This window comes from Cyrtonyx montezumae, unplaced genomic scaffold (assembly GCF_038088225.1).
Source record: "Cyrtonyx montezumae isolate F1298 unplaced genomic scaffold, pur_monq_1.0 scaffold_16, whole genome shotgun sequence".
Classification (NCBI taxonomy): domain Eukaryota; kingdom Metazoa; phylum Chordata; class Aves; order Galliformes; family Odontophoridae; genus Cyrtonyx; species Cyrtonyx montezumae.
The window spans coordinates 14,495,910-14,624,235 of record NW_027071892.1 but is presented as its reverse complement, the minus strand read 5'-3'; the positions used below and the strand labels follow the sequence as shown (position 1 = coordinate 14,624,235).

At 43.5% G+C, this 128,326-nt stretch overlaps 11 protein-coding genes across 13 annotated transcripts; 4 read left to right on the top strand and 7 right to left on the bottom strand.

The window, feature by feature from the left end:
* Positions 1-369: 369 nt before the first annotated feature.
* Positions 370-1,795, bottom strand: SNN (stannin). Its single transcript, XM_065732973.1, has one exon. It carries the CDS (start codon positions 1,666-1,668, stop codon positions 1,405-1,407), a length of 264 nt encoding a protein of 87 aa, XP_065589045.1. The 5' UTR covers positions 1,669-1,795; the 3' UTR covers positions 370-1,404.
* A 12,621-nt stretch (positions 1,796-14,416) lies between these two features.
* LITAF (lipopolysaccharide induced TNF factor) lies at positions 14,417-17,376 on the top strand. Its single transcript, XM_065733075.1, has 4 exons — positions 14,417-14,554; positions 15,242-15,424; positions 15,792-15,951; positions 16,291-17,376. The coding sequence occupies exons 2-4, from the start codon at positions 15,247-15,249 to the stop codon at positions 16,397-16,399; spliced, it is 447 nt and encodes a 148-aa protein (XP_065589147.1). The 5' UTR covers positions 14,417-14,554; positions 15,242-15,246; the 3' UTR covers positions 16,400-17,376.
* Positions 17,377-24,142: 6,766 nt separating this feature from the next.
* On the bottom strand, positions 24,143-41,828 carry USP42 (ubiquitin specific peptidase 42). The gene is given in 18 exon segments (XM_065732974.1): positions 24,143-24,229; positions 26,551-26,697; positions 26,700-26,836; positions 27,420-28,904; positions 29,652-29,740; positions 30,108-30,845; positions 31,447-31,585; positions 32,038-32,138; positions 32,316-32,456; positions 33,383-33,494; positions 34,922-35,004; positions 35,515-35,585; positions 35,757-35,824; positions 35,985-36,087; positions 36,253-36,363; positions 37,503-37,703; positions 38,314-38,551; positions 41,661-41,828. Coding segments are annotated over 17 exon segments (3,969 nt in total). The 5' UTR covers positions 38,543-38,551; positions 41,661-41,828; the 3' UTR covers positions 24,143-24,215.
* Positions 41,829-42,237: 409 nt separating this feature from the next.
* On the top strand, positions 42,238-53,925 carry EIF2AK1 (eukaryotic translation initiation factor 2 alpha kinase 1). Its single transcript, XM_065732978.1, has 15 exons — positions 42,238-42,361; positions 42,725-42,883; positions 43,480-43,616; positions 44,353-44,384; positions 44,840-44,939; positions 45,471-45,551; positions 46,244-46,341; positions 47,767-47,820; positions 48,487-48,853; positions 49,367-49,478; positions 49,942-50,048; positions 52,181-52,301; positions 52,388-52,467; positions 52,981-53,214; positions 53,617-53,925. Exons 1-15 carry the CDS (start codon positions 42,262-42,264, stop codon positions 53,737-53,739), a joined length of 1,905 nt encoding a protein of 634 aa, XP_065589050.1. The 5' UTR covers positions 42,238-42,261; the 3' UTR covers positions 53,740-53,925.
* A 186-nt stretch (positions 53,926-54,111) lies between these two features.
* Positions 54,112-55,604, bottom strand: AIMP2 (aminoacyl tRNA synthetase complex interacting multifunctional protein 2). The gene is made up of 3 exons (XM_065733054.1): positions 55,497-55,604; positions 55,117-55,201; positions 54,112-54,497 (listed from the first exon to the last, which is right to left on the bottom strand). Exons 1-3 carry the CDS (start codon positions 55,602-55,604, stop codon positions 54,112-54,114), a joined length of 579 nt encoding a protein of 192 aa, XP_065589126.1.
* Positions 55,605-56,183: 579 nt separating this feature from the next.
* Positions 56,184-67,470, top strand: PMS2 (PMS1 homolog 2, mismatch repair system component). Its single transcript, XM_065733053.1, has 15 exons — positions 56,184-56,560; positions 56,853-56,992; positions 57,150-57,236; positions 58,201-58,303; positions 58,939-59,122; positions 59,334-59,501; positions 60,729-60,826; positions 61,176-61,275; positions 61,545-61,629; positions 62,097-62,249; positions 63,469-64,360; positions 65,166-65,333; positions 65,785-65,885; positions 66,731-66,900; positions 67,281-67,470. Exons 1-15 carry the CDS (start codon positions 56,226-56,228, stop codon positions 67,422-67,424), a joined length of 2,928 nt encoding a protein of 975 aa, XP_065589125.1. The 5' UTR covers positions 56,184-56,225; the 3' UTR covers positions 67,425-67,470.
* Positions 67,471-68,540: 1,070 nt separating this feature from the next.
* Positions 68,541-79,755, top strand: RSPH10B (radial spoke head 10 homolog B). The gene is made up of 19 exons (XM_065732957.1): positions 68,541-68,782; positions 69,457-69,532; positions 69,781-69,849; positions 70,086-70,259; positions 70,710-70,795; positions 71,036-71,156; positions 72,048-72,224; positions 72,936-73,077; positions 73,530-73,651; positions 74,114-74,303; positions 75,010-75,121; positions 75,743-75,822; positions 75,923-76,071; positions 76,425-76,532; positions 77,359-77,514; positions 78,204-78,259; positions 78,444-78,550; positions 78,974-79,166; positions 79,536-79,755. Exons 1-19 carry the CDS (start codon positions 68,541-68,543, stop codon positions 79,717-79,719), a joined length of 2,544 nt encoding a protein of 847 aa, XP_065589029.1. The 3' UTR covers positions 79,720-79,755.
* A 578-nt stretch (positions 79,756-80,333) lies between these two features.
* CCZ1 (CCZ1 homolog, vacuolar protein trafficking and biogenesis associated) lies at positions 80,334-91,786 on the bottom strand. Its single transcript, XM_065732942.1, has 15 exons — positions 91,650-91,786; positions 90,673-90,770; positions 90,455-90,548; positions 90,284-90,358; positions 89,820-89,867; positions 89,188-89,271; positions 87,416-87,591; positions 86,885-86,966; positions 85,832-85,893; positions 85,066-85,177; positions 84,456-84,489; positions 83,989-84,106; positions 81,929-82,087; positions 81,133-81,260; positions 80,334-80,689 (listed from the first exon to the last, which is right to left on the bottom strand). Exons 1-15 carry the CDS (start codon positions 91,749-91,751, stop codon positions 80,634-80,636), a joined length of 1,428 nt encoding a protein of 475 aa, XP_065589014.1. The 5' UTR covers positions 91,752-91,786; the 3' UTR covers positions 80,334-80,633.
* A 2,988-nt stretch (positions 91,787-94,774) lies between these two features.
* LOC136046484 (parvalbumin, thymic CPV3) lies at positions 94,775-97,377 on the bottom strand. The gene is made up of 4 exons (XM_065733074.1): positions 97,317-97,377; positions 96,824-96,956; positions 96,298-96,407; positions 94,775-94,800 (listed from the first exon to the last, which is right to left on the bottom strand). Exons 1-4 carry the CDS (start codon positions 97,375-97,377, stop codon positions 94,775-94,777), a joined length of 330 nt encoding a protein of 109 aa, XP_065589146.1.
* Positions 97,378-103,672: 6,295 nt separating this feature from the next.
* On the bottom strand, positions 103,673-106,368 carry LOC136046483 (parvalbumin beta-like). Of its 3 annotated transcripts, none has more exons than XM_065733071.1 (5): positions 106,296-106,368; positions 105,895-105,965; positions 105,135-105,267; positions 104,250-104,359; positions 103,673-103,778 (listed from the first exon to the last, which is right to left on the bottom strand). In XM_065733071.1, the coding sequence occupies exons 2-5, from the start codon at positions 105,953-105,955 to the stop codon at positions 103,753-103,755; spliced, it is 330 nt and encodes a 109-aa protein (XP_065589143.1). In that variant the 5' UTR covers positions 105,956-105,965; positions 106,296-106,368; the 3' UTR covers positions 103,673-103,752. The 3 variants fall into 3 exon arrangements, with proteins under 3 accessions (XP_065589143.1, XP_065589144.1, XP_065589142.1); XM_065733072.1 differs by having other exon boundaries at positions 105,895-105,962; positions 106,296-106,357; XM_065733070.1 differs by lacking the exon at positions 106,296-106,368 and having other exon boundaries at positions 105,895-106,033.
* A 5,260-nt stretch (positions 106,369-111,628) lies between these two features.
* LOC136046482 (parvalbumin, thymic) lies at positions 111,629-116,385 on the bottom strand. Its single transcript, XM_065733069.1, has 5 exons — positions 116,316-116,385; positions 114,500-114,567; positions 113,577-113,709; positions 113,221-113,330; positions 111,629-112,228 (listed from the first exon to the last, which is right to left on the bottom strand). Exons 2-5 carry the CDS (start codon positions 114,558-114,560, stop codon positions 112,203-112,205), a joined length of 330 nt encoding a protein of 109 aa, XP_065589141.1. The 5' UTR covers positions 114,561-114,567; positions 116,316-116,385; the 3' UTR covers positions 111,629-112,202.
* Between the last annotated feature and the right edge of the window lie 11,941 nt (positions 116,386-128,326).

The following is a 128,326-nucleotide window of genomic DNA, read 5'->3' as shown; positions in this document are numbered from 1 at the left end:
AAAAAGGTTGGATTTGATTATTTGTAGTATATTTCAAGAAACAAACAATTACAGTAAATTTTCATCCTAGGCAGACCAGTGTTTGAAAATCAAATTGGGCACAAAGATGCTTGAGAGAGCCTAGTGGGCAAGCAGGCCTTGGAGGCTGAGCTCCATCCCTCCCCCAAGTATTTGAGGTCTGCAACCCCTGTCTGACAACACCTTGTTATGGTTTCAGTAACTGAACTATAGTATAGAGCAGGAAATAAAAGGGATCTCCTTCCTTGGAACTAATTCCAGTTGCTAGCTTGAAGACTGCAGACAAACTAGAGATCTTCCCCCCTGTCAACATCATCTCTCATAGAAGAGGTTGGAACACAATGTGTTAAACCAAGAGGCATTTACAGGATACGTGAACTGAATTCTACAGCTGACTGTCTTAATCTGAAGTGCCTTTTTACAACAGACTATTAACATCTTGATTACATATACCCAAGCAGCTAATTACATGGAGGTCCTAGGAAAAAATCATTAGTTGCATCTATGCTAGTTTTAATAAGTAAAAACTTCTGCAGTTTCAGCATGCAGATACACAGAAGAGAAAAAGCCTGCTCTACTGCCACTTCATGCTCTGGAAACCTCCTGGCCCACCCCGAGGGTTCAGCAACCATCATCAGTTCCCAGGTCAGAATCCATCAAACTGGCAGTTTCCTTGCAGTTGTATATGGTTAGCAAAGTCAGATAACAGACAAAAGCTGGACCTAGACCTAGCTGCAACTAAAGGAAGCTATTTCCTTTCTTGAAGCTCCTGTTTTTTTTCCTTCAACATTTTACTGTAGGGTTACACCTTTTTAAAGAAAGTATTCTACACCAGTCAGTAACCAGGGGAGGTTCTGAACCTTCAGCTGTGCACTCAGAAGTCAGCAGCAGAAGCAAGCTTCAGCCACACATCTGGGTTTGAAGTTCAGGATTCCCACCTGCAGCTGTGGCTCAGGTGCATTATGTTCGGATGCATCGTGCTCTTCTCAGGTGCTGTGAATGCAAAGCCAAAAACTTCTGGCAGCCTATTTACAGTTCACAGTTGTAAAGTAGTTCACATTACAGTAGTGGTTCCACCAAAACAGGCTCAGCTGAACATTCAAGTAACAAAAAAAAAAAGCCTCAGTCTCTTTGCACCAAGGTATCCGTTGCATCCATTGCCAGCAATGGACTTCATGCCAGGTGGGTCAGCTCCTGCCGTGGAGGAAATAGGATCTACAGCGGACACCACGAGCAGCTTCTCAGCGTGTGCAGCTGCAGACAGTGCCTGAAGTGCCTTCACGGTGTTTTCTGATGAGTAGTGTGCATGTGGCCAAGTTCTTCACAGTATGGAGATTCTTCTGCTGGTTACACACGTCGTAACCATAGTCCACGTGCAGCCCCAAGTTAGCTATGTACTTCTGTGCCATTTGGAGTTAGCTTAGCTTTCCTCTCTACGCAAGGTCCTTTAGCAGAGTACTGCACCAGAAGAAAGGGCTCTTTGGTTTCTCCTTCGCCCACGATGCTTTCCTCATCTTCAGACTGGCTGATCCTCTGCAGCCGCAGGTAACACCAGCAGCCCAGGATCAGGGCACCAAGAGCTGCGATAGCAATCAAGATCACGATGACGGTCACCACTCCCGTGGTGGGGCTGTGATCCATAATAGACATGGTTAGTATTTCACACTGTCCAGCTTCTTAAAGACTTCTGTCTGCACTACCAGGCTTCAATGTATTTTCAGACTCCTGCAGTGGAAAAAACAGACATTTAATGAAGCTGTGCTGTTTTGCTGTATTCAGTTTGTGATCCACACAAACCTCCTGCACGAGAAGCTCCAAGTGCTCAGTGTGCCCTTACTCATTTTAAGGTATTTCTTCACAAACTGCCTTTGAATATAGAAGTTTCTATACCAAAGTAAAGCAAAGCAAAGCTACGCTTATTTCAGTTCCTGACCTGCTTTCACCAGGACAAGCTCAGCCTGGTCAGGAGTAACAACTTTCACTGAGAGGTTGAGACAAGATACACGAGTACCTTGGGATGAGGTTGTTCTGAGGCAGGACGGTCCATTAACAAGTTTTAATTGTAACCCAAGTTGAGCAAGCTTTTACAAACGCTGAGGTCATAGGCACAGCTGAGCAAGCTGACAATCACATCAAGACCATACCTAGATTTGCATAGCAAAGTTGTTTTTTCCTGCAGTAATGGAAGCTCCACAGTTTGGTGTGGAGAGATTTAAGACTCTTTATTACAAGCACTAAGTCGTAGTGGGGCTGGTAAGTCCATGCCAAGGCAGCAGTCAGCCACCTTCAGCATTCCCAGCAACCTTACAGGTGCCATACATCTGACGGGCAGAAATCTAGCACGGGTAGATTTAATACACACTATCTTCCTAATGCAGTACTGGTTCCAAACAGAACAAAAGCAGCTGTACCACGTACCATCAGCAGCAGAGCTGTGTGCCCTCCAGGGCCAGACAGGTGTCTGATTTTTGTCATCTCTGTTTTGCAATATTATGAACTCTGCCTATTCAACACGGGATGAACGGCTCGGGGTGGCTCTTGTGGAGTTCATTTTCACCCACTAACCAGAAGAGCTCCTTTAAGACAACACAGCTGTTAACAGCTGAAGGAAGAACAAGCTTGCAGGACTTGTCTTTGAGGTTCTCCTGTGCATGACTTCTGCTTTGATGTGGCAAGGTAGAAGTGTCAGGAGGTGGAAAACGAGGGCCTACAGGATGCATAACACCAACCCTATAAGCAACTCAAACTCCAAACCACTGCCAGACCCCTCTTAAACTCTTTCTTTAGCCAAATCTACAAACCTGTGCTTTTCGGGTTGCCTGCTTTTTAAAGTTTCATCAGAAGACTTGGATCTTCTGAAATGTTTCAGCCCCAGGGTAGAGAAGGGCACAGCTTCCTCTGGATGCATTACCCAGCAAGTTTCCCTGTGCAGAGATCAGGAGTCTGATCTCCCATTAACACTGCCAGAAAATCAGGTTGCATCACGCAGCTCACTGTAGCTTCTACCCAGGAAATCCCTGCTACTTCTGCAGCACACTATAGTTAGTGCAGGAGTCACAGAGGAAGACCAGCCTACGTGCCTTTGGGAAATGACTGCATGGACATTCACCTTCTAGGAAAGCGACAGACAGATAAAATTGAAGGTCATTTTCCTCAGATCACTTCAACAGGTGTAGAATTAGTCATTCTTTCTGTATGCATATCCTGTGTGCTGGAGGAGATGGGTGCCAGCATCCGTCCTGCTCAGCTGTCAAACCCCTGCACTGCTCTACAACAGCACGAGCAGCCAGCTCCTGGGGAAGGGGCCGAGCAGGCTGGCAGTGGGGGCATTTTATCAGCTGGTTGCTTTGTTTCAAGCAAAGCCTTCTGTTTCTGGGTTGTGTTGTGGATGCAGAACCCCAGCCTCGCTCTTCTCCAGCAACTGACTGAAATCTGCACTGTCTCCAGAGTCCATTTCTCATCTGAGGAATGCTGTGTTCTGTAGATGCCCTTACACTGATCCCACAGGAGATCATTACTAGCTTTCCAACTCACCTCCTCTTGTAAGCCTACCCAAGTTGACAAGCCCTAAGCATACCAAGAGCAGCACTGACTTCATCTGTCACTTTTACCATGATTAGAAGTTATAAATCCCCAGTCTTCAAAAGAATTTCTAGCAACGCCTGTACGTACTTGGTGGTGCTGCTGGAGCTGTCTCTCTTCCCACCATACTTACTGTAAGACATATCTAAGTACATTTACTCATTAGTAAGATAAGTCAGATTAACCAGTGGGAATTGCAAGCAGTCTGCCTTGGTTCTTACAGCACGCTTGGCAATCAAGCAGTGAAAGCAGCAGCACTAAGCCATTGCTGCAGAAATAATGGCTTTTTCCTGCCCAGTGCCATCTTCTGCTCCCAACTTCATCTGGGAAGCGTTATTAACCCATTCAGAAGCTGTAGGTAAAGGACAAACAAAGCCAGGTTCGGTCACAGAAGGCTGCTGGGGCACTGCTAAGGCTGCCAGGGGTTTCTAAAGCACCCTTCTCATGACGGCAGGCATTCTGCTGCTGCTGAGATGCCATCGTGCCAGCGGGTGTGTTTCTGAAAAGAAACACTGCTACGTTAAAAGCCAAAGCCATAGGAAGAGGCTTCAGAAGATCCTGCACAGCTCACCCAAAGCCCTCAAGCAGTAAGTTTGAGGTGCAGAAGTGGTTTCTTACTTATTTATTTAAGATACTTCAGGTGAAATACCGCAAAGAAAAGTACAAGTTGAACAAGGTAGGGAAAAGAGATGATGCTATCGAAGTGACTTTGGCTTGGGACTACAGAAGCAGTGTGTACTGCTGGTTTGCCCACTGCCACCCACGGTCACTGCTTCCAGCGGAGCCGCGGGACCGCCCTCAGTCAGCTCCGGGTGCACCGAGCCCGGGCCCGGGGCCATTTCAGAAGCGAACGGCTGTTTGGAGGAAACCTTCCGCTGCCCCACAGCCCTTATTCCACTCGTGACGAGGAACAAACGAGCAGGGGAGGGGGCTAATAAGGCCTTCCAGCAGCTAACACTGCGGACATCCGTCCAGCAGCCGAACAGCGAGAGGCGTTCAACCGAGAGCTCCGCGCAGCAACGACCGCTGCGCAGAGACGGAGAGGGGCAGAGCGGTGCCGCGGGTCCCCACGCGCAGCAGCACGGGGCGGAGGAGCGGGGGATCCCACGCGGGGGTCCGCAGCACACGGCCGCCGAGCGGGGCCGGAGCCCGCATCGCTCACTGACACAGCAGCACCGACACCGCGACCAAACCTCGCTACGCACGCAGCCGAGGCAGCGCTCAACGCGCACGGCCGCGTTTTTAACGGCTCCGTCCGGGCCCGCGGCCCTCCCGCTCCGACCGCAGCGCCCACGGCGCGCAGCGCTGCCCCTTCCGCGGCCGTCCCGACGCCGCGGTCGCGGTCCCGGTCCCGGCGGGGCAGGGCGGCCCGCAACCGCTCCGCGGAGCGCGCACGGACACAGAGAGCGCTCAGCAGCGCCCAGGAGGAGCGGGGCACGGCCCCGCCGCGATCCGCCCGCACCGCCCCGGCGCTCACCGTCCTGCGCGGCCCCGGCCCGCGCCGCTCCCTGCCAGGCCGCCTCCCCCCGCCGTGTGACACCGGGGCGGGCGGGGCCGAGCGGCGGCCAATCCGCGCCCGGCGCTCCGGAACCGGCGGCGGAGGAACGCGGGGGGGGGGGCCGGGGCGGGGCCGGGGGGGCGGGGCCGTTCTCTCGGGGGCACCGCCCTCGCCCCCCCCCCCCCCCCCCCCACTCCCCCGGGAATTGTTATCAGCGGTGATAGAATATACGGGAAGCACAAGAAAGTTGCCTGCATTAAGGAAGCATCCCCGCGCCGCGGATGCACTTTTCTCCTTGTTCCATTTGCACGCTGAAGGCTCCGAGCTTTCTTCGGGGCTCTGCCCGCACCGTCCCGCACCGCTCCACGGAACTGCGCCGCTTTCAGCACGTGTTAAATCCAGCTGTAAAGCAGTCCGGGACAGCGAGGATTTCCTCCCCGACCCCACGTGTACGTGACGCGCTGTGCTGGGCAGAGAGGTGGGGATGGAGGCGGGGACGCGTTCCGAGCCGTGACAAAATCGGGGCGATGACGTTTGATTCTGGGCTCGAAGCCGTGACCTCTGGAAACGTTCAGGTTGCCCAGGAGAAGCAGGGCTGTGCTGGCACTGAGCTCACAGCGCAGCTGGGACGGTACAGTCCTTCAGGCCCTGAAATAGAAGTGGAAGTAGGTCACTTCTCTTCGCTTGGCTGGATATGAGCTCGCGCGTTTATCCAATCACATGAGCCTCTTCTTAGACATTTCCTGAAAGGAGGGCCTGCGTGAGCTTTGTTCACACCTGCCAGAAGGAGACTTGATGCAGCAGTGTGCGGTTTGAACACTCCTGTAGGTCCGCGTGTGCTCCTGAGTGCCGCCCCAGGGCTGTGCTGCGTGCAGTGTGGCAGCTACGCAGCAGTTGGCAGTGTGCAGTGCCCAAAGGAAAATGCGCTGCTGTGGTGGCTCCTGGTGTTCCTCTGAGTGTCAAGAATGTCTTCCCACTGAAGTGCTGCCTTCATAGGCACCCTAAGGATACACTGCATGAGTGTGTGACGCAAGCTGTGCGTGATCTAAGTTATTCTGAGCCCCAAAACACGCTTCTTCCTGATGAGCATCAGCTCTCAGTAAATACGTTATATTGATCAGCCCTTTGTCATTACAGTCATGCCTGCAGGAATGAAAAAAGATATGACTAGAGGGAGAAAAACACACTTTCAAATAATTGTGAAGGCACTAGTTCAGTCCTAAGTGGAATGGATTTGTATTTATTAAATTTTCTCCTTCTATTTGTTTTTAAGCCAATTAAGTTTCTGTTTTGTGGGTCCGTTTGGTGGATAATGGGACTGGGCTGGACTTGGAATCCAATTTTTATTGAGCTGTGTTTTAATGTGCTTTTTGGTTGTGTTCCACCTACCCTGCACAGACAGTAGGTCAAACTACAGTAGCTCTGCTAATACAGATACTGTGTTACGTGGAGCTTTGTGGATTTACTTCAACCACTCTGCAGCGATTCACTGGCCTTTGGAAATGCATACAATATCAAAGCCAAGCTAATAATACAAAACACAACATGTTAAACGTTCTAGTGTCTGATGATGCCTTTCAGGTGATCCAACAATTACTTCACCTTTTTGAAGAAACCTTTTCTCAAAGGTTTGCTGCCTTTTCTCTTTCCTTTGCTGTCCATGCCACATTTAACTCCAAGTGGAGCTGCTCTGATGGAGGACCTTGGATTCCAGCTACAGTTCTGTCACTGCCAGGACTGGAAGCACATGGTTCCTGGTGCTCAGATGGACCTCTGCTGGAATATTATCCATCCGTTTTAAAGATTAATTTTGCCTGGATCAGCTCCAAACGAAACCTCAGTTTTGCAGTTGCAAATGATGCTACTACTTTCACTTAAAAATGATTCATCTGCCTTTTTAGGGAGCAGATGAATATTTGTTATTCTACATTTGGAAGAAGGACCCTCTGTTTTGATTTACTACAGCTGACAAATGATTTGCAAAGCATAACTCTCGATCATTCAGGTCAGATCAGAACTATAAATAACATCAATCTTAACAAGGGGAAGGATCTGAGATGATGTTCATCAACCGGTGACTGAAGGCACTCATTGCTGCATTTAAACTTGCAGGGGGCAGAGGGGAGCAGGGGAGAGGAGGGGAACCGTGTGAGCTCTGCTGCAAGCATGGTCCCCGGGGTGTGGGAGGAGATGTCCTTTCCCTGGGGACCCCACACCAGTGCCATTTGGGCTCTGCAGGTGTGAAAGCCTTAGCTTTGCTGAGAAACGTGTGCTGCCAAGCAGACCTTAAAATACTTGATGAAAATAAACAGGCAAACAACAGAACCCCAAACCATTTTAAAATGTAGGTGCAGAGGAGTGAAAGATTCATTTTTTTTCATTTAGAAGAACCTGAAGCCTGTGGTGTGTCACTTCAGCCTTTCAAGGGCTATGTTAATAAAGCTATTTTTATTCCTCTCCCTCTCCTCATCCACTGCTCAAAATATCCCTGCCAGCCCAAAGCATTTCCATTTTCTGCCTCATAGAACTCAGTGAAAAAGAGTTTGGTCTGCAGGAGGTGCCCAGAGCTCCCCTGGCACCGCTCTGTGCAGGATGCAGAGGTTTGGCATCAGGGGGGTCACTGTGTTTGCTCTGTTTTGTCATGCTACAAACTCTGGAGTCTTTTAACACAAAGTTTGAAAGATGTCTTTGATAAACTTCTGTGTTGTTTCCTTCCCACAGACAATAGTGTCAGCCCTGCTCTGTTTTCCAGTCAGTGTGTAATGGGACAAAGTCTCCTTCTGTTATTTGCTATTTATGGCATGGCCGAGGATAATGAAGCCCTTTAAACCACTTGGCAATTTCTGATGGCCACAGAAGAGTTGCCCAGTCTGTTGAATCTTCATTTATGAACTTTTCCGGACACAAAAGGCAAACTAAACATGATGTCAGTTCCATTACGTGAACAGCTAAGGCACTTTGGTGTGGGTTTGCAGACACAAAATCAGATTTTGAGAAATGCTCCCCAGTGCAGTGACTTTTTGCACAGAATAATTGTGGGTTTTTTTATGGATTTGTATACAATCAAGATTTCTGTAGTCTTGAAATAGCTCCAAGCTGTTTCTCCCATTTCCCAGTTGCAATCTCCACACTCAGTCACCAGTGCTCAATTGGGAATCCTGTGGTGGTACTGGAGGGATTTGAATGGCTGTGCAGACTGCTGCAAGGTTTGCTTCCCATAAATGTTGTGGCAGTAAATAGGGTCCTTGGCTTTGCACGGCTGTTCGGAGGGCATCCAATGGCAGTGCAGTCTGTGATACAGAACTGCAGCTGATCGGGCACAGAGCGATTTAAGAGTAATTATTTAAGCAGTCCATTGAAGCAGGGAGCACAAAGCAGGATCAGATCAAGAATGGAATGTGCAGTTTCCCCATGTCCAGAGTGCCCTTGGTAACAGAAACTGGGAGCTGTCAGCAGCAAATTGCCAATGTAATTAACATGAAATGGAAACAATTATGTTAAAAGCGAAGACCTGATTAGCAGCTGAACTGCTCAGTGCAGATTTCCAGCAGGAGTTACACTCCCAGTGCTTACAGAATGTTAGGGCAGGAGGAAGATGGCAGCTCATCCACAGTGATGGGTGTCTCTTGTTGTAGGGCCTCCCTGGGTGGGTGTAGCCATAGGAACGGTCGCCTCCGCTCTCTGCAGTGCCGCAGGACATCCGTGCCTCCTCCACCTCACTGAAGAGTCTATGCATAGTAGCAGGGAAAGGAGTCCTCATTCATTTGTGATTTGCAGAGGTGTTATTCCTCAACTCTTCTTCCCAGGGCTGCATTTTATACGGTTGAGGGAGTGTACTACAGATAAGAGATGTTTAGGGTTTCTTTCCACCCCAAGCTGCTGGTGCATCTGGCTTTATCTGCAGTTTTTCACAAGGTTACAAACATTTATTGCTGCATGGCCAGGATGGAGCAGACGGGCTCCTCTCTGCAGTGTGGCCTTGCAGCCCACATGTACAACGAGGAGGGTGTGTGCTCAGCAGAGAAGAGGATGGCAGTGCTTGGTGCTGGGCACTGCTGAGATACTCTCAGCTAAGGGCCCTCCCCAGGAAGGCAGCAGTCCCTGACCACGTGCTGTGGGAGTAGGAGAGGGTTGGGATAAAGAGATGTTCAATGCTCATAATTCTTTAGGAAGTTCTCCCTTTTCACCCCATTGGTTTCCAGCAGCAGGGGAAGTGTAAAAGGCACTGGAAGAAAATAGGAATTGAGAATTAAGATTTCTGCAAGATAAGATGTCTGAGAGCTGACTGGTAGGCACCACTTCTCTTATCTGCCATATGAGGGGGCTTTTGCTTTGTTTTCCCTGCCATCTGATGTTGGTGCAGTTGTGACACTGTCAGTCATGGGGTATTTCTCTTCACAGAACAGTTTTTGAAACCGAGGGTGTATTTGTCACTCTCTGTTCTCTTTTTCTCTTCTCCCTGAGCCATGCACAGAATTTATCTGGGGATAACTTAAGTTATTAATGTCCAAATAAACACCTGAAAGCAGTGAGCAGTCAGGGTACCTGGCTCCCTGACAGCCTCCAAAGCTCTGAGTTTCCTGGAAGAAAAAAGGAAAAGATCAACAGAGATCATTTGGACTTAAACAACGATGTGAAAGCTTAGCAAAACAGGAGGATTTACAGCAGCACTGAACATTAAGTAACATCAAAAAGAACTTAGCTCACAGAGGAGCTAAATGAGATATGACTTAAATAGGGATGATTTACAATTAGCAAAATCAGTGCTAACCTTGATCAGTTTAATTAAAATTCAATCTGCATTGCCAGGCAGTCAACCTTCCCCTGGGCTGAAGCTAGATTTTGACTGAGCACCATCTGGTGTTCCAAGTGTGCATATTTTGCCTTTCATCGGCACTGATCCCACCTGGAAGTTCACACTCTGGGACCTGGGCCCTTCCAGCAGCCCACGCTCAGAGCAGTGTGTGATGTGGGAAGGACCATTTTGGAGTTCTGGTTTGGTTTATTCATTGCTTTGAACATAAATCTTCCTAAAGATTTCCTGTGCTCAGCATCACACTTCTAGATGGCACTGCTGCTTTGATTTCATTTTCTTATCAAGCTTACCTGCTTCTCTTTTACAATACTGATATTCTGAAAAGCAAATATACGAGTGGCTTAAATGCTAGCTGTTGTGTGGCATGGGATATTGACTGACAGTGGCAATTACAAAATGACTGACTGTATTTTTCTTGTATTGAATGCTCAATTGCATTGCCCTGACAAATCAGTATATGCAAAATGACCACAAAACCATGTTGTATGTACACAACCCTTTCATTTCCAGGCAGAAGAAAAATAAGGTGACATTAAGACTTGGTAACTTACTCTGCACATTGAACGTACACTGACTTCTCCCCTTCGTTTAGTTACCATGGTGGAAACTCACTGAAGCAGAAGCTAATAAACCTAGCACCTATGCAGAGGCATTCATTTTTGAGATAAAACTGACATCTACTGGCGTCCTGCAAGAAGATACCTGCAGTTAACATGATGGCAAAGCACGTGCAGTATTCTGTGTGTTATTGTTTCGTGATGTCGTGTGATGCTGTGGGGTGGAGAAAAGCAGTGAGAGCCAAATAGTGAGCACAGTGCTGCCTGGCTCTGCCTGAGAGCCGACCCACGGAGCTCTTGTGGGGTACTGCATCTGAACCTACTTGCATTTCTGAAGTTGCCACGTGGCCTTTCCTCTCTTTCTCTCTTTAAATACTTTTAAGAAGCTACATACTTCTTATATATAAGCCTCCCTTTTCCCTGGAGGTGCATTCAGTCCCAGCTTCTCTCTGCTGGGGATTCTCAGCCGCTCACATCCACCTGGCCAAGGGAATGTGGTTACAAAGAGCACAGTTACTCCAGTTCTATCAAATCCGGGGCACCGAGGCTGAAATTACACATTCCTCTTCATGATGTGATCATATGATAAACATCATCATGTGATTTCTTAACAGTGATGGAAAGTCATTCATCTCTAAGTCACATTTACTTTCAGGTTCAAACCCATCACACATTTCCTTCCCTCTCCTCCCCCTCCGTCCTCTCCCTCCCGGGATATTCACTCTGTCACACTCTGGCGTCTGATGCAAACCCTGTGAACACATTCCCGCAGGCAATTCTGTTGATTGCTCTGTCTGCAGAGTTCACTTCTTGTCACTCGGACTAAGAGCACCTTTTGTCCTAGGAAACCTGAGTCCCGGCTTTGGGACAGCTTGAACTGAAGCTTTGTACTTCTTGGGGTGAGGTCCAAGAAAGGATTTACACACAAAAAATAGGACTTTAATGGATTTTAGATGCTTTCAGCCAAAAAGCTGAACAAAGTCCCTGCTCAGCCCTGGGGTTGGAGGCTCCTCCCAGTCCAAAGCAGATTAAAGCTCTCAATAACAAATCTCCAACTGCTGCGCTTCCACTACGGCGGGGAAGCGGTGCTCACTGAATCCTGCGCAGTGATCTGCCCCGTGATCATTTTCTGCCTAATCTCGGTACTTATTTGTGGGCTGTTCGGTTGGATGGAGAAAGGAGCAACGTGCTGTAAGTTCTCAGGGGCTGAATCCAACGAATTGCCCGTGAGAGCCCGGGCTGAAGCCCTTGGAAGGCTGCTGTGATCATTTTGTTTTGTCGCACGCAGCGTTGGCTGAAATAACCGCACCTGGGGCACAGGTGCAACGCATCTTGGAGCGGGGGCGGCCCCTTCTCCCCTCGCGGTCCGGCACTGCTGACGACGGCAAAGCTGAAGATCGCGGTTTCGGTTCACGCGTGTCGGGCTCTTCGTCGTGCAGCGCGGTTGTGTGCCGCGCCCCGAGCACGGCAACTTCGCCCCTTCTCCTCTCCCTTCCTTTCCTCCCTCGCCCCGCTCCGTAGCGGCTCCACCCGCGGTGACGGCCGGCGGTGGCGGTCCCGGAGCGTCCCGGCGTCTGCGTGATTCGCTTCGGCACGCGGGGAGGGGACGGGGTCGGGACAAACGCTGCGGGACGGCGGCTCGGGCGAGCGGGGCTGGCACGGATCCGCTGCGGGGCGGTAAGGGCTGAGGGCTCTGCCCGGAGCTTCGTCCCGGGCCGGCTCGGGGTGGGGGGCGGCTTTGTTCCCCTTTTCGGGGGGTCCTGAGGTTGATGCTCCCGGGAGGATCTCCTCCCGAAGCGCCGCATCGCAGGAACAGCGTTCCTCGCCCGAAAACTCCCACGGACGCGGAGTGATAAAGCAGCACGGGAGGTTCGGGTTATCCCCTCCTCCTCGCGTCCCGGGCCGGGCTGCAGGGAGAGCAGGGCTCGCGTCCGCTCTGCTGCGATAACGGGAGCACAGAGCCCCCGCGGAGCTGCGGCCGAGGGCGGGAGGGGCGGCAGCGGAGCCCCGCGCGGCTGAGGCTGCGTCCGCCGCAGTGACTGCGGGAGCTTCTCTCCTAATCCCCGTAGCTCTTCCCTTCGCCCTGGTTTTGTGTGCTTTATTAATGAGCTGCCGCTCTGATCCATTTTAGAGAGACCGATTCTTGGTTTAATTCCTACAGCCTTTGCTGCAGCACTCGGTAATTATCTGCGCTGCGGAGTCCCGACTTCTTTCCTTTAGAAAACAAAGGGGGAAAGGGAGGCGGGCGCTGCTGGGGGCTGCGCGCATCGCCGGGGGCGGAACGGGGCGGCTGTGAAACGCGGGCTGGGTTTTAGTGCTTACTACAGATGGGGATCGCGCGGCGTCCCGTGTGAAACTGGGAGCGCTCTGTAATGGTCTGAAATTCACGTGTTAGCGAAAGAGTGACTTTTCCAGGCTTCGCGGAGCTCCGCGGGAGGACCGCGGGTAAAAACCCAGGCGAGCAGGTACTGATGTGGAAGTGCGTTTCAGCTCCGCGTGGGGCTGCGCCGGGCTCCGCGTGGGGTGCGTTGGTGCCTCCTCCACCCAGTTCGGGGCAGGATCCTTCCTCAGTGAGGAAGTCATTAAAGCTAGAGCTGTGAACGATGTGATCTTAAACGGATCTGTGCAATATCAATAATTCTCATGATGTGGGGGATGCATCCTTTTGGAGAAATTTGTCCTAAATACGTATCCTATCTTGTTACCGGGGTTCGGGCAGTGAAGGATGTGAGCCAGGAGGAGCTGGGGGAGCCACGCTGTGGCCGGGGTCAGGAGGAGGCGGGATGCGGCTGCAGCTCTGCCCTCCTCTCTGTATTCGGGATATGATTGTCCCGAAATGTTCTTACAGTGATTCCTTCCCTTGGGAGGAAGGAGATCTTGTATCCGTTGCCCTCCCTTTAAAAAGACAAAGGTGTAAGTTGGCGTGTGAATGTGTCTTTCCTGGCACATGGAGCAGTGTGGGTTATTGCAGGGCAGCGTGATGCTGTCTGGGACGTGTTGGGTAATGTCTGTGCAGTTTCTGGACGTGACACAAATATGATTTTTTTCTCATTTTCCCTGCACCGTCTGTGTTCACATTGATAAATGAAGTCTTCCACCCCGTGTTTTACAATTTGACATTTGAATTGGCTCTCTGCAGGAGCTACCTGATTTCTCCAAAACCTGTGTGTGTGGTGGGGATGTGTGCTGTTTGACTAAAGAGCTGTGCAGCTATTTGATTCGAGTAGGGGTTGCTACATAAATATACATTTTTATATTAAAATATATAACTCAGATATAAAATGTTTTGTGGGTTGTTGCTTTAAATCACGTAATGTGATCAGGAAGATATCTTTTCTGATGAGATAGAGCAGCTGGATCTGTCTGCAGCACAGAGCTGCCCCGGAGTGTGCTCTGGTTCCAGTGCCAGGGGTTTACCTTGGTGGATTTCCATCAGGTACAAACCCTGGGGCATGTGACAGAAGGCTTTGTAACAGACCCTTGGTCAACGGGTTCCTCAGAGGGTTTCCTTGGCTTTGTGGCATTTCTAACTAGGGAGCAAATGCAGACTGTTCTCACGTTGCTGCATGGGCTCTTAGTTCATGATTAACCTTGGGGAGAAGCGTCTGAATAACTGAGTTCTGATTTTCCAAAATGCAAAATTATGCAGAAACTGCGTTCCTAAATGCATTTCTATGCGTTTCTAAAGGCTCGAAGTAGAAGAGTTGTGAGAGTCAGGGAGCAGAAGCAAGAACTGCTCAGTTCTTCTCTATGCTGAGTGGTATTTGGATCTGAAACTCCCAGATGTACGTGCAAATTCTTGTGTATCCACGTAAAAGACCCAGTCCTGCAGTTAGGGAGTGCACAGGTCATTCAGTGTTTGCATATTGTGATTTATCTGTGAGATCCACGTAAGCAAAGCAGCAGGCTAACGTGGCGTCATTTACTTCCTTGTTTCATCTTATCCTTGTTTTTTCTTACAGTCAGAGCTTGCCACCACTCTTCCCTTTTGGAAGCAGCATTTGGGAGTGGGCTTTAGGAAGACAAAACTTGTGGGCTGTTTCTGCCTCTGCCAGCTCTTCTGTGCCTGTTCATTCTGGTCATGTAAGTTCAGATTCACTTTTAATTGGTGAATTACTGCCATTCCATACAATCACAAAATATACTGAGTTGTAAAGAACCCATGAAGATGGCTGAGTTCAGCTCCTGGTTGTCTGAGTTCCCCCAACACAGCTTTAAGCTGTTCCAGATCTGTCCTCAGCTACTCCTCATATGGCATATGTCCTTTCATAAGCAGCTGGGTACAGTTTGTTAACCCGTTAGAAGTTCAAGTCACATCCATCCAATGTGGATCCCTTAGACTCAGTCTTTTTATACAATCCAATGTTGGTTTGTGATGTGAACTTTTTGTCTTTTTTGCATTCAGGTGTTATCCATCAGTTTCTCTTCCCAGACAATTCTGTATCGATGACATTTTAGATAAGAGTGTCTGAAACATGTCATGATTAAGGGAATAAGCTGCCTTGGAAATTCTGCTAGTGTCTTTCTGAGGTTGCACAGGGGAGTGTAACACATTACTGACTCAGGCTGCGAGTCCTGCCTGATCTGAAATGCTGAACATAAGTTTCTGGAATGTCCCTCTGAGTGCTGTTTTCATGTCTAACCTTTAGGTTAATGCCCACTGGGAGAAGGCAGTGGTTAGCACGTGTATATTCTGTAATAAGAAAGTTTCATTTAACATTGATTTAGACATGGGTAAGCAACAAAAACCTTTTTTCTGTTATGCTGTAGATATAATGTCTGCTCCTACTGGCCTTCCTCCTCCATCCGCTCCTCCTTCATATGAGGAGACAGTAGGAATCAATGTGAACTATCCTCATCCCTATCCTGTCCCAGAACTTGGCCTCAGACCCGATGGGAAGGGAACGAATCCTCCCCAGTACAGAGGACAGCCTATGCCAACAAGTAACCCTGGTAAGCCTGACACTTGACTGCTCTATGTTAAAGAGGGCTCAGGTTGGGGTCACAGGTGCTGTGCAGGACTTTAAGGATTGAGGTTGATGGGTGTTAACCAGGAAACAAGATCAACCGAGTCTCAAGATACCTTCAGAGCACAGCGATATCGGTTACAAGATTTGCCTTTCTGCAGTTTTACTACAGTCCTGTTCTTAGACGGCGTGTTCTGCGTTAGGAAACCTCACGGTGATTTCTTTGTCACTGTGTATTTCACTGCTCTGAGCTGCAGGTATTTCAGAATAGCAGCTGGCTGTAGGTCAGAGGAAGCTGATGATCTTTTCTTCCTTATTTACCCATTGAATAAACAGCATGTTTCTTTGTTCAGTCACAATTCAGACAGTGTATGTGCAGCAACCTGTAGCAGTGTTCTATGACCGCCCGGTTCAGATGAGCTGCCCCTCCTGTAAGCAGGTGATGGTCACACGTCTCTCCTATGAGTCTGGAGCACTGACCTGGCTGTCGTGTGGTGGCCTCTTCCTGCTGGGGTAGGTCCACTCACATTTGCACTTCGCTTTTGTTCTCTTACGTGACCTTTCAGAGCTCTAAGGAGTGTAAAGGTCTTGTGGTCTCAGCTTTGTTGCTCCCTCGTTCTCTCATTCTGACCCTTGATGGTGGAAGTCCTGCAGGGCCTTGCAGCAGGTGGATAACACCAGTGATGAGCTCTGTAGGTGCTTCTCCTAAAGCTTCGTGGCACCAGTTTTGTGGATGGCTTTTGTGGGGAGTTTTTAGGAAGTGTTTTTCATCCTTGACAGAAATGAGATTTAACCTTCTTGTATACGTATGCAACGTGTGGTAAAACAGCATGGTGTTCTCTTTCCTTGCAGGTGCGTAGCTGGCTGTTGCTTAATTCCCTTTTTTGTCGATGCTCTGAAAGATGTGGATCACTTCTGTCCAAATTGCAATGCTCATGTTGGTTCTTATAAGCGTTTATAGGCGGTGTGTAAACACTAATTGTTGATTAGCACCTCCCTAAGCACTTACTGAATCTTAATGGAGGCTTCATGATTGTTTCTGCCCTCTTACTGGGAACCTATAAAAATTGATGTATGTTGCAAGATTGCTTGGATAAGAATTTCCTAAGAATAAAGGGTTCTGACTTAGGTCTTTCTGGGGCTCGATAGACTGCTCAGTCCAGCACCAGCTAATAGCAGGAAACGTCTGCCCCTTTCTGCCTTATGCAAAACAGACTGGTGATGTTGGTCCAGTTATCTTATCTCAGCTGTGTCACACACTGTATTTGCTTGCCTAGGCACAGACCATGAGGCAAATGTCTGGAGAGGGCTGTATAATCTCATGCCTGATGTTGATGCTATTGCAACCTCAGAGTTCACAGCCTGGCAGGCAGTCGCTTGCCTCTGATGTAGGTGCCCCTCTGGCTGAAGCTGGTCCCCAATGTCATCAGTTGGGTGCCTTTATATGTGCACTAAAATTAACTTCAAAACTTTCTGTGAAAGACCATCAAACCTAAAGGCTTCTTTCTTCTTGGAAGCTGCGTGACCAAATGGACGACTCAGGTTATTGGGCACTGTTGATGATTGGTGTAGTACTTGAATTTCCTTGTCAGTTTCCAGCCTACTTGTATCTTTCCTTTGCAGTAAAGTTGCTTGCTCAGAAATTTTTAATAGATTTCTTTGTTTTTTTTTTTCTTTTTAACTGCTGATTGATTTATTAGTCTCATTTTCCAAATGAAAGGCAACTTCTGTTCTCAGAATCCTAAGCTGTATGTGGTGGTGAACACACAAAATAGGAGTGACACTCTGAAGGTTGAAGACTCTTTAATGGCAGACTTGGTCCAAGTAACCTGTCAGTTTCTTTGGGAGATGCAGTGTGGAACAGGCAGGCAGGTGTCAGGCAGGCTGTGATGCTCACACTGTGCTCATCTCTGTAACAGATAAAAATAAACATAAATTTAAGAACGTGTTTATTGGTTTTTTTCCTGATGTGCCTCCTACAAATATTTGGTTACTTTTCAGAAGTCTTTCAGCACTTCATGTTTGAAATCTGAGTTCTGTGGGCCACAAATACGTTTGTACATTGTTACGTACAATACATTGCTCTTTCTTTTCTGTTCAGGGTGTGTGCAGCTTGTCACGTTTCCTTCTGCTGTGCCACCACAGTAGTGTTTCTGGTGCTCTTTAAGGATCTGGGTGATGCTTCATTGCATTCTCTGATCACTGATTCTCATGTATGCAAATTGTGCATTACTGTAAAGCCATTTTTTCCCTGGGATTAAAAAAAAAAGCACTTTTTGTCAGTTTCTTACCAGAGTAAGACAGGAAGTAATGATGCTCCCCTACAGAGCGCTGCATGGAAATTCTGTTGTGGTCGTACCATGATTTAAGAGAACCCTGACCAAAGAAATAAAAAGCAGCTTGTCCTTTGGTTTTGTGGTCATAGTCAGCTGCATCTCTTTCAATTGCTCTAATGGATGGAGATGCACTGCCTATGGAAACGTGTTTGATCTTACTAAAAGCTGTCCCTGAATAGTACCTTCCTACTGCACGCACAGGATGCTTGCACAGTACGAACAAGCAAGAAAGCGAGGAGTGACTATTGCAGTGTGATGTACTGATGCCCCGGGGGTAACTGTTGTGGCTGTGCCTGCTCCCTTCGTGGCAGTGGAGGGCAGGAGCCGTGCTGCTGTGGTGACTGCAGTGCTGTGACCACCTCTTACTCCCCATGGCACTGTGCTGCTGCTCTCTGGCACTGCATGGCCTCTCCAACCCAGGCACAGAGGGCAGAGAACTGATCCTGGTGATCTTGAAGGTCTTCTCCAACGTAAATGGATCTGTGCTCAGGCCAGCAGTGCATCTTCTGCCCAGGTGAGTGCTTGGAGTGGTGTGTGCTCAGGGGCAGGAGGGAGCCTGGAGAAAGAGCAGGGAAGAAGGTGCTACACCAGGAGATTCTGGTCTTTACTCTGTCTCCAGAAGAACGCAGACACCTTATTTTTTTGTCTGGATGAATTGTTAAGCAAAATATTTGTGCACTGTCTCCTTACGTGTTTTCTTTCAGCAATGCAGAAATACAGGGAGGTGAGGCTGACACATGTACATCTTTGTTGTAGGGAATTTTTATGGGAAAAATAAAATGTAATTTAATAAGCAATGTGAGTTGTGAACAGCTTTTCCTCTGCTGTTAGGTCCAGCAGCACCATGCTGACCTGAGGTACACGCAGCATTTCCACACGTGTGTAAGGAAGGAGCAGAGCCTGCCCGAAAAACTCCAGCTCCAATGACAAGTTTGGGTGAAGCTTTCCCTGGCCCTGAGCTTTCCAGGATGACGCTGCTCTGTGTTCCACTTGGGCGGTGGTGTTCAGGTTTTAATCAAGAGATCCTGAGCATTCAAATGTAGTTATTTTTAATGATGCATGAGCCAGAAGGAAATGCCTTGCCCATGCAAAGGGAGGTTAAAAAAAACTAGCACCACAAACGATTAAAACAAACATCAGTTGAAAGCCCTTCTGGAGGGTGTTATGGAGGAAGAAACAGTGGTTTCAAAGGGCTGCTATTTATTGCACTATTTTTAAAAGCATTTCTGACCATTTAACCACAAGGGTGGTCTGTGTTGTTTTTTTGTTTGTTTTATCCATCGGGGTTTTTTTGTTTTTGTTTTTTTTTACAAAGAAGTTGCTTTGTGTGCTCAGATAAGTCAATTGTGCTCTGTTGCTTGGTTATGAAGGTAACGGAGCACTTGCTGTTCTAGGAATAAACCATTGAAGTGCAAGCTCTGTGGTGTCAGGTACTCTGATGCACAGCTCCAGGGTTATATTTCATAGCAAATTCACCACTGTGTCCCCATTTCCTCTATTAAGCCCCGCAGTGTCATACAAATGATTATCTTCAGGGGGACTTTTAGCGTGGCTTTGTGAGCTGAGTACCCTCCTGTACGATGTGCCAGATGTTGCAGCATTTATTTCTGTGCTTGTTTCACAAGTGATTTGTTTCTCAAGTTATCAGACCGTACATAGTGAAACCCGCTGATTTCAGAGGAAATGCTGCTGCTTTTTTGGTTTGAGAATCTGAAAATCTGCTCTGTGTGAGCAGGTGTCTGTGGGTTGGAGGGGCTGAGAGGGGCTGTGCCCGGGTCCAGAATGAGCCTGGTGTGGGCAGGAGGCGTTTTGAAAGGCCCTTTGTGGCAGGTTGGCTTGCTTTGTGGGGCTCCTTGGTACTTGTATTTTGAGAAGAGAAGCCAAAAGCATAGCCTGTGAGCTCCAGGGTGTTGTAGTGTTAACAGGGTGCGAGGTGGACAGTGCTGTAGGATTTAAACGTGTGGTGTGAGCCAGTAATCTGAGCATGACAGCGGGGACTTCATAAAAGCACTGGAGAACACCACCAACAGAAAGTAGTTTCCATCTCTTGCTTTTCCAGACGGTGTGATAGCCCCAGGGCTAACTTCGGGTAATTTCTCTGGTGGGATGTCAGTGGGGTGGGTGTCCCGTGGCACAGTGCTGTGGGCCTGGGCAGGGCTGTGCTGGGGGTCTGGGCTGCAGCCTTGTCCGGGTGCTGCAGCTGCTCTATGACCCATTGATAAGGATCGGAAGAAGCAGAGTCTGCTGCGATGCCAAATAGTTCTAACAACGTGCAGGTGGGGCCCGGGCCCTGGGGCAGCGCTGCTGTGCTGGGGAGCAGGGCTGGGCAGCTGATGGAGAACTGTGGTGCTGAGTTGAAGAGCCCCCAGGGCCCCCCTGCACGCACTATTTCTCTTGATGCTGCTCAGACTTCACTGCCCAGTGTTGGCAAATGAGAACTTTTGTTCTGGTCGTGGATCTTTTGAGAAAGCTTGTTTGCAAATCGTTAAAGAGAACCCTCCTCCTGTGCACACCAACCATTGTAAATGCTTTATTTTTCCATCAAGGTCTTGTTAGTTTAGAAAGAGCAATTGAAATGCTAATGTACATAGCTAGGTGTTTGTTCGGAGGCTTTGAATCACGGCTCTTACCAAACTACCAAACACTACTGCACCTTTTCAGAAAGCTCACCAGACTGCTTGGATTTGCTCAGTGTTGCCTACGCAGCCTTCCAGGAAACGCTTTTCTCCTCTTGCCCGTGGTGGGGCGTATGTGATGGGGCGTATGTGATGGGGCATATGTGCTGTGTAGTGGATCAGGTCCTCACCAGCTGCGAGGTGTGATCCCAAAATCTAGTGTTCTGCAGCCTTGTGGGGATAGGTCTGGCACTTCTGCCATCTGGTTGCCCCCTGGTTTATTTCAGGGCCCTTGGGTGCAGGCTGTGTCCCGGTGCAGTTCTCGTGCCTGTCATGGTCACTCCCTGCCCTTGAGCTGTGTCCTTGTAGGGAGGCTCGGACTGCCTGCATTACTGGGGATGGAAAGTCTAAAAATGGATCTTAAAGAGGAAGTTGGATCTTTAAAATGAGAGAACAAAAGTGCTCTGAAGGAAAATCTAGTTTTTAAACAGATAAAGGTTTCTGTAAGAACTTGTGATGTTTGAGAAAGGGATGAAATCAATAAAATAGCCTAATTCCAAGAAAGCATTTGGATTTGAGCAAGTACCCAATTATTTTGGGTGTGCTTATGTCTGTGATCTGTCAAACCATGGAGTATTTTATTGACTCTGGGCTGGATGTGCTGTCTCTCATCTTCTCCTTTATGCTTTGCATAGATCACTGACTAAAGAAATTGCTTTCTCTTTAGTTAAAACGTGAAAACCTTTTGAACTGAGCAAAAGGTGCAGATGTGATGGCACCAGCTTGGTGCCAGGGTTGGGATTATTACGTGTGACTTCTGCTTGTGAATCTGGCTTAAGGTAAACAGCAGCTCGTGGTAAGCCAGGGGGGATCTGTGGGTTTAGATGTTGCAGGAAACAAACCTTGACCTGAGCAGCTTCCTTCAGAAGCTCTCAGTGTGCCTACATAACTGAGTTCTGACGGTGCCTCCGTGGCATGGGTGCTCATTGATGGTGTTGTGAGTCAAGGGTAAACCACAGGGTTCCAGGGGAGGGGAGTGACAAGCACCCTGACCTGGAACAACGAGCACGTAGAGCAGGAGATAGGCAGTGAAGCTCTCCCAAGCAGAGTTAAGTCCCTATCAGTTCAGTGAAGCATGGAGTGCCTGTCTCTGCTGCGTTGTAAAGGCCTGGCTGCTATCAGGACTGTACTTTAGTCTTTGTGTGTGTTTCTTATCTAAATTTCAGCCATCTCAGATTTGGGACTTTGGTTGAAGGGATGGGCTGCTCCCTGCGAGCTAGCTCTCTTGTTCCAAATGGAAATTCTTTTCCCATTAGCCCCAAAGAGTGTTTTTAATACATGCTTTTGATGAATCATCAGGGATTGATCCTCAGATCTCAGATCCTCAGAGTGGGATTGTGAGAGCAGCCCTGCAGAGAGGAACCTGTGGTCCTGGTGGATGAAGAAGTGACCACGAGCCAGCAGTGTGCTCCTGCCAATGGTGTCCTGGGCTCCATTGGAAGAGGGGTGGCCAGCAGGGACAGGGAGGTGATTGTCCCTCTCTGGCCTCGGGAGGGCCATCTGGAGTACCGTGTCCACTGCAGAACTGCTCTCACGCATCAAACCCTCTTGCTCAAGCCTGGACTTTCTCAAGAGCAAACCGTGACAGTTTGCTACTGCCTGCCCCTCACTTGCAACTCATGCAAGATAACAGCTCAGAGTTTGTTTTGTTTTGTAGAGATTAAGATTTTATATATGGATTATAGCTGCTCTTTGAAGTGCCCTTCTTTTAGGGGTAACTTAAATGTTATCCTTAATGCCACAGGGAGGGACGACCTTTCCCTGCAGAATCAGTGCAGTGAAGTAGCTATAGCTGTAAGCACTGATGTGTGAGGAGCTGGAGACATCTGTGTCCTTTGGGAACCACCCCAAGGGAAGGGCAGGCTTTGCACATCCTATCCTCTCCCTGCAGCTCAGTCCCTGTGTGGGAGCAGGTCTGTGCAGCTGGCAGTGCTGTGGCTCAGTGCCCTGCTGGAGCTGTGTGCTGTTGGGGTGAGTGCCTCTGCTGTGCTCGGCTCCTGCAGACCCAGTGGTGCTGGAGTGCACACCTCGAGCAGAGCTGTGTGTCAGACACAGATCAGACACCAAACCTCAGAGCCAAAGGACAAAAGGAAAACAAGAAGGCAGATACAGGACAGGTGCGTGTTTTCTTTGTCACGTTACTTTATGTAACTTCACATAACTGTTGCCATAGGAACATTATGCAGGGTACACTTATGGTTTGGCTTTATGGTGCTCTCCACGTACCGAAATCTTACTCAAAGTATTTAATAAAACGAAACCTCGCTCCTCTCTCAGTGCCACGCAGAGCACGAAGCTCCTGCTGAGCTTTCAACCTGCTGCCTGTTTTTGGAAGCTTCTAGCTTCAAAGAAGAAAGACTTCTGCATTCTTGTCTAGGCAGCTGAAGTCCCCATTACTTATCTTCTCGGGGTCACACCGACAGCATCTTCTCACTACCACCAAAAGGAAGATCTGATTTCTTGATTATCAAACACACTCGGTAAGCTGTCAATTCACATGACATATTGCATGTTAAATAACTCAAGTAAAAATCCACTTTAACTTTGCTGTATTTATATACTATATAAATTTTACATGCTATATATTTACAGTGGGGCAAGTGCTTTTTATCTTTAAAAAAACAAAGATCAAACTTTAGACATCTCTGAACAACACAGCTTGTATAAACCAGACAGATTATTCAGATGAACTGTATTTAATACAGGTTCCCCACTCATCTCCTGATGCAGGACCAGTGAATAATAAGTGCATCACAGTTTGATAGCATTTAATAATAAAAAATAAAATCACAGTATGAATTTGTCTGTAACTAGAAACTTTAGAGACGAAACAAACAACTGAGACTTGAGACAAGTGACACTATTAAAAAAATGTAATAAGAACATATGGAAGAGTATACAAATAGTCTGAGAGATACATTCAGAACTGCATATTCTGATCAATACGTCCCACTTGCTGAAAACCAGAACGTTTTCTTCCGATCTTGAGAGTAATTACGATGTGAAGTGAATTAGTTTCTAGCGTCAGACATCACAGAAGGAAGATGAAGCTCTTGCGGATCTCCGAAGTTGTGGGAGAGCTTGTGAAATCTTAAATAAGTCTTTAAATTAAATATACAGACTGTCAGTTGCAGATTTTATAATCCCGTGGTTTTCCTGGTCACTCTTGCACCAGATGTCTAACTTGGAGTAACGTCACATGAATAACACACAATCAACCTGAGTCTGTAATTAAGCAGCATTTGAGATGGTCTATTCCAGGGCATTAGTTTCAGTGAGATATTCACATGGTAGTTTACAATGTTCAGCAGTTGTAGAAAGTTTCCACTCTTTTGGATTAGAAGTACATTTTAAAAAAGAAAGTCTCAAGTTAAAAACTAAAAAAAGTTCTTTCATGGTAAAATTCTTCACAGAAATCTGAAGCACCACTTATGATTGGGTTTTGTGTCATGGTGGTTTTCCCGTTTCCATGGTTCGTGTTGCTTTGATAACGTTGAGCTGTTGGTACTGATGGCTGAAGGTGGTGGCTTTGATTGGTGGTTAAAGTCACTGATGGTGAGGGTCACAATGGTTCAAGAAGCGTTTAGATGAGGTGCTAAGGGATTGGATTTAGTAGTTGGGTAGGGATAGTGATAGGAGGACGGTTGGACTAGATGATCTTGTAGGTCCTTTCCAACCTTATGAACCTATGGTAACGCAGTCGGTTTTGATGGTGAGAAGTTGGTGGGTTTGGTGGTTGGTCTAGTTTGGGAATTGAAGGCTTCAATCAGTAATTTGCATCTGAAAGACAAAGAGAAGAAATGTCACTCCCTGCCATGAGTCGAGGTGCAGCTGTCTGGCTCAGTGGTCTCATTTCTAAACGAAGCAGCCCCACACCTGCACGCAGCTTCTGTGACCACAGGGCTGCACTGACCTGGGAAGGCTCCAGAGAACCTCCCAGCAAAGTGACTGCTTCAGCCCAACACCTCTGCTCATGGTACAGAAGACTAGGGCAAGCCTACCTGCTCTAATAGCAAATGGTAGAGCTTATCTGCAGGTTTGCTTAGACAGCATCCTTGTTTTATTAACCATCTTGTGGTCATGCTGACCAACAGAGGCTTTCAGAAACTTGCTAGAGAGCATCAGAACGCAGGAGAAGGGCTCGAATGCTTCTCCCTTCTATCTGCATTTTTCTTAAACCACAAGTTATCACTACAGGCATCTCCATTCTCATTCACCTTATTCACAGTAACATGAGTCTGGGTGAAAGGCACAGCCTAACACGTCCTTCTCGGACCTTCCTGGTCTGTCCCTTGCTTATTTTAAAGGTGCACTACACTTTTTTTACTCTACTCCTGACTGGCAGAGAACAAAAAGATTGCCATCTGCTGGCCAGAGGAGTCAGAAGAGCATGAGAGGAGATGCACTTCCACCTGTGCTGTTCCTGATTTATCAGTGACAACAGAGATGCTCAAAATTTACTACAATTGGGATTCTTCTGTCATTAGCATCATAAATATGGACTAGTACTGTTGTAAAAAAACCAGACTTTTTTCCCCCGACAAAGGGATAGATACTGTATTAAAGCTGCCAAGAATGTGTGATCAGCCAGCCTCCTCCAAAGTACTGCATCTTTAGGTTAAAACTTCTGATTGTCAACATCTTAAAATACAAACGTGTTCCTCAACAACTGTACTTCACCTTGAAGATTTCAGTGCCTGAAGCCACCAGCTGTGGCTGGAGACTGTTAGGCCAACTGATAATCATGGGTAGGTATAAAATGTAAAAGTTCAACATGAAGTTTGCCCTTGATAGCAAGCTATATTCTTCAGAGATTACTTCTCTTATCTATAAGAGGTAAACAGATTTGGGCAGGGACGGAGATTGTCTTTAAGAACAGATGCAGACTTGCCAGTAGTGCAGCTGGTATTTTTCAGAGTACTGATACACTGTACACACAAATATTTGGATGTATGAATGCATTAAAACAAGAGTGAGCCTTTAGAAACCTGACAGCCCTGGTGAGTCAGTATGCCTCTACAGTCCTACAACTAAATCAAATGATGCTAATTGACGCAGCAATTTATCCTATTGCAAGTTCTCGTTAAACATCGCAGTAACTGGGACTGTGACTTCATGTCAGTAGCATGAAGCCATCTAATATTGCTTTTAGATAACACATACTTCTGTTTAGAAAAAAATAGTGGAAAATGTCAACTTTGATGATTAGAGGTGGAATTTGTTGCAGTGTGCAATCTTCATCACGTAACACTACAGCTAATTAACTTAAACTGTATTATCTACTGTGAGTCCAAGTCAGGATGATGAGAAGTACAGAGTTCAGTGTGAATTCAATCAGGGACTCAGTCTGGTACTCTCTGTACAGAAGACTAAATACAAACTTGACTTTTTTTTATACTAAAAATTGGGAAACAGCTGTTCTTTCTGTCAGTCTGTTCCTCTGTATTTTTAACCCTATACTAACAGGAGAAGGAACTCAACAATGATTAAAACAGCAGCAGGAATTAAACACACTCTTCAGGTGTTACATTGCAAAAGATTCTCTGGAGGGTTAAGAACTGTGAATTCAGTGTGATTAAGAGAAGGTAGATCTACAGCTGAAATAAAGCTATGTCTGTATTCCCACCAACTTGTGTTACTCTGAATAAGCAGTCAGCAGGAGATCTGTTTTATGATAATGTTGAACACAGTGTTTTCTTAAAACAGATTATTCTGGCAGTCTTTTTTAGGAAGACAGTGCTTCAGTACAGCAGTACCAACCTGGAAGCCTCACCTTCCCTCTATACTACCCAGCCTCCTTAATTGTCTCAGTTAGCTGTACTGAATGGTATGGTATTTTGCATCTCTCCCTCCTGTTCACCACTTAACCTTCACATTTAAACCCAAAAGATTTGTTTCTCCACCTCTTCAGACTATTTCCTAGTGATCCTTCACGCACAGGGGAAAAAAAAAGCTTATTAACCTTATCTTTCTCTTTAAATATTCGTGCAGACTATTTGGGCTGTACCTGCTACAGAGATTTCAGCGAGCATTTAAAGACTGTTTTAATGACCTCTATATGAATTAAAGAGGAATTCTCTAAGCACCCAGTGGCCCCTTACCTTTAATATAATCATTGGATGCAGTGGAGGTGTAGTTCTTGTTTTCACTTGTACAGGAAGGCTTCCCTTCCTTGTTGGGTTGTTTACTGTCCTCATTTCTGTATTGCTCACGTAAACAGCTGGAGAGCGAGATCTGTCCTTCCCTGCTGTTTTCTTCTGGTCACGAGGATCTAAGTGTTCCAAGAAGCCTTTCAGTTTCCTGATGTTTTCCTCCTTTTTCTTTTTTTTCTTACGTTTGCGATTGTCATTGTCAAAGTGGAGCACAGAGAAATCCGAATCATAAAGTCTGAAGGAAACATGCAAGTTAAAAATAGAAAAAAGATGTGGCACTTGACGCATATTAGGGATTTGATTTAGTAGTTGGGTAGGGATAGTGACAGGAGGATGGTTGGACTAGATGATCTTGTAGGTCCTTTCCAACCTTATGAACCTATGAACCTATATACGAAACATTTATTTTACCACAGGTGATGGTTTGCAGCGTGTCAGCTATTCTGTGGTACTTTGTGCACATCTAACTTCAGATGCAGCATACTTAAGCCCTCAGCTTGAAGGACAATAGATCCTGGTTTGTAAACGAGTCCCTAACAATGGCTAGTTCTGAAATATATGCAATTAAAAAAAAAAACCTGTTGTTACCTAATCAAGAATGGTGTGATTAGAATATGATTCTAACTATGTGGTCCAAATATAGTGTTCTAACAATTCAGCAATACCTTTCCTATCTTCACTTGATCAACCTAAAGACATGGTCCCCAGCCAGATCATGCTATAAAACTAAGTTGGAAACAACGAATAAAAAGGAAGATATGAGAAACCCAGAAAGGAATTAGGAAAAAATTGCTGAGTATGCTGGAATCCTTGCTTACTTGTAATCCTTCTCTCGATGTTTATCTTTAGACTTCTTTTTCTTCTTGACTTTCTTGTATTTTTTCATCTTTTGATCATCCAAAATCTCCTTTTCTACCTTTCTGCTTCTCTTTTCTGTTTCACTTTCACTACTTTCTACATATTTCCTTTTTCTGTTGCTTTGTTTGTCATTTCTGGGGGAAGAGTCCTCAAAGCTTTGATGAACTAACACAGGTGGAAGTGTCTGTCTTTCGTGAGAATACTTTTCAGATTGCTGCTGAGGTACTGAACGATGCCGTGAGTCTGCTCTGTGGCTGCTGAAGTAACATACATCCTCCTCTCTAGAGAGTGAGCTGTGAGGCCGCCTGCTTTTGTAATGATAATCCTTGTGTGACCTGTTGTAAGCTTGACTTGATTTGTCAAAATCTTTATTGTAATGGGAGAACTTTCTTTCTCGACTATCTCCTTTAGCATGAGGGTAATAGTAATCACTGTAGTGTCTGCATTTTTGCCACCTCCGTGGTTCATCTTGATAGTATCTTTCTCTGCTCCAAGTTCTCTCTCCTTTGGAATGGTAGTATCTATTCCTACCCTGTTCTCGTCCTCTGCTTCGAGATCTGTAATGAGAATATTTCCCAGAGCTTCTGCTGACATCAGGGCTGTTTCTTTCAGAATAGAAAGGTCTGTACTTGTTTTCATTGCAGTGCTCCTGCTTATGGTGACTTTGCTTATTTATATCCACACTAGGAGAGCACCTCCTCTTGTGGGAGCGCCCATCTGCTCTGCTGTTTTGTCTCTCCCTCTCTTCTGTATCAGAGTGTACTCTCTTTCTTCGGTAGTGCTCTTTGTCGCTTTTTTTAGAATCATATATATTTTTATCTTTTTTCCTATGCATACTTTCTTCACAATTCCTACCAGTTGGTCCCTCATTGTCTCTAGAAAATTGACTCTCCAAAACTTTATCCAGCTTTGTAATAGAGGAGTCATTAACAGGTGGTACCTCTACGTAGTTATTAGATATGTCCTTTGTGTCTTGGCATTTATCTGCAGTATCCACACATGCAGGTTGTTTAGAACTACATTCAACATCAGACTTGATAGAGGAAGTCTGCCCTAATTCCTCTTCAGTCTCGGGAGACCCTTTGATATACAAAGGATTTTCTTTTGAAATGAGATCAGGTTCTTTTGATCTTCTTTGTTTGTCTTTGTTGCCACTGTCTTCAGACTCAAAATTTTCAAGGAATTCATCTTCAGCGTCCAAGGATCTTTTCCTAACCTTGTGCTGACCATTGACATTGGGTTGTGCATTATCAGCTTTTGTTGTAATACTTTCAGCAACTTCTTTGGTAGAAACTGTTTCTGAATCTGATTGAATAAAAAGATTCCCAGCCTCACAGCTTAAGTCAGAAGGAAGTTTCCTGGATTCTTCGTAGACCAACAGTGCTTCCATCACTACTGTTTCCATAAGAGAATCATTCTCAAAAGATTTCTGAGGTCCAGGGCCACTGCACAGAATAAGAACATTTTTCATAAGAGAGATGAATGTTATAAGTAAAAATTCTGTTAAATAAAACTATGTAAAAAAAAAACAAACAAAAGCATCTAACACAACCCACCCACCAAAAAGCTTGTGACTCCTGCACCCCCTGTAAACCATTCAATTTGAAAACCTATCTAGTGATTATTACACTCTCCTCAGCTCCCAGAAAAAAAATGCTTTTTTTCATCTTGCTTCTGCTGGTATTGCAGTAAGAGAGACAAGCAAAAAATCCCAACACATCCGTCCTCTTCCATTTGCTGCTCTGGCTACCATCAATAGCCAAAGCAGCTCTATTTTTTCCCACTCCAACTAGAAAAAACAACAGCTGAAACACAGATTTCTCACTGTCTCCCAAACACAAGAGAGGAGGAGATGAGAATTTACATTTACATAACCTAGGGCTGTCCAAAAGGAGAACTAGACATCGCTTCTACAGAAATCAGAGAAAAGTGGAAAAACATCCTATGAAGAAACAAAACTTTACCACGAGGTACCAACGTGCACCAGAGGCTGTGCTGCTCACCAGTTCTGCTCTAACACTAACGTAATATGCACATATTCTATACATCTAGTGTTATACACAATAACACTAGACCCATGGCACAGAATTCTCTCTACTGACTTTCTTCTTTCAACTAAAGAGAATGTAGGCAGGTAAAACCATGAAAAACTTGCATAAGATCTTGTTGTAATCAAACTGTTTTCATTTTACCTTATTTCCTCTGACAAGCTGTCGAACTGGCCGTATGTAAAGGACTCTAAGATTATTTCTTGAGGGACTGGAGACAAAGCTATAGGCATCTACAATTAAAATGTAGAAGTTAGCAGGCAGAAAAAATGGTACTTGTAGCAGTGTTGCAGACTAGTGTTTTCAGAGTTTCTACATTAAATGTAAACAAGATCACTCTGAGTTATAAGCACTATCTATACTTTACATGTAACCCCAACTCACTCCCAAAAATACACTTTATGAAATTTATTAAAGTTTCATCTCAACTGCACTTAAGTTGGAAAGTTCTAATATCAGTTCAGCTCTGCAAATTCTAATGGGATATCACAAAGTGCTATGAACAAATCTGTGCCATGTGTTTCACATGAACTGGGAATGTTATAGCATTCCTACATACATCATAGGTGAGAAATTCTAGGTGGAAAAAATATAACTTACTGTTTCAAGCACTCCGTTGGTTTTAGAAAACAACATTTCGGAAGGTTTAACAGGTTGGACTTGGCAACTGGAATCATCAAGTTTCAGTCCATTTTCTTTAGATTCATTATCTAAACTAATAGCACCATTTAGTGAATCATTTTTTGGCAGCTCGTGCTGGGATCTTTCCTCTTCAGCATTCTGACAGGAAGAATGGGAATTCTGCAATGTATGGACTACCTTTCCAATTGAAATTCCATTAGACGACATTACGTTGCAATTCCTTTTAAATAAGCCCTTTGACAACTCCTCCTCAGATTTTCCTGAAGATTCTGTACCATAAGAGACTATGTTATCAGAGCTGAGTTTAGGATTTCCATTCACTGCTGGCTCAACAAAAATTTCATCCAAAACTTCTTGTTTGAAAACACTGGTAGCAACTAACATTGTAGATGCATTTGAGGTAGACTCTGCTGCAGAAGAATTTGTAATAGTGGATGAAGGAACAGGCTTGTTTTGCTCCTCATCCTCCAAAGCAACAAGACAGTTAGGCTGCGACACGCTCTGACGTGCAGGCAATTTGTTATGAATACTGATAGTGATCTTCTGTTTTTTTGAGGGGTCAGTAATAGAAGGCCTGGTAATTGCCCAGTTTTGCACACAGGCTGTGGGTGGAGCTGAAGATGGCCTTTTTAAGGTGACACCAATGGTACTGGGATCCTCTTTTAAAGATCCATTTCCATTCAGACGACTCGAATTCTGTATTTAAAAAGAAGAGATTGCAAGATGGATACGTGCAAATTCTACAACTTACCTACACATTTAAGAAGAAAAAACCTCTGCCCTTACAAATATAAATCCAATAGACGTTTACTTGTTAGTTTCATTTTACTTCATAACGCTTTCAAATGAGTCACTTTTGAAACCCATTCAAACAACTTAACATTGTGTAAAACTATTCCCATATATTCTTATTTTCCCCTTTAAACATACCCCAAAAACCCTGAAATAAATGTTCTGGTGCTCAGATATAAGACAAATGGATTTCACTATGTTATGGTTTTTTGTTTTTTTTTTTTAACTCTCAATACACCACATGATGTTATGATGTGGAATATCAATAATATAACAAAAATCATAAAACCATAACACACTATCTCACCCAAAGTGGCACTGATAGGAAAAATACATATACATAGACTCTATGATTCCAACTGTAGCATAAGAACTGTGAAGAAAGCTGCACAGTGGGAAGGAAAGTGAAACTAAGATGCTGAAAACAAATAAAAATCCCACACTCCAATATCAATTTAGTGCCATTATCTGCTCCCCACCCCTCTTCCCTACTCCCCTGAATTACCTTAATCATATGAGGAGGAAGTCGTGGTCCCATAAAGCCAGCCTGCTTGCTATTAGCCCCCCTCTGACCAAGGAATGAACGGGGATAAGTTGGTGCTGGTAAGTAAAAAGCACGCTCTCCAAGTGTCAGATCGTAGCGCCTTCAGAGAAGAGCAGTGATCTTAGTTCACAGTCTGTCTTTCAGCCTACTCATGGATTAAATCCTACCCTCTGGTTTTAGAGGAACAGCTTTTGGGATACAGAAGTCATATACGAAAGACTTAAACAAAACTACAAACTGAAAATTAGATAATGGCTTTTCCTACAACCCCTTTCAGAGCAATAACTTATCCTCACACAACTTGCCACCTTGCTTTCTCCCTTTTTCTGAATTAGCCACCTGCACATAACAGCTACACAGTAATTTGCATGGTGCAGCAGCTCAAGGCCAAGCAGCGAACACTAAGAAATGACAAGGAATTTCAAGTTAGACAAAACTGAATTATACAAATAGTATTTTCCTAGAACAGAAAGAAAAACACTTGAAAAGAAGAAAAATGTAAATAATGGGAAAGTAAGTACATTCTGAACACATTTTTATGTCTGTTATTACCTGATATAAAATAGTAAGTAAGCTTGCTGACCAAGAACTGTTTTGATGTTAGTTTGTGCTACTGTAGCATCATTCATCTGATACCAGAGTCCATCAGCAGCCTGCAAATAAAGACAACAGTATCATCAGAAAACTGCTTGTCTTCCAAATGAAGTCCCTAATAGGACACCACAGAACAAAGTATGCACAAACACATAACAAAACATTCTGCTCTAAAAACAGTTTTAATTGGTTCACCAGCACAAATTGTACCATGCTAGAATGACACTGATACCTACCTTTATGAAGCAATAATAGTGTCCTGCCTGAGAATTGCCACCACTGTGTACCAAAACCGCATATAAGGCATAAAGGAGTGGTTCTCCAATTGACTGGGACATATAAGATCGGAGATCCAAATACTCAGGATATTTTACTTCCTAATGAGAGACCAAGAAAATACAAACGTTATCCTCAAACACGTCATTTTGGCTAGCTTGAGAAACAAGCCTGGGAATAATATTTCCAAAAAACGGATCAGAATTACAAGGCTTGCTCCAAAAGTAATGCCTCCTATTTCATGATGTTGGTCAGTGATGTCAGAGGCTGCTGGTGGGATGGCAGCAGAGGCTGAACCTCCCCACCAACACTCCGTGACATGCTGGTGCTGTGTGACAGATGGCAGCAGAGGGGCACTGCGGCAGAACGGTGTCTGAGTGGAAGTGATGGAGCAAAGGGGTGGAACTGAGTTCCTCCATGAGGAAGCAACGGCCCCTATAGCTATCCACGGACACTTGTGAACATTTATGCAAACCTAACAGTGGGTGTGAGCACAGTGAGGGGTGCATTTCAGCAGTGGCAGCAGTGACAGTGGTTCACCTCTGCTGGTGCAGTGAGTATGAGCACAGCATGCAGGCTCCTGTCCATCACTGGCAAATATGCACTGCCTATGGGGGTAACTGTTGAAAAACAGTGGTTTGTAGCTGGGGATTTGCTGTGTCAAAGAGTGTTGTTGTGCTCCTCAGATCTGTTGTAGGAGGCATTACTTTCAGAGTGGCCTACATGTGTATATATGTATGTATACATTCATTAAAAATAAGCCTTCCCATAAGCAATGTTTGATAATTTAAGTACACTGCATAGTATTCTTTTCTGCTGAATTAGTCTTTTTAGAGTAAAGTATATGCTTATGGTCAAACATGAACTTCACTGTTATTTAGGGAAAGCAAAAGCCTTAGTTGTAATACTGACTTTTCTTAAGACCATAGCTATTGTCTACAAACATGAACAACTTTTAACTGAATATCTGGCCTTTGGAAATGTCCAATTCCAAGATGCTAGAGTTGTAATATGGCTGTAAATATACCTTGGTGATCTTTCCACCCGAGAAATTTGCAAATCTTTTCAGTGATATTGTGAGAACATTGGAAGAGCGATGTATTGTATATCTCTTTGATGCTGGCACCATCTTCTTACATCTTAAAAACAAGCACAGACAGCTGTTTAAAGGTATCGTATTTTTCCCCCCAAATCAAATAAGTTTTGATGGCTCACACATGCTTATGCTATTTGAATGATATTTACTTGCATAATATGTTTTTTTCTTTCATAAATCCATACACTGCCTTTCAGGTTTGTTAATACAGAGAAGATGGCAGGATATGAGAGGACATCTCTACAGAATGAAAAATAAGGGATTTAGAACATTTTCTGTTGATAGCCAAACAAATGTCTGAACATGTATTTTTGTTACACCTAAAATATGAGGCTTCGTAACAGGTCAGAGCGTACCAAGAACAGGAATCTGTCACTAGATGGTAAGGCAAGGTACCATTTCTTGTTACACAAAAGTGGCTACTTGGAACTCACATCCTGGATAAATATTTCATCTTTCTAGTGGCATACAAATACTGAAAGTGGAACAAGGGAGCCTCAGTCCTCAGGACTAGTTACAGCAAATAGTTTCCAAAATGCATCATCTATCAACATCAAACGTACAAGAGAAGCACACAGTCATTCTACAGGAGGGAGATGTTTGACATGTCTTTATGCACTGATGTTGCCTGGAAGGACACTGAAACCATCTGCAATTCTTGGGAACACAATTGTTAATTTTAAGTTTGGTACACTGTCCGCTCCAAGGTAAGATCTGCAGTGCAAGCAGCAAAATGCAACAACGACTTCATCAAGACAAATACTGTTGATAGCTAGTAAAGGGAAAGAATAGAAGTGTCCCTTTTCAAACTCTGTTGTCGAAATGCAAGGCAGATAGTTCCAAAGCAGAGAATGCCTAAGAAAAAAACAACCCTTTTTCAAGACAAACAAAGAATCCAAGCATTTCATAAAATTCCACGAAAATTGTAATTAGATGCAAAGTTTTGAGGCAGACACCTTCACTAGAGAAAAAACAACAACACGGTAGGAATGAAAAGACATGACTTATCACAGAGCCAGCTCATATTCCCCAGCATTAAGTCTAAATCTGTTTCCCAAGGAATGTTAGGATCTTCAGGAACCTGCTGCTGCCTCCCACCCCAAACTGTTGTCCATAGCTCTTTGATAAGCAGCGGTGAGCTGAGGCAGACATCTTTTAACTTCTGGCTATAGGGATATTTCAGCACGGAAGGCACATCTGGGCGGCCTGACAAGCCACAGAGCAGACAACACTGTCAATAAAATAATGTCAGCTAACGGCCTCTCTTGTTATCTTTACAAAGTACTTATTAATTTCAAGTTTGGAATTTTTTCAGTGCATCGGTTGTTTAAGCAAAACAAAGCAAAAGCAACAACAACACAGGAGCTGTCTCATCATTTCCACATTCAGCCCAAAAGCAGCTTGTGGTCTAAGCCATGCAATACACCAATCCAGTATCTAATAAGAATATGTAACTAGTAATAATCTTACTTGCTACATTTATAGCAATTTTCACCGTCCAGCTGCTCAGGTTTCACAAATTGTTCTAGAGCTTTGGTAACAGATGAAACCGTCTGGAGAGGTAAGAAAGAAAAGCATTAATTCAGAATCCCAAAGACTTGCTAGTAGTTTATTGCTAATTCATGCCTAGAACTGCTATGAACCAGCAAGCACTGTGAAGAAAGAAGCAGAAAGATATCCTCAGCACATAGTTAATTTGAAAGAGATCTTACTTCGAAGCAAATAATTTGGTAGTACCACAGACAGCATCTGCAGTACTTTGTCATCAATAATGGGAACCATCAAATTAACCAGTCTAACAATTACACGTATATTGAGGAAGAACAACAAAGTACAACAGTATTATCATTTATGTAGATATAGTAGTTATTCTTCCAGCTTAAGGCCAGTGCAAATGTGGAGATGGTTTACAAGGCTTCCACAGAAGGATCAAGTCCAGTTCACCTCCCGATCACCACTTGGCTCTCGTTCTAACAATATATGGTTTTTAAGTTAAACGAGTTTACTTCACAAAGTTATACGTGTATTTAGACAACTTGAACTGTATCTACAAAACACCACACCTTTATATCCAGAGGTATATCAAGGAACGCCTCATATGTATCCGAGACTGCTTTGCAGTTCAAGCACTTTACTGGATTAAAAAAAAACAAAACAACAAAAGCTTCATTAACAATATGTGAAAGAGACCAACAGTCCAATCTCCCATCAATGATACATATTATTTAAGTCACACTACAAAGTGCTTTACTGCAGACAACAGATACAGATCAGTTCCCAGGACAGTAATACTGTTTTGAAGTACCTCTGGATCTTAGAAATCCTCCAAATATTTGATGAATGAGTGTGGTAGCTTGAGAAGATCTGTCCAATCTGGAAATAAATGACAGTCACACTTCAGAAGATTTGAGGCACAGAGTGAACTGTTTGAAGAGTTTTATGAAAACCACGGACAAAGACTTTCATTTATGACAGCAAACAAAGAATAAAAAAGTGCTAGAGCAGATACAGAAGGTAATTCATTTATGCTTACATGGTGCATCCATGCAAACACGCTTGCTGCATCGCCTCAACAGTGAAGCGTAAGAACTCGTGCGCATCTTCCTGAGCGCCAAAGCGGAAATGTTTTGCTATTCCTAAGAAATAAAAAGGTCAAAAGGTTATAATATTTATCTCATATAAAAATAAAGAAAACTCCTACTTCTAAACCCTCTCTTCCACATAGTAACAAAACTGTTTACAAGCATCATATTCAAATATTAAAAGATATCAAAAAAAGGAAACCATCTGAAATCACTTACGTTTAAGTTCATGGACAACAAATGCAGGCTTGATGGCATTGTGAGCGCAGCACAGGACTCGGTTAATGTGAGTTTCCATAGTGCACATCATGCAGAAGCCTTGATAATCACCTGAATGGTGAAAGAAGAAAGCAGCCCAGTCTAGTGAAATACACATAGCTACAAATAAATTTTAACTACAGACACGACATCCGTGCTTCATCCGGTTCTCCTAGGATGCCAATATCCCAGCAGTCTTGTGACATTTTGTTACACAAAACTATAGAGTAAAAAAATTCACCAAGCCTGTACTCAAAAGCATCTCCTTATGAGAAATACAGAAGACTACTGCAAAGTCAATTTTTTAAAAGGCTGACAGGAACGTGAACTCCAGACAGCAGAATACACGAGGAGAGAATATCTGACACTGATGATGCAGCATTAAGAGCATGTGTGTTATTTTCAGCACAGCACGGTCAGGTGAGCTTCTTGGTAGAGAGCTAAGAATCCTTTGGGAGAAAGGAAAGTAATGTATGTTATAGTACTTCTGCCCTCCTTTTTTCAAAGAGATTCTAAATTGAAACAACCTTTACATACAGTAAGAAAACAGTTAAATTTCTAGGAACAAATAATAAGATAGCAGATTAGAAAGCATACAGGTATCTTTGTAAATGCACACATACACAGGTACAATAAAGAGTCTTCCAGGCTTAAATAAAGTATAAAAATAAAATTCAAAGAAAATAGTATATAAGATACAAGACCTGATTTAGGACAAAACCAGTCTACGTTTTAATGCAGTCCCACAGAAATTTCTAGTTGATTTGCTAGGAGCCCAGCTCATATTGCTCTCTACAGTGAGTTTTTTGTTGTTGCTGTTGTTTTTCAGTTGGTTCATCAGTGAACACACAATTTATTCCAGTATAGCGCATTATGGAACCTAAGCTGTGAAGACTGAGAATCTGTCACCCTAAATTCTATCCCCTTTCTACCAGCAGAAAGCCCAAATGCCAAATGCTCATGAAATGCATTACTTTCCAATGCGTTTCATTATTTACATGAGGCAAGAAATCTTTTTTTTTCCCCTCACTATGCTGCATTAAATGCAGAAGCACACTCCATATGCTGTTCTGAACCCACAGTTAATATAATGTTCCAAGCCAACTTCTACAGGAGAAATCAGACAAGAACAGTTTCTTCACAGAATTGCTGTTGCTATTTCAACTTCAGAGCAGTGCCACAGATTGCAAACAGGGTTACAAAGTACTCACATGACTGGGTGTGCTCAAGGGAAAGCATGTAGTTGGCGAGAGGGGGTGTGTAGGTCAAACACTGCAGAGCAGAATTAATAAAACACGTGTTGCCAAGATTGAAGAGTCCAACTCCAACATTTTGTGTTTGTTGCCAGTCCATACAAATCTTCTCAGGCGGAAAAAGAATCCTTTGTGGAGGAGCAATTCCATCATTAATGACTGCAAGAAAATTATATTTTAAAAGATAAGGAACAAATATTTAAAAAATAGCATTTAAAAAAAATCTCATTATGAACAGCTTTAATATCACCATTCAAATTTGCTGGTCAACACACTGCTCTGGAAAAAACCCACTTTATTCTTCCTTTTGAACTTTATCAAGGCAAGACGAACTGTCACTGTGATTTTATGCCAAGTTCCTTTCCATCTACAGCTACTCATTAATGAAGCTAATTTAGGATTTTGAAACCATATCAGAGCAGACAACCTTATAGATATCAGATCTTTCCCTGAGCACTGTTATCATTCAAAAAGTTGCACAGGGAGCAATAAAACACATTTTCTTTGAGAAACAGAAAAAAAAACCATGGATGAATGTGTGTATTACTAATTATCCCCACATTTCAGCACAGCCTGTAAATACATCAAGCTCTGCAACACCAATCTGCTTCACTTGTCTTAGTGGACTTAAAAACTTCAAATCAAAACAGCAGTTGAAGTCTTTATTCCCAGCAGTCCCATTTTGTATCAGTGCAACAAGTAAGAACTGCATTTCCTACTTCTGCTTTGCACTGAAGAAAACAGAGGCAGTACAGAAGACCACACTTACCTAGATCTCTTAGGGCAAAAGCTTTAGATTTTTCGGATGATCTACAATAAATAGCACCTCCACGTCCTTGGTTCACAGAGACTTGGTTTGGATCTTTTGCAGGTGGTATCCGGCCCCAGTTTGCAGTGCGTGACTTCATATTTTCAGTACAGGGTTTCTTGGATTTGCCAGACTGCCCCGATGATGATTTTTTAGACTTTGAAGATTTCAGCTTGTTAACTATGGTCATTGTTCATATCTGCAACAGAGACAGAGGTCTGGATGACATAAAAACATCAAGCAATACACAAAGAGAAGAACAGAAGGAATTCTGTCACTTAATCTCAAAGCAATAGCCTGAAGATCTGAACAGCTAACATAAAGGATGTAAAGAAAATCCCAAACACACAAAATCTAACTTTCTGTCAAAACTCCATCAGTACAACTTTAACTTCCGCAGAACTGACAACTGATGACATTCTCACTTCCATGGGATTTTAATCTATTACAATTATGGAGTGTTTGTTTAAATATAAAGGTGTATGTGGCGTTCCCGGAGGGCAGCAGTTATTCATGTACTGCTGGTGTAAGCCACAGAGCACCTTGACTTTAAAGCCTGCCTCTGTTTTGTGTGCACAAAAGTAACTGCATTTAGCTGTTACTTTTTTGCTTTGCTCACTTTCTATCTCACTGTTTACTACATCAATCAAAATGGGTTACTTGCAATTCTGTAAGAGCTTTTAAATACTGTTCTCACATCAGTTAGCGATTCTGAATCAACCTGTGAGGGCTATTGGGACAGCACCACGAGGTGTGCCCTCCCAGCCACAAGGAGCTCTGAGCAGAGGGACATCCATGCCCCGGTGTGCTAAGATTCAGCAGAGCTCAGCCTCACTGCACTCCTGGGAGGTACATTCCTCTGAGCCTCAATGCCCAGAGAAAGGAGAGCAAGAAAATGTCTGCGCACATATTTCTGCCAGAGTTTCTTCTGCCTCTCCATGAAATTCTTGTTTGGTTATAACTATGGCAGGAGCACACATGTTATTTTGTGCCTGCCACACTCACAACTCCTACAACAAACTGAAAAGTTAGATGCTTTTTGGGCTATCTGTTTCTTACACTTTGCAAAGTTGCATTTCCCTGCTGTAAAAGAAGTTCAAGAAGCGTTTAGATGAGGTGCTAAAGGACTTAATTTAGTAGTTGGGTGGAGATAGGGATAGGAGGATGGTTGGACTAGATGATCTTATAGGTCCTTTCCAACCTTATGAACTTATGAACTTATGTAAAACAACAGAGGAATGTAAGCTATAAAAAGGAAATGATAAAACAAACCCTGAGCCCTCAAGGACAACGTCAATAACTGATTTAAAGTCCTTTTTGAAACACCGATGAGGTTTCAATATGACACCACTTTAAAAACGTGTAATTGTGTCCATGTAGTAAGGAGCTGAATGGATGTGGAGTTAAGATTACTGCCTATGGGTAAACGCTTGCTGCTGTCCTGCTGCAGTACACACGGACTCGTTAGGCACAGGGAACCAACCCAGCAGGGGGGTTAAACCATCAGCTAGTTCATTATACTGGAATGACTGAGAACAGCACGAAGGAGCTTCAGATTTATGGTAAAACTCTATGGCTATTGATTAGATTTACGACTCGTTTAACAAAGCACAGTAAATTTAGAGAACTCCTAGTCCCACAAATGACAAATTGTGTGCATAGCCTCGAGTGATGAATTTCTTTCTTTACATCTTCAATTAAAAAATCACTTCAAATCCATTCTATATACATTTTCCATTTCAAAGAAAATAATATGCAAAACTGAAAAATTCATTTAACTGAGAAACGGAGGCATCCTTGTCCTACGGGAAGACTAAGGTGGCAGCGCTTGGGCCCAGTGACTTTCAGATAAGATCCACTCTTCAAACTGCAGACACCAGTGTCATCTCCTTTTTTTCTGATTGAAAGGGAAAATGTTTCAACAACGTATTTAAAACCTATTTGAGGGACGAGAAACAGAATCAAAACTGCACTGCAAAGGAAAACACAAGAACGTTATTGGCACAACCGTGGAGCGTTACAATGGGGCACGCCTCCCGCTGCATCCACGCAGGGCTCAGGACCAGACACCCACACTGCACAGCAGCAGGTACTGGCACTAGCAAGGATAAACCGGATAGACTTTTTCAAAATACATCCATTTCTAATTTGGTCATAACACCTCTCCGACAACGAAGTATTAAAACTATAAATATCGGCAGCGTTTCCTTTCCCGGCGTCCTACATAGACACGCTCACACAGATTCTGCCCCTACTCCGCTCGGAACGTAACCGGACACGGTTCGCGTTTCGGGCGTTCTCCCTCTGCACATTCGCGTGCACGGACTGTCCCCAGCACACCGAGTCAGCGCAGCAGGTAACGGCCCGGGATCCGCGCAGCGGCCGCGGGATGCTGCGGGTCGGAGCGAGCGACGTCTGCCAACAGCGACGATGCCGCGACTCTAAGTCACGGCTTAAGGCTTTGTACACTGCACCGAGGGAGCGGTCGCGACGTGTCTTACGACAAAACGTTCGTCGGCAGCGGCTGTAAAAAGCAGAACACGCGCACGGAACAAAACCGCGCCGCGGGGGTACGACCGCAAACGCCCCCGAGGGAGCGGCCCCGCCGCCCTCAGCGCCCTGCCCCGCCGGGGCGTGCCGCCGCAGCGCCCGCCCTCCCGGCCGGCTCCGCATCCTCTCCCTTCCCGCGCCCGGGCCCGCGCCTCACGGCCCGACGGGGGCAGGAGCGGGGAAGGGCTCGCCCATCGGAGAGGCAGTGGCCATGGCAACGGGGCGGGGAAAGCGGGACCAGGCTCCCCGGCGCCGGGGGGATGGGGCGGCGAGGCGAGCCGGGACCCCCCGCGCGGGAGGCGGCGGCGGCGGCGGCGGCGGCGGGGCCTGAGAGAGCCGGCTCCGCGCCGGGCGGGAACAACGGGGCTCTGCCGCGCGGCGTTCGGGCGACGCGAAGCCCTCCCCGGGGCGGGACGAGGGACGCGGGAAGCAGCACCGGGTCCGCGTGCCGGCGGCGGGAGGAGGACGGAGGGCGGCGGCGCGGGGCTGGGTCGCTCCGCCGGGTGCTGTGGGCGGCGCCCCGCCCCGCCCGAGGGTCCCACCCCTCCGTCCGCACGGCGGGCAGCGGGCGAGCGCCCGGCGGGGCGGGGTGGGCCGGGCCGAGCCGGCGGCTCCCGCCGGGCGCTTCCCCTTCCCTTTCCCGGGCCGGCCCCTCCCCCCGGCCCATTGATTTCCAGGCGGGAGGCGCACGCGGCGCTGCGGGGCCGTGCCAGGCCGCCGCCGGGCCCGCCGCTCCCCACCCCCCCCAGCCGCATTACCTGGCTCGGCCCCGCTTGACTCGGCGCAGCCGGGTCCCCCTCGCCGCAGCCCCCGCCTCAGCCCGGCCCGCTCCGCCTCCTGTTCCAGCCCGTCGGGGAACAATGACGTCCCTCCGCCGGCCTCTTGCATCCGGGGCCCGGCGCCGGCCGGGCAAGCGGGCGGGGGGAGGGAAGGAGGCGGCGGCGGCGGCGGGGGGAGAAGGGGGAGAAGCGAGCTCCTCCGGGTCACACGGGGACCAGCACCGCCCCTGCGCCGCTGCCGGGAGCCGCTAGGGGGGGCTCGGCGACCCCCGCTCACGGCCGAGTCCTCGGACGCCGCTCCGGGGGTGCCGCGGGGCCGGGGCGGCAGAGGGAGGCGGGCGGCGGCGGCCCCGCGCGGACCTGAGGGTGCTCGGCGGTCCCCGGGCTGGAGAGACCCTCCGGCGGCCGTCGCTGGGCCGGCCTGGAGCCCTGTCCCGGCTCTATTTGTCTTCCTCCGGTTTACCTCCGCCCCCCCCGCGCCCGATGAGCAGTTTTCCGCTCTTTGCTCCAGGAGCGGCCGTGAAGCGCCCGCCCCCAGAGAGGCGGGTAGGTGCCGGCGGCGGGCCGAGCGGCTCCGGCCATGTGGCGGGACCGGGACCGACCCCCGAGGGCCGCGGCCCTCCGCCCGCCGCCGCCCGCTATCCAGTTCCCTGAGGAGAGCTCGGAGCCGCGCTTCGACGGTACGCGGGACGGCCCCGTCGGGAGCTGCGGGCGCGCGGGGAAGAAAGGGGGGGGGCCCTCCTTATCCTATGGGGAAGGTCGGGGCGCCATCGCCCGCGGGCAGGAGGCGGAGCAGGAGCGGCGGCCCTGGGGCTGCTGGATGCCCGAGGCGGCCCCGGGAGCCTCAGCGGTTCGGTTTATACGGAGGCGTTTCTTAAAATGAATCGCCATTAGGTCCCTGATGAGCGCGTTAAGCTTCTCGCTCAGCAGCAGTTGGTGCGTTGCCTTTTTGCGAGGCGGGGCCGTGCTGGAGCTGTGGGAGCGCTGCGGGTTTGAATCGAAACTAATGGGCCCTACCTTGGTCTGTGACTTCTCCTTATCAGAGTCGGATGTGCCCGCAGAACTGCGAATCGCCAATGGGTCGCAAAAGTTTGTGAATTTCACTTCGACCATCCAGAACCAGCTGCTGCTGGTGTCTCTGCTGGAGCACCTGTGCCACATGTACACGCACAACCCCGTGCACTCGAGGTGCTTGTTCCGAAGTTAGTAAGAGCGGTTCTTCCTTACTGCCACACATACCTGCAGGGTGACGGGAGTAGTTCTCAGGAGAGGTTGAATACCGTGAATCAGCTTAGTTGGCCCTGAGGACCTGTTTCCTAAGAAAAGAAAGAATAACTACCACTGTAGTTATCGGGACAAAGAACAGACAGTTCTGTTTCAGCTAAGGCCATGGCTGTGAAATACACAGCATTGTGGTGCGGGTGATTTCTTCACTATAAACATGTCCTCATCCTTGTAAACGTCCCTTGGATTGCTCCTTTCTCTGAGCAGATGTAGTGCAGAGGTAACGAGTGAACAGGTGGATGTCTGTATGATTCACCTGCAGAGATAAGAGAGGACATGAAATGCATGGCACTTAGCTGCATTATGCAGAGGGTTTCCCCCGGAGCAGCTCTAGTTTGGATTTAATTTGCTTTTATCCCTAAGGGAAAGGGCGTTACAATAGAAGTGACTGAGTGTTCAGTTTTTAAGGTGCACCATCTTTCAGATAAAGTTTACTCATTTCAGAAAACAACTGCTTACATTGTCTTATTGGCAAGCTCTAGCTAATGTGACCTTTCTCTGTTCCTTTGTGCAGTACTTCGACAGGCTTTCACCAGAACAGGTTTGCTCTCCCCTTTTGCCTTCTGTGATGAATTTAGTACTGTAAGACTGCAGCATAATAGAGCCATTACTGAACTAATGAAAGCAGCTAACCGACAAGTACTTAATGGGGTAAGCTTTGTTAAATTTGTTTGGCAGCATCTGCATTAAGGAATTAACACATCATTGCATCTGAAGAATATTTTTTGGGGGGTTAATACTGGATTAGATGTTTTCAGTAATGATACAAAGCAGAATTCCAGATCTGCCTTGTCTGTTTGAGATGGTGTGCTCTGGACCTGTAGGTGGGAATCGATGTGTTTGAAGCCAGAAATATTTCATTCTGTATTAAATACTAATTAAAAAAAAAAAAAAAAAAACCTTGTTTCTTTTTAATGCATGCCAAGTGTTCTAAATGTTGCTACAGCTTTTTTGTCATCATCAGGCAGACATCTGTTCTGTCTTTTAACTGTTCCAGTTAACTGTACCCTTGTATTTATGTTCATGGGGGCATGGTTTGTTTACTGTGTAATGGGCTTCAGGCTGAGTCAGAGCAGTTTGCTTATCTGTCTGCTTGAACTATGCTAGTTAATGTTGTCTTGAGCATATCTTAGAGCCCTCATTTTATCGTGCTTGCCAGCAGGAGGAACTCTGAAGGGCAGTGGTCTCTCCAGCAGTGATGTTAGCTCATTACTGGTAGGATAGAACTTCAGCCTGGCAAAGGGCTCTTGAGAACGAATGGCTACCTGTAAACTTGTTTGCTTCTAAGAACGTAGTTCTAGTTTCTGTTTTGATTAAGCTGTTTGTGGTAATGGCATGGTAGACCTATCACTGTGTGCCATGTTTTTATGTGGATTTTGTTTCATAGGAGCTCGATAATGGAGATTCTCATGCAACTGGGTATGTATTCAAAGCACTGAAAAACATTAAACATCTTCCTCCCTAAGCTTCTGTGTGAATTTAATTAATGTACTGCACTTCATATTTGATTTCTGAAACATAGAAAAATGTGGAAATTTCTTGATACTTTCTCAAAATGATCTACTTCTTCGGTACAACTTCTGTCATTAATGTGGTCATACAGGAAAACGAGAGTTAGCAGGCATCCACTCAAAGAAATCATGTGAATGCTTGCATTAACTTGGGATGTGCATTTGTAGCACATGGACAGTTATGGTGTGAGTGCCCTATGTTATGCTGTGGCAGACTGTTGCCTTTCAGTATGGCAATGCTGAGGTACTGGGTTTTTTCCTTCTTTCCATAATGTAAATAGTATGTTTAGATTGTCTGTAGCATATATAGAACCTTCCTTAAAAGCTGTAATTTAGTTTAATGCAGCCTAACCTTTTGAACAGGGAAAAGGAAGTTCTCTTGGAAGCACAAACTTCACGATACTTGAATGAATTTGACGAGATTGCACGATTAGGAAAAGGAGGTTATGGCCAAGTATACAAGGTATTCTTTCATTTATAACTTATTGGCTTATAGCTAGTTTTTCTTTGAGTTTAAATTTACTGCTTATGCTGCACACTCCTATTTTCCAGTTGTTGTTGCTTGAAAAGAAGGGAGCTTTAATTTGAATATAAACTGTCCATCCTGATGTTGAATAGTACTGAACACGTGTAGTGCACGGCCAGCTGCAGGCTCCCCAGGTGGGAAATGCCATATTTAAATGGCAGTTGTGGTCTCTCAGATGTATTGAGAACCTGATTAAGTGGTTATCAGGACCTATTGGCATTTTTTTTAATTGATGGTAAGATAGGTATAGAGGTATGTCTTTCAGAGTTTGGATTAGAAGTTTGCAGCTTTGAAAATAAGGCAAATCTATTGAATCTTTACCTTAGATATCTAGGGCCTCATCCCAATTCAGTTCTCTGATAAAAGCAAGAGGTTTTCTATGTAGAGTGCAGAAGTCAATTGATTTTGTATAACTCATTAGCCTAAACAATTTAACATCTAACTTTGTTGTATTACAATTGTTTTCAGGTCAGAAACAAGTTAGATGGTCAGTTCTATGCTATTAAAAAAATCAGTATTAAGAAGGCTACAAGAAGAGATTGCATGAAGGTATTATTATCACATTTCATCTCTGATTTAACTCCCTATTTGCTCTAACTCATTTCAGTTTAATTTAGCAACACAATCAGTGTTACTAAATAAAAACAAACCTTCAAAAATATTAATTAAAAATAGTATTTACATTTGTTAGTTTGGGTTTCCAAGGATTTGACCTTATCTGTACCCGTGTGGTAACTGCTGAGTCACAGCCTGAGCTGCTGATTGAGCACCTGAAGGAAAGACCAGGTCAGCCCTGGGAGCACAGGTGTAGGCCGTTCACCTCCACCCCTCTTAGACCCCATTTAAGGGCTGACTGCCACTGAGGATGGATCACTTGTTAGAGATCCCTCCTTTGTGGAGTTTTTCCTGGGAGCCTAGATCCTTGGAAATGGGTGAGCATGCTGTTTTCTTCTTTCCTTCCAACATCTCACTGTGTCGGTCCCGTTGCTGTTACACCACTACGTTACCTAATAGAAAAAAAGTATCTAAGAGATACTTAAGTCCTTTAATTATGATTTATTGGCTTGAATTTTATAATCTTCAAATAAAACAAATTACAATTTTAATAAAACTTCCGAATTTCCTCCATTTTTGTAATAATTTTCTGGGTATTTTTTCTTTCCCTCAGAAGTTCTTATTTTTGTTATATCTTGGGTTTACTCAGAAGAAAGAGCAGTCATACTGTTTCTTTCTGTCCTCAGGTACTACGAGAAGTTAAAGTGCTGGCTGGTCTGCAGCATCCTAATATTGTAGGCTATCACACTGCTTGGATGGAGCATGTTCAGACAGCTTGCCCAAGAGGAAAGTACAGCATATTGTGCAGTTCTTGTTTCACTGTTACTCAGTGATGAATTTGGAAGTGCTGAAGCATTAGCTTTGCTTCTGGAAATGTTTGGGGAAGTTTTTAAGGTTGCATGAAATCAAGTAAAATGCAATAAAATGTTTTAACTCAAAAAGTGGTGAGTTAACATGGAGAAGAAGGAATACTTGGGAATGAACCACTCCAGCTACAGGGAGAAAGTGGTGAATAGAAGGAAAATAAAACCCCACAAATTAGAAATATTTTGAAATTTCATGGCTTTGGCAAAGTTAGGATAGATCTCCCAGTATGTTCCTCTTTCTAATTGGAAAGCAGTTCAGAAAACCTGAAAGAACCGAGACTTTAATGGAAAAGGGAAAAAAGGAAACAAAAGGAAAAATCCCTGTGTCTTATTTTCCTTTCTGTGGGAGGACTTTTAAATTCGACAAATGGAGTTTTGCAGTGACAGTCTGTTTTTTTTGTGTGGGAGTACTAATTATTCTCTGTAACTGCTGAGGATGTATCTCTTTTTTTGTTCATTTTACACATTCTTTTCCCCCTTCCCCCCCTCCCCCCGGGGTTTCTGTGTTCTCAGCTCTTCCCACACTTTGTCCTTTGGTCCTTTTCAAACCCTAATCTGTTGGTGACTTTTCTTTCTCATTCTCTTCCGGAATGCAGCTAAATCTTTTGATCCTCACTTAGTGGGAGGTTTGCTTATCCTCTGTATGACCTTATTGCTTCCATGTCAGTGAACTGATTTCCAGCCTGCTATAAGCACAAAAGAAAATACATAGTTGATAGTGCAGTAAAACAGACAAGTTTTTTTTTAACTCTGTTATACTGAGAATCTTTGAAGGATACGACTTTTTAGTGTTAGGAATACCTTATGGGCATTTAATGTTGAAAATGTAAATACATCATTAGATCTACGGATGGGTGTTGTGGTTCTTAATGGTTGTCTGTGGATTAGAAGATGATTATTTCATATTTGCTTCTGAAATGTGTGCTATAACAAATTTATTTTTCATATAATACATAATTTTATTGAAAATTATTTCAGATGTTTTCAAAACAGCAGTGAACTGATGCAAAAAGGGATGCTTTATGGGGTTGTTTCTTTAACTGGGTGTTATCTTAAGATTTTGAACTGGCTGAGATATTAAAGAACAAATCTGGGTGAATGTGTAGAGGAACCAAATCCAACACTTACAGGGATTTCTTATAACATCTAATTGAATTTAAAGAAAGAGGAAGAACAGATTACTCAGGGTTGTTTCTTAGGCTGAGAAATGGCTTTTGCATTAACAAAGAGAAAGCTATCTACAGATAATGAAGTTCAGAAAGATGCTGTAGCTTAAGTGTTAATTTGTGGTACATATGTGCATGTTTTTTTTCTAAAATACCATGCTTATCTTTTCATCCAATAGATAAGACAATATTGAAGTTGCAGTCGTTACCCTTGGAGCAGGAAAGTGGCAAGTAAGTATTATAAGCCTCAATGATAATGTTTCTTTGTAATTCAAAGGCTTTTTTTCTTCAAATAGCATTAAAAGAGTACAGAATTCAGCATGTGTTGCTCTTCTACTTCCTAGTTACAACAAGGAAAAAGTGTTAGTTTTGCTTGTTGTTTCTGTTCTGGTTGTGTGAGCTGTAGAATGTTGCTGGGTACCCCTGCCTGCCTTGAATCTCACGTCAGAGTGCCCAAGTATAGTACTGGGATTCAAATTTACTTCAAAAGTTTTGTGGTCTTCCCCAGCGTTGATGAGTACTGCAGAGTCTCTATAGAGCAACGGGGCCTTCTGCTTCTCAGCAGTGTTGAGCAGTGATATTGGTAAGGAGATGGAGTCCAGTGAGAAATATTTCAGTGTAACTTCCTAACTGAAAAGGACCAGTGAATGCTGTGACCTGGGGCTGTGTGTATCTGCGAGCTGTCTGGATCAGTCATCAGAAATCCATGCTGAGGGAGGGTTTAAAAAGCTGGAGCCAACACTGACAGTTCATGCTCCTAAAGTTTTATGTGGGGAAGCTGCTGAACTCTTAACTCTGGAATGCTGTTTGCAATAAGAAAGTTTCCAGAATGGTGTATCTCAAGTACATGGCATCAAACTGCTCGTATTTAGATTTCTCTCTCTTTATTCTTTTCAGTGATCACTGTCACGTTCAGAGTGTGGAAAGTGGTAGTTCAATTATTTTCACTGACCTTACTTCACAAGAAGAAAAGTCTGGTGACAGTACATATCTTAGAAATCTGGATAGTGAATTGGTGCAGAATATGGATGTCAGGAATGATTTTACAAACAGCAGTAGTCAGGAGAAATGTACGAAACCGAATAGATGTGAATTACCTGTAGAACTGCAAGAAGACTCTGTCAGAAGTGTTGACTGTGGATCAGCTGCTGATGAGTCGTCCTACGGCCCTCCCTGCAGTCTGGATCAGGATGCTGGTGCTGGAAGCAAGTCCTGCACCGAGGAGTGCTCTGGGAGCGACCTAGCTCTCTGTGGAGGGTTTGAGGTAAGTGCAGTTATCTTTAAGTACACCTAGCTGCTGTCTGTTTTAATGAAGGTGGCAAAGGAAAATTTGGCAGATGCAGAAATTGTTTATAATGATAAATTTTAAAAGACTCCCATTACAATCAAATTATTGACTGTTTTACTTTGAGTAATTACAAGGAGCTGTCAAAACTCATGTAGGGAAAAGTCTCTTAGTCATTTTCTGCTGTTTTATATCTGCTTACATTATTAAGTCAGAATGAACCTCCATGCAGCATGTCTAACTGCTTTTATAGTCTCGTTTGGTTCTTTAAAAATATGTAGTAAACCTGGCTGGCTGTTCTGTTAGCTTTAGTCTTATAACAGTTCTAAAATTTGAGGGAAAAACAGCAGCAACAAAAACAAAGGCCAAACTAGATAGCATTGTAGCATCTGCTTTGGTTGAGGATAAATCTAGTTTCTGTTACCTTTAATGAGCAAGGTGATACTGCTCTTATCACATCGTTGATACCGCGGCCCGTTGTTCTCCCGCTAGGTGAAGTATCGCTTGATGCTTCACATACAGATGCAGCTGTGTGAGCTGTCCCTGTGGGACTGGGTGGTTGCCCGGAACAGAAGATGCAGTGAGAGAACGGAGGATGCTGCTGGTAAGATTCATTGCTGTTTTTAAAGCTTACTTCTATAAAGCAAATGCTTAGTTTTCCCAATTGGAAGTCTATTTACAGGATGTCTTGTTTCAATTCAGCAGCTTATAATATGGGTCTTCTTAATTAGATTATTTATTCCTTTCATCCAATAGCTGCTAGTGTTGAAACTTTATATGACAGGTGTTGTGAAAGGAGATGGAAGTTCATGAGTTTCAGACGAATGGATGTATGCCTGAGGCATACTGTTACTGGCACAGACCTGTGCATGGACGATGCTGCTTGTTTGGGATAGAGTTTTTAAATGAGAGAATCTGCTCTTCCTCAGAAAGTTGCTTAAGCAATAAGATTTTTCTTTTTCATTCAGAGCAGATTAGCTGCTACAGAAGAGCTCTGCACCAGCTGATGTATCTGCTGGAGCTGTATTTTTCATTCCATTCCAGTGTATATTTTAAATTGCTTTAAGGTTCATACCATCTTGTGGATGTCAGCTGGACAATGAAAATTTTTGAAGAGCTATTAGAAGGAATATGCTATATCCACAGCATGGGAGTGATGCATCGAGACATTAAGGTAAGCTCACTGAGCCATCACTTGAGTCTAAAGAGAACAAAGGTAGCTTATGTGATTGCAGAACTAAAACAGCTTCACAGCTTTTGAGGAGATCTGGGCTCTTGAATTTAGCTGTATTGTAAATGAAAAATAATTGACCTGCACCATGCTTTCTTTAACACAGGCATACTTCTAGATTACTTTCACTTAAAAGTAAATCCTGATTAAGCTTTGGAAAATATTTAGCTTTTGAAAGTATGTTCAAATTGTAGTATTAGTTTCTTTTTTTTTAATTTTTATTTATCAAGTTTTATTTATCAAGATAGGAGTTGATCATTCAAAATAATTCCTGTCTAATCTAAGGGACTGAAATTGTAGGTGACTTCAGTGAAGGAATGAAAAGTTTATTTTAATACCTATAAAATGTAATGAAGATCAGAGTTGGAAAAATATTCTTTGAATGGATTACAGTAGTTGCTCTTCGTATGTTGCTTTGGTGGTGGGTTTTTTTGCTGTTTTGTTTTTGAACTTTAACGACAAGCAGTTCTAACTTACAGGCTGGCTTAAACATAAAGCATAGATTGACTGCATCTTGCTTTTTTTCCCCTCTCTCCTGCTTAACCTCACATAATCCATTAGCAGTGAAGTGAGTGTGTATTCTGCTCTGCTTCCTCCCGAGGTTTTCTGCACCTGAGGTGGCAGCTCTTGGAGGAAATGAGTGTTAATATTACCTTGGTGATTAAAGCACTGCAAATGAAAATGTGGAGCAAGTTCAGAACACACAACATTAATCTTGATTCTGGATTTTTCTTAATGACTTTTTTCACGGCAGTATGATAAAAGTACAGTGTCTGTGGGATGGTTACGGGAGGTTGAGCAGGTCTGCCGGCGGTCTGTCCGAGCGCGCTGTTTCCCTCGCAGCCGAGGTGGGAGCGCTTTACGTCCTGCCCGTTACTGCTTCGCGGAGCACAGCGCAAACTGAGTCCCCCGCCTCTCAAGGAATGGAAGCTAATGAATCAAATAAAATGAGAGCGTGTCCAAAAACCAAAGGCCTTCTGCTAACACTGAAGGCGGGATGGTGAGGGAGCACCTGCTGCTGGGTCAGTCTGACGGGCAGAGCCCGTGTCTTGTGACGTGTGAATGGTTTTTATCTTTCCCTCTGAGTGGAAAACGGAAAAACTCAAAGCAGTGCGAAGTCCTCTGGGATACGTAGTTCTTCTCTTCTGAGACAGGGACACCCAGACCTAGTGATGATCCACAGAGCTGGAGCTTTAACTCTCAGTGATCATAACTTGATGTTATGATGTGGAATGCCAATAACAGAAGTCATAAAACCATGACAAGTAACTGTTCCATTCACTGCTTCAAGAAGTTTTACAAAACCAGCAGAAGTTTTAAAAACTGAGAACAGGCTTTTGTTCTGTCTGCTTATTGCTAATGCTAATAATTCAGTGGAAAAACATGAATGCAATGTTGCTTTCAGTTCTCATCCAACTGCATCTAAGTTTGGAAACTGTGCTGCAGAGTAAAAAACGATAATTGGATATTGTTTTAAGTGGCAAGTATTTCTTTTTATTGCACACATACTACTGCCATGTCTCAGTCATGCCTGTACAGCTGAAATAAATGGATAAAACTCACTCAGTGCTGCTGCAGGCAATACTTTACTCAGCAGCTGCTTTCTTTCCAGCTTTCCAGGAGAAACGTTGTGCTTTGCAGCTGTGCTTGTCATTTAGTTAAGTCTCTCCTTCTACATTACATCTAGCCCAAGGATCTTAGTATTGATTTCTGCTGTGTTGGTCCCATTTGCTGTGCATTGCCTGCTAACACTAGTGTTCTGGAAAACTTCCATTTCCTGCTGGCATGGAAAAAGTACATTATCTTTTCACTGAATCTTTGTCCTGTTTTTTGTTTGTTTGTTTTTTCCTGGATCCTTTGTATGTGGTCTTCCTGTCCAAATGGCATTAATAATGAATAATTTGATAGACTCTGTGACTATTTTCTTCTGTCTCACTAATGAAAGTATGGAAGAGCCATTGCCCTCCACATCTGATGACTGGATGCTACAAGTCTTGAAAGCTGAATGCAACTTCAGCCATTCATAATCCTTCATAAAGATATCTTTTAATACTTTACACTGTCTTATTTTGTAGCCCAGAAATATCTTTCTACATGGATCAGATCATCAAGTTAAAATAGGAGACTTTGGGTTAGCCTGCAAAGACCTCCTTTGGGATGACGCAGACCAGTGGTTTCACACAGAAAGGATAAATGGTGAGAGCAGAAATGTTTGTAGGTTTCAGTGTTTTAAGTTTGTATCGTATTTAAAACGTTAATAAGTCCAAACTCATGTTTTAAAGGACTGACACATACCTCAGGTGTAGGGACTTGCCTGTATGCTTCACCGGAGCAGCTGCAGGGGTCTGACTATGATTTCAAGGTAGGTTTTGTTTTTTCCTGCCCTCCTCTATAAGTATGTTTAATTGTTATTAGCTGATTAGTCACTGATGCTCAGATTGTCTAGGGTGACAAATGTAGATTTTTCAGAAACTGTATGTTTAATTTAAACAGCACCATTTGTCTGAAGAGAAAGTCTGGTGGTGAGATGGTTACTTATTTCTCCAAGGCACACTTAGGATGGATTATGGGAATAAAGCATAAGCCTCTCAGTGGTGCATCATAGTTAGTAAATATTCCTCCTACTGTTACTCCTATTTTTTTTGCTGAAACACAGATTTCAACTTTGCCTACTAAATACAAAAATTACTTGTGTTCCTGAGATCATCTTGAGGGATCAGTATAGATCTGAATTTGAGTTGCTTCTGCACCAGCATAAAATTTATCATGGTGAAACTTTGTCATAAGCCTTCTCATAACGTTTGTGAGATGAAATCTGGTGGGTCATTTAAAGTAGAAATCATCCCAGAACTTTTTTTTTTCACCCCTTTTCCAGTCAGACATGTATAGCTTGGGTGTTATCCTGCTAGAACTCTTCCAGCCGTTTGGAACAGAAATGGAAAGAGCCAAAGTTATAACAAATTTAAGGAATGGCCACATTCCTCATAATTTCTACAAGAAATGGCCTGTTCAAGCCAAGTATGTGAAGCTCCTCACCAGTCAGGTACCTACAGAAAGACCAACTGCTGCTCAGCTTCGTGAAAGTGAGCTGTTTCACACCGCAGAACGTGTAAGTACTGCCATTACATCAGCCATCATCAGGATAAAAATGAGAACTGCTGTGTGCAGTCCCTTGCTTTCCCTGTCTGTATTGTGCATATTTTTTTTAATTGAAAAAGGATTGCATGACTGAGATTTTTATTCCTGATTACAATATTTAGGGCACTGTTTCATTCTTTTTTAAAGGAGATAAATGGCCATTAAGTACAGGTAACTTAAGACAGGACACTTGATTTTGTGGACAGATTGAGGTTTTTTTTGTCACTTCTGCAGTCTTTATCATTATCCCTTGCCACCTGTATGATCTGTGGTGGTGTGGACTCTTATTTGAAATTGACTGTAGATGCACAAATAGATGGATGAGGATTTATCCCTGCCTGTAAATGAAATCACCTGTCTTTCACATCTTCAGGTTATTTCTAATCTACAGCAAAAAGTGAGAGAGCAAGAAGAAGAAATAGAAAAACTGAAGGAGAAACTAAGACTGCTTTCCACTGGACAAGATGAACATATGAAACTAGGTTCTCCAGTTTAAGTACAGGAAGAACATTATACATTAAGTTATATAAAACTTTTTTTTTACATAAAAATAGTTCAGTGCATTTTGATTCTCCTCTCTGTTCTTTAAACAGATTTCAAGTTAAATTCTGTGGAGAAAAAATATGGAAAAACTCAAAATACAGCTTGTATTTGCATAGGACTGCTTTTGGGAACTAAAGAAACGTGCTTCTCGTGCAGCAGATAGAAAAAAGGAAGATCACACACAAAAGGCAGCTGTAATGTTTTTATTGGTTTTAGAGTTCTGTCCAATTGTAGAAACTGAACAGCTCTCAGAATGGACTCAAACCACAGCAGTAGGCGTGGGGTGGAAAAGGGTTACAATCACCCTGCTTATGTAAGAGTATGCTTATTTCAGCAGCTTAATAACAGTGCTGAAAGGTGCTAAGTTCTCACAGCACTTCATCCACTTCTGCACGTGCGATGGTGCTGTGTTGGCACTGCCTGTCTGCTGCAGCACACACCACGCCACGATGTCTGCCACGCTGAGTTCGTTTCCCACCAACCACGATGTCTTGCCCAGGGCAGCATTCATGGATCGTAAGACCGCTCCTTTTTCTTTGCTGCTCCCTTCTTTGAGCTGGAAGATGGCTGTGTCAACCCAGCTGTCAATCAGAGTTGAAGTAACTGCATTGTACTTCTGGCCAAAAAGGGAGAAGAGGAATCTAGCAATGTTCCCTTCTCCTTCAATTGGACACATTGTTTGAATGCTGAACTTCATCTGAGGCTTTGGAACTGAAATCAAGAAGAGAAAAGTGGTTACCACACAGCACACTAAATATATTGGCCATTTAAGATTTTATTTTTTTTCTATGCCAGCAGCATTTCTAATGTTGTGAACTGGACAACAGGCTTCCAATTTTCTGAGTCTAAATACTTAGTTTCTTGCCTTAGTCTGGCATAAAAAAGCTCCCATTGGACTGAAGATTGCAAAATCTCACCCAATCTTTGTAGAAACTGTATCCACAGGATTGCTGTAGATGTGTTTTAAACAGCTGCCTCTTAAATAGCTCGTGTTTTAATTCAGTGTTCTTTCTCTGTCCCCATCACTGCTCACAGTTGTGAAAATTAAAGTTCATACTTGCAAGAAGAGCAAAGGTGTTACCTGTCCATTGTTATCAGCACAACTACATCAAAACATCTGTTTTATAGCACAGGTTTTACTTTCTGACCTGTCCTACTCCTCTGGGAGATAACTTGTTCTTACCATCCTTCCAAATGAGAGTAAAGCCCAGCTGATATTCATGGCGTGGTTGCTTTTTCGTCTGCTCTCCAAAGCATTTCAAGAGTTTTTCTGGCACGCTTTTCACTGATGAATGTGTGTGAACAGCTGACAGTACCTTATAGTGCTCACAAAGCAGGCTGTGTAGCACTAATAAGGACAGTGGGGGTACAGAAGGATTTGCGTTGATGACGATATCCTTCAGGGCACCATAATCCTGCATGGAAAATAAAAAAACGTTCAGGTAAGACGCTTGCTGGATGTGTATAGCCATGGATGTGTCTAAAAGTCTGTGGGTAAATGAGTTTTGACATTTAAGTCTCTGAAAAACTTAAGTGTCTCCCTTCTTCAACATCTATAGATATTTTAAACTCAATTGCAGCAAATTCTGGTTGAATCTGAAGTCACAATTTCCGGAGTTCTGAGCGTCCCAAGTCTTAATGCCACTGCTCCACCCCTTCAGATCCGAGGGCAAAGAAAACACCTACTGGTGTACAGTGAGCTGAACTTACTTTTCCGAGCATCAAATCTAAATCCTCTCCGTTTGCTGTCAGAGGCGAAGTCTCATCGTTTTGAATGACATGCGTTACATCGAAGTCAGCATCGGGAGTCTGTATCATCTTCGAGAGACCATCGACGGCGCTCTTCAGCTCATATAAGCGTTTAAGAATCTCGTCCTGGCGGGATTCGAGGGCTTGGAGCGATGGGTCAGCTTCCTCCTAGAGGAGAGAAAGCCCCGGCAGGGCGCGCTCAGCGGGGGCTCCCCACAGCTCACTGCTCACCGACCCCAAGTCTGGAAAGCCTTGACCGTGTATTCACATCCTCGCCCCCACGGAACGTCGGGTCCCGTGTCTCAGCCTCACGTGAGAGCCGAGTTACGCCTCGTTTAACCACGTCTCTGATCGCTCAGGGTTACGTGACGGCTCGGCTCAGCGCTGCGAGCCTGCGAACTCAAAACGGCGCTCGAGGGAAACCTCGGGGCAGACAGCCGAGCTCTCAGCCCGCCCAGGCCCTACAGCAGCCCGGCACAGAGGGCAGGGCGAGGCGCCTGTGTCCCCGACAGGCGGGCGGACAGCCCCGGAACGGGACGCGGCGTCGGACCGGAGCGGGCCCGGCAGCCCCGTGGCTCGGCGCGAGGCCGTGCTTCTGCCGCGCAGCAGCGAGGCCCACGTGAGGCCAGCCCCGCGCTCCCCGCTCCTACCTGCGGCGCGGCGCGGCGGTGCAGGCAGGGCACGCGGTACATGCAGGCTGGAAGCTGCTCGGCCGGCAGCGGGCCCGCGGCGCCGTGCACCGGCTTCACCTTGTACATGGGCATGGCGGCTCCCGGCACGGCGCGGCTCGGCGCGGCTCAGCGCAGCTCAGCAACCGCCCGCCTGGGCCCGCCCACCCGCCGCGCCCATTGGGTCAGAGGGAGCGCGGCTCCTTACCGACTCGCACGTCACCCAATGCTCGCCCGTCTCGTTTCCTCGCCTCCTTCCTATTGGCCTGCGCGAGCCAATGAGGTCAGCGCCTCGGCTAGGGAGCGCGAGGCGTCGTTCCGATTGGGCCGCCCTTTCCGCCATGGGCGGGCGCGATGGTGGGGGTGGGCGGGGCCCGCGGGCGGCTGAGGCGATCGGCGCGGATCTATGGAGGCGGCTTCGCCCCGGTGAGCGCCCCGAGGCGGGCCGGGTCCTCCTCACCCCTCCCGGGAGCGGCTGCGGCTCTCGCCCCGTCTCACCGGGAGCGGCTGCGGTCTTCTCGGCTCCCACGGCGCGCGCGGCTCGGGGCGGCCGCGGGCCGCGTGTGGTGCGGCCGAGCGGGGCCCTGCCCCCCCCCCTCCCCGCCCCGCCGCCTCAGCCCGCCCCTCTCCGCCCCTCTTCTCTCGCCAGCTCGGAGCCCGCCGAGGCCATCAAGCGCATCGACCGCGAGTCCGTGCACCGGATCTGCTCGGGGCAGGTGGTGCTGAGCCTGGGCACGGCCGTGAAGGAGCTGGTGGAGAACAGCCTGGATGCCGGAGCGACCAACATCGGTAACCGCCCGACCCTCCGCAGGGACGCTGTGGGCGCCCTGAACGCGGGGCTCGGCCCGGGGCTCGGTGATGGGCGGATGCTGCTCCAGGTGCCGGATTGATCCCCAGCGTTGTGTGCTGACAGAGAACTAAAAGAGTTCGTTTCTCGTGTTTGTAGATGTCAGGCTTAAAGACCACGGGGCGGAGCTCATAGAGGTTTCGGATAACGGAGGTGGAGTGGAAGAGGGAAACTTTGAAGGATTGAGTAAGTTAAACAATTTCTGTAGTTTATACTGAGATGTTTTGGGTGTATATTTTCAGTGAGGTAATGGCAGTTGCTTATTACAAGTTCAAACGGGCTTCTGAGGTGCTCGTGTTGTATTTCCTGAGGCTCAGAAGCAGTTCTTGCTTTGATTGCTTGTTTAAGTGGAGCAAAGAACAGATATCATTATGAAGGAGAACGTCCCAGGAACGTTCATCTGGGTTTGCTCGTGTTGAGTCGTGGGTTACTGCTGAAGGAGCCAAACTTTGTGAGGCAACAGCTCAAGAGAAGTGAACTGCAGACGGAGAGTGTGCTGACTGCGAGCTGACTTGGTGTGTGTGGCTGCCAAACTTTCCATCTGCTGTTTCAGCCATGCAAAACCAGAGCAAAAGCAGCAGTCTGGCAAGTGCAACTGCTTGCTTTCTTTGTTGGTTTTTCCTCCACATAGCGATTAGAGATCCCTTTCACCACGAGTCACTGCGTTACTTGGTGTGCTCAAAGCGTTCACCCCATGGGCACTGGGCTCGTTCTCTCCCTGCTCAGGACTGGGGAGGTCTGGGGCTGCAGTTGGTTACCTGGGGATGATGCTGTGCTGATTGCATGGCATGGAGCCCTCAGGCTGTGGCAATGGCATATGATCTCATGCCTCTCTGGTGTATGACATCACACAGCATATTGCTGCAGTTTTTCTGCATCATAAAATCAGCTGGTGTGGGCTGCTCTATAGCACCTTGTGTCCCAGGAGTGCTGGATCAACGTATTAAGTATGGCACAGCAGTTATATCTGAGGATTTAAGTGATCTTGTGAAGGGGAAAGGAAAGTCTTACTTGGACTCTATTACTCGTTATATGTGGAATAGTAATTGCAGAAGTCTTCTTGCTTCTATATGCATGGAGAATGTACTCGTGTAGCCTGGTGTCACTGTCACTTCAAAGTGAAATCTGTGTTCTAAATATCTCTTTCCAGCCCTGAAACATTACACATCAAAGATACAAGATTTTTCTGATCTAATACATGTTGACACATTTGGGTTTCGAGGTGAAGCTCTCAGTTCATTGTGTGCATTAAGGTATTAATATTACGTTCTTACTAGTAGAAAATTACTGTACTTAAAAAACTGAAGCCAGCTTTTCAAGTTGCTGCTGTTGGTTCAGTGAGGCTGTGGAAACTTGCTGTTAGTGAATGTGAGCTCTGTTTTGAGTTCTACGTTGTGTGACGTTCCAAAGTCCTTTCCAGCCAAAATCCTACAATTCTGTGCATCTCATCTGTCCTTTGATAGACCATTTTAGCATTACTTCAGTATCCAAATCCTGTGTACTGTTTGCTAGACTGCAAGTCATAAAAATTCTCTTCAGATTCCTCCAAGGAAGATTGTAGGTTTGAAACACCACTGCTTTTGAATGGTTTGCATTAGGAGTATCGTGCTGTTAGGTATTGGTGTAAGGAATGTAGCATCCAACAGAACTGGACTTCATCTTTGCATTTTATGTGAGAGAGACAAGAGGGATACAAGTAAAAATGTTGGCATTGTTGGTGGGAAAATATTACACTGCTCCTCAGATATGTTTTAGTTGTTTGTGGTGAAAAGTTAGCTATAATTACAAATACATCAATAGTATTTTCTATGCTTGATAAGATTGTAAATAACGATTAAGAAAAGGTAATGTTCAGTGAGCAATTCTGTTGCCTGCTTCCTTCCATCAGTGATGTTACCATTTCTACTTGCCATAAGTCTGCAAAGGTTGGGACTCGTTTGGTGTTTGATCACAATGGTAAGATCACCCAGCAAGCTCCTTTCCCACGGCAGCAGGGGACAACTGTGAGCGTGCAGCAGTTGTTTCATACTTTGCCAGTGCGACATAAGGAATTTCAAAGAAACATTAAAAAGGTGAGTCAGCTCGAAGTGATGGAATACATTAAGTACGTTATTTTTCATGTACCTACACTTAGCTGGATTTCTAAGTGTTTAAAAAATAAATGGCACCATGTTTGGACAGAAAGAAGTCTGTGTTGCATGCAAATATTGAATGTGTTATTAACACAACACTGTTTTAAGAAGGTGTTTTGTGTAAGTGTGAACTTTCTTTCTGCCTTAATAGGAATATGCAAAAATGGTCCAGATACTGCAAGCATACTGTATTATTTCAAAAGGAGTGCGGATTAATTGCACTAATCAAGTTGGCCAAGGAAAGAAGAGCCCTGTGCTGTCCACCTCTGGAAGTCCTACCTTAAAGGAAAACATTGGAGCGGTGTTTGGGAAAAAACAGGTATTCTGTACTGCTGACAAGAGAAGGGATGCTGCTGGAGAGAGGTGCTTGTAAGACCTTAAATAGAGGGCATGCAGGGAGCCTTTAGAAATCATAGAGGAGGTGGCATGTGTTGACTCTTTGCACACTGTATGCAGGTGGAAGGAGAAACAGTGCGGCCTCCGTGGCTGAAGTAAAGTTTGTGAATCTGCTGAGAGGAAAACGTGTTCTGATGGAAGAGAAATAATGTAGGAGATAGGGTTAGTGCTTAATATCTGTCTGAAGCAGTTTTAGGAGTTGCTGTGACAGTCAGGTCCACGGGTTCTGCTTTCAGAAAGCAGTTAAAAACAAACACCTAAATGTGAAAGACGTAACTGCGGAACAGAAAACTGATGTCTGTGTATCTTTTGCAGCCTCTGCCTGGGGGTGTAATTTTCTTTAGTGCTCTCTTTAACTTCTAAATGGATGTTGCCCTTAGCTCCTGTAGAGCTGTGGACTCCTCTAATGCTTTCTAAGCAATATCTATGAATTTCTACCATCTAGAAGGCAGGAAAAAGGAAAGAAACATCTGTAGGAGAATCATATGCTTTAACCAGTGGCAATATTGAGCACTTCATAACTGCCCTCTGGTTGTTGAAATGCACCTCCTCCCATGGCAGTGCCTTGGTGGGCATTGCAGGGACTGCTTGTGCTGTGGCTGGCACACCTGACCAGGCAACTGTTTGTCCTGCCAGACAGCAGCGTGCACAGCTGTTACTGGGCAGAATGCTTAGCTCATAACCTGATTATATGTTATCCAATATGTGAATGTAGAATCAGTAGAAAATCCTCTAATGACAGAAAAAAAATAGTGGTATGATTGGGAAGATGCCTCTCCATCTATTTAGGTAAGCTGTGGTTCAAGTAGTGCATATTTTTTATTAGTTTATTCTTTCAAAAGAAACGTCTAATATTTTTGCCATTTGGTTTTGCGTAAAGCTGGATTAGGTCGTATGTAGGAGAATCAAATTTGAGTCAGTAATGTTTCTCTGTCTATGTTTGTTTTGATGTAGAGATCTGAAATAACTAAGGCAGGGTAGAGATTTCCAGCACTCATCAGCTGTGTTACTGTCTTCTGCTGGGCTGGAGTTGGCTGTTGGGTGATCTGACTTGTCCAGATTGGAGGGAAAAAAAAATTCAAGTGGATTTTAAGGCTAACAAATAGCAGTAAAATAAGGAAAAAATCTACACGTTTCACTTCTTTTTCAGTTGCAGAGCCTGGTTCCTTTTGTTCAGCTGCCTCCTAATGATGCTGTTTGTGAAGAATATGGACTCAAATCTGCAGACCTTCCAGAAAAGCTTTACAGGTAGTCAGAAAAGAAGAAACCACTGTTGCTTGTGGTGTTTTAACATAGTCCTAAATCTAAAAAAACCTCAAAATAAATTAAAAAAAGCAATGGGTTGGTTAATAGTATTAAAAATAACTACAATCAGCATTTTTCAATTTTCTGATGCTCTCTGGAGCTTAACCTCAATCCTTGGTCAGAGAGGGAACTGGGGGAGGAAAACTAGCCTACACTGGAGCAGGTGCTGTGTAACAGTGTTTCTCTTAACCCCCTTTAAAATAGTTTTAGCTGAAATGTGCTCTGATTCAGAACAACTTATTTAGCTTCCCTCCTGCATTTACCCTACTGGTGTTATTTTGTTATTTTACAGTATTTCAGGCTTCGTTTCGCGTTGTGATCATGGTGTTGGAAGGAGTACAACAGACAGACAGTTCTTCTTTATCAACCAACGGCCGTGTGATCCAGCAAAGGTGACTGTTTATTTTTTTCCTGACAGCAGCACTGACTCGCCTCGTGTTTTCTGCAAACCACACGATTAAGAGCTGATACACGCCTTGGTGTCTTGATGCTGCAGATTCCTTTCTTAAGACTTTGTCTTCCTTGGGTCTATTTGTGTGAATAAAAGCTGAATCGGATGAGATTGGATTTAGGGCATTTTTATTTTGTGAGGAGTTAAATATCATCCTGGTCTGAACTAAAAGATGATAGTATCAGCTTTTACTGTTTTCCACCTCTACAGGTTGTCAAGCTTGTGAATGAAGTTTATCACTTATACAATAAACACCAGTATCCGTTTATTGTCCTTAACATTTGTGTAGATTCTGGTGAGTTACAAATAATTTTTAGTACCTTTTTTTGTATTCCTTCATTGAGGAATAAATTGTATTTATTTAAAGAGCTAATTTTTTTTAGAGAGTATTGTAACTTCTGTTTTATGACTTTCTCCACTCCAATATTTTTGATCTGCAGTTGGTGAGGGAGAGATGGAGTTCAGCTGTGATTCCAGTTTTTCCTTCTTACTTGTTTTGTAGTCTGAAGTAATTTCTTAGTGAGAAGAAGGCATTTTGTGGTTAGCTTAAATACAAGAAAACTTATGTTATTGCATAGAATTCACTTCTGTTTTGTTTGCTGGGATGTGGGAAAAGTTTAATTTGCAGAGATACTGTGAATGTTAACTGTGGTTTTGTGAAATTAAAGTAGAGGGCAGAACAGCAAGGACTTTGATCCAGAGGTGGAAGGAGTTGGTTGTTTCTCCATGATATAATGCTGTTGCTTTTTCTTTGATTTTTAGAATGTGTTGATATCAATGTAACTCCAGACAAGAGACAAATTTTGCTTCAAGAAGAAAAGCTTTTATTGGCAATTTTAAAAACTTCTCTGATAGAGATGTTTGGTAGTGATGTTAACAAACTGAATGTCAGTCAGAATCTTCTGGATGTTGCAGGTAAGATACTAAATGTGAGAGTTTGGTGCATGATACATAGTAGAGAATGGTAAAAGTGTTTAAAAAACACAGAGAAGAAGTGAGGAAAATGTTTTGCTTTTAAGTGACATACTTCTCAGGGCAGCTTTTTTCATAGGATCATTAATAATATTTTAATGCATCGTCTTTCCATAATAAAGGAAGACCCTAAGTTACCAATACAACATGATTTTTTCCCCCATAAAGTTGGCTGTTGCGTCAGGACAGAATTGACTAATAATGTCAAAGCATTTTCTCGTTGATACTGTGGGGAGAGATTTATGTTGCTCGTTTCAGAGGAAGAGAGCAAGGATGTCTGCTTTTTTTGCTCTTGCCACTTTTTTCCTTCCTAAAACACAGAAATATCTGAAATGTTATATCTGACTTAATTTTCAATTAAAAATGGTGTGTAAATATATTCTGACACTTGTCATAGAGCTCGTGATCTGATGGAAAAGGGTAGGTGAGGATTATTGGGTAGAAGCATCCTTTATTTAAACATCCTCCTCAAAGAATGGTTGAAATGTTGTAAACAAAGATTGAATTTGAGTAAAAGTTTCTCTTTGGATTTTCAGTTTGGATTCTTTTATGCTAACCACAGAGATCACTGGTTTTCCTGTCACTGAATGATCTTTCAGGGCAGTTTTTCTATGCTAACAGCTCTTCCTTCTCACTCTTTTCAACAGAAACTCTTCTGATTTCCTTTCTATGTATAGAATCAATTGCAGCCTGAGTATTACTTATTTTAGGCTTATCTTTTGTAAATACATGTCAGACTGACAATTAGTGAGAACAAAATCCTCTTATTATCACTGAATAACATGTATTACAAGTGTCTGTCATGCCAGCTCCTTAATTTCTTGCTTACAGACTTTTATAGCAGCCCCTGAAGTGGAAGAGCAGTTTACTTTTCATTGTTGTTCAGTTATAAACTCTTGATCATATAAATAAGAGTGTTGATTGAACTGACTTATGTTGCAGTGTAAAAAGGTGCTCCACATTCATTCACGTTAAATTTCATGTAAATTTCAGTAGTGCATTTCAGTCCCTGCTCAGTCAGCTTCAGGGCACTTTGGAGGAGCTTGCTGCTTTTCTACTTCTCTTAATTCCCTTTACTGTAGCACATCAATCAGCTTACATTTAAACTGAAGTTAGTAATCTGGCTTTATTTGTTGATTATTTTTAATTCTCGTTTTGTTAGGCAATGTGAAGATGCCTCCTAGAGACATGGAAAAGCCCTGGGTAGAAACGCCACGTGACTCTGAGACTGAAAGTCCAAGCAGTGAAGGAAAAAGGGTAATGACTCTGGCCAGATTAAGGGAGTCGTTCTCTCTCCGTGAAACAGAGAGTTATTTTCAAAGCCCTAAAAAGGTAAAACGGCGACACAGCTCCACTAAGCAGCTGTCACTTGATGCTGTTTTGAGTACTGTAAAGACTGCAAAGGCTGTTTGGAGTGAGGATTCTGAGGGTTCTCATGAGACGAAGTCAAAGATGTCAGTTCCAAGGAGATACTTGAGAAAAGTAGAAGATAATACAGATTCTGGATTCTGTAGCACTTCTGGATCAGATGCTGGATATAACACACCAGAGGCTGGGAGCTGTGTCATTAGTGAATGTGTAAATAATCCTGTTGAAGAAGAATTCTGCAGCTCAGAAGAACAGCATCAAAATGAGTGCCTTAAAACTGTTGGACATAGTGGGAAATCAGTGGCACGTGACATTCAGGTCTTGGGCACTGAGCTTAAGTTAAACCGAGTGAATGACTGGAATAACCAAAATAACTTGCCTCAGGAAGCCAGTGATTCTTTACCAAGAGTAACAAGTTTTAAAAGCGAGGCAGATGACTTCAAGGCTGGTGTGCATCCTGAAGTGAAGAATACCAGGAACTCTATGCCATGTGTTGATGTGCTGGTGGAAGTTAAAAAGAAAACCGTGCCGCTCGAGTTCTCTATGAAAGCTTTAGCAGAAAGGGTAAGGAAGATTGTACATCAACAACAGAAGTGTACAGAAGCACAAAATTACAGAAGATTTAGAGCAAAAATTAGTCCTGGAGAAAATAAAGTGGCAGAAGATGAATTAAGAAAAGAGATCAGGTATTTTCTTCTTCTTGTGTTCGCCAGTTAATACAAATAACTAAGGGGGAAAAATAAAAACTGTCCTGGAGGGTGGGAAGAAGGCTTACATCTGCTTTCTAGTTTTGGAGATGTCTTTTGTCTAACTCATTGCGCCATTAAATCATCCATTTAGGCAAGCTATTTTACCTGGCAGAGGTCTGCAGTTGTTGGGACTCTGCAAGCAGAATGGGGAAAAAATACACTAAGAGTAAGGCAGAAAGCATCTAGACCTGGCTCAGCTAAGATTTATGATCTGCAGTGCAAATGTTATGACAGATCTGTAACACTTAATGGATTCAGTAGCTCATATTTCTCCTTTGCTAATTTGAAGTTTGATGAGATGTGGTGAGAATAAGTTGCATTCAGATGGCTGTTGGACAGTAACTGTACAACTTGTGATTTTTGGATTTTAAATAAGGTTAAGAAAGTCTTCTCTTTGCAAGAAGTCAAATGTGTCAGCTGCTTTGCTTTCGAAGCCGCTGCCTTTGGTGCTGTTCAGTTGCAGTGTCACCATCCTGCACACTTCTAATTCTTTTGCCACTAATGGCTATGTTTAAAAAGGGTGAATGTTGCACAGATCTGGTCTGGAGTATGGGTTGTTCTCTGCCAGATGTGGTGCCACCAGTCAGCACCAGGTTCTGCATTCATATCCTGCTTAAATTAGACTGATTTTTTTTTTCCGTGTAAAGTTCCGCAGGGAAGAAAAAGAGTTTTGAAGTTTGATGCTGCTAACATGATAACTGATGAGGCTTGTCTTGTGACCTGCTTATATTTGTATATACAGCAAAGAAATGTTTGCAAAAATGGAAATCATTGGCCAGTTCAATTTAGGGTTTATAATAGCCAAGTTGAATTCGGATCTTTTCATAATTGACCAACATGCTACTGATGAGAAGTACAACTTTGAGATGTTGCAGCAACACACTGTTCTTCAAGGCCAGAAGCTGATAGTGTAAGTATTTTCAGTGTTTGAACGATTTCATCACTTTAATTCAATGTTATAGAAGGATATCCATGATTTCTCTTATATAAGTATTTCACACATTCAGAACCTTTATAACAGAAGATATTTTTACATTCAGTGTTCCAAAGAATCAACCTTTAGATAAACTCCACAGATGTTGTAGCTGTGCAGCAAGTTAATTTTGCAGCAGGATTAATGTCAACCTGCAGTTTGGTGACGTGGTTATGGAGTGGGATATTGGAGGCTGCTACAGCCACAGGGAATGCTGCCCTGTTCGTGTTACTGTGCTGAGTAATGCTTGGAAGCAGGGTTGTGCTCGTTGTGTGGTTCTGTATGGTTATGTTTTACAAGGCAAGTGAGATGCTCTCTGTGAGCTCTGATGTTGGTGTCACTACCTCTGCACTGTGTTCCTGTGCACTACTGTGTTTTTCTCTTTCAGGCCTCAAAATCTCAATTTAACTGCTGTAAATGAAACAGTATTGATTGAAAACCTGGAAATATTCAGAAAAAATGGGTTTGATTTTGTGATAAATGAAAATGGTGAGTTTGTGTGAATTATTTCATCCCAGTTTGTATACAAAAGTATCTGTAAGCAGAAAAATCGAAATAGTGTCCTATTGAGAACATGCCTTCTTTGTGAGACTTTCCATCCTGTGGTCTTCTTGCACTGTTTATGAGAACATTGCAGAGTACCTCACTTAGAAAACGTCATTGCAGATTTTGTTTTGTTGTCACTATATGGATTTTGGGTATGTGACAGAATTGTGTCTCCCAGATGTCTTCTACTGAAACATTTTTTCCTATGCTTGTAAACTGGTGGGTTCCAGCATGGTTGGGTGCAGGTAAGTGGTAAATCCTAGTGGTTTTAAACTAAGATAGTGCTGGTGAAATGCTCTGTGGCTTTCCTTATGGCTTCAGCACTGGCTTGCTGTGTGCTGGTCACACAGCACGAACTGCAAGCTCTGTGCTCTGCCTACAGTGCAAAGACAATGTGTGAATTTCAGAGCATCATGGAGGATTGTGAAAGCAGTGTGTGTGATCACTTCTGGTGTTTGGGAAGTCACTACAGATTGTTCCATATCTTTTGCTTTAGAATCTCAAATTTTTGCCTAAAATGTCCTTTATAATGAACTTTTTACCAATAAAAATTGAAGGGTTTGTCATTGTAAGTTAGCAAGCAGTTTCTTGTCAGCGTTGAAAAGAGCGTATCTTCTGTAGTTATGACTCTGGTTAGCTGGTGCACCTCATCAGAAGGCTGAACTGAAATGCTGGCACATGTACAGAAGACATCAGTGTATCAAAGCAGATTCTCTGTTTTTCCTTTTAAGAATAAGTAATTTCCTGTTATGTGCTTGTTTCTTTATTGATTATTACAAATCTTTCAGCTCCTGTAACGCAGAGAGTGAAGTTAATATCCTTGCCAACAAGCAAAAACTGGACATTTGGTCCTCAAGACATAGATGAGCTGATCTTCATGTTAAGTGACTGCCCTGGAGTCATGTGTAGACCCTCCAGAGTCAGACAGATGTTTGCTTCTCGGGCTTGCAGGAAGTCTGTAAGTACAGCACTTGATGTTTGTTTTCAGGGAAGTACTGGATTTTCTGTTCCATTACACGTGGCTGTATCTGCGTACATATAGCAGGGGAAGTTGCTTTACTACTAGATGTCACCAGCTAATGTTCTTACTTTTATTCCCTGTGTTTTTCTCTAGAGTAGCTTCAGAAGGATCCCGGTCATTTCATATTCTGGTTTAAGCAAGTGCACTTGTGAGCATGCTTGCTTGCGTTTTGTCTTCTGATCACTTTGCAAGTCTTCTTCCTTCTAATGTCTTGCACAGTATTTATTTGCTGTAGTAGTGGAAATACTACTCTTGTCTGTATGTCAGTTGTCAATATGGAGTAAGAAAACATTGGGTTTTTTTTCCTTTCTTTGCAGGTGATGATTGGAACTGCACTGAGTATACAGGAGATGAAAAAACTGGTTACCCACATGGGGGAGATTGAGCATCCCTGGAACTGCCCCCACGGGAGGCCCACGATGAGGCACATGGCCAGCCTGGACCTGATTGCATCTGAGTGACAGTGGGGTTCTGTCTGTGCTGCTTCCCGTGGCAGCAGCTCGGTGGTAGTTCGCTTTTATCATGGCTGGCTGACTGAAAAATGTTCAGCCAGGTGTCAGAGCTGGCAGCAAGAAGGCATTCAGCAGTCCCGTCCTCCTGATCAGCAGTGCTGACACAGAATCCATGTGTAAATAACATATTTTATTGCGGTTGACTTTATTACTTAATTTTGTAATCAAGATTTTAAAAAATAAATGTAAATGTTTGTAGGTGAGGACCCAGAGCCGGCTGCTGTTGTGTGCTGCAGATGCAGTGATTCTTAGAGCGCAGTGTTCTGATGTCTGATCGAGCAGACATTACTGTGTTTGGATCTGCCATGTGAGGTCCTTTCAGGGAACAGTGGAAACACAGCGGGCTCCTGTCTGCTGACCCTTTCATTGCTCATTACTCCGAGCCTGAATGTTGCGTTTAATGATTATCCTACTGCCGCCCGTGCTTCGAGTAACTCATCCAGCGTACGTATTTAATTCTAATTAGCGCCGCCGCCATTTATCTTCCCGACGTGTTCTTCACACAGGGCTCCTTTCCAGAGGACGGTGCGCAGGCGGCTCAGGCTGAGGGGCGCAGTGGCGGGACGCGCCCGTTCCCGCGCTGCTGCCGCCCGTCCCCGGCTGCGCTGTGCGCACGCGCGGCGTTCGCGGCGGTTTCCCGGCGCCGCTCGGGGTCGCTCTGTGTGCGGCGCAGGGGCTCTGTGTAAGTGCTGCCCGGGAAGCGGCCGCGTTTCCGTCCGCCGCGAGGGCGCGTGAGGCCGCGTTGAAGCTGAGCTCCGCGGGGCTGTGGCCGCGCAGGGGCCCGGCAGGCTGTCCCGAGCCCAACGGGCCTTGGAATGGTTAAATCCAGAGCCTACAACTGCGCCCAGGAGGCACCTCTGTGCAGCGAAAAGAAAGGTTGGCCCTGGTCTGGTGCCCCAACCCGGAGCTCTGAGGGGTCACTGTAAGCACAGCGGATGGGGCCGTGCTGCTGCTGTCTGGGGTCAGGGTCTGATTGTTCTTTTTGTTCAGTAAAGGGGGAAATGTTTGCATGAGAAGATAGCGGGTACTAAGAAGGAAAGCAGAAGTTGAGGCATCTCAGTACCTATGGCAAAGGATAAGAAGAAAGATGGCAAGAAGTCAGAGAAGCCCACCCATCCTGTCCCCGCACACCGTGATGCAGCTGACAGTGCTCCCACAGAGCTGACAGGTTTGCACAGCTCACACAGCGCAGTGGGAGAAGCACAAGCAATATCAGACAAAGAGCCAGAGAGAGCAGAAGAGCCTGCTGCCCAGGACGGTCCTCCGTACTACGAGGAGCCCATTCTTGCTCAGCTCATTGTGAAGAGGTACAAGTCTGTCAGTTAGATTGGCAGTTCCTTGTTTAGCTGTCCCTAAGTACCTGCTTACATGTCATGGGAGTGGAGGTTAGACTCTTGGTTTGAGGCAGTGTGTGGTTACTCAGTCCTGGTAGCACTGACACCCTGTTACAGTGACACACAGGAGTTCTGCTGCCTTGCCTGGGTCCTGCAGTGCTGCTGGTGCACTGCTTGCTGAGAGACTCAGTCCTTAGTGCAGGCTAAAAATGCAGGCAGTTTGTGGAGAAAGTGTAGTCACATCACTTTATTTCCAACTGTTGCTGCCTTTTAATGTTTGCAGCTGTTCGTACCGCTTATGAATGTCCTGAGCTGAAGGAAACAGGTGAATGCCATTTCTTAACAGCTCCTTTGGTAGCTCAAGGAAAGTGTGTGCAGCATTTCATGTACTCAGCAGGTTGCCTGGCTGTAAGCTGATAACTGCCAACATTTTTTAATGGGAAAAAATTTGAGTTCTGAAGCAATGTGATTAATGATGTGAAATACTACAGGCAAGGTGCTGAAAGCTGCAAAGGTTGTATCTTGTGTAGACAACAGCTACAGCAAGGGATCTGCTTGCAATTCCCAGTAAATCAGTTATTTATTGTGTGCTGTGATTTTGGTTTCTTGGCAGTGACTTGATGTGCTCATCTTTGTTTTCTTTGCAGCTATGAAGGTGACAAAGTTCATGGGTTGTATGAGGGTGAAGGTGTTGCATTTTTTGAGGGAGGAAATATATATAAGGTGAGTGTATAAATTAATAAATTAAAAAAAATAGTAGGGATAAATCAACTTACCTTTCTAGAGCAAACAGGCTGCTTTTAATGTAGATGAAGATGTGTAAGTGTTGAGAGATCTGTTGGTTTCTGGCAATAAAACTTCATTGGAAACTGATTTGGGGTTTCATACGTTAGTTTGAATTCTTATAGTCACTGTTGCTTTAGTTGCGGTGGAAGTAAATTTGCAAACAGGTCATTCTGTTCACTTTGTAGGGCATGTTTTCTGAAGGGCTTATGCATGGACAAGGGACTTACACATGGGCTGACGGAGTGAAGTATGAGGTAAGGTGCAGTACACCTTATGTCTGAGCACTGTTACAGCCAATTAGATGTGTAAATTTGAGGAAAGAAGTTCTGTTTCAGTAATTGGTAGAATACAGTTGGCAAATGCAGAACTATGGCAGTGATTTCAGTTGCAAACCTGAGTTCTTGGAGGGAGCTGGTTATATAGTCCTTGCATTAAGGAGGAACAGTCACGTGCCGTATGCTTTTTTAAATGCTGTAATTTAATCTTTTAGGGAACGTTTGTTAAGAATGTGCAGATGGTCAGTGGGTGCTATACATGGAACGATGGCAGCATTTATGAAGGCTCAATCAAAAATGGACTTAGGCACGGATTTGGCTTTTTCAGGAGTGGTATCCATCCAGTTTCTTACATTGGTTACTGGTACAAAGGCAAAAGATATGGAAAGGTAAATAAAAACACTAAAGGAGAACACAGTTTTGGGTGAATACTTTCTAGAAATGCAAGTACTTTTCTGCAAAGGTTTCACAAAGAATTTTTATGTTGCTCCATAGTCTGAAACTATATAGAAATTCCTTTATTGTTGGCACTTTCTACGAGATCATGATACTAATAGGAACAGTTGGGTAGGGGTCTTGTTTGTAGTAGAGGGGGTGGATGGTATGCCAAAGGAGTAATTGGTCTGTTCTGTGGCTTGCCATTTTGGTTGCTCCAGGTGGCAAAACTGATGAATGCATCCATAGCCACAAAATAATACATGACTAACCATATGAGTAGCTACCTGCAAAGGATGAGGTGATCCCACCTCTGGGGTGTACTAGGCAGACCACGCAAGTTCTTGTTAATGTGGGTGGCTGTTTAGGTACTGATTTAAATTGACTGTACTCTTTTTTTTCAGGGCACCATTTATTATGACCAGGAACATAAGTCTTGGTACTCAGGTGACTGGGTAGATAATGTCAGAGAAGGATGGGGAATAAGACGGTAAAGAAGATACCACCTCTGTTCTTTTTTATTTTTTCCATAAAATATTGCACTTTTTTTTTCCTATTGTTTGAGAATGGTTGCAAGTGCTATCATTGCATTTCATAGTTGTATGTATTTTCTGCAGTGGAATAAATGATTGTATGAAATGCTTGATGGTGGTAAAACAGATCTTCTCTGCAACTAGGAACTCCTTCCTAGTGAATCCTGACCTTTTTTTTTTAATTATTTTTTTCTCAGCTATAAGTCTGGAAATATCTATGAAGGACACTGGGAGAAAAATGTATGTCATGGAAGAGGAAGAATGAGGTGGCTGACAGCTGATCAAGAGTATGTTGGACAGTGGGTGCACGGTGTACAGGTATTGATTTCTTCCTTGGAATCTCTGTAGTTGAATGTCTGTCCATTAGTCAGTTAAAATTAGAGAGGTATTGTTGTGCAGTGATAAGGTGCTTGATAACAACTTTGCTAGCTGAGGTTGTAGAAATATGCTGTTTGTTGTAACTTGGTTCTCATGTTAGCAGTGCTCACATTTTCTAAAGGCTTTTCACTTAAGTCTTAAAAATTGTAATTTAGTTCTCTAATAGGAAATTAAAATCTTCTGAAGTAAAAAAAAATAATTTAAAAAGCTAAATGTTTGCAGCTTCTTTTAGCTTGAGATGTGACTTCTGTGTGACCTGTATGTGGTATTATATTTGTGTCATTTGTGAAGTATGGTGCTTCTTGTGAAAGCTTTATGGTGTGAGGAGATTTCTGTCATTTCGTATTTCTTCCATGTATTTTCTGTTGGAAAAAATAGGAGCTACTGCCTCTGGCTTTTCAGTGTGCATCCTCAGTCAGAAGATGGAGCTTCTGGGGCATCATGGTGCTCTGTGCAGCATGGTGTTCCTCAGCTGGCTGCCACAGCACTACAATTGAAAGGATTCAGAGCACAGTGGGGGGGTGGTGCATTTCAGCAGTGGCAGCAGCATCAGTGGACCACATCTGTTGGTGCAGATTTGTATGAGCATGACATGCAGGCTCTTGTTCATCACTGGTGAAAATGCATAATTGATGGTGGTGACTGTGGTGAAATGTAGTGGTTTGCAGCTGAGAATTTGCTCTGTCAAACAGTGTTGTTGTGCTCCTTGGCTCTGTTGTAGTTTCTACGCAAGTAAATAGGAGGTATTACTTTCAGAGCAACCCATGTCATTCTGTAGTTCTTCCAAACACTTGTTTAAAAATATTTTTTTGAGACAAAAATATTTTTCAGCATGGATATGGTACCCACATGTGGTTCCTGAAGAGGATGCCTGCATCTCAGTATCCTTTGAGGAATAAGTACGTCGGTGACTTTGTGAACGGGGAGCGCCACGGGCGTGGGAAGTTCCTCTATGCCAGCGGGGCCGTGTATGATGGAGAGTGGGCTCATAACAAGAAGCATGGCAAGGTGTGTGCTGATGAGTAGTGAGGCAAACCTACAGGCAGCACCAGCAAAGACTGTTATGCTCTTGTACAGTGGATCTCTAGGTTCCTATACCAAAAACGACATTTCATTTACATCATGTATGGAAACTGAGCGTAAGGCACAGAGAACACTGAAAGCAGATGGGGCCCTTTTGGGGATCCTGCTGGGCCACCATGGGACTCTGTAGTTAGAAGCATGTTATGTGTATAACGAAGTACTTCTTACTGGGAAGATTCTCAGTGCAGTGGCTGCACGTTGGCTTTAGCAGCAGCTGGTCAGTACCTTTCCTTCTGCAAGCTAATGAATTTCAAGCTAGAGTTGTGCAAGAGGGGTCCTCATGTTAGTGGATTAATCTGTAAAAACAAAAAGAAACCCAAGCACACAACTGTGGGAGGATTGTTAAAGTATTAAGAAAGACTGCAGCTTTTCTATATGGGGGGGAAGGGGTATTTCTTAGAAGATATTACAAAATTTAAAGATATATTGACAGTTCTTTATCCCAGCAGTGTGCTTTAACATGTGATGTGATAGAAAGTAAAACAAAGAACTTATCCTATCTTTTATCTCGTATGTTGCATTTTAACCAGGGTGGTTGAAAGAAGGGGTAATTCAGAGCATTAGTTGTATCTTTTCCTCATCTTCTGATATGTAAGAAAATTTTCATTGAACTTAGCCAATTGAATCTGTCTGCAGGGCAAGTTTGTCTTCAGGAATGGAAATATTTATGAAGGAGAGTTTAGAGGTGATAATATGGCAGAACATTCCACTTTTCAGCTGGATGCAGTGAGCACTCAGGGGTTGGATGTCAGTTGCTCAGGGAGTTGTTCTGGCTCTGGTGAGTAATTTAACACAGGTTCTACTCAGCTTACCTTTTGTTGCTTGTTCTTCTATGATGCCAGTCTGTGCTTATTCCAGTCACTGATTTATTCAGACAACTTTGGTGAAGGCAAGTTATTTTAACAGTTTTATTGCTTCTGTTTGTCTCGTTTCTGATGTGTGGCACTTAGTGATGCATTCCTACTGTATCTTGTTACAATTTGGAAATGATGTTGTCTCCAAGTTTAATAGCACTTGCAATATCTGCTTTTATTTTATTTATTTTTATTTAGATTTCAAATCAACCTACGCTTTGGTTACACTGTTGGTTATTAAAGATATTCTGCTCACTGCTCCTTTAGGAGGCTATTGTTCTCCAAAGTTAGTAAAATAAGATGGAATCGTGGTGTGTTTTATTTTCCTTGTGTGCGTATTTAATTTTCTTTTGGTTCTAATTTATTTGTGTGTTAGAAACAATCAGAATCATTAACAGCACAGAAAATTCTTCCACTCTGGGATCAGATATTGAATTAGATATCTCTTCGCTGCTTAACTCGTTGCCAAGGGAAGAGAGACAAGAAGAAGTGAAACAAGTAAGAGCCTTCTGCCTGGTATACTTAGCTTTTTTTTCTCCAGCAAGTTTTGTGTTATCTTTTTCTGACTTATATGCATTAAAATAAGTCTTTCCATTCATGAGTTATTCAGAAATCTGAAGGCCATGGAAACAGGAAGGCACAAAGAATGAATAGACAGTATTGGCTCTTCTGGAGCAGCCACTAGGAAACGATAAAAAATACGTCGGTGTATTTGGAAGGGCAGTCAGCAGCTGCTTCCAGTTACTGAGGGATTTGTCTGCAAGCAGACAGAGACAGGTTTATTTTTGTCATTCACAAAAAATTATGTAGTGTAACTCCATTTGAGTAATGCTGTCCTGAGCCCTGACCAGGAACACGCTCTGGAGTGTGGAATTCAGAAACCAAAGCTTTATGTGCTCCGAGTGGGGCGATCCCTGACTGCCATGAGACTGTACTGAAAACATGTCCTGCTTTATTTAGGTAGAATTTGCTGTGTTGAGACATATTACAAAACTGAGAAGAATTTACACCTTCTACAGCAGCTTAGGCTGTGATGATTCTCCTGACAACACCTTCCTTATGACCAGGCTCCAGTTCTGGAGGTTCCTGAAGGACTGCTGCTTTCATCACTCCACTGTAACTCTTGCTGAAATGGATCGGGTGTTGAATGGTTTGTGTTTCCTTTAATTAGGGTCTAGAATCAAGGAATTTCATTAGTGAAGCTCTGCTCTTGTAGTTAAGTGGCCCAGAACATCTCACCATGCTTGTGAATTCTCAATGGTTGTATTAATGCTTTTACAAACACCTGAGGGGCACTGGTGAGAAAAATGCAAAATTGAAATACCACTTTAAAATGGCTCTAAAGACCCATCTGCTTAAAAACTGTATTTGTTCCTGATCTTGCTATTACAGTTAAATGCAGTTTTAAGAAGTTTGAGAAGGACAAGTAGAAGACAAAAATCTTTACTGTTTTTTCCATACTTTTACCTTGGATTTGAATGTTGTATTTTTTCTCTTCTGTAGAGCTAATTATTGAGTCAGCTCTGCTTAGACTGCAAGTGGACCCTTGTCACAGAGGCACACAGTAGTGTCCCCAGTACATGAAGGGGTTAACTCCAGCTCTGCTTCCCCTTCTGTTCACATACACTGCAGAGATGAATGTTTAGAAAGAGATGATAAGATTAAGCTGTAGATGCACTGTGTTCCCTTGCCCTGCTTGTTTGAAAACGATGCTGTGTCTGGTCTGATTCATCCAGGACTGTTGTTTCACAGCAACAGTTAGGGACAGAGAGGATAGGAAAGCTATAAGCTCAGTGCAGTCATAAGGATTTTAATCTACACGATGGCAATAGAGGGTATTGTTTCAATTTTTTTAGGTGATAAAGCTCCACTTGAGGAGATACATTCTCCGTATGAGACTTTACTGTTCAGAACATTTTTATCTCGCCTCATTCATCTGTCATTTCATATCTATCATGAGGAGCACAAGTAAGTTTCATCTTTCAGTGAAATTTATTTCGAAGTAATGTTTGATTTTTTTTTTTCCTCTCCTTTTGTTCTCCTGTGCAGAAGGCATCTGCTTTTGCACCCTTGATTGTTCATTCTCTGCTGTCTGTTCTGATACCAGGCAGAGTTCCCTGGTAATTGATTCTGGGACTGCTTACGAGGTGCTCCCAGGTGTGTTTTTGCAGCAGCCATACATTAATGCTTTGGGAACTGGAGTATGTGTGGAGCACATCGCTCTTATTATTCTGTATAAATAGTAGCAGATGTTTCCAAAGAGAAAGGTAGAGCATCAAATTCAAGTGGGCTTTTGATCCTACTTACTACACGAGGGTGCTTTTGAAATTTCTATGTACTCTCTTTATTAGTAATGAAATGACATTTTAATATTGAACATAAATAAATGTGAATCTTCCCTCTTTGCTTCTATATGAGAGGGCACTATTCAAGATGATCTTGAGAAGGACTGTTATCCATGAATCTTGAATTTCACTGACTTGTTCGAAGAAAATCTGTAAAATCTTGCAGGATAACTGTACTCAAATTAAAAGCTTTCATTGTACTTCCTGTGCAAAAAAAAAAAAGTAATCTTTGTTTCAATTGTAGAGGTAAAGTTCCTCATCTGCATATGTGTTTCATTGAAATGATGTCCAGGAATGTTATTCCCACTGCGTGTCATGTTCAGGGTAAGTAAGAGAATTTCTTCCGTGCTGTGTGGGATTCAACAGTTGTTAGACATCATGGGTTTACTGAAACCATTTCATTTTCCCAATGAATTTCCTACAGGTCTCTTATTTTCTGAACAGCATCGTGCTGCTTTTGCCATGAGGTACATGGACAAATGCTGGGAAATATACAGAGCTTTTTGTCATCAGAATACCAGGCCTCCCTTTGAACCCACGATGAAAACGAGGCAGTTCCTTTGGATGCTGAATGTAATCTTCTAACTTCTTTTTTGTGTGACTAAATTCATTCTGATCTGTTTCTATGGGCATTTTAAAGTTCTGCCTCAGACTTCTGCACAGTTAGAGAAGTATGAGTAATGCTGTTTGTACCAGCTGCCCAACAGATGTTACAGGCACAGTGACACAGAAGTTTATGTATTTTTTGCAGGATTGCCTTCTGATTTCTTAATCATTTCAAGTCATCAAATATCAGACCATCAAATCTTAGATGAATGTTTGCTTTTTTTTTTCCCTTTTCCTATAAAATATATATGCTGAGTTGGGTTAGGTTCACATGAGAATGCCTTAAACACTGTTAACTTGAAATCTTTAATCTTACTCAGGATTTTAAACTTCTCAGCAAACAATTAACTGCTTCAAGAGTTGTGGAAATACTTTTCAGAGATGGTCCCTCTCTATGTGACAGCAGCAGTACCAACCTGGAGCAGGAGGTGAGTATGTGGGAAAAACAAACAGCACACACAGTAGTTCATTGCTACAGGAGCTGTTAAAGTAGTTTTACAAAACGTTGCAGCTTCCTGTCTGCTACAGCAGGAGGGAAGTGTTACTTATTGTGAAATAAACAAAGACTACAGTCTTTGTACTTTTTATTTTCTGTTGTACTATGCCTGTTCATTCTAGTTCAGCTTAGTATTCTCTATTTTGATTATTGCTACACCCGTGCACTGATCCTACAGTTAATACCTTGAAAGCATTGTAAGATGGGGGATGCAGTACCTGGTTGATGGTGTGTGAACTGCCAACTCAATGGACAGTGACTGTAGAAGGCTCTTCAGCCACCAGCTGGCATGCCACATCCTTGAGGAGCTGCTCTTATCTGTGACAGTCTGCTGTAAACAACCTAATTGAATTTCTGATTTGAAACAGTATTTGATATAGATAGTGTGCATTAGGAAAGGATCTGTTGTGCCCCCTTTGCTGGGGGTTTTGGAAGCATCATACACGATTGAACATTTTAAATTGTGGTAATGCTTGTGTGCTCCTGCTCAGAGGGAGAAATTTCTTGTAACTCCATGTGCAACAAAAATCTTTACAATATTTTGAAGTGCCTTGTAAAAGGCATAACACAGTGTATGACCTCCTGAATTTTTGGTGTTTCAGCCATCTTCATTTTTTTTCTTTTGAAGAAGAAACCTATGAGTAGACACACAAAGCTAGTGGGGCTTCAGTTAGTTGTTGAGTTCCTCACTTGCACATGTACCTGTAATGAGATCTTGCAAAAATTAATTGACTTAATCGCTCTTTGTTTTACTCTAGTTGGTTTTTCTTGAATTTGTTGAAGCTCTTCTTCATTGTGCATTGGTGTATGTTACCCATGGTATGATTAAAGAGGAGGTAGAGCGAGACAATCAGAAAAGAAGTAACTATAGACCCACAGATGTGTCTTCCTACACACAGTATTCTCTCTCCCAGGTAAAGTTGATGCAGACTGATTAAATATTATTACTTGTCCACTTAAAGAGGGCAAAGTCAGGCCCTGCAAAAGCCCAAACGTGGGAACTATACTCCTGTTTTTGTATAAACCTGATTTGAATGGGTCCTTCTGAGTTGTTTCTCTGTTTGGTGCTACCTTAGATTGTAACATCAGCAAAGACAGTTCTAACATGTGCACATAGGAGTAAGTCTCCTTTTGTTTAAGAAGGGGCTGGACTGGTGGTGGGTGTGCCTCTCCTGCTTTAAGTGGAGCATCAAAGTTGATATGTGAGAGTGGCCTTAAAGCTGTTGGCGTGTTCCCAGCAGATGCACTGTGCTCTTTTCTTTCTGCTAATCTTTTTGATAATGATTTAGTAGGTTGTGAGATGCTGCCTGTGGCACTGCTGCACCCTGCTGTGGTTGATGGAGAAGCCAAAGTAGTTGTAAGTTTTGAAAAGGGCTAAAATTTCACCTGATATTCAATACAACGTGCTCCCGTGCCTGTATGTTTGTGTGAGCCTAAATAGAAATACTAACAAAGCATTTGCTCCTGTAAGAACCCTTTGCTGTTCTTATTTAGGATATTAGTTGGTATTTTGTACATAAATCACATGGCTCTTCTTCATTTCAGTGTTTAATTTGAGCACAAGACTCAGCATTTATTAACTGAATTTTAAACTTCTTTCCAGGTGCCGAGACCTTGTGAAGACAGAGGGCAAACTCCTCAAGAGTTTCTAATGGGTGAGTACTGTAGCTAACTGTAAGCATCAGTAGGCAGGGGTGGGAGAGGAGATACACTCTTGGTTCAACTTTAAAGGTGATTAAAACAGTAGCTAAGCATTGAAACAGTTGGACATATTGTAATTAATTACAGAGGGCAGAGGCAGTCTGAGTGCTTCTAACTTTTCTGCGCTTGCAATTCTAGATAGTGTCCTGTCATTCCACACAGCTCATGGCAGCACTGAAGATGTTGGGCCATTGTCCAGCTGGGATACAGAAAAAGAGGAACATTTCTCTTCAGCATTGGAACTGATGAGTAAAGCAATCCTTCTCTGCTAGGACTTTCACAAAATCCCTTACGCCTCTTCTTAATTACGAAATGTTATTTGTGTATTCAGATTCCGCTTTGTCCCCAGAGGGCAGTAAACGAGCATCACTAGTTCTGGAGGCAAGCTTTTGAAGAAAAAAATTAGGGAATACTTTAAAAGGAAAGGAGACTTAATCAATGAAAATTCTAATTACTTCTAGCTTGAATAACTTTCATGGTTTTAAATTGCCACCTCTTGTATGTAGCTCATCTATGAACTTTAGTTTTTATGTGCTCTGTGGAGAGAAGGAGCATAGCAGTCAGTGCAGCCAGAATTTTCTGTCAGTTTCGGATTTGAAATAGTGTACTCCAAAAGCTATTTGAAATAGTAAGCATGTATTTGTCAGAATATTTCTAACTTGCATGTTGCAGATGATCTAGAAGCCAAAACTGGAAAAGATAAGGAATTTGATTGGTGGAAGTATCAAGTGCAAATCTTTTTTACAAACAAGTTGTTTCCTGCCTACCACCACGAAAAAGTGTTGAAGGAAAAAGTAAAAGAAAATCAAATACGGAATGCTGAGTTAGCTGAGCTGAGGAGGAGGAAGGATGAGGAGATTGCAAAGTGAGTATTTTATCTTCCATTCAGAATTAATTACCTAAAATCCAGGATTTGCTTTCCTAAGGAAGTACAGCTCATCTAAAGATTGTAAGAAACATACAGAGTGTAACTTGTGTGACCTGTGGCTTCAGGACTAACGATTACAGGCTGCTTTCAGGTTCCAGAAATGTCTTTCCTGGTGCTTAATCCCTGCTCTGTAGAAGGGGAGTCAAGTCAAATATGTTTTTTGCATACTGTAAATTGGCTCTGTAGAATTAAGCAGCTGGACTCCCTGCTTCTCTACAGTGTGGCACACAGTTCATACTGTGAATATAGATGCAACTGTTTGGTCAGTATAAATGTGTCTCATAAATGTGAATCTTGTTCACTCAGACTCATTGCTGAAAGAGAAGTGGAAGATGCAGAGAAGCAGAAAGCTGCAGAAGAAGCAGTGTCCGTTGTTAAGGAGTTAGAAGAGTGTGGTGCACAGTTAGTACCCCCCCCGAAGGAGCAGGGATCTGCTGTCCCATCCCCAGCTGTCACCAGGGCACCTGCAGGAGCAAAGAGGAGGAAGTAAATCTGATGAGATCTACTAAAGCGACAAGTATGTAAGTGTTTTTGTGAAGGAAAAAAAAATCAAAACCCACACCAAATAACACTTGACTGGCATCTGAATCACAAGTGCTCACAAAGGGAGATTTGCTGTTTTTAGAAGGAAAATGAACTTCAGGGCTAGCTCTGTGTTCTTAAACCAAGGGCCCTGGGGGGAAAATATTATGAACAGATTAATAAAGTGTAACCCTCTGCATCAATAACAAAACTACTCCAGCAGTCAGTAGTACATAAAACCCATATCCATGTTAAGCCAATACAGAATTTACATTCCCTATCATGACAGTATTGCTAAAGTGTTTCATGTTACATCCTTCCTACTTACAAGAAGTATTTGAGGCAAATAAGTATTTTTTGTGGTCCAATATGATTGTGTTTGGGGAATATGTGGAGGCAGGAATTTGACAACAAAAGAAGTGAATGAAGATGAAGCAGGAGTTGTTAAAAACAGGTCAGCCTAGGAAAGTGGAGCTAGGACATTTCTTGTCCAGAGGTCTTTGTACCCAGTCTCATTTCACATTGCATCACAGTGTGACATCCTAATTTTCTATAAATAAACACAGAGATCAAAAGATGCTCTTAAAAGTGTAATAATTATTAGTTTTATTTTATTTTCCAGTAAAATATTCACGTAACAGCAGAATGGAATGGTACAGGTGAATTCTGTTAGACTGGCTTTTAATTTATTTGCACATACATAAACATTTTTAAAATCTAGAAATTTTATCATCAGTTTACACATTTTAGTAGAAATTGTGATTCTTACAAAGCAAGTATTGCTTTACTATTGTCATTATTCCAGTCAATAATATGACCAACAACTTTTCAAGTTGAACAAGTGTCTGACATTGACATCTTTATAAATCAGTCCTTTGAAGATCAATCCAAGAAGAAAATATTATTGAACTGTGTTGCACAAAGTTTCTTCACTTCTTCTGTAAAGCAAACACAGAACAGCATCTTCAGAAATTGTAACGATATTTGCTTCTTATTAAAACAGAGTCCCAAAATTGCTGCAAGTAATAATCTAACTAGTCCTTCTCTTAGAAGTCAGTCTGTTTCAAAGCTTATTGCCTCTTTGTGTTCATTTGCCCTTTAAGAATAAATCAGTCTTTGAAAAGCACTAAATTAGACAAAAATGGAACAAACAGCAATGGCAGGAGGGACATGATGTATAATAATCTACTAAAGGATCACTGAAAAATGTCAGATATTAATATTTTCAATACACTTCATTCTAAAACCTGATGGAAACTTACCTTGTCTCGTCTGCCATAGATCCATCTGTCTCTAGATTTTGGATCCAATTTTATTACTTCTCCACAGACAGGTATTTTAGTAGTAACTGTATTTAAAGGTAATAAAAACCAATCCTTACCGTTAACTTCAATCAGATTTGCATTTTTTTGATTCAAAATGACATACAGTTCTCGTTGGTCAGACTTTTTCCCAACTACCCAGTAATCACTCATTGCCTTCACAATAATTTCCTCATCTTCATCAACTCTGAAAGAAGTTCCAGAAAGTAAAGAAACGTGATGGCAAACCGATTTTCAACAACTTCCAGATGTACTGATGATGATTCGTGTGTCCTAATTTCGTTGTGTTTGCACAGTGTCAGAGATACCAAGGGAGTACTAACTTGGGCATAACTCATCAATCCACGATGAAGACTTCACAAATACACTGCGCAGAATGATTTACTCATCTAAGGTCATTTGGCTGCTGGCCAACCACTCTGCTGCTCTGAAGAGAGCACCTATCTGTCTTCCAGGAAGTTCAGGACACACTTCAAGCATCGTTTTGCTACCATGACAGCAGGCTCTCGCATATCAAGTAACTGGGTCTGTTATGTAAGGCTGTCGTTAACCCTGTACTTCCATAATATGCAGCCTGCTGATTTAAATTTAAGAGAAATGCTTCAAACAGATTAGATATTTTCTAATATAGCAGAGAGGTCCTGGTCTTTTCTTTAAATTATTATTTTAAAGGACAAGAAAAGTTTATGTGTGAGATACTACTTCTAACCACCACAAAATACCAAGTGTGACCACCATAACAGAGTTTACCATACAGAGCTATGGAAGCCATCCATGTCAAAAGGCATGGAAGCTTCACAAATAAAATCTAATTGACAGAAGGACTTAAAAGATTGTTTAATAGCTGAGCGTTACCTGGAGAAGTCACTGTTGATGTCACCAAGAATCTTCATGAGGTCAGGATGCACAGATGCAAGCGATACACTGGGTGTTTTCCTCATGTGAATGGTACTCTTCTCTGCGAGGTTCATGTGATTGAAATAGATGAACTTAAACTGAGGCTCCTTCTCAGCCCTAGGAAGGTTCAGATAAAGAAAGTACTTGCAAATACTCCCACAGTACACAGGCAGAAGGCTCAGAGAGAACAGTTACCAGCTAGCCAGCGAGTCATGCTGAACTTATATTCATGTTGAAGAGACTGAGTAATACCTGTGGCAAATCAAACTTTACTTCAACACTTACTTAAAAAAACAAAAACAAACAAAAAAAACCACCTAGACACACTGCAGCCTGACAGCCTGGTCCTGTGTACCAGCAGTATTTTGTCTGCATCTTTCTTATAAGCTATTCCACTGTTTTGTTTCTTTTCTACGACTGCCTGACTTAAATAGAGGCCTAGTCTAATAAAATTTGACTAATTAGGAATCTTCAATTCACCTCTTTCTTTTTTCTACCATAAAAAGAAAGAACTCTGCCTTGATCAATGCAATTAAATATTCCATCATCAGTTGTGTGGCCAGGTGAGACTATTTTCAAACTCTTGCCATGGTTACTCCTCTCCATTTCCTCTTTTATTACAGTAATATAACATCTGTATCTGACTTACAGCTGTAATTCTGAAGAATTACACAAGAAATTTTAAATTGGCAAAACCTGGCTATAGCAATGGGTACTTCAGGCTATGCATTATTCAGAGTGAAGGAGATACTGCAGTGACACCAGTCACCTTAGCAAACAGCTAGATACACTTTCTCTCTGTCATTCCAATGCATTAGTTTCAAGAAACTGTATCATGTTTTCAGGACACTGTGGCATTAAACTTTAAAAGAGTTAAAGGAGCCAAAGCCAGACCCAGGTAACATAAAGAGACCCCCGAGCTCCATGATTCAGTAGGTTGGCTGTTCAGCTGCAGTCCTTCCAGTATCTGCAACTTCTATTATCTTGTCCTTTCCACAAGGAACAGAACCCAGCTTCAGCATCCTAAATAGCACTTCTAATATACATCAGCCTGGCACAGCCTGAGGCAGCAGCAGAAGACTGCAGCCTTGGCTCAAAATCAATAGGAGGGAAGTTGTCTGCTGCTCTCCCACGACCCTTCTATTGGGTTAATGCAGTGTGAAGAAAACAAAATCTTGGACAGTTGGAAGAGGAGAAACAGGAGAATGGCGCGAGAACTGAACCTGCAGGAGTTTAAAAACAAACTACCGAACAACACAAAACCACAGAGCCCACAGCCTGCCCTGCACATGGGGCAGGAACTACGTGGTGGAAGCACTTTTCCCACAGCTCAGTGCCACGAATGGGGAAGAAGAAAGAGGACCACAAGCACTTGGAAACAAGGTGGAATCTCAACATAATGAAGACTAGAACATCAGTCCTGTGGAAAACACACTTCATCCAGCCAGGCTACTTTCAGGTAGATGATAGTGCACACTTCCAGGTCTTTGCCCAGAAAAGCTAGGTTAAGCAAAGCCTGCTCATCTGTTTATAGGTTACATCTTTCACTTGTTTCAAGTGCCACTGAACTGGTAGTTTTCTATCTTGGATGTACTGCTGCAAGCACAGTAACCCACAGCACTGTGCATCTCCACAGGTCAGCTGGTTTCATGTTCATGTATGAAGGAACCAAATCCAAATATTCCATCTGAATAATCTGCTAACAGCTTGGGAATTAGGTGGCAGAATCTTGATTTATAAAAGTAAGAATTATTATCTTAATATTTACGTGATTTTTCTGCAATAATTCTACATGTGGAGGAAGGTTTCAGCTACACACCAAACGTTCACTCCTGTATTAATAACATGCACATCATTACTTCAGGGAGACTTGAACACACAACAGCAGGGACTTCATAAATGCTTAAGGTACAGAAGGGTACGTAAACGTTTAACAGACACAGCTGACTCAATGCTTTCAACATGTGTATGTTTTAACTAATAGAGGACTGCGACAGAAGCAGAAATGTGGTACAAACCCTGATATCCTCTTGTTGATGTTGTACTGTTCACATATGTCTGATGCTAACACAGTGAGCTGAGGCCCAACAATGCTGTCCAACTTACGGCAAAACTCCAGTGTGGGTGGAATTGAAGCTAGATGGCAGGTAAAGAAAAGGGAGAAGTGAGATTCTCTTCCCACAACAGAAAGCAAAAGTTTTATAATTGCTTTCCTTAATCGTCACTGGAAGCCCCAGCACCAATTTATTTTTTAATTATACTCATGCACTTTGCAAGTCATCCATAAAGTTAACTTTAAGCAAGATTTAGACGTTTTTTATGTAACTGAATTATCTATACCATTGCAGCTAAATCAAAAGGCTGATAAAAAGCATTCAGAAAGAACCTCAAATAAGAAACTGAGTATTTTTCAGGAGTAGAACAAGTTTCATGCATTCTGTACTATCTGTGTCTGACTTGAGAAGTGATCTTAGCAGGTACTTACCATCAATCATAAAGCAGACAGCTGCACTCATGGCCTGGAACAAAAGAAAAGTTAAAAAGACCATTTACAAGAGGTTACTTCAGCTGCCTCAAATCAATGGCAGTATTTCAGCAAAGGCACACATGGGTCAACCTGTTTTCTTTTTAATTATTATTATTAAAAATGTACCCAGTTTGAAGGTAACCCATCAGCAGGATAACCTCTTTGCAGTCCTCCATAACACAGGATTCTTACAGTCTTAAACCCTCTAAACTGTGCTGAGATTTAAATAGGAAAAATGTCAAATGTATTAAGAAATGCATTCTATGCAAGGACATATGTCTGCTAGGAGCTTCCTCCCCTACTGATACAATATAAAGCCAAGGATGAAATCACAAAGCTGAAGGCTGATATTTTGTTTCAGTAAAGCACTGTCATTTTGGGGACGATACAGAAGAGAGGAAAAGAGGATCCAGCTTTTAAAGTCTCCTGCTCAAAATTCCGAAGAGCCTTCTGTCTCTTTAATCTGGTCCTACCCATTCGTCTCTATGCAATTTGTAAGTTTCACATCTCTGGTTTCCTCACTGTATACAGATTCTTAGACTCTTAATTGCAGAGAAGAAGGCAGTACCTTATACACAATCAGATGAAGCTCCTCATAGGTGTCATCAGTGTTAACAAATATTTTGGGGAATCGGCACTTAGCTTCCGGATCGTTCAGATTTAGGGGTCCAGTGAGGAACCTACAAAGTGATTTAACAGCTCAGGTGTGATATGTTCTTGTAGTTCAGATTTTCTTATCTAACTACTTGCACGTTTTAGTAGATCTGAATACAGTGAGCACTGAGCTATCCAGAGAAGCACAGAGCCCTTTTTCACTGCTACTGGGAAAGCCTGCATCCTCTGCTTTCCACCGCAGCTTTATGTAGAACAGTGCTGTACTAGAGGAACTTAACTGAGGGGAAGAGCAGGAGAGCACATGCCATTGCTTCAATCCCAACAGAATACACTAAACCTGACAAAGGGAATTACTGTGTTTAAATCCTCAGTGATTCAAACGTTGCCCAGTTGCTCACGTGCCCACCCTGGCACACTGAGCAGTGTCACCAGAGACCTTTGGCTCAAGGGCCTCACTGACAGGAAGTGTCTGCAGCACTGCCCAAACTTCTCGTGCAGTACATTAAGAACAGTGGGAACAAAAGCCTTACTTATGGTTCCTGCATACTTTTTATGTGCTTTTTTTTCCCCCCAGATGTAAGGTTTTACTTTGTGCTGACTGCTGTGTGGCTGTGGGATAAACTACATGTGGAACATGCACCCTGAAACAAATTCATTCCTCTCAAACATTTTGCCCTTGAGGGAAGCAGCAGTAGATGGTGACGGTTATTAAGAGCTACCTTCCATAGTGCTGTAGATTTCCTGGCATTTCAGCCCGTATTGGAGAGTCTCTTCCTGCTAACTGAAGCAAAAAGGAACAAGAAAAAACAGCTTAGAGGTATTTCCTGTTAATTTTTTGTGGACCTTCTTTGAGTCATACCAAAGCAAACCGTCTGCAGAAAGTCACACTTGGCTAAAGCAGGAGAGGTGCTGACAGGGCGTTCTGATTTTGTGTTTATTAATTTTTCAGTGTAACTTACAGAGCTCTGCCAGGGTGGGGGGGCAGGGAGGGTAACTCCTTGTTGTCTTAGCATTTCACGATGAAACAAACTCCCTAAGTTAAATGTCCCCCTTTTATAAAGCTCCCTAACAGCTACACAAGCTTGCTTTCCAGTTATAGGAGATGAAAAGCTTCTGCCAGTAAGGCCTGAAGACTTCCAAAATTCACTTCAAGCAGTTTGAAGCTTCAATTCATCAAGCACTGAGCTGCTAGACAAAGACTCAGAGGTCACTGGGGAGTTCCTATTGAACTGTATTTGATCAACAATTTATTAACTACAAAACAACACATGATTTAGCTCAACTACCTTAAACATCTTAGCAGCGTTAACACGCAGTAAGGTTGCACATCTTTGGTGCATCATTTCATTTTAAAATAATACTTGCACTAACTGTGATAACAGAAGCGTATGAGAAGAGCAGTAGGACACATTTCAATCCCCGTTTCCATTAGCTGTAGAAGATTCAGCTCTGCTTGAGCAGTTTGTAGGCTCTGCTGAGGGCACTGGCTAAGAACATACACTGCATCCTCTTTCAAGTTTGAGCAAGTCTCCCTGCTGCTACAGGAGTCAGCAGGTACCAGCCCTGAGGAAAGCCCCCATGGGGCCTCAGATTCCAAGTATCAGCAGAATTCTGATGCACTGTAATTGATAGCTGCAAACATTACTGACTTCAGATAGTGCCCCCAAAACAATAAATGTCAGATATTCCTAGACTGACACTTCAGGTGAGGAATGGAAGAGACACTTCTCTTTTACAGGACAGACAGAAAAAGCAAATCCAGCTTATCATACCTCAGGCTCCATGTGTCTTGGGAACAGAGATGTTGTGAGATACTTGTACAAAATTCTCATATCATCTTGTTCCAGTCCACTCCTAGAACACAGGAGATGAGAAAATGCATAAGATGTTTGTCCTGTGGTGCTCAGGTCACATGTTTTCCCCCCAGTCACAGCTCAGGCAACAAAACAGAACTAGGGTAGGTAGCAACATTTCAGTGTCTGGGTGATTAAGTCTCAGAATATTCATTTCATTTAAGGTTATTTCCTAAATCCAAAACACATCCAACTTGCTGTAAAACAGTCATCTCTCCTGCTACTAAACTGTATTCACTGTCATAATTATGTAGCTTAAGCACAAAGTACAGTTGGTTTTCTTCTTTATCAAAAGAAACCAGATTTCTCATCTGAAACAGTTCAACACTTCTATGAACCTCCAGAAAACTAAAGTCTTTTATCTGGAAGTGAAGCATTGTGCCCTGAACAGCTGTGCCACACCAGTAAATACCCCCCACATCCCACAGAATAAATCATTGAAGTACCTACCAGATCAGCTGATCATTGTAGAGAAATGCAGTATATTTGACTATGTTTAGGCTTTCTTCCATCCTATTAATAAATGACTGAATTTTCAAGTAAGTCATTTTATCCAGTGGAAAGAAGCTGATCCCACAAAATACATCCAGCAGATCACAAGACTGTAAGTGCAGTGTCTGCAAGTACTGAGAGAATAATGGCCATTGTTTTTGAGAATTCTGAAAGCTTCCAATGTGCACATTGAAATGACACATCTGAGTCTAATGCAATGTCATCTAGGCTAAGGACCCCCCAAAAACTTTCAATTCTGCTTGTGCAAAGTTTTTCTTAATGTGTCAACACGATTCCAGGTCTCAGTTTACTATTACTTCACCACAGTGACCACAGCTTTTAAGGCCAGCTCAAGATCCTTTGAGAGGATAAGAGAGCACAGCCTACCAGGCCAGTGCTTAATTTCAGAAGTAACTCTGAAGAAATGAACAGATACATTCATTAGCTGGTAACATGCAAAGGAAAAGATAATTCTGTCTCCTGATAGTGCATTTAAAGTCTCTGGGTAAAGCTTCCAGTCTGCCTGGCATCCTGGTCTGTGCCAGATGAGTTGGCCAATGGCTCCCTCTACAGCCATTTCACACTAGCAAGAATTACTTTGCTGCTCTGAACTGCACATATTACCACAGTAACACACTGCTGGGAGCATGTCAACAAAAATTAGTTTCATATACACAAGTCAGAATAGCTGAAGTTATTTCTTATATCAAGTTATTACAGATGTCTTTGACTTCCTAGCAAAAAAAATAAATAAATAAAGCTGCATTCAATCAAGCACAACTGCACATACAGCACTGCTCAACCTGTCCATCATACCAGAATAGTTTTCTTAAAGTTTATGCATTTCTAAATCAAATGAGAACATTTTTGCTCATGTTTACACATTCCATGATACATACAGACAGTACAACAAGTCTCTGTCACAGTATAAAATCTCATTTTCTTTCCTTGTGCTGTCAGGTTTATTCTAGGGCCTACTTCACTGTTACAAAAACCAACCAAACAAGCACACAGATAGACAAAACCAAAATGCAACAAAAGCTCACAAAGAACAAATGATATTTCATTGAGTTCCTGCTCAGAAATAGCTTTTGCTTTCCATCTTTTTGCTCAAGCATTTTCTTCTCAAAATTTAAATAGTGAAGACAAATTATAACCAAGGATTATTTTCTGAAACCTTATCAGGCATGACTACTGATCCCACACAGCAAAAGAAATTACTTCAATATCACCATGACCCATTTCTTCACAGTACTGCAGGATGTCAGAGGCTCTGGAATCACCACCCCCAGTTTTTCAAGAGTCCAGGAGCCAAAGCCACATGTAATCCTGTTTTAATTCAGAGTCACCCTGCTGTGAGGAATGACCTCTTCAGGTTCTGTCCAACCTGAACCATTCTTAAGTTTCTCAAATATGTCACTGCAGTATTCTCACACTTAACCAACTGAAATGTTGAAGCAGAATTTTGAAAGTATGAGCATGATTCTGTCCCCCCAAAATACCCAACAGCTAAGCTGCTCTATCAAGCCCTGACTCATCTGGAGGTTCAGTTCCTTTGAAGGACCTTCTGTGTCAGTAACGAGCAGGAAGCATTTGCACAGTGAGTAACCAGACTTCTGTGCTGCTGCTGCATCTCTCCCACTGCCCATGCACTACCATTGCACTGAGGCCATGCAGAGAACACTTTGCATTTTATTCCCAGTGCACAGTCATGCTGTGTGTGCTCTTACCCGGTGGAAGAACTTCTCGAGTCTCTCCTTCAGAACTTTTACACCTCCATCTTCCATTGCTTTCAGAAATGTGCCATTGAACAGCTAGTGGTTAAAAGAAGTCACTCAGCTGTGTAGGTGCTTTAACTTCTTGCAGCTCAATCATGAATGTAGCTAATTACAGTAAAGCTCACGTTCCTCACTGTTTCAGCTCTGCACAGATCCAGAAGTACCCCTTCACTGGGAAACTCTACACACCCAGATGTGCAGCCTAGGCACATGTAGGAGCAGGGTCAGAATTAAAGAGGGGAACTAAATTCTCTATTAGTAGCAAAGTTATTTATCTGTGTTGCTTAAGCATCTTATTTTCTAGAAGTCAGATCAATGGCCTTTATTCAATATGGAACACTGAACAGCCATAGATAATATCTACTACCATCATAATCAAGTGGACCTGACAAATTAGAGGGCTCTAATTTTTACAGTAAACTAATGAACTAATGCTGGCAACTGCAACAGCTGAATTCTTCTCTTCCATCACCACAATTACAGCTTCAGGAAGAGAGCAGCCAACAGCAGTGAGCCTGCACACCCAGATGGCATCATGGGGATGTCCTCCACTGCCAGAAGAGCCTCTGTGTTATTAACCCTACCTTGTACATGCTGTAGCACTGCTGTAGGACTGAACTGTAAACCTTGTCCTGCAGAAAACAGAGCAAGGCATTAGAGTAAGCAGAGACAGCATTTCAAATATTTTTGCTGAGCTACACATCAATGTTCCCAAGAGGAAGCACGTGCACAAATTAGTGACACTGATCTCTGGAAACGTACACAGCATTTCCAGTCAGCATATGGAAATTACTTTATATCTACAAGCTACAAAAGCAAGTCCCCCCACATTTAGCATCAAGAGCATTATTAACTCACACACAAAACATCAGTTACAAATACAGTATTTCCCTAAGGTCAGTGGTTAATTAAAATTATTGTATTTCTGACTGTTTTTTCTTCTTCCTCAAGAAGAAAACAACGTTGGTATTCCTGATGATACTCTTAAAGTGCGATATAACTGATCGGAAGTGGGAGGAGATAAAAAGGAAAAAGAGTTCAGCATTACCAGCAGTTCTTCCTCCTGGTATTCATAGACTGGCTTCCCATCTTTGTGTTTTTCTATTATGGGGTTTCGTACAACCTAGAAAGTGGACAGGCTGGCATGAGACAATGCAGAATGCATTGAGAACGTTCTGAGACGATGTTTTGGAAATATGCATATCATGTGCATAAGTACCATGACCATCCAGAAGTTCTCTTCAGGTTCATGGAAAAACTGCCTGTTCTTCTGCGTATGCAGGGACTTTGCGGGTTTTGTTGGACTAAAGGTCCTGGAAAGGAAGCATATATGGAGATGCAGATAATTACAGCCATATGCAAAAAGAAAACGTAGATTGGGAAGTTTAAACATACTGTGAGCACTACCACAGCGAGCCATGCAGTCACTGTGCATACCTTGTGAACTGCACTATTGCTTCACATAGTCCCACATTTCTGATTTTTTCATTCTTTTCTACCTCATTTGGGTGATAGAAGAGAATCTTCTTTTCTTCCTAAAGTTTGAAATAAAGAGAGCAAAATACATCTTAACAGAATCAGGGTTAAAGAATATGCACTTCACAGTTCGTTTTTAAGTCCTAATCCCTTAATCTTCTAGGTAGAATTATGTCTTGTAACTAAACAAGCTTCCGTAGTAACAAAAGGCATAATTAAGCACACTAAACAGTCAGCCCATCGCATTTCAAGGTTTATCAATTCCAAGGCTATTTAAATCATAGGACATGACCACAGCCAGTTCAAAGCGAGGCTAGCTTCGCTTCAAAGCCACATCAAAGCATGGCTAGCCTGGTCCTGCTCAGCAAAGCTGCTTTCCAAGGGGCAGCCCCACAGCTGTCACACCGCACGAGGCCGCTCCGCCCCACACGCAGGACTTGGCATTTGCCTCTGCTGCGCTTTGGGAGCTTGCTGCTGCCCAGGGCCCAGCCTGCCCAGCTCTGAGTCGCCCAGGACCCGGTGAGGGGGCATTCAGCCTCATTCCCTGGGCCGATAAATACACTGCGCGTGAGCACACGGCCTTGTGGGAAGCGAGGACAATCACAGGAGCCACGCGGGATGTCATCACCGAAACACAGCTGGTCGTTTACTAAGGGTGACAGCAGCACAACACAGCTAGCAGTAAGTTGGATTAAGCCGAGTTTTCCACTAAGTCACAGTGCCGCGGATAACACTATTTTTAGCAGAAGTTACCGTATCCGTATCCCCTGCCCCGCCCAGCGCTCCCCTCCGAGCGCCTTTGTTCGCGGGCTCCGCGGGGCGAGGCGTTAACCCCGCGGGGACGGGCAGCCGGGCCGGGCCGCCTCTGCCCCACCGCCCCCTGCAGCAACGCGGCCGGGCCGCTCCTCTCCCCTCGGCTCTGCCCCCCCCTCCGGTACCTCTCCCTCTTTGGGCCCCAGCTTGGGGTTGTAGATGAAGAAGCTGAGCAGGGTCGGAGCCAGCTGCTTCTCCTGGCCGGTTCCCGCCGCCGCCGCCGCCATGCCGAGCCGGACGCGCCTGGGGCCGTCCGCCGCCACACAGCATCGGAGAGCGGCCCGGGCCCTCCGCCGGCCCCGGGGCACTTCCGCCTTCCTCCCTCCGCCCCGGAAGCGCGCGGCGCGAGGCAGGAAGTGCTCCCGGGCCCGGCGTAGGCCGCGCTCCGCAGCGCCCCCAGCGGCGGGGCTGCCCCGCGCCCTCGGGGACCTCCCGGCGCCGACGGAAGCCGATTTCGGTGTGAAATGACGAGCAGGAGGAGCTGTTTCGGGGCTCCGTGCAGGTACAAAGCTCTGGAGCCCGAACAGATCCGTTACATCATCGGCGGCCTCAGGGCGGAGGGCGAACGGGTGGAGCCCGTCGGTGTGCGCGGCCTGCCGCCAGGGGGCGCGGCGGGGATGGCGGGGGATCGGTGTCCCGTAGCCGTTGCCGGTCTGTAACCGGGCGGTTTGATCCCGTTCTTGGTGTATTTGTGGTAACCTACGAAGAGAAAGTGATAATAGATGCAATTAATTTAAATTGTTGCGACTCTAATGTACAAATTAACGGGGCGGGAAGAAACTTCAGTTGTGGTTCCGGTTTCATCCCATCTCCTTAATGGTATGTGCAGTAACACCACACCCCGACATCTGCGAAGCGGCATCGGATCGCCCTGAGTTTGAAATGTGATTCCTAGCCCATGATTATGTAAAATTAAACTGCTGCATAAGTACACTGCAAGTCTGACAGAGGACAACCCTGGCGTCAAGGGAGAAATAATTAAGAAGTTTATTGGTGCTTTGCAGTTACTATTAAAAAAAACCACAACAACGTTGGAGTGAGGAACATGCAGCCATACTCTGGCTCGCTGAGCCTCCTTCTAGGTCCTGTTTTGAGCATTTCCATCAGCTGCATGGCAGCAGACTTAACAAAAAGATATACTATAAATCACTCTGGGTGTTGGAGCTGACAGCTGTAAATAAATACAGCTGACAGCTCAAATAGCTGTTCTGTTGGCAGTACGTGGTCTAAATGTGTTAATAAATGTGTAGACTCAGCAGTTTGGGATTAGTTTAGTGAATAAATTACAGAATAGTGCTGTGATCCAGCAAAAAGCACAATGCCCGCGTATCCCCGTTCAGCGTGCTTTGTCAGTTCGTGCCAGGCCCTGCTGCTCCGTGTGGGGATCCTGCCTCGTTTCCCAAGGGACTTGTTCATATCTCCCACGTTTGTTCTTGGTCTGATGTCAAGGAATGTGAGCAGCTATTGGAGCGTCGTGGTGAGTGGAGATGGTTGTGTACATTCTGCAGACTGGAAGATTTTGTAGTGGAAGGCAGCAGCTTGGTACTAGCTCTGGTTATGGTTAAGAATACAGTCACTGAATAGAGATACAAATGTACTTTCATGCGTAACTCGAGCTATTTAAATGTTCTGCTTTATTTCGTGTGTTTAACAGCAATGCCTAGGACTTGTTACTAGCCCAGGTCTGCAGTATGTGTGAAAGAAAAGCTGGGAAGGCAGGGTAAGGAAAAGGCTACACAGGTCCTAAGTTTTGTAGGTCAGAAGTTTTACAGGAACTTTTAGTGCAGAGAACTGCCAGGTGTTCTGCTTTCTGGAGAATGAAGAGAGTTGTAATTTCACTGAACGTTTTGTGGTGGATCAGGGCCCTGCGTGAATCTTCAGTCCACCTTCTGATCAGACACCTGCCCAGCAGGGTGCTGCACCTCAGGGAGCAGAGTTGTGCTTTGCCCATGTGTTTCACTGTCTAGGACTGCAGTGCGAGGGCTGAGATGTTGAGAGAGAGTACAGAATGCCACAGCGACTGGAAAAAATTATTTCACATGCATTTTCCTGCTTAATGTGATCTGCTTAGTCAAGGTCAGGACACTTAATTGTCAGTGAAACCGAGAGTGGTCTGTTTGTTGCTTACATGTGAACTCGTCCAAGACTCTTCTGTCATCAGACAGCTTTCACTGCCAAGAACAAACTTCATTTCTTGTCAGTATCCTGTGACATCCATCTTATGCTAGGAGAATCAGCTCAGGTCCTTACCTTGTGCAGCTCTGCTTTTTTTAAGGCCCTGATGCTCAGTGAATTATGCCAAGTGAGCATATTTCTTAATCTTAAGAAATATTTTTCAAATTCAGCACCAAGTCCTAGGCATTGCTGTTAAACACGGTGGAGAAGGCAGCAGTGTGGAGTGCACAAGGATGAATCAGTGCAGAATTTGTGAGCTACTATCTGCTCTCTCCCCGCTAAGAGAAGGATAAATGTGGTGTATCTAAATGCCTTTGCTTCAGTAGTGAACACAAGCGAATCCAAGACGAATTTCTCAACTCCTGTTATGTTATGCACATAAAATATAAGTTGGGAGGGAGAAGAGGGCCTGGAGTGTTTGCTGAGGTTCGTCCTGTGAGCCCTCTGACTTCGCAGCCCTGAAAGGCACGGAGCCATCTAAATTCTGTGGGCTCTTTCTTAGCAATAGCTGGTTATCTGGTAAACAGGTCGTGTTTTTAGTGCTTTTGTTCTGCACTATTTCTAGTATTTATAGAGACTTCTGAGGAGAACACGGTGCAGTTAATTCTGAGCGTCGTCATTTGCAGCAAAGGGAGAAATGCACTGAAAGTGCAGCAATGCTGCAGCATTCCAGCTTAACCCAGAAAGCTCACTGTTGACAGAGTGCCCACTGGCTTCACTCCTGTCCCTATATGAGGCCCTGATAAGATCAAGGCCTGGGAGAGATTATCACTTTTCATTTAAGAATTCACACGTTTCAGTTTAGTGGTCAGAAAAACAGACACCAGCACAGTATGAGAGTCATTTTTATTGGATATTTTTAAGGGGAATTTCTGGTAAAGCAGAGTTTAGAACAGAGTGAATGGTCCACACAATGAAAAAAAAAAAAGTAAATGAGCGTTTCATCACGTTCCTAAGGCAGTGAGTAAATAACAGCCATTATCAGATAGATGCAGAAGGGACTGCTGATTCTCAGGGTTTGCAGTTTCTCTTGCAGATCCATCCCTATTCTGTCTTATTTGGTTGTTCTGAACCTTTAAGACTGCACCATTTCCTGGAATTCTGTGGGGAAAAAAAAAGAGAATATTTACAATAGAAATATTAAAATAAAATTATTAGGAATAAAAGGTGAATGGCTTATCAAGAGGTTTAGAATAGGAATGGATGGAAAACAGTGACTTGAAGAAATGTATCCAAGAGAAACATTGCCTACATTTCCTGTTTAGGCAGATAAATCTAATTACACAGCAGGTGAAAAGACAGCGGTTTGTTGACAGTTATGGGGAATAATAATGGTTTGGGATGGTTTTAGTCCTCTGCTCAGTAATGATTTTGGACAAAAATAATGGAATGGCTAATGTAGAATTTGAGTAAGAAGTTCAGACCTTAATTAGAAGTATTAAAAGTGACTCTCCATGTCTGATTACTGTCTGTAGTGCTCCAGCTGAGAAGTGCTGGTGGGGATGGCAAGCTAAAGCCAAAATCTCTGTGGAGTTCCCCATGAGGTGGTGCTTAAGGACCGCGTTCTTCAGTCGGGTACCGCTACATGGACCGTCTTCTCATCGCTGGCTGCTGTGCATTGAGAGTATCTTACCAATCCTGTCCCAGAAAGCCTCTGTTAAGATATAGATCGCTTCAGAAATCGTGGGTGTTTGTTCTGGCACGTTTCCTAAGGAGCTGTATTCAGTTCCTTCCCAAGAAGGAAGCAGCAGAGCTCCTGGCTCCTGGCACAGGCGGCGGGCAGTCCGCGTGCCACGCGTTCCCCCGGCCCTCTCCCTGGCAGGGCAGACACTTCTGGTATGGGGCGTGCTGCCCTGGGCTCCCAGCCTGTTTGGTGAGCGTGTGCTTCCTGTCCTGAATGAGACACGTACTATGGACTTAGGAGACTGGGAGGTGTCTGCCCCCAGCAGCCATTCATCCACACCAGTGTTTCCATGGGGCGGGTGCAATGAGCTGCTTCCTAACAGAGCTGTTCCTCATCTGATGAATGCTCTCCATCAGCATGCGGAGCAACGTGTTGTGTCCTGGCTCTGGGGTCGTGGCACTCGGACACTCTCCTTATGCAGAACTGAAGGTGGCTGTTACGTGGTCAGCTCCTGCCTGCTGCAAATGGCTTCACTGCACCGAGCTGCACTTCTGCTGGGGGACACTGCTGGGAGGGGGCTGATGGCAGCGTGGGGATCCCACTGCATGCAGGTGGCTCTTCCACCTGGTGTGTGCTGCTGCGGGTGTTACTCATGCTGCTTTACATCAAAGAAGGAGGGAGGAGAAACAGAGATCTCTTCCTTACAAAGCAGCTGGAAATGTATTGTGAGTGGCAATGAGAAGGTTCCTTAGGGCAGCCAGGTTTTGCATTTGTTTTCTTTCTTTCTTTTTTCTTTGACTTGCTCATGCAGAAGGAATGGCAGAGATGAACCCATGCCATCAGGGACAGTTTCTGGCGCAGGTCAGTCCTGAGGGCTTTCAGCAAAGTCACTCAGGGGACCTTAACGAACCACCGACATCGAAAGGAATCACACGTCCCTTACAACCTTGTTCTGTTTATAAAGAACTTGATACCTTCAGCCCCAATTTTGCCATCCCCGTCGTGGTCTGCAGCTGCCAGGAAGGTCTTGGTTTCGGAGGCAGTTAGCACTCTGGCCCCACACTCAAACCTCTGAAGGAAGTACCTGCAGGGAAAGCACCCTTCGTTACGGTTGTCAGAGTCCTGTTTCTGCTGGCTGTATGCTACAGAGCAATAACTATCTGTAGAGAAATCATTTGCCATGGTAGCCAAAGCCTCCAAGCGCTCCTTTGCTCAATGAGCTACATCTTCTGCTCTGTGAGGCCAGACTTGGTGTGCTGGATTCTGCCCACTACCAAAGTCCAGCCCCAGGAGGCAGCGTGCTGAGCATGAAGGGCACTCATTTACTGCTTCGTTCGTAGGCGTGGGGGTCATCTACTCAAACACACCACTGACAATCTACTGAGGGTTTTACCAATGTTTAGCATAAGCTGAGGCATCACTTTATGGAAAAGCTTAGAAAGAAAGAGGTGCTGATTTTTGGATAGTCTCTTACTAGTCAAGGTAACAGAAGATCCTTACTTGAGCTCATCTTCCTCAATAAAGCCACTTTGATCATTGTCGAGAATCCGGAAGATCTCCTTGAGCTGGCCACTGCTCTTTTTAGACATCCCACTGATCTGAAAGAATTTTTTGGGACTAAAGGAATCTGGAGCTGAAAATAAATTAATAAATATATTAACCCCAGATCTCTGTGTTCACTGTCCCTAGGTAGTCTGAGGATGCTGCTTCGTTACAGTTCAATTGTTCCAAACATGATCAGTAAAGGCTGACAAGTGGATGTTCCCATGCTGCACAGAAGCCTGCCCCACACAGAGAGCCACGTGGGGATAGGACACACACTCAAACCACCCCCAGTGTAAAAATCTCAACAAATGCATCCTGTGGCAGCTACAGAAGAGACTACAGAAGTCTGATGACATATGTGCTTGTTCAGCACTCCTTTGGGGCCGAATTAGACTTGCACTGCGTCGCACAAAATAATCGATTTTTAGCAAGTTAATTGTTTTCTCACCTTGGCAGTCCCGCAGAGCAGCAGCAATGTCAGAAGGGCTTAGAATGTCTGTGAGGCTCATTTTAAACCTGTTAAGAAGTGTATTGCAATCAGATTTATGAAATGCAAATGCACATTAGAACGATTTTTTCCTGTGGCTTAAACACTGTATGGCTAACAGGGCTTCTAAGGGCAGACCAGTCCGATTGATCAGGCTGAAATTGCTGCTGTTACTCAATAAACTGGAAGATTTAGTACAGTACTTCTTTAAAAATAGCAATGCTGAAATAATGCTTTTTAATGAGATGGATTACTGAAATAACGTGAGTTGACAATCCATCTTTTCACCTATTTTTTATCTACTATTTGCATGCTGTTTAAGTACATGATGTTCTTAAACTCAATATTACCATCGATCTAATAACCAGCCTTACTGGAGTGGATGGCATTTGACCATACCAATAACAGCACAGGCAGTGGGAAAAATAAGCCAAGAAGCTTTCTTTGTTTTCTCCCCCAGCAGCTCTGAAGTATAAAAAGAAATCAGATACTTATCTATGCGAGGTCCGTCCACATGTAATGCCAGGAATTCAGTTCAAAATCTTAACAAGGATGGTTGTTGTACTTACTACCGGTGCACATTAATTTCCTTTAGTTCATCTCAAGTCACCTGCTCACCTTTATAGTTTTCTCAGCTAGGCCAAGGAAAAATAGCTGAGGAGATACCAGGCAAAGTAGTCTTGTCGGCTCCGGCTGTCACTCTGACTTATAAAGGATTCAAAAGGTGACAATAACCACTACTTAGGTTACTGCTTCGTGGATCAAATGTTTGATTTGAGACCTAGCTCAAATTCCTTCCTTAACTAATGAAACCTTTCTATTTATATCCTCAGATAACGCCAACAAGAAGAACAGTGTTTTTAATAAATCCACTTGTGCTTAATTAAGTACAACTCTGCCATCAGAACGTAGCCTTTCGGGCCCCAGGTGCCCTACAGGTTTCCAGTTAGCCACTGGACCTTAGGGTTGCTCACTGCAAGAAGACTCTGGCTGTCAAACCCTTGTGAAAAGAAACTAGTTTGGTTTCCTTAAGCCTGTTTGTCCTTTGGAATGTACAGAGGAAGGTGGAGATGAAAGATCTGAGGTGACAATTTGCCATTCTGACAACGCTAACTTGTCAGTAGGGGGGAGGAAACTGGTGTAATTTAGGAGCATCTGTCTACAGTAAGCTTCACTTCCTGATGGTTTTCTGCACTGCTGTCCCCAGGCAGAGATAGAACAGAAACCCATGCCTCCATGAGCAGCAGAACTCAGCAACTCAGTCGTCTTCTTGTCTGTGTTCCTTGGAAGGCTATGTATAAGCAGATGGCCTACTTAATAATTTATTTTGAATATTTTACATTACACAGTCAGTAACAGGCTTACTTGAAATGGCATGAGTTGGACTATAGTGGAGGTGGATATATGTGCGGTGTGCAACGTGCACTCACTGCATTCCCTGCCAAGAATTAAAATCGCAGGTATGTAGTGGTGGATTTTTTGCTCATGTGTACTTCAAGGTCACTAATTTTAGAGTCAAAAATTAAAGAAAACTGGGAACAGTGGGTATGAGGTTTTCCTTCTCAGACCATTCTCATCCTTGCGCGTACATTTTTGCTTCCATTGTGAATTTCCATTCCTGATCATCTTGAGTCGATTAAGGATTCGTAGATTTTTGTAGCAATCCCCCTTGACACATTTTGCTGCCAAGATATTTCTCCAGGGAAGTCTATATTGAATCTCTAGGAGTGCCCCTGATGCTGTGAGAGCAGATAGCTGCTCCTGGTCCCAGCAGGAGGAGCCTTCCTTTGTTTTTGCTTGCTTTGTGTAAGTTTTTGCCTTGCATTAATACACTGGTCATTATAAGCTAACAAGAATGAAAAAATGATATAGAGGAAAATGGTGAAATCGAGGTGAGCAAATAATGCTCAGGCTCAGAGTACTCTGCAGCTCATTCAGGCACTGCGTTAGACTCTAATGGCTGAGTGCTGTAAGAGCAGCACCTGGCTGGCTCTCCTGCGTGCGGCATACAGTGCTCTGTATTGCTTTCAGATTCACAGTATTCATTGTGAAGTTGTGCTCATAGTAGTGATTGCAGTGCATATTGCATTAAAATATGATGTTGAATAGAAGTGAGCAAACTGCTACAATATCTTCACTGTTACGGCGTGTGAGCGGATCTTTTAACCTTTGAAATTCAATGCTGACCACAGAAGACATGCTGATCTTGTCTGGAAGATGATTTACAAAAGCCTAAAACAGCTGAATTTCAGAATCAAGTTGATGTCACTGTACATCGATACAGGTGGGACTCTAGGGTTACCAGCATTTATTTATTTATTGATGACACTGCATCTGAAGTACAGGTTTCCCTCTGCTTAGAATGAAATAATCAGGAATGAGTATAGAATACAAAGGGATATTTCAGCTGCATAACCCACTGGTTATCATTAGTGCTACTGTCTCAGTGGTGATGGCAGAGAATCTTAGTGTGAATACTGCAGGAATCACTGACATCTGCATCTACGCTGGAGTGCACTGTACCATGTCACTCAAGGTATACACTTTAATTGTATAGAAAAAATGACAGAATCCAATCTGAATGCTTGCTTGTGCCATAGTCTTCCCCATATTTAATGTAAAGGTGTAAGATAATGATGTAGTATATTTTTTTAATGTTGTATTAAGCATTATTACAACAAGGGCTGAAATCCAGGCCTCAGAAGCCTCTGTGAGAAAGCTTTCTTTCCCTGCAGTGAGAGGGGATGTTACCCAGAGGACTGAGCTCAGATGAGGGATGGGGAATTCAGGGGCAGGATGTGTCCAGCAGCACTGCATGCCCAGAGCTGAACAAAGGTATAGTCATGGGTTAGGAGGAACATCTTGTGTTCAAGTCACCTCCTTAGCGTTCTGTGTAAATCAGGTTGGTTCATGTTTGGAAACAATAGCAGAGCAGATTAACATAACTGATTAGTAACATCTCATTCCTAGAGGTTTTTCCTGTCAGTACTTCTCCCCATAGAAAGCTGTCCTGGAAGATCTCTGAGGCTGTTGTATACGTGGTGTGTTTGTCTTCAGATACACTTACAAGTGCATCTGTGACTCAGTAACATGTTTTTTCACTCTGACCCCAAGCATAATTGCCCAAGCTGCTTCTGACCTCTGTTAGCACAGTAGCTCATTTCAGATGGACTGATCGTAGAAAGTGTAAACAGTTCATTTTCTGTGTATTTTCAGAATAACTGTGTCCTAAAGTTAATGCCTGTGGAAGGACCTGGGTGCTGCCTTCTGTGATGTGTAACAGATACGCGGTACTATTCCGTTACCGGAGGCCGTCCACGTGTGGCTGTATTTCACTGTCATCTGCAGCACACACAGCCACAGCAAAAAACTGCAAATGGAGTAAGTGGTATTGAAGCATTTCCAGCCATTTCTGTGTTTCCCACTTGTCCTCAGTGATATCAGTGGGATTTCTGACAGAAATTTATAGCAGTAGAAGGATTAACGACCTTTAATAATGTATAAAGTAAAAAATACCCTATAAATTAGTTAATTGCATCATAAGTAACCATCAGATGTCACTTTTTTAACAGAAATGGCCTTCTAAAAAGGGAGAAGCAAGTGTCTAGGCTCTGCAAAGCACTTAAAACGTGTGCATAAAGCATGTAAAGAAATCAGATAGACAAAAGTCAGTCATGTGTTTAAAGACTGATGGGGAGAGCTGGATAAAACATTTGCTGACAGTCTCAGACCTAACGACTTCCGAGCCCAGAGCAGCGGTGTCCACTTGCAGGACCTGACTGGATGTCATGAGCACGGTCACGCAGCGTTGTTCCTACTCGTGGCCTTACAGGCACATCTCAAAGAGCTTTCATACAGCAGAAGATAGAAGATGGCTGTTTACAGTGCCAGGTAGCCAGTGCGAGTGAAAGAAAGAAAAAGGATGTGTCTGTGCTGGTAGACAGAAACAGCGTTTTCTCCACTGATCTACTTAACGGTAATGCTGAAAGGAGGAAAGGTCTAAAACCCTAACGAGCCGGAGTGATCACTGAAGCTGATATCGGACCTAGCCTGTCATTAATTTTTTAATGTCCTTAATGGAATGGTAAGTGGTGAAATGGTCATGGATTTGTATAGACCTGGCACAATAGTCAGCGTGGAAGTAAGTGTGGTTAAATGAAGGAGATGCCTGATAACTCCAAAGTTATCTGAGCTGTCTGTGCCTTCCTCTCTCTGTCAGCCATTCATCTTGGTACAATGCCTGAAGATCATCAGGTGAACCATATTATGTGCTGAACATATAAAACTTGTTAGACAAGTGCACGGTGTTATCTGACATTAATGACAGCCTTTGGCCTTGCACTCAGACTGCAGTTACTATTCCTCAGAGTTTGCTTTGTTTATTGCTCTCCTGAGATGACACAGACATTGTAAATGTGAGTTCATGTCATGGATGACTCTTTTTTCACCGTTAAGGAAAATTCTACAAAACAAAAGGGCCTGCCTCATTCATTAGAGCTAATGGAAAGATGTATTTTGGCTAATATACAAGGCATGAACAAATCATTGAGTATTCTTTAAAGTTATATAGCGTTCTTTAATTTTCTGCAGCGTGGTGATTTCCCCAGCCTTGTACTGAAGTTTTCTTGCTTCCCTGTAATGTCTTATCTCAGATGTGCTATGCATCAGTGCCACTGTAGCACTAGCAGATAATTTTGAAATGGATATTTTTGAAAATCTTCTTAAATAGCTCCAAGAAGTGCCATGTGAGACAGTCACACTGATTTTTATGAGATCATTGCCTACAGACAGGCCTTCTGAGAGTTCCAAGTCTTCTTCCTTTCAAATGATAAGAAACAAACAATTTTGATGATTTATTTATTGTAAAGGATGTTTGGGTATCTATTTTTATCATATATGTAAATCTAAAAAGAACATAAAGACTGTAAGATCTAGTTAGGTAATGAGTTAGTGATTAGTTAATTTATGTAACATTTGATTGCTGTGTGTGCTGTGATGAGATTTTAACATCACCACGCTCTCACTTTTTTGTCAGAATCCTAATGCAGTCAGTGCACAAACTGGATGAAGTTCGGTTAATGAGAACCATCCACAACATTGCACTTATCTATTTCATATTTCCTGCTTGCTGTTGAATCTGCCTGTAAAGAAAGAAATGATTGATTCCCTAGTGATTTTTTTACGTCGCTCTTCATTTTATTAGATTTTCCTCAGAAGTATTTATGCATTTACTTTTACAACTGTGTGAGTAGCAATTAATACTCTTTACATTGGTCATAGAAGAACACATTTTGGCAGAAGATCTGCACCTCTGTTCTGGCTCTGTGTGCAGCCCTCCGTGACTCCCACAGGAAGAGAGAGGAACGCTGGCTCTTGACTCCTACCCTTGTGCAGATCTTTCTCCTTTGTTTCTCTGAGCCATCATATGTAACTAGCTAAGTACAGCTGGTATGCTGGATACGGATAGGAAAGGGCTTTTTACCTGGAATTTGCTGCTATGGGAGTTTGGTGTCCTCAGAGGACCTACCAGAACGGTGTTTATTCTCCAGGTGCAAGCTAGCATCGCAGACCTTCCTTCTGACCTCCATCCTGCTCCCAAATTCTGAGGCACAGGGACCTCTTCTTTGGGAAAGAAAAATGTTAGCATTCTGTGTTCAGAGAAAATTTGATCTGGGAAAGTTGATTTATAAACAGAAGTGGACAAATGGGATACTCGAAATATTCCAACTTGAATTAATTCAAGCAGAATACTGCTTTATCTTCTTGTAAGTGGAACAATAGTGCCATCGGGTGGACGTGAATGTGAGCTTTTCCTGGGAGAATTTTGAATGCAGTTCTGCTTCAGTAATCTGGATTCATCTTGATCTGTTTAATCTTATTTTACAATTAACATCTTAATTAGCACCAAGTCCTGCCATTTAAGTAGCATATGAAACATAATCAGTTGCATAAAGAATAACATAAAAACATACGGAGCATTAAATACGTGTCTTGAATCTACAAGCATAATGTCACTGTTACCAATCAGCATAATGAGGTTTTATGCCCAGATGTTTTATTAATCCAAGTTGTTTACAACAGATGCTAGCTGTTTATGCAAATGCTGGCAACTAGACATCCTGTGGAGATGGTTTTGACTTCTCCTCTTAGCATTCTTAGCATTCAGATGAGTTGTGTGGATTCCAGTTCAGTCTCTCAGTGGCATAGAGACCTTCTGGTTAAGACACTGGGGAGCATGGTTTAAGCAGAGCTTGCACTACTGGATGTGTTTTCTAGCAGTATGAAGTCACTTGCCAGCAGCAGTTCATGACCCTTCAGGGCACAACATAAATAACAGACTTGCAATAGGAAAAATTGTTTGTGGTGCAGTTATCGTGGTCTTTCTCTTGACTGCTTGTTAAGATTTGACAAGGGCTTGAAACTCTGAGGAAAGAAGAAAAATGCAAGAAAATGAAACCAAATTTTGTAATTGCACATTCAAAAACGTACTTTCTGAATCTTTTACTTAACTGATCTGATAATCACTCCTAAAATGTTACACATTTTGTACTGATAATAATAATAATGCATACTTAAGACAAAGATTTCATTGAAATGTCATATTGTATCGGTAGTTTGATGATAAAAAATAGCAAAATTGAATACTAAAATTTCAAAAACATCAATTCAGGTTCCATCCCTACAAAACTCTATGTAGATGAAAAATTGACTGACCACCTAGAGCTGAGGGCAGAATACAGACCCACTCCTACTTTGGATCCCCTCTACGATAGAGAACAGAGCTAAGCACCTCAGAGTCAGATCTATAACTGCCAATGTGGGGAGCATGACAGCTGCCCTGAGCTAGGAAGTTGCAAGGGCAAATGCTACTCTGTTCTGTGAAGGAAGTCTTACCATCCACTCCAATTTTACCGTCCCCATCACTGTCTCCTGCTGCCAGGAATGCCTTGGTCTCAGCGTCAGTCAGAGCTCTGGCACTGGCTGAGAAGTTCTGCAGGAATAGTCTATTAAAGATGAGAGGAAAAAAAGAAAGAGATATTCAGTAGTGGAAGTGTTTAGAGTGAGTCCTTGGTAATAGCTGTAGAATTCCAAGTCTGATTCAGTCCTTGAGACTATTTCAAAAGCTCTTGGAGAAATCCTTTGTAATTCAATGGAAAATTTTCTTTCTTCAGTGTGAATACGAGATGGAAAAGAAGAGGGTATTGCATCATAATGTGTAGAAGTCCTTGATGTCATTTTGGTTTAATTGGATTAAAAAAACAAAATAAAAAGGGACTTCTTTCTAGCAGGATTTTCCTTCCCTCCTGGGTTTTCTTCCGACTCTCCTGGGACATAGACTCATAAGATTGGCAAGAATTTTGCTGACCTTATTTTTTTAACTTCAAAGTGAGGAGAATATGATCTGGAAGGTAACATTCATATGATAGAAACAAAGGTAAAGAGAAATAGCCCTTTGAATTCGGTCTAGGAAAAGAAAAGTGCAACAATGAAAAGCAAACTGGCAGCACTGCTGTTTCTATCTTTGCAGCCTGTCAGCTATCCCCACATGAAAGAAGTATTTTCAGTACTATCAAAGTGTTTTCTTGTTGTGACCCACTCTCTCCTTCTTGGAACTTCTTCAGCACGAGCTTGTACACATGTGCACGCACACACCCATGTACAAGATTGATTACATTCTAGCATAAAAAATATATCAATCAAAAGAGAGTATTCCTGATCTTATCCTGCATTTTGAGACAATAAAATGCAAGCTTGCTGGTAACTCATTGTTTAACTTACTTCAGTTCATCTTCCTCAATAAAACCACTCCTGTCCTGATCGAGAATCCCAAAGACTTTGGCCAGCTGGTCCTTGGACTTGGAGTTCAGACCCACTTTGACGAAAAAGGTTTTGTAATTGAACGAATCAGCAGCTGAAATAAACATGGAGAGCTGAAGACCCAGAACCAAAAAGGAGTTATTCAATTTTTCTTCAAAAACAGCAGACTGTTCTGCAGGGTCATTACAAACCCTACACAATGCTCTTTAATTTTCCTGAGTTTATTACAGATAAATGGGATACATCTACCAAATATATATCTCAAACCTAGGTGGTCTCTCAAACCTAGGAAGAAAAATCTTGTGTGTGGTGCTCACCATGCAGGAACATATAAATACGTATTTCACACACATGTAGAGTCATGGAACTTGATGATGAAAGTTTTGCATGTATTGAAATGAATTTTATCATCGTTCTCTTAAAAAAACAACAGGATTTCAACCTGTGTGCTTTTGTTTTACTTAAAGTTGCACAGGTGAAGATGGTTCCCTGTCCCTTGGCTGGCAAAGATTACCTTGCCTCCTTGTTGTCTCTGATAAAACAGTGACAACTGTAATGAGTAGACAAACATAACGAGAACTTCTTACCACGAAATCACGACACTTACCTGGTGCATGCCTTCAGCCTTTGCTATTTCCATTGGAATTGTGAAGTTGTGGTAGTGAGGAAAGAAGACTTAAGTACATATACTGAAAAGCTGAATTTAAAAGTAAAAGGTTACCTTGGCAACTCTGTAGGCCGGCAGCAATTTCAGCTTCTGTCAGGATACCAGCAAGGGCCATGCCAACGCTACTGTAAAACGAAAACCAACGTTGGGTAGAGTTTGTATTGAGCTCCTCCATCATTCGGCCTTGATTAGTGGGACATTGCAGCACAGGTCCCAGCACGAACCAGAGGAGCTGCCCTGCAAGAGGAGGCTGTTCTGACCTGTAGTTCAGACGCGCACAGCGCATCTGCCTTGGTGCTGTCTCTAGCTATGTTTTGAAGTGCATAAGCTGAGGACAAAACCAAAAGTGTTCATAGAATTGCATGAGATTTGGGGATCTCCTGTTATTTCTATGCATTTTTTGCATGGATTCTTGGGATGATTTCAAAAAACCCCAGAATAAAGGTTCAATTCACCTTGACTCTTAGTTTTCCCAAGGCAAGCACAGAACAAGCTCTAAGGTAAAGGAGATGCGGAGTTCTCTTGACTTGATTCTTTTTCAGATGACCGAGATAATGACTTATATAGTCCTTAGTTAAGTCCTCTCGACCTTTTACAGGAGTCCTAGAGCCACGTGATGGCTCAGATACCCTGGGGGATAAGTTACTGTGGCTAACAAAACCTGCTAGCTAATCAGATTGATATTTATATCCCAAAGGAATGTGCATGGTGTTTTAGACAATATATAAGGTTTAGTGCTATACAGAGTAAATAGACTCAGCTTGCACTTATTTTTAGTCCAGTGAGTGATTTTTGAGCTGTGAACAAACCTTTTTTTTTTTAAATTTCTTAAATGATAGCTACAAATGGACATCCTCAGAGACTTGGACTTTTAAGAGCTCAAACCTGACAGCAGTTGCCCATGAAGCATTACTCTTGCAATTACCTTAACAGTCTCCAAATAACACTAATGCTGACACACTTTTTCTCAGTATTAAATCATTGCATGGTATACATTTTAAATCACAATAGCATCCATTTTTAGATCGAAGGTTGTCAGTCATTCAGTAGCCCAAAGCAGTATGCATCAGTAAAAGGTAAGGAGTCAAATGAGCAATGAAATTGATCATATTTGGTTTTTCTTTCCTTAATTAGAAAAGATAAACTTCCCCAGGGCAGTGGCTAAGCACAAGCTGCAGCTTTCCTCTTGCTGGGTCCTCCTTTTGACTGCGTTATGAAATCTGTTGGAACTCAAGAGACTTGAGAACGGCTGAAGAGAAGCCATTGGGTGAACATTACACAGCCACACTTTTATAGACATGCACAGAATATTGTTGTAGGTCTAAAGAGTATTTGAGTAATGCTTTCGCATATAAAATAAATCCTAACTCTTGGTTGCTGTAACATAAAGCTGCTGTCTTTTCCCTCAAAAATTATGCACAAAGCCTCATCTTGCGATTTGTTTTTCTGGATAATTTCTTTAAGATATGAACTCTTGTAAGAAGTGCTGAGTGCATTATTCTAAACCTGTGCTGTACAGTAAATTAAACTTGGTGATAGCAAAGTTTTCTGGGCTGTATAAAATCAAAACAGCAGGCTACTTTTAAAGTCATTTTATCCTGAATATATCCACTCAATGATCCAGTCTTTCTGTCTATGAATCTATCTTTGGTTTTGGTCGAATTCCTACGTAATGTGTGAGAATACAGCATGAGATCAGAGAGGATCTGATAATGAACATTCAAGAAGTAATTTTTGTCAAGAGGCCACACTGGGATTACAATGCATTTATTGGTCCCACTGCTGGAAAGTTCACGTGGCTGATCAGAGCTTGCCTGTAGATGGCACCAAAGACAGTTACGTGTAAGCCATGAAATCTCTCAAGACTATTTAGGGTGAAACAAACATCATGAAAGCAGGTGCACAGGTGTGCATTCACAAGTGAGGGATAGAAGAGAGGGAAACAGAACGGATATTTAAAAGAAAAAACATCTAATCTGCCAAATCAAATGAAGGACTGATCTAAGAAAACAAAACAAAACCAAAACTTGGATATGATTCCAGGGGACCTTCCTTTAGTGATACTTAGGCAGAACAGATTATGTCAGTTACCTAACAAAACCAGGCTTTACTCTGTGTATTTGTTTGCTGGCTAAATATTGCACTGTGTCAGGGACATCACTGCAAATACAAGATGAGTTTGTTGTGGGATCTCAGAGTTAGGGCAGGAAGCTGTTGTCTGGGAAATACCAGGAGAGAGAAATCTAGGTGTGATGAAACCAATATGATTCCTTCTGAATCTGTACCAACGTAGTGTTATCTGTGTGTGCTCACAAGCAAAAGTAATGTGAAAATTCAGAGTTTCCTGAAGCATGAACACTTTAAATTAGTTCATATTCCACAGCACCCACTTCATTAAATGTTTTAAAATACACATGCAACTAAATATGAAAATGCTAAGTACATAGAATCATAGATGTCAGTTCAGGGATTCAGTCAAGATATATCTATTTCAGTGACCCATTCCAGGAAATGAATCCAGGCTTGGCCCCCTCTGCCCACACTGTTTGTGTGAAGAGCTCCAGGCGTCTCTGATGATGCTGCATCAAAGACTTTCCACATGGGCTGGCTGCTAACTCAAAGGAGAAACTTTACCGTGTGTGTGTGTAGTGAATGTTCTGACATCCCGTTGCCCTTTCTGTGCTCTCTTACTCCTCTTGTTAGAAGATGAATGCCAGATTTTGAACAGCTGGAAAGCTGAAATTGAATCCAACGTTTGCAAATGGCTCTAGACTGCAGTTTCCAAAGGAACAGTGGGGTGGTAAAATTACTTGGAGTTCCTGGAGTTCTCTGACGACACAAGGTTATCAGGGAGCTCGTTTCCGTTAAATATCAGATCTTGTATTTGCAGGATGGTTCAGCTCCTTTATCCTTTCTTTATCAGGACAAACCAAATTTTGGTTTAAGAGAGATGATAGATTCAGTGGCTGGAGCAACAGGTTGGGTTTGCCATCCTGGGTTCCAAACCCTGACCGACCATATGCTACTTAGGGCTTTGTAAGGCACACAAAGTTCTTTGTACTGGTTTCCCACTTAAACAGATTGCAGTAACTCTTCATTTCACAAGAGGTATTGAGAGGATTAAAGGTTATACTGCTCCTACGGGGTAGTGAGAGGACTATGTATGCAGCAGAGGTGTGTCCTAGAACTCACAGTCTTTGGGCTCAGGAGGGCTCAGATCTGCTGCTCATGTTTTGGATCGATCTTTAGTTGTCTTAGGTAAAAGATATAAACAACACTACTTTTATCCCAGGAATGAAGGAGCAGGATTATTCTGGGTAGGCTGGATTACTCTAGAAGCTGAGAACAGATTACCAGTGTGATACACAGGGTGTTGTTAAGTCCTTCCAGATTTGATGTAGTATAGGCTGTTTGAAATAGAAGATTGGGTTTTAACTGCATTCATCAGTGCTTTATTTTTTGTACTTTATTCATAATTTGTCTGATTGATCAGGGAGGTTACAGAGCCTCCGTGCCTGAGGGTACTCAAACACATCATGGAGCAGTGTGTTTGACATTGGCCTTCTGGGGAGGGGGTTGAACCAGAGACCTCCAGAGGTCCCTCCTGGCACAGGTTACTGTGCGACCCTATGTCTGTGTTGTGGTAATGGTGGGATTTCACCGTTTGCCTCTTTACTACTTCAGGTCTCATCCACAGAGACTTCCCACAGACAAAGGTTTTCTCTAGCTCTATCACAGTGTGCAGTTCAGAGAGCACTCCTTGCTACTCCCTAAAAAAATCAAAGGTTGATGCTGGATGAGCTTCAATTAATTTAAATGAGCTCTCCAAGAAAACTTCAAAGATTTTTGAATCAGTTACTGCAGTTCTCTGAAGGAATGGCATAACCTTTCCTTTTAAATCTTTTGTTTGTTTTATTCTATGGCATTAAGAGGCTGTTGGTACGTGACTTGGGTGCATTGGCTGGAATTTAGCAGAAAGCTTAATCACGTTTTTTCACGTCTGTATAGCTCAGAGCTGTTGGCACTTACGTAGGTCTGTCTAGTGCCATATGTGGTAGAAGTAGGCAAGGTAAGAAGTATTACTTTCATTTCTTAACGCTTCTGTCATGTAGCAGATAGAAACTGTTTACTTTTGATGGAAATGATTCTCTTCTAATACAGTTCAGCTCTGAGCATGTGAATGTTATTGCCAACAGAAGAGTTAATGGGAACCAAACAGTGTTGTTGCTGAACAGTCTGTGAGCTTTGTTTTAAATTGTAATTTCTTATTGATGAAGTCACTGGATGGCTTTGATAAAAATTTAAACCCATTTTCTTTCCAGGAATTACTGTATAAAATGGATTTTCTCATGAAGAAATTGTGCATTGTTTTAAATGGAGCTGCAGCATACACACAAATTGCCTCATTCTCAGGAGCACTTAATTCCACCCTGTGGCAGCAGAAGGCAGTGATGTGCAGTTGTTTAACACCTCTAAAATACAAAACAGGTTGCTCTCTACCTATAGTCTTGCATTTTTTGCATTCCACATGCGACTTTCAGGTAACAACAAATCAAGTGTCAGGTTTGTCACTTACTGTATTGTGTTTGCCACCTGCTTGTGAATTAATGACGTGAGATTTTAGTGGTTAGCAGTGTGAAGAGCTAGTATCTGTATTATATCTGTATACTGCAGCGGGTCTGGATTGCTCTGGTTTTTTTCTTCTTCAGCATTTAGGAAAATGAATGAGGTAAAGGGAACCAACAGAGTGTCATCATTATGCAAAATATTTCAGTGCTGTAATTAACAGCAGCTATAGTTTAAGCCCAGATTTAACATCAAAGGCTTTGGGGATAGAATTAGAATTTGTATTCATTATAATTCTGCCAAGGCTTCAGCAAGTCTGATTGCTGGAATTCCTCTTTTGCATTAACAGTCTTAAATGTGATGAACAGCTTTCTTACATGCCTGGGTCTGCGTGAGCCGCGCTCGCCTCACATAATCACGTCGCAGTTCGTGGAAATGCCAACGCTGAATGCTACATACACATTACAGAAGGTTTTGTTTCTGCTCTTCTTCGAAACTGCTGCCAAATTGTGTTACAATTATCACCCAGTTTCATCAGGGAGAATTAAAATGACAGTCTACTGAGCTGGAACCAAGTCATGGTGGGTGGGAAAAGTCTCAACTAAGTGTTAGTGGGGAAATTTCTGTCCCACTCAGCCAGAAATGCCCAGCATCTCCTGAGCCCACCGAGCCCTGCGTTAACCTGAACTATTGCTTGCCTTGTCCATGAACGAAGGCAGTGCCACAAGTAATGCTAAACTCTAAGAGACACTGATCAAAGGAAAGATTAGCTCTTGGTGATTTTCATACTTGAGTAAATCGCTGATGTTATAGGTTATGTAGATGATCTTTCATTAGAATAAATAAAAGAATCGAGTAATGGCCATTTTTTAGCCACATAAAACATAGAATTTGTTCTGTGCTTCACTTTAAGATAATCAAACAGCAAGACTGGCTGTTGTTTCACCTGAAACACAGAAATTCATAAATGTGATCAAGTATTATTGTTCACTAGTTATTAAGAGATGATCAGCAAGATGTTCCTGATGAACAGAAAAACCTCCAGGCCTGTGGCCCATTGTCGGGGGTCTGTGACTTGGGTTGGTGTCAGAGATGGGATTAGAGCCTTCTCCTCTATCTCACAGCTGCCTTAGGTTTCATGAAAGATAAATCTTCTTGAAGGGGAGTTTCATTTTAGGCCATAAACACTTTCTGACGATACACGCTGTAACTGAATACTTCATTTACAAAATACCCACAAATTTATTCTGTGCTTTGAGCTGTGTGTCAGCTCCACTTATATTTTTTTTTTCTCAAAGTCTCAGGTCTGGGACTGAATATGAATTATTTTTAGCTGTCTTGTTAGCATTGCTTTTCCTAAAGGATCAGAGAATTAAGCAGAAATAAAACTCAACAAAATCAGGATAATTATGTCTTAAGAGATATCATATTGTTTAAAATGGTTAAAATTGTGTGTGTCAAGTCAGCATGGTTAAACATGAGGATGGAAAGCCTAAACAAAATTGAAAAAACAGCTTTTTTTTTTTTTCTCCCATCTTCTAGCCACAATTTCAACATTATGAGCAGTTGAAAATCACAAAGTGCCTTCTTTCCAATGGAAATGTAGCAACGCTGCATGACCAGAACATCTGTACATTGTGAGATTTCTCAGCAATGCTTTGTGTGAACTTGACGTATGGGGAATCGTTAATGCCTGAAACAATATAAAAATGTACAAACACATGCTGAGTGCGAAGTGCTTGTTGGACGAGGTAATTGGAAGAGTCAGTCCAAGGCTGCCTTTGGTCTAATGCTGTTTATGCCTTCACCAGAGACTGGAATTCTGTCAAGAAAGAAAATGAGAAAGGCAGTGAATAAAATGAGATGACAGTGCTTATAACATCTTTAGAAAACATAGATAAAAATGTCCAGATCTCCTAGCTATGGAGGGCTCCCTAAGCTATTATAGCACTGTGCAAGCTACTGCTATACTGAGATTCTGGGGACGTAGCAGATTTTTCACTCCTTAAAAAGGGTTGGTGCAGAGAGGAGGAGTGCATCTGTAAATTCATGTTTGTAGGAAATTCTGAGCTAAAGATAAGCTATCTTGAACCCATCACAAACTCTGACAATAGCTGGGAGGGTGAATTAGCTCAAACCTGCAGCTTTCAATATATTTCCACTATATATATTTTAAATTATTATTCTGAAGTAAAAAAATATTATAGTGATGTAATTTCAGAATGGGAAATTCAATAGTTAAGAGCTAAGACTGGCATAATATAATGTCCTATTTGGGGCTCATCAACAGAAGCTGCAAAAGCTGCTGCTAAAGCAAATTCCTCCAACAGTGTATCTCTCTCCTCCCAAACTCTGGCTAAGATTAGCGCGTGTGTCTGTTAGAGTCACTGCCACCTGTCCTAGTTCGCTGACACAGCCCTGTTTTCAGTGACTTCATCTCTAATACACGATGCATAATGTCCTATTTTCTTCTGCTGCGATTTCTAGAATATCCTGGCCAGGTCACATCATTCCTGTGAGATTTTCTGGAGGAATTTGATGTGGTTTCCTGTTGAAGGACTGTGCAGTGAGGTCTGCAAGGATCAGATAATTCTCCAGCACATGACGTGCTGCCGTACAGCAGTGCTGGCTGTTAGAAGCAATCCCACCCCGCGTTATGTTACAGGATTACACGCTCGGTAATGCTGAGAGGGGTTGATAATCAGGTTCATATGTATGATAATTAGTATGAAAAATATGGCAGTGTTGGGCTTAAACGTACCTACATGCATGCATTTTAAAACACGACTTTGCTGAAGTTTCCAGCAATCTTACCTTCTACTCCAATTTTGCCATCGCCATCAGTGTCACCCGCTGCCAGAAAAGCCTTGGTCTCTGCAGAGGTGAGGACTCTGGCACTTGAAGAGAAATTCTTGAGGAACAGCCTGGAATTGAGCAGGGCAGAGTGCTGTGCTTGAGTCTGGTTCTGAAATGACCTTGGTGTATTACGTTTCTGTCTTTCTAACTTAAATCCACACACACACAAAAAGTAACGCTTGTCCTTAACATCTGGTGATGCGCACACGAATTCGAGGAAAGGCAAAGCGTTGCATTTTGTTTTAAGAATAACATCAGGTTTCTTTAGGGCACCGGGGACGTTCAAAGCAATACAGCAGCTGAACAATACTTACTGAAGCTCTTCTTCTTCAATGAAGCCGCTCTTGTCCTGATCAAGGATTCCAAAAACTTTCTTGATCTGATCGGGAGTTTTGCTGGATAAGCCAACCGTGGAGAAGAAAGACTTGTAATTGAAGGAATCCTCAGCTGGAAGAAACAAAAACCTCTTAAATGTTTTCCTTTGAAGTTACTCCTACCGTATGTATTCCTTAGGAGTACGTATGCCTGCTTTTCAGCATCAGCCTGCTCCCTTTTCTCCTGTTCCCCAGTGCAGCTAAGATGATTTGGTGGATACTTTGCCTGTTTAATCACTCTGTGCCTGTGGTCATATATCCTTTCATCCAGTTTGAAATTTTCTGCTACAGTGCACATCGTGCTAAATCAGGACTCTAGCTGTCCGTGTCACATGCAATTAATAATTACTTAGAGGATGCTGCTGTGCCTTAGGAACAACTCCTGAAATTCTTGTTTTATGTTCATTTAGTCCTTACTTCGGAGAAGAATTTGGTAGAAAATAAAGTAATCCGCAGCCTTGGACTAACTCATGGGGCATCTGGGGAGCTGGCTTGATCCTGCCAGGGAGGAACTCAGAGAAACAGGACGGGTCATTGCCTCTCAAGTGCTGTTGGGATTCTGCAAGCTGCAGCTTCTGCTATTCTGAAAGACAAGGCTAACCACTTCCATCTATTCAACATGTTTGTAAGTTGAAGGCCAGCTTTATACTGACTGAAACTGAGGGTCTTATTGCCACTCTGTTTCAGGTAATGTTAACCACCACATAACCACTTGTAAGACTTGCTGAATTCAAGGAGCTATACTGTAACGTTGCTACAGAGAGATCTCACAGGGAAGGAATCTAAGGGGAAAATGATAGGCATGTCATCTTAAGACATAAAAATGATATGCATCTTCTGGCTGAAGAGAGACCATTCCTTACCCTGGCAGCTGGAGAGAGCAGATTCAATATCTTCAGCAGAAAGGATGTCAGTGATGGCCATTGTTGAACTGTAAAATAAATTAAACGTGAGCTACTTAGTCATTAAAATGACTTCTCTACCTCTTTCATGGCTCTATTTGAAGTTGCTGCTGTGACAGTACATGATAGGGGAGACATTATTCATCTGATTGTAAGGGGAGCATAGTGAAACAGATGTCTGCAGCAGGTGCTTCCACTTAAAGCTGGATAATGAAGGAGGAATTCTGCGTGCGGGAATGCAGGGCTTCAGGGAGATGTGCTGGCTGTATGGCACTGGGGGAGCAAATCAAAGGTGTCTGGCACCACAAAACTTCATGACTTCTGCGTGGGTTTTCCCAGAGGTGGATTACTACTCAGTTAAAATCAGCATATATTTATGGCACGCGTAGAAAAGATAGGGCCAAGTATGTTCCCTAGAGCTATATCTGGAATAAATTTCTTTGGAATTAAAAAAATCCTGGTATTATTATCAACAATCATAGTGATCTTTACAGGAATGAAAGTAATGGTGTAGAATAAATAAGAATTTCACTTGTTTCACAGAAATCTAAATCTGAAGAGTTATTTCCTTTTCTGCTTCACTGCACCCAATAAATGTAACGGCGCTATAAATGTGTTCAAAACACATTTCATGGTAGCTTTGTGAAAGAGGTTCCTACTTCTGCTCTAATTTTGACATTTGTTTTGTTTTGAGTTGGTGATGATGGATGATAAGCTGGATTTTTATCCCAGTTTCAGCAGTTCAGAATGTTGGCATGCTTCGAGCAGAGCTACTGAGGCTTAATACTCATCCCTAATAGAAAGTTGGAGCCATTTTCTTCTGGTACAGCAGCATTTGACAAGAGATACTCTTTGTTTCCATCAGCCACCAACAGCTGCACTAGTTAGTTTGCCAAAGCAGTATATATTCTCAAGTAAGTGCTACAAGGCCCAATTTCTGGTCGGTCCTTGCAGTGTAAATGCAGCATTGGTGCATTTGCAGCTTCACAGCACACGCCAGTGCAAACTGGTTGCAATTTAAAACCTGCAGCATTACTGTGAGGTAACTTCATGTTAATTAAGAAAGACAAATTGAGGCATAGAAAAGTTATTCTTGAAAACCACCAGAGAACAGAAATCTCTTATCATGAATCCCTAACCCATCTTCAGTGGCATCCTGCCTGAGCATGGAAAGCAGCATCAGTTAGAAGGAAACCAAATGCTGGCAACCATTTATGGTATGTACTTCGACTTGTGTATACAGATGGGTAGAAACTTTCTCCAAAATATGAAATTGCTGCCTCCTTCCCCGTTTGTTGTCAGCCAAAGATGCTGTCAGTCTCTGAATATCTCAGAAGACGTAAAGAGACAGTGGGACAAATCCGTGCTGGTGGCAATGAGCATTTCTCCAGCTAAGGCAGATCAGTTACTTCTGTTCTGCTAGCAGTTGTTTTGTCCCAGTGGCTTTTTCTGATGAGTATTTCCCCCTCTCTGCGCCTGGCAAGGCGATTTGGAGCTCTGCATTCACCTAACACTCCACTGACAGCATTACAAACATGGGGATGAGTTTAAAAAGTCTAAAAACTGCAGCATGGTCTTAATTTCTGTGAAGGGCACCATTCTGTCTTTTCCCATCCTGCTATCCAAATGATGATTCTGTTCTATGAAATTTTGTGAAGGTATGGCATGCTGGAAGCTGATATCAGAATATATATTTTAATCAAATAGGTGCTTTCCATTTAGGAAGCACTTTTCTTTAGTGTTTAATTGTTGAAAGCAGAGGATCTAATCAGCTTACCTTTGTGGTCTTCTCGACTGGATAAGGAAGCAGTCTGGCTGGGAGGAGAGCACTTGCTGTGTGTCTCTCCCAGAGCTGAGCTTGCATATATATACTTTAAGTTGTATACCATATACAGATTTTAGATTTCAGCGTCATGAAGGGGGAATGGTGTCAAATGAACTTGCCTAACTAATCATCTTGCACTATTTTTATCTCAAGAGAATACATATGATATTTGCAAACGAAACAAGATAAGTGGCTAGATACACGAAAAGGACAGAGTCATATTAAATTTCTTCTGATTTAAGCAGAAAATACCAACTTCTCCTCATGATATAGGACAGAAGGCAGGAACCAGTCTGATATGCTTGATCCGAGGAGTCAGATCAAATGAAGCAGGGCTAGCTTGGGGAGAGATGCCTTTAATGAATGCTTAAATGTGATGATGGCTTGTTATCTTATCTGCAGACACAACATGTGATAGTGTTTAATCGCCAGTGCACTAAACAGGGAACAATTAAAAATGTCCCGTTTGAATATTGTTTGTGTAGCAAACCACGTAGGGAGAAAATAATAGTTGTATTGTCTTCAGAATGCCTGCTTTGCTGCTGTTTTGAAAAAACCCCTCAGTGAATTTGTTGCTACAGGAGGTAGGATAATATTATGTCAATCCATGGGAACAGTTGGCTGGGGGAGGGTATTTTGTCTGGTATGCTTCCAGAGAAAATCTTAGAATTCTGTAAGGTTCTGACATCCTGTTTAGTCGTGTCTGTATGAAGCAAAGGGCTGTGATGTACCCAGCTGTCTCTGAGACAAAAGCTGCTGAGCTCTGCATGAAAGATCTTCTCTTTCAGAACAGAGAGAGAAATGCTGATAGGAGCAGGGAGCGATGTGTGAGGAGTGTCTGTACAGTTTTTCAGCCTACCTCCTCATCTCCCTTGGGTAACTGACTTTTTTAGGTGTTCCTTTTTTTTTTCTTTTTAATTGCATTTTTTGCTCAGTTCCACGTGTTCCTTTGTGCTTACACAGAGCAATTTGATCATCTCAGTCTTGTTCCTTGCACTGTGTGGTGTAACTGGGTGAGGAGTCAGACTCAGATCTCATCTGGGTGTTCAGGCAGAAGAGTGAAAGATGACAAGCCATGTGGATGGCAGCACAAGATGGCATTGCAGCTGGGGTGAGGGATGGCAGAGCGAGGCATCGCGGCTCGAGGGGTGGCACAGGAAGATGTGACAGTGCACGCTGTCTTAATGTCAGAGAGAGTATCAAAGCATTTTTTTTTCAGAAGCTTTTTCCTCTAAGATGAAAGGCAAGCCTAACCCAGCTCTGAGGACAAGCACCAACGTTCGCCGTGTGAGGCGGGGAAGGAGGCAGACAGGGTATCCGTGAGACCTTACTCCATCCAACACAGACAGCAGCAGGTGAAAAACAGACACAGCACGATGGCAGAAGTGTGTGAGGAGGGGCACTGTTTCCCCTACGGCACACAAACAGCAGGAATGATCGCAACAGGCTTTTTTTAAAAGAAATCTTCTTACAGATTCTGTATGCTCGTCCTCTGTCCAAATATTTGAGCGACAGAGCTGGTTCTTAGGAGAGGAGGAACCATTGGCCAGGAATGGCAGTGGGAGGAGGTCGGTTTTCTTGGTTTTCTGAATGGGTTATTGAGCACCTGGCGCTGAGAAATTTCAGGAAGAATTTGATAGATATTTAATCCCGGCTCTTGTTGCCCCTGGTGACGTCTGGCAGAAGGGATACAAATATTGCTTCCCCTCAAACTGTTCTAAGAAATGACTTATTCTACATGGGAAAAAAATTCCTCACCCTCGTGCACACACCACCCTTTTCTCCCCCTCCAATTCGGAAAATTGCCTACATAGTGCCAACAACTGATGTGCAGTAAGTAGGGCGTCCAACATAAAAACTGATGGCACGATATGACCTAATGAAGCTAAGTTAAGAGGAAGGCCAAGTTCTGCTGAAACTCTTGGACTGCAGGAGTCTGCGAGGGAATTCGGGCCCTGGTATCTATTTCAGAGAATGCATTTGATTTTAGATGCAATGGCTTCTCATTTTGCCTGGAGCTAATTCCACATATGTTAACCCCTCGCCCCCACTCTTCCCTTTAAAAATAGCATTGATTGCTGTTATTTCCCTTAATGCCTGTGGACTCTTGCCATTAGTTTGAACTTTTGTATGTGCATCCCATAAGGATGCGTGCTTTGTTTTCTCAGAGGCTGTAAGAACATGATTCCTTTTGTTCTCTGAAATTTCAAGGATAAAGCTTGAACGATAAATGATTTATGGCTCCATTCTGCTTAGCTGTACTCAGACTCTGATGAATTTTGGAGTCCCTTTTGCAGAGAGATTGGAGGCACTACAGAGCCAGAGCATGTGCTTTGGCTGAAATGCACGAGGATCATGTAACTCTATTTACAACCAGCCTCCAACAAACATTTTGGTTGCAAGCCCTGTGTTAGAGATTGCAGAAACATCTGTCTGGTCATTTTTAGTTTCTTCTGTTAAATACTGTTAGTAACTTTCCAGCTGCCATCCAACTTGGCAGGGAAAGGAACTGGGAAATGATTGAAATGTAAGGAGAAAATATCCCTTTTAGATTATCAGGTTTCCACTAAAAGCAGTTTTAAGCCCTGTGATGGAGTGTTTCACTTCACCCAAGTCTCATGGCTTCCCCAGGACTCCGTAATGCAGTGCCTGTTTCGTTTGTCCCATTTTTGCCCTTAACCCCTCCAGCACCTGGAGTTCCACCTCCAGGTTGGGAAGCTATAGATCATCGATGGTTGTTCTGGATTCCCTCTTTATCCTTTTAGCGCTGAAGGGAATCGTGTACAACAGAATAATAACAATATAGAAAGCAGTTGTGAATGTCCATTTTCATTGAAATAAATCTGACTTTATTCGTGCCTGTGATCATTTTCCCTGGATTCCTATGATACGGATATCCAAGGTTACCAGTCAAGGAATAGCAGTCACCTCATGCAATGTATTCAACGTATTCTATGCCAAGAATGACATGTGGTAGTGAAAAGGCACTATCCATTCAGCTTGTCACTTGCTTTGGGAATATATGAGATGAAAGAAATTATATGAATGTAATTTAGTGTAATTGCATTAGTGCATCACGCTCCTGTCATTCTAGGAGCATTACTGTTGGAGTGATATGTTACTTAAAGGAACATCTGTGGACACCTTGCAACTAGCCCCAGCGAAATGTGGAAACGCACTGCAACTTCTGCTGCAGGGTGTGCGGGCTGTACCTGGATAATACCAAATAATGGTTTGTTTTATTTTTGCAGAGTTTGGTGACTATAAAAAAAAACAAGTTTTCATTTACGTTCCTTTCTAAAAATGGCCAAATGGTCACGGAGAAAGAAAAAGAAAGAAATTCACATAGAAAAACTCCTGAAGTGACAGTCCTATTACACCTGGTGGCAGCAGGTTGTCAGGGGTTACTGTCTGAGCTGTCCTCATATTCTGGGCAGAGTCCATCTGTACGCTCTTGTCTGTTGTTGCACTGTGTATCCAGTGTATCCCAATACAAACACAGCCAACCCTCGCAGTTACGTAGCTAAAGGAGTGTGGATGAAGAACTGGGTCGTTATTCATGCACATAAAAGTTGATGGGAGCTGCTCTGAAAGTAATGCCTCCTGTTTTATGTTGTCAGCCCACGATGTCGGAGGTGGATGTTGGTGGGACTGCAGCAGAGACTGAACCTCCCCACCAACACTCAGTGACATGCTGGTGCTGTGTGACAGATGGCAGCAGAGGGGCACTCTGACACACTGGTGCCTGACATGGAAGTGTGGATGGAGCAAAGGGGTGGAACTGAATTCCTCCGTGCAGAAAAAAATTTCCCATTGACATTAATCGATCCTTGCTGAGTGCTTATGGAGACCAAACAGTGGATGTCAGTGCAGTGAGGGATGCATTTCAGCAGTGGCGATTGGTGACAGTGCTCACCTCCTCTGGTGCAGATTGGTACGAGGGTGGCATGCAGGCTCCTGTTCATCACTGGTGAGAACACATAAGTCATGGAGGTGAATATGTTGAAAAACAATTGTTTATGGCTGAGAATTTGTTCTGTGGAATAGTGTTGTTGCACTCTTCATATCTGTTGTCATTTCCAAGGAAATGAATGGGAGGCATTACTTTTGGAGCAACCCACGTAGAAGTGCTATTGCTAAGCAAAGCAGTGCCTTTGGTGTTTCTGGCAGAGCTGCTTGCCAAGGATATCTAGCTTTTAAATCTACATACATTTGAGAAAAGCCCCAAGTGCCAAGTGAGATGCAGCTGACCCTTGGTGCCCCACTGCCCGAGGGTGCGGAGCTCCTGCACCTGCCCATCAGGAACTGCCCCAAGCCTGGCACTGCCTGCGTGCCCTCGTGCTCCTGTTGTATGGAAACTAGAGCGTGATGAGGGGCTGACTGGGAGCTGTGTCTGGGAAGTGTCCACTTGCGGATTCAGGCCTCCAGGGCACGCACCCAGACACAGGAACTTGGAAGCATTGCTTCGTCCCTCGTTAGACATCGCCAACAAACAGTGAAGCACTGAGAATAATTAGAATGAGAACTATAGAAAAGTGAGCTAAATTAATATGCTAATTGGTACTAAGGACATAATGGCATCAGATATGAAGCATTAGGGCTTTACAAACAATAATTCATTGATGTTTGACAGCTAAGTGTGGTTTAATCAAATGGTGCATCAATGAAGTGACTCCAGTGTTCAAATATTTAGAGGATCAGTGGGATGAAAAGACAGAAGAGGGCATTGTACTTCCTGTACAGGGCTGCATTTGTGCTGGAGCTCCTGAGTAATAGCAGTGTCCAGATACTGCAGTGGATTCGAGCTTAGCTGTGTGTGTAGAACAACGCAGGCAGAAATGGTTAGCTGTCATTACTCATTTTGGGTAAATGACACTACAGTCACTGTGGATCCTATTAGCAAATTGCTGCAGCCAATAGATAAACATTTAATCATTTCGAATCTGCTGCTCTGAATGAAGAAATGCATTTTTTGCATCCTAGCAATTCATACACAGGTCTGTCTTGGAGCTCACTGGCCTCTGGCTGAGCTGGGCTGTAGCGCTGGTTGCACCTCACTAAAAACATAGCAGGAGCTGTCCTCACATGGACCTTGAGGAGTGAAGGGCCAAGGGAAGCTGTGGGGGAGGGGGCCTGTGTCCTGCACAGGGGCTCAGGTGTGGCCACTGGTTATCCCTGACAGCAGAACATGGCTGGGGATGTGTGGCAGCTGATGGTGAGCTCCTGCTCCCACATGGGTACGTGCACATGTGGACCTGCTGCTCTCAGACGCAGCTCACACGGTGACACTGCGATGCACGTACAACAAGCAGCGAGCAGCACTCTTGATTCTCTCATGAATCTTGGGATTTTGGAAGGATTTGTCTATTTCCTTCCTAATGTCTCTGTCTGGATGCACTACTCAGCAGTCTCCAGATTTCGGGCTCTGGAAGGTGAGAGCAGAAGGCATCTTGCTGACTCTCAAACTCTCCGTGTCGGGCTGTCCTGTTCTGAGTAGAGGTGCGTGGAAGCACGTGTTAAGTGGAATATACACTTACGTACTTCACTGAATTTGAGAAGTAAGGCTGAATTTTTGCCCATGTAGTGTATATCCTATACAACTGTACAAGGGTGAGCTGGGCTGTAGAAGCTGTAGTCCTGAATTCACTTACACTTTCTGCTGGATCAATTCTGTGCAAAACGTAATGTTTCTGAAATTCGATTCTCGCGTGCAGCGTGACGCCTTTACGAAGCAGTGCTGTGAAGCTGTTATCTCACAGTGCCATGGCAAGGTAATTCCAGAGTGCCACATCCCTGCTATGTCCTGACAGATACGGCTATATAAAACTTTACGTAATAGCAGTGTTGAAAAATGTGTGCTCATCAGCACAGCAGATTCTCTCCATCACGTAACTTTATAATTGATGGTGTCATCAACAGCGGAGACAGACGTTTAAATTATGGATGCTTCTGGTTATAAATGATGGAAATTTTTGGCATAGGAATTAAAGTGTATGCATTATTAGAACTGGTAGAAGAATTCAAGTCATGCTTTGGAGAAAAGGACAAAATTAAATGTGATGTAAAGTTCATGACTATTTGGGTAACCAAGCATATTTTTCTATTAACTATGTAGGCATTACAAAACAGATAGAGGAGCATCCACTGAGTAATTCTTGCAAGTTTTTCTAATCCTTATTGAAGTTGGTTAAATGTAAATACCTGTAAGCAGTTACATCAGTGCCTTTGTGGAAGCAGGAGGCTGAAACCACCAGCTTCAGCTTTCTCAACTCATTGCTGTGATGGAGAGGGTCCAGAGAGCTCTCTGGTGAGCAGTGATCGATGGAACCGGGGGGGCTGCTGTGCTGGGGGAGCAGCCAAGCCTGAACCATGGCTGCAGTCAGCTTCATCTGCAGCAGATGCTCCTAGTTAGACCTCAGGTATGAGGCCAGCATGTAGCTGAGTGCTGTAAATGATACGAAACCACGGGAACTCACCTGCTGACACGGCACGTTGCCTTCTGAAAGGAGGATTTATTCTGGGGGAGTGGAGTAAGGCTGCACAGTTTTAAAGCTAGGATGAGAACTGAGCATCTTTTCATCATACCTTGTACCCTACTGCCAGTTCTTCAGCAAGAAGGAAAGCTGCGTAAACAACATCAAATGCTCAAGGCAGCTACTGGAGAAGCAAAAGCACTCGGGAGTGTGGAAAATAAGAACCCCATCTGTAGAATCTGAAGAGTTGCAGCTCCCTTTCCACATTTGATCCGACGCTGTTCTGTTGGGGAAAATATTCATAAACCTCCTGAAGAATGCCTCCTGGAGCATCCCCTGCCCGCCGGGTGAGGCTGTGGCTCTGGAATTGGCTCTGGATCTCAGCTGTGGCAGTGAGCCCAGCACAGCCCGCAGCCGTGGGGTGGCAGCTCGGGAGCACCGCCACAGCTCAGCTGTGCAGGGCCTCCAGAAGGACAAGTGGACTGAAGGGCAGCTTTCTCAAAAGCCCCACATCTCTTCTGAGTTGCTGTCTTGTTACATATAACTGAAGAGAGTTTGGTTTTTTTGTTGTTGCTTATATAAAGTAGCCTGGGTGAGACCTATCAAAATGGAGCAGCAGTTCATTTCCCTGGAGCAGCGTCACGCTGCGTACTTCACAGTGCAGGCAGTTGCTACAACAGCTTTACAGTCTGCTTACAGTAGGAGTAAGAGTAAACAGCCCAGCGTGCTTGCCTGGTATACATGGGCTGGATGCACAAACGGAGCTGATGGAGTTACTGAACTGGTGGTGTCCAGGGAATGCTGAACACATGTGGAGCAGATGGAAGAGATCAAAAAACACAGAACTGTAGATGAGAAATGTTGCCACAATTGCAATGGCAAGGATGAGATTTGCACATACATATGTCTCTTTCCTGACTGTTTGGAAGGGTGCTAGGGCGAAAAAGGCTTCCCATAGGAAAGTTATTGTTAACTCCATTTAGAATCAAATTAATTTGACTCAAACGGTGCTTTTCAAAATGATGTTTGTTTCCCCATATTCCAGCTGAGTAGAAGCAAATCAGAAAGTTTAACTCCACCACTTAATTTGGACCATTGTAAGTTGTCTGATAATTCAGCTTGTCCTCTGCTGTTCCAGCTACCAAGGAAATTCCAGTTAGGATCTGCAGGATCAGATATCCTGTGTCTCAGCTGATCCCAAATCCCCACGATGTTTTTAGTACCATTCTTCAGAGAACCATGGAGACACCGTGGCTAGCAACACTTGTTTACCTGATTGTGGCAGAGGATTTAATTTAGAGCATAATGGCATCAGTATTAGAAACCTCAGATCTAAAGGACAGTGTCTTGAATATTCTTTCTTTTTGCTGTAATTTGAAGCAATTTATTATTAGCATGGAATTAAGTAGAAAATAAGCTTAATAAATCCCTCTTGTTTTGGAGAAATCCTCTGCACCAAAATTGTAAGGGAAAACAAGAAATCCTTCTTGGACCCCTAAAGGGCTCTTTGAGAACACCAGTCCTGGGGTCAGGTCGGCCCCCACCAGCTCGAGCTGTCCCAGGGCAAAGAGCCACAGCAAACTGAAAAAGAGCAGGAATATGACTCCAGCCCCAGGGTGGTCTAAAAGGACAGGCTCTGAGCTTAACAGACGTAGTTCATGTTAGGACTGTTTGTAGGGATCCCTGAGAGCGTGTAAGATTACAGGCTGGTCAGTGCAGATAGCTGACACATGCTTTCAGGCACTGAGTTTAGGGCTATATTTAACAAAAAGGCTGAGTTCTGTGTTTGGGCACCATGCACAGGGCTCCCAGCCCTCTCTGGCTTCCTCTGTTGATTGTGCCCCACGGACTGGTTTGTTTTTGTCCGCTGTGCCGGTGGGGGAGAGAGGTTTTGAGTGAAACGACCTGAAGATGCTCGCTTTGCATACAGCCAGTTTCTCAGTGTCAAGGACCCAGTCTGTTTTCTATGAAGCATAGGCAAAAACCCAGCGCTGTGCTTACTTCTATTCAAACAGGTAAAAGCGTGAGAGCTGAGGAGAGGCAATATTTTCTGATGGCAAGTGGGGCACATCTGTGCAGCAAGCACTGCACGGGCAACATGGGCCTTTATATCACAACTCCTGGAGCTCGGTGCTCAGAAGAGCTGCGAGTTGAATGCTGATTTAAAAACCCATCTGGAAACAGCACAGTAAGAAATGCTGCTACACTGCAAATCCCACGCAACACTGAAAATCAGTCCCACTCCCCAGCAAATGTAATGCAATGTCTGCATTTGGTCTGCCTCTACGTGCAGTTAATGCCCTAATGTCTGTTTCTTTGGGTCACTCGTGGCAGGAATTTTGCCCTGGTGGTAGCAGCTATTTCTGTTCTGAGGAACGCTGAGCACTTTCCAGATCTTTCTGAGATACTTTGCATCATCTGGCATTTCTGCAGGCAGTGGTTGCTCAGTGCTGAGTCTGACGGTAAATTCTGCAGCTGTGAAGTTACAGGACACAAGAGAACGTCTCTTTTAAAGTCAATAACTCGTGGAAAGGATTTTGCCCTGTGCAGAAAGACAGGCCCTCTGGGTTAGTGGTAGCTGTGTCAGACCTTCCCTTATCATCTTTTGTGCTTATGGCTTTCTAAGAAAAGGACATTCTGAGAATTGCACTTTATGGCAACCAAATATCTTCAGCTTGCATTGATGAGTCCCTTTTACCGACATAATTCTTGTGGGCAAATGAATGTAATTGAACTCCCTGCACATCTCACCCCAGGTGCCCCCACTGCAGTGTCCCCGTGTCGTGCAGGTGCGTGGGGCACTGGGACAGCCACCTTGCCTCGTGGGAGCTGAACACAGCTCTCATCTCGTGGAGGATGCTGCTGTCGTTTCTGAGTCAGATTGGGAGCGGATGGGGTTGCAGGAGGGAGTTAACTTCCCCTTGTGGGAATAAATACAATACAGAGCCTGCACAGTGTTCCTCAGACTATGCAAGGAAATCCCTTTGCTTTTTAAAGGGAGTAAGATTCAGTCTTCTGTACAGAGCAATCAGTTATAAATTATAGGGACATACGTGTGATATTTATAAATGCCCACTCTACACAGGCTTCCTGCTTCCATTAAAGTCAGTGGCAGAATTCCCATTGACTGCAGTGCCAACAGAATCTGGATGGCAAGCCCCAAAACAAATGTTTCCCTTTAAAACCGTGATATAATTAGCATCAGGAAGCTGCCTAATGAGCTGGGTCTGATAGCTGTAGAAGCTGAGGATCATTGGTATCAACTGGGTATTTCTCTATTTCTCACTATTTTAATGTAAAATTAAGCAGTGTCCTTGTTTTTGCCACGCTCTATAAATGTTTCATGCTGCACTACAGCATGGTTAAAGCCATTGTATTTTCATTACCACTGGAACCTACTTTGTGGACTACGTCAAGACAAATGGAAAATTCTGCTAACACGATTGTTATCAGACACGTTCTTCAGAATATTTCCCATAATCTTGATTTCACTTCTCTGTCCAAACACAAACATTTCAACATAAGGCCAAAGAAATACGATAATTTTCAGTGTGAGGAGGAAACAGACACACAGCAACAGCTGTAGGATCCCCAGGAATGGCAGCAGGTTGGTGCCTGAATAGCTCGCTGTGCTCAGATGGGAGGATCTAGCTGGGAGGGACCAGCAGCAAGGGCAGGAACGGGTCCTTGGACTGCAGTTCTGTTGTTCTGCCACCAAGGAACTTCTGCACACGCATTGAAGTGGTGGGCTTTGTCCCAAAGAGGCCAAAACCCAAAGGGCAAGTTGTGATATGGCCTCGGTGGATGCTGAGTAGATTCTTGTGCTATGAACTGTTTCATTACAGTATAGGTGAATCTAGGGATCTTACTCAGAGTGAGCCAAGGACAGCATTGTTCCTGTATGTTAAGATTCCTTGACAGTAGAATGTGGCTGATTTCTTTCATGACTTAAAAAGGGAGGTTAATGAACTTGCTAGTTGCCTGTAATCAATTCCAAAGATGGAAAAGTGTACCAAATACAGTGCAGTCCTGTTGTTTTCATTTTGATGATAGGTGTCCCACCTCATCTGATATACAAGGCAATAATAAATGGCAAAATAGTGAATATAGAATAGTAAATTATTGGTATTTCTCCTACACTTTGTGCTGTACAGTTCATCTTGGGTTGAGGAGTGAAACAAATATTGTTGTGCAGAGCAAAGAAACTGTGCAAATATATTTTTATATTTCTAATTTTGTCTTTGGGTGTTGAATTGCCCTGGGTTGAGTTGCATAATGATAAGTGAAGCAACTGGACACAATCCAACGCAAAGTGATGCATGAAACCAGCACTTTTCCCCCCTAGCGTGTGAAAATTTGTATCAGCAAGAAACAGATAGTCTAATTTGTACATAGTTGGAGATCTGCCTGCATTTTGATACCTGCATTCTTTCAAAATGAATCATTCTTCAGTGCAGACACAAGATCCCTAGCTTAGGGGGTGAAGAAGTGACATGCTGGCACTGGGTACGTTAACCCTCCATCTCCACCACCTTCTGTGTACTCGTGTGACCCTCAGAAGTGGTGCCCAGGAGCTGTGGTCAGGGCTGTGGTCAAAGCTGCAGTTGAAGTGGCAGTTCTGCAGTGCGATGGCACAACGCTGTACTTGGTAAATCCACACTGAATCCAGGCTTGGATCTGAAGCTTTGCTAGCATGTCATCACAGACCCAGCACGCTCAGCCCCTTATTGCTGCTACCTGAGTGGATGGCTGCCTGGAGTGGCCTGGCTTGCCATGCTCTTCAATCACTTGTCCAGGAGACGAGGCTCCCTTTTTAAGGAGCAGGCCTGCCATTGCATTTCTGCTGCAATTTCCAGGTGATGTCATCGTAAAGATGTGGCTAAAGATCACACAGACTTTTTTTCTGTTGCTCAGTCTGAATTCTGCACTTCTTTTCAGCATCTCCTTTAAAATAAGGCACAAAAACATGCAGTTGATTAATCTTACTTTGGTACACGAGTATTTGATACCTAATAGTAATTTAAACTGCTTAGAGCCTCCCAAAACTGAAACTAGAAAGGGAAGAGCAAACACATCTTTCCTGCTATGACAGATCCTGCTGCCAACTGAAAGCACTGCAAGCCTTTGTGAGGATGCTGGGATTTATTAACTGCTCTGATTGACAAGGGGGAACTGGCAATTATCATGTGTATGGCTGTGCATCCCTGTGATCTCTGGAAGTCATTTAAAGACTCAGAAGTTGTTTTCCGAGTGACCAAAGCATCAGGGTGGGAACTGAAGTCTTCAAGCTTTTTGTAGCACACGTGTAATACCCCTCTTTTGGATGAGGTGTAATTCAGTGTATGCTGATGGAGCAGTGAACTGTGGAGCATTGTGCTCTTCAAGTGATCGAAGGAATGCTGTGTTGGTCAATCATTGCTGGAGAGGTATCAAGCTGAGCAGTAAACTGGTCTAAAACTGATGAGGAAGGATAAATACTGTTTTCTCTTA

Coding starts and splice junctions, on each gene's coding strand:
- SNN (XM_065732973.1), bottom strand. CDS start 1,668: ATGTCTATTATGGATCACAGCCCCACCACGGGAGTGGTGACCGTCATC.
- LITAF (XM_065733075.1), top strand. CDS start 15,247: ATGTCTGCTCCTACTGGCCTTCCTCCTCCATCCGCTCCTCCTTCATAT. Junction 15,425..15,791: donor TATGCCAACAAGTAACCCTG/GTAAGCCTGACA, acceptor TTCTTTGTTCAG/TCACAATTCAGACAGTGTAT. Junction 15,952..16,290: donor GGTGGCCTCTTCCTGCTGGG/GTAGGTCCACTC, acceptor CTTTCCTTGCAG/GTGCGTAGCTGGCTGTTGCT.
- EIF2AK1 (XM_065732978.1), top strand. CDS start 42,262: ATGTGGCGGGACCGGGACCGACCCCCGAGGGCCGCGGCCCTCCGCCCG. Junction 42,362..42,724: donor CTCGGAGCCGCGCTTCGACG/GTACGCGGGACG, acceptor TCTCCTTATCAG/AGTCGGATGTGCCCGCAGAA. Junction 43,617..44,352: donor ACCGACAAGTACTTAATGGG/GTAAGCTTTGTT, acceptor TTTGTTTCATAG/GAGCTCGATAATGGAGATTC.
- AIMP2 (XM_065733054.1), bottom strand. CDS start 55,604: ATGATACAGACTCCCGATGCTGACTTCGATGTAACGCATGTCATTCAA. Junction 55,202..55,496: donor TAGATTTGATGCTCGGAAAA/GTAAGTTCAGCT, acceptor TTTTCCATGCAG/GATTATGGTGCCCTGAAGGA. Junction 54,498..55,116: donor AGTGCTACACAGCCTGCTTT/GTGAGCACTATA, acceptor TCTTGATTTCAG/TTCCAAAGCCTCAGATGAAG.
- PMS2 (XM_065733053.1), top strand. CDS start 56,226: ATGCAGGCTGGAAGCTGCTCGGCCGGCAGCGGGCCCGCGGCGCCGTGC. Junction 61,630..62,096: donor TAACATTTGTGTAGATTCTG/GTGAGTTACAAA, acceptor TTTGATTTTTAG/AATGTGTTGATATCAATGTA. Junction 62,250..63,468: donor GAATCTTCTGGATGTTGCAG/GTAAGATACTAA, acceptor TCGTTTTGTTAG/GCAATGTGAAGATGCCTCCT.
- RSPH10B (XM_065732957.1), top strand. CDS start 68,541: ATGGCAAAGGATAAGAAGAAAGATGGCAAGAAGTCAGAGAAGCCCACC. Junction 68,783..69,456: donor GCTCAGCTCATTGTGAAGAG/GTACAAGTCTGT, acceptor TTTTCTTTGCAG/CTATGAAGGTGACAAAGTTC. Junction 70,260..70,709: donor AAGGCAAAAGATATGGAAAG/GTAAATAAAAAC, acceptor CTTTTTTTTCAG/GGCACCATTTATTATGACCA.
- CCZ1 (XM_065732942.1), bottom strand. CDS start 91,751: ATGGCGGCGGCGGCGGCGGGAACCGGCCAGGAGAAGCAGCTGGCTCCG. Junction 89,868..90,283: donor ACCAGGAGGAAGAACTGCTG/GTAATGCTGAAC, acceptor TGTTTTCTGCAG/GACAAGGTTTACAGTTCAGT. Junction 82,088..83,988: donor ATCAACAAGAGGATATCAGG/GTTTGTACCACA, acceptor GAACCTTCCTAG/GGCTGAGAAGGAGCCTCAGT.
- LOC136046484 (XM_065733074.1), bottom strand. CDS start 97,377: ATGAGCCTCACAGACATTCTAAGCCCTTCTGACATTGCTGCTGCTCTG. Junction 96,408..96,823: donor ATTGAGGAAGATGAGCTCAA/GTAAGGATCTTC, acceptor CTTTCCCTGCAG/GTACTTCCTTCAGAGGTTTG. Junction 94,801..96,297: donor TGGCAAAATTGGGGCTGAAG/GTATCAAGTTCT, acceptor TTTTCCCCACAG/AATTCCAGGAAATGGTGCAG.
- LOC136046483 (XM_065733070.1), bottom strand. CDS start 106,018: ATGATGGAGGAGCTCAATACAAACTCTACCCAACGTTGGTTTTCGTTT. Junction 104,360..105,134: donor ATTGAGGAAGATGAACTGAA/GTAAGTTAAACA, acceptor CATCTTTAATAG/ACTATTCCTGCAGAACTTCT. Junction 103,779..104,249: donor CGGTAAAATTGGAGTGGATG/GTAAGACTTCCT, acceptor TTCTTTCCTCAG/AGTTTCAAGCCCTTGTCAAA.
- LOC136046482 (XM_065733069.1), bottom strand. CDS start 114,560: ATGGCCATCACTGACATCCTTTCTGCTGAAGATATTGAATCTGCTCTC. Junction 113,710..114,499: donor TGCTCTCTCCAGCTGCCAGG/GTAAGGAATGGT, acceptor TGTTTCTTCCAG/CTGAGGATTCCTTCAATTAC. Junction 112,229..113,220: donor TGGCAAAATTGGAGTAGAAG/GTAAGATTGCTG, acceptor CTTTCTTGACAG/AATTCCAGTCTCTGGTGAAG.